Source organism: Anomaloglossus baeobatrachus, chromosome 5 (assembly GCF_048569485.1).
Source record: "Anomaloglossus baeobatrachus isolate aAnoBae1 chromosome 5, aAnoBae1.hap1, whole genome shotgun sequence".
Classification (NCBI taxonomy): domain Eukaryota; kingdom Metazoa; phylum Chordata; class Amphibia; order Anura; family Aromobatidae; genus Anomaloglossus; species Anomaloglossus baeobatrachus.
This window is the reverse complement of record NC_134357.1, coordinates 520,144,516-520,270,890: the sequence shown is the minus strand read 5'-3', so window position 1 is coordinate 520,270,890 and position 126,375 is coordinate 520,144,516. Positions and strand designations below refer to the sequence as shown.

The following is a 126,375-nucleotide window of genomic DNA, read 5'->3' as shown; positions in this document are numbered from 1 at the left end:
CAGAAGCCTTCTGGCGAGTGGTTGTGTAGCTTACCAGACTACTCATTGTCTCTGGCCACACTTAAACTTCAGTAGCCAACACTAAACATGTTATAACTAGAAATAAACCTTACAAAAGGTACATTCAGTCTCTGTGCCTTAGATGGCTTTTGAATTTGTTCCTGAAAAAGCAGTTGTGTTGAAAGCAACATAAATGGTCAAATGTAAAAATCTAGGAAAACTTGGACAGACCAGCTGTAAAATCTAGGTTCTACTGGTGTGTTCTTGGTATATGGCAGGTATTGTGGGGGAATCCCCAAATACAGCAAACATTTGTTGGGTGTTCTTGGTATATACGACAAGTCTTATGTGATGTTTCCAGTGTATGGTAAGTATTCTGGTGCGTTTCCGGTATGTGACAATACTTATGAGAAGTTCCCTTTATGCAGGTCTTGTGGGGTGTTCCAGGAATACCACCCACAGGTCGTTTCAAGTATTCTCAGTATACAGTAGGACTTGTGGGAAGTTCCCTTCATACTGCAGATTTTGTTCAATGTTCCTGGTATACGGTAAGACTTGTGTTGTGTTTCCTGTATATGGCAACACTTATAGGGAGTTCCCTTTTTTCAGCTTATCTTGTGGAGTGTTCCTGGTATGCAGCAGGACTTGTGGGGAGTTCCCTTTATATGGATATGGGAGATCTTGTGTGGTGTACACTGTATATGGCAAGTCTTGTGTGATGTTCGAGATATATGACAGATCTTGAGGGGTGTTCTGGGGTATATAACTGGTCTTCTGATGTTCTCGGTATACAGCAAGACTTGTGGGAAGTTTCCTTTATACATGAAGTCTTGTAGACTGTTCTTGGTATATGTAAAGACTTTTATGAAGTTCCCAGTATACAGCAGGCTTGTGGGGAGTCCCGTAATGCAGGGGTAAGAATTTCCTTTCTATCACCACTTAAAGTTGTGTAAAGAATGACAGTCAATTAACTGGGGACAGGGTCAAAGCAGGTGGCAGATGAAAGTTGGCCTATCTGGTCTCATCCCAAAGAAGAGTGACGTTACCCTTGATTACTGATATTTTTACTGCTATGATAGAAATGTTTCAGAATACATGAAGCATCTAACGTTTTGCATATAGAGGTCATATAGCTATAGATCAGTGTCTATGATGACCACTGTCCACTGCCTGCATCACTTACGAAAGGGACATCACTATCAGAATTGACCATGGAGCAATAGCAAAAGATGACCTGCTCTGATAAATTACAATTTTTATCCTGTGGACAGATGAGTGTGTACACATTACTTACCTGCGGAAGAGATAGCATCGGAATGAGAAGAAAAGAATCCGGTGGAGGTATTGTGATCGGGCAATGTTCTGCTAGGAAAACTTTTTTTATTTTTAATTGCCTATTTCAACAATATATTAGTCAGTCACAAATGGTCTTATGAACATAACAAAAAAATAACGATGGATGACTTTGTTCCCAAAATCTCAGATCTCCATTGAAACATCAGATCAATTAAGGCCAATTGGGTCACCCCCCCACCCCCATATGACAATGTGCAGCCAATCACAAGCTTCAGGGTTATATTTTGAAGACCAGCACATAGGACAGGGGAGCTGCAGTGGTTTAGTAAGGTAAATGTATCTAATGTTTATTTTGAATCCTTTCCTAGTTCTATGCGTATTATGCCTAGGGATCTTTTTAATAATAAAAGTTTTAATCAGGTCTTTCAATTCAGACTGATTTTATCCTGACTGAATCAAATCTGCCAGCCAAATCCAGTGATGTTAAAATGGATTTACATGCTAAATACAAATTACAATGAACAAACTAACAATGGAAGACTGGAACACAGAAGGGAAAGGACCCTGTCCTTTCAGTTTACAGGGTAACGGGGAAAGTATGATGGGGGTTTGCTGCAGCTTCTGTGGGGGTGAGGTGACAGCAGGATCATTGCAAGCTGAAAGCTTTCTTGAAGACGTGGGTTTTCAAGCTCCGTCTGAAAGTCCCAAAAGTGGTGGATATAATGGAACGTGTTGGTGCATAGAATTTCAGAGAATCGGAAAAATCAGAAGTCTTTATAGGCAATTTGCTGAGGAAGGTATGAGGTCTTAGTAAGACTGGAAAGTATGTGTAGGAACATATCGGGAAATTAGTTCTGAGATATATGGAGGAGACTGGCTATGGATGGTCTTAAGGGTATGTGCGCACGTTGCTTTTTACCTGCTTTTTTGCTGCTTTTTCTTCTGCGCTGTTTAATGCCAAAATGGATGTGTTCTTCTATTCAAGCAAAGTCTATGGGAATTTGGGTTTCTTGTTCACACTATGTTGTTCAAAATGCTGCCTTTTTGAGGCAGAACTTTGGTCAAAAACTCAGCTTTTCAAAGAAGCAACATGTCAATTATTTTTGCCATTTGGGTTTTGCACTGCAAAGCTGAGTTTTTGACCAAAGTTCTGCCACAAAAAGGCAGCATTTTGAACAACATAGTGTGAACAAGAAACCCAAATTCCCATAGACTTTGCTTGAATAGAAGAACACATCCATTTTGGCATTAAACAGCGCAGAAGAAAAAGCAGCAAAAAAGCAGGTAAAAAGCAACGTGCGCACATACCCTCAAGGTCAATTTTAGTAGCTTGAACTGGATATTTTGGGGAGTTTGAAGCCAATGAAGAGATTTGTAGAGGGGAGAAACGAAGGAGTAGAGAGGAGAGAGGTGGATTAGTTGGGCAGCAAAGTGAAGCATAGTCTGGAGAGATGCAAGAGTGTAAGCAGGGAGGCCACAGGGAAGGACATTGCAGTAGTTTAGGTGGGAAATAATGAGTGCATGCACTAATATTTTAGTAGATTCAAGTTTGAGAAAAGGTCAGATTCTGGAAATATTTTTACGTTGGAAGCAGCAAGAAGAGGCAAGAGCTTGGGTGTGCGGTTGAAGGACAAATCAGAGTTAAGGGTTATACTGAGGTAGCGGACCTCCAGTACATTGCAAAACTTGATGTAATTTATTGTGATAAATCATGTAGGGGAATTAGGTGAGATGGAGGAAGATGATGAGTTTTTGTCCACATTAAGATTTAGGAAGCAAGAGGAGAAGAAGGAGGATATGGCTAATACACTCCACGATTCTTGACAGCAAAGAGGTGACATCTGGGCCAGAGAAGTAGATCTGACTGTCAGCGGCATATAGGTGATACTAGAAGCAATGGAACTTTATGAGTTGTACAGCAGACCCACAACAGAGCATTGAGGGACAGAAGGCAGAATGAGGAGGTAGTAATGGGAAATGTAGATGCTAAATGTGCGATTAGTGATGTATGAGGAGATCCAGGAGAGGGTAAGGTCTTTGATGACAAGGCAACAGAGAATCTGTAGTAGGCGGGAGTGGTCACCTGTGTCGTAGACACAGAATAGACCTAAAAGGAGGAGCATAGAGAATTTTCTGTTAGCCTTGGGGGTAAATAATTTGAAAGTTTGGTAAGGACAGTTTTGGTGGAGTTGTGTGGATGGTAGCCAAACTGTAGGTTCTCAAAGAGTGAGTTGGATGAGAGGTGGGAGGAAAGTTTAGTGTGAACATGTTTGAGAATTTTGGAAGTGAACGGGAGCAGCAATATTGGGCAATATCTAGATGTAGAGGTCGGGCCAAAGGATTGCTTCTTCAGGGTATGTGTGATTGTCCCATGTTTGAAAGCAGAAAGGAAGGTACCAAAACTAATATTGGGAGATTCGCTCATCTCTAATTGTGTATTATAGAGATCTGCTTAAGCTACAGCCAGCACACACAGTTCTGCTACATGCACATTATGTGACTGATGAAGATGAATGAATTGATTCTTATCAATTGGTGTTTAATTTTTAGAAATTTCAACTTTCAAATTCGACTCGAATTTCAACAATGTACCATTTGCTTTGCACATATGGCCTACAATAACCACAGCTATTTTACTCATTTTAGCGAATTCCATCAACCAGAGAAGGATCACATGACATTGGATGCAGCTGAGCAGGTTTCCTCATAATACCTCAACACTATCACATCACAGGGTATAGCACAGTCAATCAGGGTAATCATAGCCTAAATAAAAGCAGAAGCAGGAAATGCAGCAGCCATATTGTGATGAAGCTTAGCCCTAGACAAAGTTATAAAACACTGAAGAAACTGTACAGGTAGTGTGTGATAGCAGAGCAGTAAAGATGCTTGTGTGTTGAAAATAGAAGAATAAGATGTATTGATAGCAAAAGAGATGGGAGAGTCACTGTGTCTGAGTCAGAGACCTGGAGAAACACAGCTATCAGTTGTTACTTGTTTCATCAGTGTGGTTATGGTGCTTACACATTTGTTATAAGATAATATGGATACAGTCCTAGGAAACCTCAGAATGTTACATTTAGCATCTTTGGAGTACTTTTCAAATTTGCTGCTAATCGATTTTTCCAGCCAAATTCAGCAACGATGGGGAATTCGAAATTCTGAAGATTCACTCATCACTAAAGACTAGATTACACTGCAAGTTACACACAATTCTGCTAAATAAACACTTTCCACACCTAGTCTACATACAAGTACTTTAGAAAGAGAGCTCTGAACATGCACAATACACACACACAGTTCTGCTCCCCTCACTGTACATATCATACACATGCGGCTCCGCAACATACGTGTTGTACACAGGCGGCTCCGCTGTGAACACGTCAGACACACAGATCCTCTTCGTACACGTTGCACTATCCGGCTCTGCTCCGTACATGTGTGGCTCCACTCCGCACGAGCCATACACAAGCAGCTCCGCTCTGTATTGCTCAGATTTGTTTAGCTTAGAAAAAAAGACATCTCAGAGGAGATCTCATTTATATGTATAAATACATGTGTGGCCAATATAAAGGACTGGCACATGACTTATTCCTTCAAAAGACAATACTAAGGACCAAGGGCCACTCACTGCAAGTGGAAGAAAAGTGATTCCAGCAGCTAAATAGGAAAGAGTTCTTTACAGTTAGAGCAGTCAGACTGTAGAATGCCCTACCACAATAGATAGTAATGGCAGTGGCGTAATGACCACGGTCGCAGAGGTCGCCATTGCGACCGGGCCTGGCAGGTTAGGGGCCCGGGGCCGCCCTGCAGACCAGCAGCCAACTCCTTTCTGTGAGAGAGGAGCTGCGCTGTTCTGTTGCAGACTACGCAGCTGCTATATGACCTGGTGCCGCTGCCACTGACACTGGGCCCCCCTGCCCGGTGGCGGCAGCGGGCCCCCTTTCCCCGTCACACAGCACACAGCAATGATAAAGCATTGAACGGCGCGCACCACTTAATGCCCCATCATTCTCCCCCCTGTGCCTGCATGGTGAAGTCACTCCTGTGTGACTGCTGTGCTGAGAGCACAGAGCGCAGGATGGGAGAACACTGACCGGAGCAGCGGGGGAATGGAGGAGAGAGGTGAGGATAGAGCAACGGTGGAACGAGGAGAGAGGTGAGTACAGAGCAGCGGTGGAGCAAGGTGAGTACTTTTTTCTTTTTTTAAATTAGTGAGTACACGGTGGCCAGAGGCCTGGGGGTGCTGCATTATACATGGAGGCCTGGGGGTGCTGCATTATACATGGAGGCCTAGGGGTGCTACATTATACATGGAGGTCTGGGGGTGCTGCATTATACATGGAGGCCTGGGAGGACTGCATTATACAAGGAGGCCTGAGGGTGCTGCATTATACATGGAGGCCTGAGGGTGCTGCATTATACATGGAGGCCTGGGGGGGACTGCATTATACATGGAGGCCTGGGGGGATGCATTATACATGGAGGCCTGGGGGGGCTGCATTATACATGGAGGCCTGGGGAGGCTGCATTATACATGGAGGCCTGGGAGGGCTGTATTATACATGGAAACCTGGGGGAGCTGCATTATACATGGATACATGGAGGCCTGGGGGGCTGCATTACACATGGAGGCCTGGAGGGTCTTCATTAAAAATGGATGCCTGTGGTGCTGCATTATACATGGAGGCCTGGGGAGGCTGCATTATACATGGAGGCCTGAGGAGGTTGCGTTATACATGGAGGCCTGGGGGGCTGCATTATACATGGAGGCCTGGGAGGGCTGTATTATACATGGAAACCTGGGGGAGCTGCATCATACATGGATACATGGAGGCCTGCATTATATATGGAGGCCTGGGGGGCTGCATTAAACATGGAGGCCTGGGGGCTGCATTATACATGGAGGCCTGGAGGGGCTGCATTAAAAATGGATGCCTGGGGGGGCTGTATTAAACATGAAAACCTGGGGGAGCTGCATTATACATGGAGCCTGCATTATTCATGGAGGCCTGGGGGGGCTGCATTATACATGGAGGCCTGGGGGGGCTGTATTATACAGTACCGACCAAACGTTTGGACACACCTTCTCATCTCTAGAACAACTGTTAAGAGGAGACTTTGTGCAGCAGGCCTTCATGGTAAAATAGCTGCTAGGAAAGCACTGCTAAGGACAGGCAACAAGCATAAGAGACTTGTTTGGGCTAAAGAACACAAGGAATGGACATTAGACCAGTGGAAATCTGTGCTTTGGTCTGAGGAGTCCAAATTTGAGATCTTTGGATCCAACCACCGTGTCTTTGTAGAAAAGGTGAACAGATGGACTCTACATGGCTTGTTCCCACCGTGAAGCATTGAGGAGGAGGTGTGATGGTGTGGGGGTGCTTTGCTGGTGACACTGTTGGGGATTTATTCAAAATTGAAGGCTTACAGAACCAGCATGCCTACCACAGCATCTTGCAGCGGCATGCTATTCCATCCGGTTTGCGTTTAGTTGGACTATCATTTATTTTTCAACAGGACAATGACCCCAAACACACCTCCACGCTGTGTAAGGGCTATTTGACTAATAAGGAGAGTGATGGGATGCTACGCCAGATGACCTGGTCTCCACAGTCACCAGACCTGAAACCAACGAGATGGTTTGGGGTGAGCTGGACCGCAGAGTGAAGGCAAAAGGGCAAACAACTGCTAAGCATCTCTGGGAACTCCTTCAAAACTGTTGGAAAACCATTTCCGGTGACTATAGGCCCCGTCACACACAGAGATAAATCTTTGGCAGATCTGTGGTTGCAGTGAAATCATGGACATATTGTTCCAATTGTACACAGCCACAAACCTAGCACTGATTGTCCACAATTTCACTGCAACCACAGATCTGCCGCAGATTTATCTCTGTGTGTGACAGGGCCTTACCTCTTGAAGCTCATCAAGAGAATGCCAAGAGTGTGCAAAGTAGCAATGAAAGCAAAATGTGTCTACTTTGAAGAACCTAGAATATAAGACATATCTTCAATTGTTTTACACTTTTTTAAGTGTTTCATTCCACATGTGTTAATTCATGGTTTTGATGCTTTCAATGTGAATCTACAATTTTCCTGAAAATAAAGAAAACTCTTTGAATGAGAAGGTGTGTCCAATCTTTTGGTCTGTACTGTACATGGAAACCTGGAGGAGCTGCATTGTACATGGAGCCTGCATTATACATGGAGGCCTGGATGGGCTGCATTATACATGGAGGCCTGGATGGGCTGCATTATACATGAAGGCCTGGGGAGCTGCATTATAATGAAGGCCTGGGGAGCTGCATAAACATGAAGGCCTAGGGGGGCTGCATTATACATGAAGGCCTAGGGGGGGCTGCATTATATATGGAGGGCTAGGGGGCTGCATTATACATGGACGTCTATGGGGCTGCATAATACAAAATGAAGGACACCTTATTCATGGACTAAAGGGGTGCATTATACAACATGAAGGACACCTTATACATGGAATATAGGGGTGCATTATACATGGAGGAGTATGGGGCTGCATAATACAATATGAAGGTTTATGGAGCTGCATTAGAATACATATAGGACTATGGGGGCTACATTATAATATATGGAGGACTATGGAGGCTACCTTATACATGGACTATGGAGGTGTATTATAAAACATGGAGGACTATGTGGTGCAGTTTAATATATAGAGTACTATTGGGTGCATTATAACATATGGAGAACTATGGGAAAATCATTATAATAATTGGAGGGCTACTTTATACATGGAGGACTATGGGAAATTCATTATAATACATGGAAGACTATGGGGGTAAATTCTATTATATAAAGGGTTATGTGGGACCCTTTATACTATATGGAAGGCTATGTGGGGGCCATTATAGTATTTGGAGAACTATGTACGAGGGTGGACAAAGATACAAGCAGGGATGGGAACGTTTTGTCTCTTTCCCTCAGCACCAAGCTTTCCAATGCTCTGATATGGGAAAGTTGGGTGCTGAGGGAAAGATGTATAGCAGAGCACGGGGAAGCTGGGTGCCGAGGACAAGATGGATATCAGAACATAGGAAAGCTGGGTGCTGATAGAGGGATTTCAGATCATGGGAAACCTGGGTGCTGAGGGTAAGAGCCAAGCATCGGTGTCATTATCCTGTACCCCGAGTGTCGGTGTACGTGGAGGGGGAACTTTGCACTGGGGCCCATCAAAATCTAGTTATGCCACTGACGGAAGACACTATATCAACTTAACTAAGTGTTGGATGATTTCCTCAGTGCACACAACATTGTCGGTTATAAATGACTTAGTGACCAAATGTAGAATTGGTGGAGGAAGGTTGAACTAGATGGACCTAGGTCTTTTTTCAATCTATGTAACAAATGTGCCCAGCTCTGTACATACAGTATCATACACACGCGGCTCCGCTCCATACACCTCGTACACACACGGCTCCGCTCCATACACCTCGTACACACGCGGCTCCGCTCCATACACCTCGTACACACACGGCTCCGCTCCATACACCTCGTACACACGCGGCTCCGCTCCATACACCTCGTACACACGCGGCTCCGCTCCATACACCTCGTTCACACGCGGCTCTGCTACATCCACACTGTATATCCCTCCTGACCCCACACATAACCTTCACCTCACCCAGCACAGCAGAGTCCTGCATACACTGAGGAGCTGACCATGTGACCCCTGACTCCTCCCCTCCATGTGACATCATCACAGGTCCTGTAAGCACAGAGCAGCCAAACATGGGACTGCATTTTGAACACGCCCCTATCATGTGACAAATGACATTATACCTGGAAGGAGCCCGTGCATTCTAGGCTTAACCATATATCCAGTGTGCGGCTCTGCAGGAGGAGGTATGTGGAGATTCCCCATTACTGGGTGCAGGGGGTACTAAAGGGATTTTTCAGTCTGCAGTCGCTCTATGGCTCAGTGCGCTGTCACATTCCAGGAGACAGAGCTTGTCATGTTTCCTCAGATGTAGATGTATGAGGGGTTGTACATAGTGAGTACACCCCTCACATTTTTGTAAATATTGTATTATATCTTTTCATAGGACAACACTGAAGATATGACGCTTTGATACAATATAGAGTAGTTAGTGTACAGCTGGTATAACAGTGTAAGGCTTCACCCCACGCGTTTTCCACAGTCCGTGGTGTGGGTGCATATGTGTTTGTGTTCACTGTGTGCGGTCAGTGTGCTATCCCTGTGACATTCACATAGCACACGGACAGCATGTACTTGTATACTTACCTGTCCCTAGTGCTGCTTTCTCAGGTGCTGCTGGTTCCTGGTCCGCGGTGCAGTGAATATTCATGAGCATAAATGAACGGACCCGGAAGCAAGTGACAGCAGCGCTGAAGACAGGTGAGTATACAAAATCATTTTATTTCAAAGACGTGCTATCTCCGATACGTGTTACATTGATTTCACACTGATCACATCAGTGTGCAGTCCGTGTGAGATCAGTGCTGCTGGAGAAAAACAGACATGTCGACGTGTGGAGCACACAGACACTCGTCTGTGTGAAAACACGGACATATGGGCAGATCCATTGATTTTAATGGGTCTACCTGTGTCTGTATCTCCGGTATGTGTGAAAACGGACGTTATACATATCAGAGACACGGATGTGTGAAGGAGGCCTAAATTTGGTGCCCTCTAAAGCGTTTGTTTCTGTTTGACTTTTTCTGGATTATTTATAGCACCGCTTTTTAATGTTTTTATAAAGAATTTTGGAATAAAGAATTACAATTTTTAGAAGGTTGGTTGCTGGAATTCCTTCCTTTTTTGCACATTACTGGGTGGCAAAACGGTTTCCACGAAATGGATCTTCAGTGGGAGAGGTGAGCTGATAAATTTCTTGCTTTTCTCTAAACCAGTAATGGCCAACCTTTTGAGCTTGGTGTGTCAAAATTTGTATAAAAAAACAACTCACCATAACTCTGGCAGTGTGTCAATTCTCGAGAAATCTATAATTTTGTGATATTTATAGCTCCAATAACAAGTTATCTGATAATGACTGCTGGGGTGGGAGGGTATCACGGGTATGACACAGTCACCAGGGGTACGGGCACCTAGACTGGCCTTCAGATTAGGAGGCCCTAACCTGTCCCTGGTTTCAAGGGGAAGCTCAATGGTAGCCAGGCCTTGACCACCAACGTGACCCTAACTCCTAAGTAGCCCTGGTCTAACACCCCCCTCTCCCCCACCCCTCCGGGGAGGGCTGAGACCAGGATGAAGAAAATACCGACAGACAGGGGAAAACCAAAGCTCAAACTCAATGCAAGCACACACAGGATAAAAGACAATAAGTGCTCAGGGAGAAATAAAGTACAGGGAGGAAATACACAAATTACAAGGATATTTCCACAGCACACCAAAAAGCATACAACACTGCACAAAGACCAATAATGCTAGAGCTATCTTCAGCATGGGAGGCTGGGTTCCACCATCGTTTAAATGGAGGGGGCGGCTGTGATAGGACATCAGCAACCTGTGACCAGACCACAGCAGCCATTCACCAGCCAGCAGGAATTATCTCTGCTAAACCATAGAGCAGACAGCACAAAACAATAAAGCAGCATGCGGACATAGCATTAGGGTACATGCATGCAATCAGAACCAGCTGCATCTTGGATCCACTGTGCTTGTACTGTACAACGCAGCATTTTTGGACAAAAATACGTTGCATCCAATATACTGCAAACACATCGTGGGCACACAGACCAACACTGTTATAAAAGCTGTACACTGACTACTTTACATTGTATCAAAGTGTCAGATCTTCAGCGTTGTCCTATGAAAAGATTTAATAGAGTATTTACAAATATGTGAGGGGTGTACTTACTATTGTAATTCTATCTATCTATCTATCTGATCTATCTATATATCTGATCTATTTATCCTGAAATAAATGAAGGAGAGGACAGAGCAGAGATTAATTTAATATACAGTGGAAATAATTATTTGATCCCTTGCTAATTTTGTAAGCTTGCCCACTGACAAAGACATGAACAGTCTATAATTTTAAGGGTAGGTTAATTTTAACAGTGAGAAAATATGCAAAATAAATCACATTATATAAATTTATCAGCATTTTGCAGGGAGAAATAAGTATTTGATGATCCCTCTGGCAAACAAGACTTAAAGAAGTTGTCTGACCACAAAATCCCCCCCAACATTTTAAGCTAATCTGTGCTGTATTGTCATCTAAAACATCCCTATATTATCTTTTTTTTGTTTCTAACTTTTGTTCCTCTTGAATTATCACTTTATTTACCTGACCTCAAGCAAACTTGACATCCTCCTGTGCTGATTGCCGAACTTCACAGTCAGAGCTGGCACCGCCTGGCCTCAATGTCCAGCCCTCTGCACACTCATTGCCTGTCAGTATCTGCAGCAGCACCTTATAGATAATTAAATGCTATGTAATGAAAACCATATATATATAGCACCTAATGTGGGTCTATTGTAGATATCTATACTATGTGTGTATTGTATTACATACATATACAGTATATACACACACACATATGTATGTATATATATATATATATATATACACACATATATATATATTATATATATATATATATATATATATATATATATATATATATATATGTATATATATATATATACACATATATACATATATATATATATATATATATATATATATATATATATATATATATATATATATATATATATATATATATATATATATATACACACACACATATATATGTATAGACATATAGGCACACACACATATATATATATATACACACACATACACACCTGTAATGATGTATAATACGATCCCCCCTTGTGCACTATCTCCCCCCCCACGGTTTCTCCTCTGTGCTCTCTTCTTCCCCTGTGCTGTGATGAGCGCTGCCTCCTTACAGCTGAGCGGTGTTCCAGCGATGCAGAAAACAGTGCTACTGACCGCTGGTGTCAGGTGATGTCCCTGGTCTCTGCTCCTGGCAGTATATAAAAGCCAGGAACTGAGGACGCTGCGCTCATCATAGTGGAGAGATACAGCGCACTGGGGCAGGGGGGAGACATTTACCCGGGCCCCATACATCATAAGGCTCTGTGCCCACATGTGTGTATTGCATGCAGTTACGCTGTGTTCGGCACCGCAAGGTAACTTCATGCGTCCTGCGTCCCCAAAACAATCTATGAAGATTATGCATTATCCATGCGCACGTTGCATTTTAGAACGCAGCGATTTGCATGCTGCCAAATCGCTGCGTTCTAAAAAGCAACATGTCACTTCTTTCGTGCACTTTGGATGCATCCCCTGCTCTGTCTATGGGAGGGGCTGCATCCAGAGCGCATGAAATCGGCTTTTCAGTACGCAGTGTTTCTGCAGCGATTTGAAGCGCACATGTGCTGTTCAAATCGCTGCAGAAATTTCTGCAGGGACAGAACGCAACGTGGGCACATAGCTGAAAGGGCGGCGGACACCATCGGGCAAACAGCGCTGACTGTGTCCACATCTGACTTCGCTTGCTGATTTATTACTGGATATTTTCTAGTTGGTAGCTTTCTGATGTTACATGATCATCTCCTCATTCAGGTCCCTATAATATCGGATCCTCTCACATCTTCTATATAAGAGAATTCTTCTGATTGACAAGTCAAGGATGGATAGGGACAGGGATAAGATGGCGGAGAGGATATTACACCTCACCCTAGAGATCCTCTTCCGGCTTACTGGAGAGGTGAGAGATTCTGATGACGTCACATTACATCATTCTTATCTATGGGAATAACAGATGGACAGAACTGGAGAGGTGAGGACTCTGGAAATGTCTGTAGTGAGATTTATTAATGTGTCTCTCCATATCCAGGATTACACAGTAGTGAAGAAGACCTCTAGTGAGCGCTGTCACGACCCTGTGTCTGAGGGATGGAGAAGACCCCTGAGCCCAATCACAGGGCCTCCACCTCACCCCCTGATACATGAAGACATCGATGACCAGAAGATCCTAGAACTCACCTACAAGATGATTGAGCTGCTGACTGGAGAGGTGACACTGCTGGGAATGCTGGGACATTATACAGTAACGCTATGAAGGGATCGGGGGATGACGTTATCATTGTGTGTGTCAGGTTTCTATAAGGTGTCAGGATGTCACCATCCATTTCTCCATGGAGGAGTGGGAGTATTTAGAAGGACACAAAGATCAATACCATGATGTCATGATGGAGGTTCCCCAGCCCGTCACCTCACCAGGTAATAAACAGGAGTAATTACACATGGCTTATAATTATCTGTATGTAAAGAATGAGTTTAGTCCCTGTATGTGTTTCCTCCAGTTCTATCCAGTAAGAAGACAACACCAGAGAGATGTCCCCGTCCTCTTCTTCCACAGGAGTGTAAACAAGAAAATCCCGATGTTCCTAAGGATCATCAGGTAGATGGAGAGAAGGTGTCATGAAATCTCCCCTATGATATGTAGACGGCTGTGAAGGGCTTGTGTTCAGTCTTATTTAATCCACCAGTATGATATACTGAACGGACAATTTATTACAGACTCCTGCCTCCTCACAATTGGTGCTGCTCTGTATGTAACTTAGACCAGTGCATAGTTTTTTGTGCATCTACAATAGAATATTAAAATTGTGTGACGTGAGAGATTTTGAACTTCTTCACGTGCAATGTATAGAGAGTACGTTGTGATAAAAAAATACTATTTTTTTATATTTTTAGAGCATCTTTTATTTTTTTTTATTTTTTTTACAAATTATTATTGCAAAAAATAATATCCCCAAAAACTGAGCACCGATGTTGATTAGTGATGTGTGTCTGTGGTCAGTGCTTATCAGTCATATGATGTACGCAGGGATGTGGTGCAAATGTAAAAATCAATAACTATTACTGTGTTTCCTTTGAAAATAAGATGTGACCTAAAAATAAGCCCTAGCATAATTTTACAGGATTATTGAAGTATGCTAGAAATATAAGCCCTACTCCAAAATAAACAATAGCTAGTCATGATCGCCGTTTGAGGGAGGGGGGGGGGGGGTCGAGAATTGCCTAGGGGCCCACTACCCACTCTCTTAGGGAACCCCTTCATTTGCATTCTGAGGTTAAAACTGGTTAAGGACCTTTTATTTACATGATGGTCATGGGATCATGAAGTCACCAAAGTCCTTTAAGTGCAGTAGTCTGGAGGATCTGAAGAGGAGTCATGCTGGTGTGCACATCCAGTATCAGGTAGAATGTGGGGGAAATTGGCCAATTTTTCATAGCCCCCACTCCTGTAGGGGTTCCCAGCATTTCTAGTCAGAAATTAAGACTGCTTAAGGACCTTTTGTGAAATCAAAGTCATATGACCATGATGTCACCAAAGGATCTTTAACTGCAGAAGTCTAAAGGAACTGAAGAGTAGACAGTCTGGTATGTGCAGTGGGTATATTTACTTGTGTATGTGCAGTGTGTGTGTGATGACATGATTATATTTAAATATATGTTTTATATGCTATTATTTTTTGGGCATAGTGTCATTGACCTCATATAGTGTCTAATACTCCATTAATGAAGATCTGACATGGTATTACACTGACCTTTGTGTGTCAGGTTTTAAAATTTATCTTTCCTATAAACTGGCAATTTCTGTGATTCTGTGATCTCTCTCTTATATAATACTAGAAGGTGGCCCGATTCTACGCATCGGGTATTCTAGAATTTACGTATTGTGTAGTTAATGTATGATTTTTGTTATATATATATATATATAGATGTTGTTGTGTGTAGTTACCAAGTGTTTGTGTAGGGCGCTGTACATGTTCTGGGTGTTGTCTGGGTGTGGCGGGGAGTGAGAGCGGTGTTGTATGTGTGTTGCGTGTGTTGCGTTGTTTGTGGAGCGCTGTGTGTCTGTAGCGTTGTGTGTGTGTGTGTGTTGCGCGGTTTGTGTGGGTGTGGTGTGTTTTGGGGGGAGGTATGTTTTGTGCAGTGTGTGTGTGTTGTGCGGTATGTGCGTATATTTATGTATGCCGCGGTGTTTGTGTGTTGGGTGTTGTGTGTGTGCAGCGTTGTCTGTGTGTGTGGGTGTCTGTGTAGGGCGGTGTGTGTTGTTCCCAGTGTGTCTGTGGTGTGTTGTGTGTGTGTTGGGGGGAGGTGTGCACCTCCCATCGTGCTCCATCCCCCATGCTGCGCACCCCCCATCGTGCTCCATCCGCCATGCTGCGCACTCCCAAACGTACTCCATCCGCCATGCTGCGCACTCCCAAACGTGCTCCATCCGCCATGCTGCGCACTCCCAAACGTGGTCCATCCGCCATGCTGCGCACTCCCAAACGTGCTCCATCCGCCATGCTGCGCACTCCCAAACGTGCTCCATCCGCCATGCTGCGCACTCCCAAACGTGCTCCATCCGCCATGCTGCGCACTCCCAAACGTGCTCCATCCGCCATGCTGCGCACTCCCAAACGTGCTCCATCCGCCATGCTGCGCACTCCCAAACATGCTCCATCCGCCATGCTGCGCACTCCCAAACATGGTCCATCCGCCATGCTGCGCAGTCCCAAACGTGCTCCATCCGCCATGCTGCGCACTCCCAAACGTGCTCTATCCCCCATGCTGCGCACTCCCCATCGTGCTCCATCCCCCATGCTGCACCAGCATCAGCCTCTCTGCCCCCAGCATCAGACTCTCTCCTCCCAGCATCAGCCTCTCTCCTCCCAGCATCAGCCTCTCTGTCCCCAGCATCAGCCTCTCTCCTCCCAGCCTCAGCCTCCCCCAGCATCAGCCTCTCTTCTCTCAGCCTCCCCCCTCCCAGCCTCCCCCAGCATCAGCCTCTCTCCTCCCAGCCTCCCCCTCCCAGCCTCCCCCAGCATCAGCCTCCACCAGCATCAGCCTCTCTCCTTCCAGCCTCCCCCAGCATCAGCCTCCCCCAGCATCAGCCTCTCTCCTCCCAGCCTCCCTCCTCCCAGCCTTCCCCAGGATCAGCCTCTCTCCTCCCAGCCTCCCTCTTCCCAGCCTTCCCCAGCATCAACCTCTCTCCTCCCAGCCTCCCTCTTCCCAGCCTTCCCCAGCATCAGCCTCCACCTCCCAGCCTCCCTCAGAATCAGCCTCCCCCAGCATCAGCCTCTCTCCTTCCAGCCTCCCCCAGCATCAGCCTCCCCCAGCATCAGCCTCTCTCCTTCCAGCCTCCCCCAGCATCAGCCTCCCCCAGCATCAGCCTCTCTCCTCCCAGCCTCCCCCAGCATCAGCCTCCCCCAGCATCAGCCTCCCCCAGCATCAGCCTCTCTCCTTCCAGCCTCCCCCAGCATCAGCCTCCGCCTCCCAGCCTCCCCCAGCATCAGCCTCCGCCTCCCAGCCTCCCCCAGCATCAGCCTCCGCCTCCCAGCCTCCCCCAGCATCAGCCTCTCTCCTCCCAGCCTCCCCCAGCATCAGCCTCTCTCCTCCCAGCCTCCCCCAGCATCAGCCTCTCTCCTCCCAGCCTCCTCCAGCATCAGCCTCTCTCCTCCCAGCCTCCCCTAGCATCAGCCTCCCCCTCCCAGCCTCCCCCTCCCAGCCTCCCCCTCCCAGCCTCCCCCAGCATCAGCCTCCCCCAGCATCAGCCGCTCTCCTTCCAGCCTCCCCCAGCATCAGCCTCCCCCAGCATCAGCCTCTCTCCTCCCAGCCTCCCCCTCCCAGCCTCCCCCAGCATCAGCCTCCCCCAGCATCAGCCTCTTTCCTTCCAGCCTCCCCCAGCATCAGCCTCCCCCAGCATCAGCCTCTCTCATCCCAGCCACCCCCAGCATCAGCCTCCCCCAGCATCAGCCTCTCTCCTCCCAGCCTCCTCCAGCATCAGCCTCCCCCAGCATCAGCCTCTCTCCTTCCAGCCTCCCCCAGCATCAGCCTCTCTCATCCCAGCCACCCCCAGCATCAGCCTCCACCAGTATCAGCCTCTCTCCTTCCAGCCTCCCCCAGCATCAGCCTCTCTCATCCCAGCCACCCCCAGCATCAGCCTCCCCCAGCATCAGCCTACATTCTCCCAGCCTCCCCCAACATCAGCCTCCCCCTCCCAGCCTTCCCCAGGATCAGGCTCTCTCCTCCCAGCCTCCTCCAGCACGCCGTGCTCCTCTGCCGACACTCACAGATCCGATCGCATACACTCACACACACACACACACCCACCCGATCGCATACACTCACACCCACCCGATCGCATACACTCACACACACCCGATCGCATACACTCACACACACCCGATCGCATACACTCACACACACCCGATCGCATACACTCACACACACACACACACATTGACGATATTGCACATACGCGCTCATACTCACAACATCCGGAGATACCACATGCTTCCGGCCATGTGATCCTCCGGCAGGTCCTGGAAGCTCACAGCACAGTATCGCGGCCGAGAAGCAAGCGATATCTCCGGATGCTGTGAGTGTGTGGATGCGATCTGATGTGTGTGTGAGGTGTGTGTGAGAGTGAGTGTGATCTGATGTGTGTGTAAGGTGTGTGTGAGAGTGAGTGTGATCTGATGTGTGTGTGGGTGTGTGTGGATGTTCCGCCGCTGCAGGACCTTGATGCGCTGGTAACTATGCTACCATGGTTACCAGCGCATCCCGTCCCCCACTCGCACGGGAGCCCACACCAGCATACGGCGGCAAACCCCAGCAATGCGAGGGTTTGTGTCGGCTGGGTTGGCGGCGTATGCTGGTGTGGGCTCCCGGGGGTACAGTACTCACCTGGGAGTCGTGTCTCCGTGTCAGTTCGGGGGATGCGTGCGGGGGGCGGGGCCAGAGCGAGCGTGCATTGCGTGGGGGGGCGGGGCGTGGCCGAGTTGCCAATACGTGCAGGGTGCCGGGGCGAGAGGCCAATCCGTGTGGGGGGCGGAGCCTGTGCGAGCGGCCGGCCAATCCGTGTGGGGGGGGAGCCAGGGCGAGCGATCAATCCGTGCGGGGGGGCGGGGCCATGGCGAGGCCAGCGGCCAATCCGCTTTGTGTCACCGTAAGGACACAATTTTGGAGCAAGACAGACAGATAGACAGACAGACAGAATAAGGCAATTATATATATAGATAGGTGTTTTCTGGAGTTCTCCTTGATTTACTGCCTCTCAATGTATTTTATTATATATTGTGATTTCATGTTGAAATTGTATCAATAATGCCTTTTGCATTTTTAATATGAGAATATAGTACTCCAATTTGTAGTCACACTCAGGTTTATTTCCTCTTTCAGTTTATTCCCAGACTATACTTGTCTAAAATTTTAGAGGACCATACAGCCATTTTGACAAACATGCTCTCAGCCATATTCTATTATGTCTAGGGAATATTGTTATATTGGATTATATGTTATTTTTTTTTTGTTCAAGAATAAATGTAGATTGTTGTTCATGGAAAAATAAGACATCCCATGAAATTTAGGCCTAGCCCGTCTTTCGGATCAAAAAATATTGTAAGTCCCTGTCTTATTTGGGAGAAATGCAGTATGTGATAAATCTCTGTCTGTGACTATAATTGGATTGTGTGTTATACCGGGGGCAGGACGGGGACACGACTGGATGTAGTGATCATGTGAAGCCGGTAACAGCTATGGAGATTTCTTACATGGGATCTTTCTGATGTTACATCGTCATCTTCTCCCTATTCAGGTCCCTACAAGATCGGATCCTCTCATTGGAGATCTTCTACATAAGAAAATTAACCTGATTGACCCATCAAGGATGGATAGAGACAGAGACAAGATGGCGGAGAGGATATTACACCTCACCCTAGAGATTCTCTTCCGGCTTACTGGAGAGGTGAGAGATTCTGATGACGTCACATTACATCATTCTTATCTATGGAAATAACAGATGGACAGAACTGGAGAGGTGAGGACTCTGGAAATGTCTGTAGTGAGATTTATTAATGTGTCTCTCCATAACCAGGATTACACAGTAGTGAAGAAGACCTCTAGTGAACGCTGTCAGGCCCCTGTGTCTGAGGGATGGGGAGGACCACTGAGCCCAATCACGAGGCCTCCACCTCACCCCCTGATACATGAGGACATCAATGACCAGAAGATCCTAGAACTCACCTACAAGATGATTGAGCTGCTGACTGGAGAGGTGACACTGCTGGGAATACTGGGACATTATACAGTAACGCTATGAAGGAATCAGGAGATGACAGTATCATTGTATGTGTCAGGTTCTTGTAAGGTGTCAGGATGTCGCCATCTATTTCTCCATGGAGGAGTGGGAGTATTTAGAAGAACACAAAGATCTGTACAAGGACATCATGATGGAGGTTCCCCAGTCCCTCACATCACCAGGTAATAGAACTAAATACACACGGCCTATAATTATCTGTATGTAAAGAATGAATTCAGCCCCTCTGTGTTTCCTCCAGGTCTATCCAGTGAGAGGACAATACCAGAGAGATGTCCCCGTCCTCTTCTTCCACAGGACTGTAAACAAGAAGATCCCGATGTTCCTCAGGATCATCAGGTAGATGGAGAGAAGGTGTCATGAAATCTCCCCTATTATGTGTAGACGGCTGTGAAGGTTTTGTGTTCAGTCTTGTTTTATCCACCAGTATTATATGTTTTATACTTGTGTGAAGAGAATGGTGGTGATGGCAGGATTAGAGCTGATCATAGATGAGAAAGCCATGGACCCCATAGGGGGGAGGGGCGACATGACCAGAGGGAAGGGAGGGAGTGAGGGGTTAATAAAGTGAATTAAAGGGCATTATGGGCCCTTATAGGGGTTTGGTGGAATAGGGTCACTGTAGGGTGGGGAGGGGGCTAGTATATAAGCTATAGGGGAGGGGTCTTACCTTCCTTGTGACTCCGGACAGCAAAGGATTCCGACCTGACCAACTGACCAGCGGCATGGCGGACCTCCAGGAACTGGACAGGATGATCCGAGCAGCGATGGCGGTGCACGGGGCCCAGGCAGGGCAGTCCCACTTCAGGGCTGCCTGGGTTTCCCCGTCGGCACCTGCCCCTTGTCCCCCCCTCGGCCGCGGGCGGCGTTCCAGGCCCCCCCATCAGGTATTCCCCGGGCGCAGGGGGGGCAAGGAGGCCCAGTGAGAGCCCCCCTCGGGACCCTCCGCGGCGGGGCGGGCAGCGGCTGCTTCCAACGTCTGCCCCGGCCGCAGGGAGGAATCTCCGGCGAGGCCGCGGCGGCCGCAAAGGGGGCGTGGCCAGCCCGGGGCCTTCTTCTGATGTCGGGCCTCGGGCTGGAGTGAGGAGCCCAGTGGCGTCTCCCGGCCGGGAGCGAGCGCGGCGACGATCTGAGGCCAGCGGCGGCCTGGACAGAGGCGGGCCCGGCCTGGGGCCTACTTCCGGTCCCAGGCCTCGAGCTCAATTTAACAGGCCAGCGGCAGCCCGGGACCGGGGGCCTGCCCAGCGGAGATCGGAGACTTCGAGAGGGGGCGTGCCCAGCCTGGGGCCTGCTCCTGGTGACGGGCACCCTGCGGTGGGACACGGCCCTGCGGCAGCTTCCAACTGGGAGCGGGCCCAGCAGTCGAATGAGGCCAGCAGTACCCCCCGTGGGCGGCGGGGGGGCCGGGCGCAGGCAGCCAGCGGGGGGACCGGTGTGTGCAGGCGGCACCCGGATACCTGTGAGGCTGCGGGGAGCGGGGGGGACGGCAGGAGCCCTGCGGTTCCCGCCAGGTCCCTCAGGTCATCAGTACTGCGCCCGGCAGCAGCGGTCTCCCCCGAGCGGGGGAGGACCCAGCGGGATGCCACGGTTGGGGCCCCTGGAGGGCTGGAGGCGACGGTGGGGAGCCCCCTGAGCTCGGGGAAAGGCTCCTCCAGGAAGAGGATTCGGTCAGCGGCGGCCCGGGGGACAGGACAGTCTCGCGGGCTGTCGCCGCATAGGAAGAGAAGGATGCCCACCGCCAGTGCCCACGTGGCGGCCCAGGAGGGCGGCCGTGGTGGAGGGGATGCATCGGCTGCGTCCTCTGGAGCTGGAACGGTGGAGGACGACTACAGCGAGGAAGAAGAGGGAGCCCTCAGGTCGGGGGACGAATCTGACGAGCAGATGGCAGAGGACGTCGCGGTACCGATTTCCATTTCTGCGCCACGGTCGGGTGAGCTAGCCGTGGATTCGGCATTGCTTGCGGCGTGGGGTGCTGGTTTTGGGGAGGTGGCTGCGGGCACGGCAGCGCCAGGGGGGGGTCAGCATTGCTTAGTCAGTTGCTGGGCTTGTTGCAGGGTTTAGCGCGCGCGCCGGCGGCAGCAGCGGCCTGGACGGGTCGGCGGTGGATGGCGCAGCGTCGGTCAGCAGCGAGGCGGCGTCGGTAGGGACGGGTGCGGTTGGTGGAGTAGTGGACCCCGCGGGTAAAACAGCGGTAGAAAAGGAGAAGGAAAAGGAGGATGAGGTGGTGCGTTTGGATGATAGGGCCAAGTTTACGTGTGCTTTGAGGGACCGTTAGGGGCTCATCTCAAGAAAGAGGTGAGGGACAAGATTTGGAAGGGGGAGTATGTGGAGATATTTTCCCTGCTACCCCTGGAAAAATTTAATCTGGACAGGGTGAAGCCGAGCGACTCCAAGAAGGAAAGGGAAGAGGAAGAAAAACGCCGTTATAGGCTCATTCCTCGTTCCTTTTCCAATTGGCTGCAGGCGTTCGCAATTTTGGCAAGTGTAATAGGGGAAAAGGAGCCGGAGCACTGCTCGGCTCTGTTTGGTTATCTGGATGCAATTGGGGAGGCGTATCGCACGTACGGGGGCTTGTCATGGCTGCGGTATGATGAGCAGTTTAGGCAGCGGAAGGCGTTGCGGCCCGGCATGCGGTGGGACCATAAGGACATTTCCTTATGGATGCGTTTAATGGCGGCCCCGAGCCAGCCCTTTCGTGGCGGCGCCGGGGGAACGGGAGCCGGGCCCTCGGGTACCCAGAAAAAGGGATTGTGCTAGCAAGTTAACGACGGCCAGTGCAAATTTGGTGCAGCATGCAGGTTCGAGCATGAGTGCTCCGGCTGCGGGGGGGGACATAGTTTTTTCCAAATGTTTTAAAAAAGGGAAAGGCAAGGCTGGGGACGGGTTTGGTAAAAGGGAGGACGCCGGTGAAAATAGGGGCGATGGCGCCGTTTTTAAATAGGTATCCGGACGGGGCAGCAGCGTCACTTTTGCGGTTTGGTTTTTATACGGTTTTCAGATTCCGTCGGCGGTTGAGGCATTGCCTCCGGTTTGTCGTAATTTACGGTCGGCAAGGGACCACCCTATGGTTGTGGGTGGGAAGTTGGGGAAAGAGGTTGAGTTGGGCAGGATGGGGGGTCCATTTGAGAGCCCGCCGTGCAGTAATCTGGTGGTGTCCCTGTTGGGGGTGGTGCCAAAGAAGGAGCCGAATAAATTTCGGCTCATCCATCATCTTTCATTTCCGGAGGGGTCGTCAGTGAATGATGGCATCGCGCCAGAATTGTCGGCAGTGTACTACGTCTCGTTTGACAAAGCGCTGGACTTGGTACGGGCGGCGGGACGCGGTGCATTGATGGCAAAGGTGGATGTAGAATCGGCGTTTCGTTTGCTGCCGGTGCATCCGGAGAGCCAGCACCTTCTGGGTTGCTGGTGGGGTGATAAGTTTATGTTGATCGTTGTTTGCCTATGGGCTGTTCAATTTCTTGTTCGTATTTTGAGGCGTTTAGTTCCTTTGTTGAGTTGGTGGTGCGGGACGTGTCTGGCTTGTCCTCCATTATCCACTATCTAGATGATTTTCTTTGTGTCGGTCCGGCGGGATCCATGGTTTGCGCTGGCTCGTTGTTCACCTTACAGAGAATGGCGGATAGCTTTGGGATCCCTTTGGCACAGGATAAAACGGAGGGGCCGGCGCCGGTTATGCGGTTCTTGGGGATTGAGATTGACTCTTTGGCTATGGAATGCAGGCTGCCGGAGGGGAAGATGGTGGACTTGTGGTGCGCGGTAGCAGCAATGCTGGCAGCACGGAAAGTGCGGCTGAAGGTGGTGCAGTCTTTGCTCGGGAAGTTGAACTTTGCGTGCAGGATTATGCCAATGGGGCGGGTGTTCGCCAGGAGTTTGGCTGCAGCTATGGCAGGCGTACGGTCCCCAGCGCACTTTGTGCGGGTCACGCGGGAGATCAAGGAGGATTTTCTGGTTTGGGATGTTTTTTTTTCTTGCAACGTTTTAACGGCCGAGCCTTGTGGTTGAAGAAGGTGGTGCCCAATGGTGCGCTGGAACTGTACAGGGACACGGCCGGGACGGCGGGTTTCGTCGCCCTTTTTCTGGGACATTGGTACGTTGGGAGGTGGCCTGAGGAATGGCGGCAGGTTGGTCTGGTAAGGAATCTGGCCTTGCTTTAGTTATTTCCGATCGTGGTGGCGGTGGAGTTGTGGGGGTCGCAATTTTCGGGACGTAAAGTGTGCTATCACTGCGATAATCAGGCGGTTGTGCATGCGATAAACAGCTTGTCAGCAAAGTCCGGACCGGTAGTGGCTTATCTGCGGCATTTGGTGCTCAAGTGTTTACTGTGGAACATTCATGTGGTTGCAAAACATGTGGCGGGGGATGATAACGGGGTGGCGGACGCTTTATCTTGTTTTCAGTTCCACAGGTTTCGGGAGTTAATGCCGGGGGCGGACGAGATCGGAGCGGTGTGTCCAGAGGACTTGTGGAGCCTGGTGAGGCATTGATTGCGGGTTTAATTAGGAATTCAGTGACCGAGGTGACTTGGTGCCGTTATGCTAAAGTGTGGGTTGAGTGGCAGGAGATGCTGGGAGTTATGTTTGGTGACGGGCGAGCAAATTACTTGTTGGCGCTACTGGCATTGGTGAGCGAGGATTTCAGGGCTGGGAAATCAGCATCAGCAATGATACTTAGGCGGGCTTTGCACGTTGCAACATCGGTAACAATGTGTTACCGATGCTGCAGCGATAGTCCCGCCCCCGTCGCACGTGCGATATCTAGTGAAAGCTGCCGTAGCGATTATTATCGCTACGGCAGCTTTACACGCACATACCTGCCGTGCGACGTCCCTCTGGCCGGCGACCCGCCTCCTTCCTTAGGGGGCGGGTCGTGCGGCGTCACAGTGACGTCACACGGCAGGCGGCCAATTGAAGTGGAGGGGCGGAGATGAGCAGGATGTAAACATCCCGCCCACCTCCGTCCTTCTCATTGCAGCCGGGAGGCAGGTAAGGTGAAGTTCCTCGCTCCTGCGGCTTCATACACAGCGATGTGTGCGGCCGCAGGAACGAGGAACTACATCGTACCTGTCGCTCCCCCGGCATTATGGAAATGTCGGAGGCTGCAGCGATGATACGATGACGACGATTTTGCGCTCGTTCATCGTATCATCTAGGATTTACACACTACGACATCGCAAGTGACGCCGGACGTGCGTCACTTTCGATTTGACCCCACCGACATCGCACCTGCGATGTCGTAGTGTGCAAAGCCCGCCTTAGGGTGGCGGCTGTGGCCTTTTGGTTGAAGGTCAGGGGTGAGTGGGGCGTGTCGCGGGATTTCGGGTGCGGCAGGCCTTGAAGGGTTTTCGTAAAGGGGCGAAGGAGCGGGACACTAGGCGGCCCATTTCTTTGGTTTTGTTACGGCGATTGGTGGATGGTTTGCGGGAAATTTGTGTCTCAGTTTATGAGAGGGTGCTTTTGAAACGGCTTTTGTGTTAACCTTTTTTGGGGCGTTGGTGAGCCCTTCCAGGTTAAGGGCTCTGATGTCCGAGGATGTGGCAGTGGTGGGACGCAGAGTAGAGTGTCAGCTTAGGCGGTCCAAAACAGACCAGGTGGGTCGAGGCAGGTTGATTGTGATGTACGCGGTGCAAGGGGATGAGTTGTGCCCTGTGCAGATGGTGAGGAAGTTTTGCGGCCTGCGGGGCGGTCTTCCGGGCCTGCTGTTACGGCACGTGGATGGGACTTGGTTGTCTCGTTACCAGTTTGTGGCCGTACTGAGGAGTTGTTTGCGCTGTGCGGGGGAATGCCCGGGAGATTACGGGTCTCATTCCTTCAGGATCGGGGCGGCTGTGGAGGCTTCTCGTTGGGGCCTGGGTGATGACATGGTGAGACAAATCGGTTGGTGGGAGTCTTATCGTTTTCGGGGTTATGTGCGCCCACAGTTGTTGTCCCAGTGAGGGCTTTATAGAGTTGTTGGTTGTGGCTTTGTTGGGGTTCCTTGCTGCAAATTGGAGTTGGTGGGGTTTTTGTTTATTAAAGTTGTTTCTTTGGTTGTAGGAATCTGCCTGATATGGATTCTGGGGCACTCCTTCGTGTTCTGGGGGGCCCGTCAGGCCGACGCTCGCCCGAATGGTCGGCAGTTGGGTGTGGACAGATCGCTGGCGTTGGTCAAGTGGATCGGTGTGCGGGGCATGGAATGGAGCAGGGTCGTGCCGGAGTTTGAATACTATTGCAGGGTGGATAGACCTCCGAACGTGTTGGTTTTGCACGTGGGGGGGACATGACTTGGGAGCGCGGGCATCACGTGATTTGATCAGGGACATCAAGATGGATCTATTGCGTTTATGGACCAAGTATCCGGGTTTGATAGTGGTATGGTCTGATATTGTGACCAGATTGGTGTGGAGGGGGGCACGGTCAGTTGAGAAGCTTAATCGCGCCCGGGCTCAAGTGAACAGGGTGGTTGCGCGTTTCGTGCGGAGAAACGGCGGTATTGTAGTGCGACATGCGGATCTGGAGTCGCCGAAGTGGCAGTTTCGGAGGGGAGATGGGGTTCACCTTAATGAGATTGGTTCTGATCTATGGGCCTTGGGTTTGCATGATGGTGGAGCAAGCCTTGGGTGTGTGGCGGGTCCAGGCCACGTAAGGTGTCACGTGTCCTGTCCTGTGGCGAGGGTAGGTCTGGTCCAGAGGCGGTTGTAAGGGATTGGGGGCTGGACTGAGAGGCACTGTCTTGGTATGGTGTCTCCGGGTTCCGGTAAATTGCAGGCACGGGGTTCTGCAAAGTTTGGGGGGTATTAATCCATGGGGTGATTAATACCTCATCTCTGGGTCGGAGTGTTGCGGCCAGGGATATTGGTGGAGGAAGTGGTTTCTGGACCGGGCCTACATGGGGTTACATGTACAGTTATTATTTATGTGTTACCTATTATTTGTTTGGGGTCGCCCGTTGGACGGCACCCCCTTGTGTTAGAATGTTAATAATAGGTAATAAAGGCTGCTGTGGCCAATTTGTTTAACCAAGTCGCATGCAGTCGGTGTGTTATTTATTAGGTTAAGTTGGGTATACTAACCATCACGACCGGAAAATCCTTCCTCAGTGGTCAAGAAAGCCATGGACCCCATAGGGGGGAGGGGCGACATGACCAGAGGGAAGGGAGGGAGTGAGGGGTTAATAAAGTGAATTAAAGGGCATTATGGGCCCTTATAGGGGATTGGTGGAATAGGGTCACTGTAGGGTGGGGAGGGGGCTAGTATATAAGCTATAGGGGAGGGGTCTTACCTTCCTTGTGACTCCGGACAGCAAAGGACTCCCGCCCACCCGCCCTTGTGTTTTGCGAGTTCGTTTTGGCTGTTTTTTTTTAAAAAAAAAATAAAAAATGAGAAAATGGAATGTTGCAGTTTAGAAAAAAAAAAAAAAAAAAGGAATACAGGTTAAAAAGAGTCGTATGTTCTGTCGCAGCAGCGGGGGTAGGTCTGGTCCAGAGGCGGTTGTAAGGGATTGGTGGCTGGACTGAGAGGCACTGTCTTGGTATGGTGTCTCCGGGTTCCGGTAAATTGCAGGCACGGGGTTCTGCAAGGTTTGGGGGGTATTAATCCGTGGGGTGATTAATGCCTCATCTCTGGGTCGGAGTGTTGCGGCCAGGGATATTGGTGGAGGAAGTGGTTTCTGGACCGGGCCTACATGGGGTTACATGTACAGTTATTATTTATGTGTTACCTATTATTTGTTTGGGGTCGCCCGTTGGACGGCGCCCCCTTGTGTTAGAATGTTAATAATAGGTAATAAAGGCTGCTGTGGCCAATTTGTTTAACCAAGTCGCATGCAGTCGGTGTGTTATTTATTAGGTTAAGTTGGGTATACTAACCATCACGACCGTAGAATCCTTCCTCAGTGGTCATGACTTCTCCATTTGTCTGTGACTTTTACAATATTTGTTTCAGGGTGAAGATCTGACCCATATTAATACTACAGAGACATATGTGAGGGGTGATGAGTGGTGTAAAGAGGAGATACCTATAGATAACCGAACAGGTGAGTAACAACTACTAAATGTAGATAAGTCACAGATTCTATTCAGTTATTGATTGTAGCATATGTGGAATGTTTAGGGTATGTTCACATGGCTTTTTTAGGTGGATTTTACACTTGAAGATTTAGTGCTTTTTTTTTTTTACATGGTGTATGGAGGTTTTTATTCTGCAGTCATAGCACTATTTTTACCTGCTGCAGATGAGATACTTCTGTAGCCATAGTCCTGTCTAGCAAAAGTCATTGCACTAAGTTTATGTTTTTAAATATATTTTTGGAGCTTGTCATTGCAGAGGCTTTGACCTCGGCACCCCAGATGTGGAAGGCAGAAACATTACCAGTCAGTCAAAAAATGCACTGTTATGAACAAAAGTATTTCTTTATCGTTCCTATGGGAGACCCATACATTGGGTGTATAGCTTCTGCCTCCGGAGGACACACAAAGTACTACACTAAAAAGTGTAGCTCCTCCCTCTGAGCATATACACCCCCTGGATAACCAGATCTAGCCAGTTCATTGCTTTGTGTTCAGGAGGCATACATCCACACATGCATTCTCATCTGATTTTTCATTTTTGGAAAGATTTTGAAGAAAAGCGGGTCCAAGCCTGGACCCCCGGCATGTCCCTTCTCACCCCACTGTGTCGGCGGTGTTGTTAAGGTTGATTCCAAGGCTGGAGCCTTACATGCCGCGCTCCTTCACCATCCCTCGGGCTCTGGCTTGAAGTGGGAGCCAGCACGGTTCTCCATGCTTTGCAGGAGACCGGTCTCCATCCACAGCCCTTCAGGATCCTGCTGGACGGAGCACTCATCCCCAGGGACATGGCCCTGCGTCTCAGCAAGCTAAGTACCTGAGACGTTTATGTTCTAGGGGTCCCTGTACTTTTATTATGTGAGGAGAGTGTGCTGAGTGTTTTTTGTGACATTTCCGGCGGGTTCTCTGGCTGTCGCCTGAGAACCGCGCCGATGATGCCTGCGCGCCGGCCGCACCGCTCAAATTTAGGCCCCGGCTTCGCCGGAGGCCTACTTTCTGTTTCACTGCCCTCGCATGTCATTCATGCAGAGGGACAGTGTGGCTCCACCCAGCAGCCGTTCTGCACAGGGGAGAGACACTCCTCACTGAGTACATGTCTCCTCCCCTGTAAGTCTCTTTGGCCCTCCAGATCCCGCTCTCAGGGTTGGCCCCGCCCCCTCTCCTCGCTCCGGCGCCATTTTATCAGCGTTTTTTCTGCAATCAGCACTGGCTGCAGCATCCCTGCTGAGGTGCTTGGGGGTCCGGGCTTTGAGATCTGGAGGGCACACAACACCGCTCCAGCGGTCTGGAAAGCCACAACCTCTGGTTGTGGGTCTCCGTATATACTCTCTGGGGGTCACTCTGGCAAGAGCCCCCACTTCAGCAGCATGTCTCACACGAGGAGCAAGGCTCCAAAGCTATATTCAGTATGCACTGCATGTAAGCTCGTGCTGCCTGAACCGAGCACATATCCACATTGTGATGCCTGCTCTGCCCTGACAATGCCTCAGCCTGGAATCGCCCCCCCAGTGGTCTCTCCGGCTGCTCCGGCTCCTGTAGCTGAACCCCCGGCTTGGGTAGAATCCTTCTCTAGGTCAATCTCCCAGTCTTTTGCCGACTCCATGGGACAGCTGTCCCGGACTTTGCTGAACATGCATCAGCCCCCTTCACAGGGTGCCTCTGCTGCTAGGGCTCTCTCAGCGGAGCTCACAGAGGATTCATTATCTGGTCCCAGACCCCGTCCTCCTAAAAGGAGACGCAGGGTCCCCTCTCCTTCCTCGTCCCACGGCTCTGATTCAAGATCTGACTCGCAGGACGAGGAGGATGCCTTTACTGGGGGCTCGGAGGCTACCTCCGTGTGCCCCATTGATCTGTCCGAAAGTGACTCAGATGTTAGTGATTTGATTGCGTCCATTAATTCTGTACTGGACCTCAATCCGCCAGTATCAGAGGAGCAACCCTCTCTGGCAGAAAAGCACCAGTTTGCCTAAGAGGACAAGGAGTGTGTTCTTTAACCACTCCAGTTTTCAGGCCGCTGTGACCAAGCCTAGGGCCTGTCCTGACAAACGCTTCCCAAAGCGTGGTTCTGATGACCGTTTTCCCTTTCCACCTGAGGTGGTCAAGGAGTGGGCTCATTCACCAAAGGTAGACCCTCCGGTGTCTAGACTCTCAGCCCGGACCGTTGTATCAGTGGCTGATGGCACCTCTCTTAAGGATTCCACTGACCGCCAGGTTGACCTTCTGGCCAAATCTGTATATGAGGCGGCAGGGGCCTCGTTCTCCCCATCTTTTGCAGCAGTGTGGGCTCTCAAAGCCATCTCTGCTTCTCTAGAGGAGATGCATTCCCTCACCAGGGAATCTATGCCCGAAATGGTTGCCTTAACTTCCCAAGCTTCAGCTTTTTCATCCTATGCCATGTCTGCCATGCTGGAGGCTTCTCACCGCACTGCGGTGGCTTCGGCTAATTCCCTCGCTATCCGCAGGATCTTGTGGCTTCGAGAGTGGAAGGCAGATGCTTCTTCAAAGAAGTTCCTTGCTGGGCTCCCTTTTGCTGGATCCAGGCTATTCGGTGAACAACTGGATGAAATTATTAAGGAAGCTACTGGCGGGAAGAGTACTTCCATGCCACAAACTAAAACCAGGAAACCTGCCCAGGGTAGGAACCAGTCGAGGTTTCGTTCCTTTCGTTCATCCAACTGGTCATCCTCTAAGCCCTCGGCCTCGTCCACTAACTCAGCCAAGGACCAAAAATCCAACTGGCGCACAAAGGCGCGTCCACAGAAGACCGCAGGAGCTGCTGCCACTAAGGCAGCCTTCTCTTGACTATCTGGCCGCGCCAGCAACGTCCTTAGTCGGTGGCAGGCTCTCCCACTTTGGCGTCGTGTGGTTTCAACACGTCTCCGATCAGTGGGTGCGGGATATCATCTCCCACGGCTACAGGATAGAATTCTCTTCCAGACAGCCAAACAGATTTTTTCTGTCAACTCCCCCCTGCTCCAAGGCCGCCGCCTTCTCTCAGGCCGTGGCATCCTTGCAGGCCAACGGAGTAATTGTACCGGTTCCCGCCCGGGAACGGTTCAGAGGTTTCTACTCAAATCTCTTCCTAGTCCCCAAAAAGGACGGTTCCTTCCGGCCCATCCTGGATCTCAAGCTTCTCAACAAGCATGTTCAGGTGCGGCATTTTCGCATGGAGTCTCTGCGATCAGTCATTGCCTCAATGACCCAAGGAGATTTCCTGGCATCCATCGACATCAGAGATGCCTATCTGCATGTGCCAATTGCAGTTTCACACCAGCGTTGGCTACGTTTTGCAATCGGAGAGGAAAATTTCCAATTCGTGGCTCTCCCCTTCGGGTTAGCCACGGCCCCTCGAGTTTTCACCAAGGTCATGGCAGCAGTGGTTGCGGTTCTGCACCTCCCAGGGGTTGGCAGTGATTCCTTACCTGGACGACCTTCTAGTCAAGGCTTCATCCAGCGCAGACTGTCAGCGGAGTGTCTCGCTCACTCTCGCCACTCTAGCCCAATTCGGGTGGCTTGTCAATCTGCCCAAATCCACTCTCCGACCCAGAGGCTCACGTACCTAGGGATGCAGTTCGAGACTCTGCCGGCACTTGTGAAGCTGCCCTTAGTCAAACAGCAGTCCCTCCATCTGGCGGTGCGCTCTCTGCTGAGGCCCCGCCGTCATTCCATCAGGCACCTAATGCAGGTGCTGGGTCAGATGGTGGCGTCAATGGAGGCTGTTCCCTTTGCCCAGTTCCATCTGCGTCCTCTGCAGCTGGACATTCTCCGCTGTTGGGACAAGCGGACTTCCTCCTTGCACAGGCTAGTGGCTCTGTCGCCACAGACCAGGAGCTCCCTTCAGTGGTGGCTTCGGCCCCTCTCTCTGTCTCAGGGGCGCTCTTTCCTGGCCCCGTCCTGGGTGATCCTCACCACGGATGCCAGGCTATCCGGCTGGGGAGCGGTATGTCTCCACCACCGAGCGCAGGGCACTTGGACTCCGTCCGAGTGAGCCCTCTCGATCAATGTGCTGGAAACCAGAGCTGTGCTTCTAGCTCTCCTAGCCTTTCACCACCTGTTGGCGGGCAAGCACGTCCGACTCCAGTCAGACAACGCGACAGCGGTTGCCTACATCAATCGCCAAGGCGGGACACGCAGCCGCCTGGCAATGTTGGAGGTTCAACGCATCCTTCAATGGACGGAGGACTCCAAGTTCACCATATCCGCAGTCCACATCCCAGGCGTGGAAAACTGGGAAGCAGATTATCTCAGCCGTCAAACCGTGGACAGTGGCGAGTGGTCCCTGCATCCGGCAGTGTTTCAGTCAATCTGCCGCAAGTGGGGCACTCCGGAAGTGGATCTAATGGCATCCCAGCACAACAACAAGGTTCCGGTTTACGTGGCTCGCTCCCACGATCCTCAGGCCTTTGCAGCGGACGCTCTGGTTCAAGATTGGTCCCAGTTTCGTCTGTCCTACGTGTTTCACCCTCTAGCTCTCTTGCCCAGAGTTCTGCGCAAGATCAGAATGGAGGGCCGTCGGGTCATCCTCATTGCTCCGGACTGGCCCAGGCGAGCTTGGTACCCAGACCTGCTCCATCTGTCCGTAGAGGTGCAGTGGCATCTTCCGGACCGTCCAGACCTTCTCTCATAAGGTCCGTTTTTCCGCCAGAATTATGCGGCTCTCAGATTGACAGCGTGGCTCTTGAGTCCTGGATCTTGACGGCTTCTGGTATTCCTCCTGAAGTCATCTCCACTATGACTCGGGCTCGGAAGTCTTCCTCGGCCAAAATCTATCACAGGACCTGGAGAATTTTCCTGTCCTGGTGTCGCTCTTCCGGCCATGCTCCTTGGCCTTTTTCCTTGCCGACCCTTCTTTCCTTTCTACAGTCCGGTCTGCAGCTAGGACTATCCCTCAATTCCCTCAAGGGACAAGTCTCGGCTCTGTCAGTGCTGTTCCAGCGGCGTATCGCCCGGCTGGCTCAGGTCCGCACCTTCATGCATGGCGCGTCTCACATCATTCCGCCTTACCGGCGGCCCTTGGATCCCTGGGACCTCAATTTGGTCTTCACGGCCTTGCAGAAACCCCCCTTTGAGCCTCCTCTTAGGGAGGTTTCTTTGTTTCGTCTTTCACAGAAAGTGGTCTTTCTAGTGGCCATAACTTCCCTCAGGAGAGTCTCTGATTTGGCTGCGCTCTCTTCGGAGTCACCTTTTTTGGTTTTTCATCAAGACAAGGTGGTTCTCCGTCCGACTCCGGACTTTCTCCCTAAGGAGGTTTCTCCTTTCCACCTTAACTAGGACATTTCCCTGCCTTCCTTTTGTCCGGCTCCTGTTCATCGCTTTGAAAAAGCGTTGCATACTCTGGATCTGGTGCGGGCGCTCCGGCTCTATGTGTCTCGCACCGCTGTTCTTAGGCGGTGCACCTCTCTTTTTGTGCTAACCACAGGTCGGCGTAAGGGCCTCTCGGCTTCTAAGCCGACCTTAGCTCATTGGATTAGGTCGGCCATTTCCGATGCCTACCAGTGTACTCAGGTGCCTCCCCCGCCGGGGATCAAGGCACACTCGACCAGAGCTGTCGGTGCCTCTTGGGCTTTCAGGGACCAGGCCACGGCTCAGCAAGTCTGTCAGGCTGCCACCTGGACTAGCCTGCATACCTTTTCAAAGCACTACCAAGTGCATGCTCATGCTTCGGCAGATGCGAGCTTGGGCAGACGCATCCTTCAGGTGGCTGTCGCCCATTTGTGAAGTTAGGCTTTGCCTACTTCTCAGTTTTTCTGTTTATTCCCACCCATGGACTGCTTTGAGACGTCCCAATGTCTGGGTCTCCCATAGGAACGATAAAGAAAAAGAGAATTTTGTTTACTTACCATAAATTCTTTTTCTTATAGTTCCGTATTGGGAGACCCAGCACCCTCCCTGTTGCCTGTTGGCAGTTTCTTGTTCCGCGTGTTATCACCGGCTGTTGTCGTGGACAGAGTCTCCGGTTCTTCCGGTTCTTGCTCTGTCTTTACTTGTGGGTGGCTATTCTCCTTCAGCTTTTGCACTAAACTGGCTAGATCTGGTTATCGAGGGGGTGTATATGCTCAGAGGGAGGAGCTACACTTTTTAGTGTAGTACTTTGTGTGTCCTCCGGAGGCAGAAGCTATACACCCAATGTCTGGGTCTCCCAATACGGAACTATAAGAAAAAGAATTTACGGTAAGTAAACAAAATTCTCTTTTCTCTCAACCTAAATAGCATTCTTCTTCTTCTCAAGTATAATATAGTACTACATAAATGGCGAAATTTATTTTTTATGAGTTTTTAGAACTGTACGAAAAACGCATCATTCAGAACTTTTTCATTCTGAGACACAAAACTGAACCCAGACGGTCCTCTTAATTATCAATGATTACAATTCCTAAAACAAACTAATTAAACTTCCAAATGCGAGTGTTAACACAGGGTAAGGCGTAAAGGGGGCTTTACACGCTACGACATCGCTAATGCTAAGTCGTTGGGGTCACGGAATTGGTGACGCACATCCGGCTGCATTCTCAAATATCGTTACTGCAGCAGTAACGAAGTTGTTCCTCGTTCCTGCGGCAGCACACATCGCTCCGTGTGATGCCACAGGAACGAGGAAGCTCTCCTTACCTGCCTCCCGGCCGCTATGCGGAAGGAAGGAGGTGGGTGGAATGTTACGTCCCGCTCATCTCCGCCCCTCCGCTTCTATTGGGCAGCGGTTCAGTGACGCAGCTGTGACGCTGAATGAACCGCCCCCTTAGAAAGGAGGCGGTTCGCCGGTCACAGCGACGTCGCCGGGCAGGTAAGTATGTGTGACAGGTCTGAGCGATGTTGTGCGGCACGGGCAGCGATTTGCCCGTGTCGCACAACAGATGGGGGCGGGTACCCACGCTAGCGATATCGGTACCGATATCGCAGCGTGTAAAGCGGCCTTAAGGCTATCTACCAAAAAGAAGACAAATCTGTTTTTTATTCGATTTGTGGATCAAACTCACCCATTCAAGTCAATGGGTTTGTGAAAAGAACACATTAAAAAAACACGAATTGTAGATAGTGACAAATGAATCAAAATTGTATCTAGCAAAATTGAAAAAAGGTAGTTTTTCCATATATGACCCAAAAAATGAAATATATGTCTGATTGAGATATACATCTACAATCACATTCTGAAGTGTTGAGCAACTCTGCCTGGGGGTTACAAGTTTATGCATGAAAATGGTATAAAATGTGCCTTTTTGAGACAAACATAGACAGATACAAATGCTCAGTGTGTTTTTCACTCATATTTAAAGAGGTTGTCCACTACTCTATCTTAGTTACTGGTTTTGCCATAAATGCTTAAGGATAATGGCCCTAAAGATCTTCATATTCCTTTTCTATCAAGTTTCGTCATGTTTTATACATTTTTGCTATGCTTCCTGTGTCCTTCCATCAACTCTGTTCCCACAGCCATCACTTCCTGTTCCAATTCCTCTGCTTCCGTCTGACTACACTTCCCATCAGCCCTTGTGCTGGGCTGCAAGCCAGTAGTGAGCACAGACCTGTGACTCTACTTAAATTATGTGGGGCTCATGTTGTATTTAGGAGTTTGTGTGGGGCTCATACTGCATTTAGGAGGCTGTGTTGGGTCTCATACTGTATATAGAGGGGCCATGTGTGTTCTAAAACTGTAAATAGAGGGGCTACGTGAGGGCTCATACTGCATAGGGGGGTCTGTTTGTGAGATCATATGGTATATAGGAAGCTATGTGGGGGCCTCATACTGTATATAGGGGCTATGTGGGAGCTCATACTGTATGTAGGGAGCTGGCTGCAGGCTCATACAGTATATAGGGGGATGTCAGCATACTTAATTATGCTCAATATTAAGTGATACAATTATTATTAATATAATTAATATTTTAATATTAATATTGAGCAGAATTAATTTCAGCCTATTGGTTTGGCCCTCCACACTAGTCACGGTCTCTTATGTGGCCCCTCGGGAAAATTAATTGCCCACCCCTGACCTAGACCATGGACCAGAATAGTGTATGTTGCAATTTTTCCATGTGGACCATTAGGGTACCGTCACACTTAAGCGATGCTCCAGCGATCCCACCAGCGTTCTGACCTGGTCAGGATCGCTGGTGCGTCGCTACATGGTCGCTGGTGAGCTGTCAATCAGGCAGATCTCACCAGCAACCAGTGACCAGCCACCAGCCAGCAGCAACTCGTGGAAACGATGCTGCGCTTGGTAACCAAGGTAAATATCGGGTAACTAAGCAAAATGCTTTGCTTGGTTACCCGATATTTATCCTGGTTACCAGCGCACACAGCTTAGCGCTGGCTCCCTGCACTCGTAGCCAGGGTACATATCGGGTTACTAAGCGAAGCGCTTGGCTTAGTTACCCGATGTGTACTCTGGCTACGTGTGCAGAGAGAAGGGAGCCAGCACTGGCAGCCGGAGAGCGGTGTACGCTAGTAACCAAGGTAAATATCTGGTAAGCTAGCAAAGCGCTTCGCTTGATTACCCGATGTGTACCTTGGTTACCAGCATCCGCAGCTTCCAGACGCCGGCTCCCTGCTCCCTGCACATTCAGATCGTTGCTCTCTCGCTGTGAAACACAGCGATGTGTGCTTCACAGCGGGAGAGCAACTACCAAAAAATGAACCAGCTCTGTGTGTAACGATCAGCGATTTCACAGCAGGGGCCAGTTCGCTGCTTAGTGTCACACACCGCGAGATCGCTAATGAGGTCACTGGTGCGTCACAAAAACCGTGACTCAGCAGCGATCTCGCTAGCGATGTCGCTATGTGAGAAGTACCCCTTAAGCTGGGTTCACACATAGCGACAACGACGTCGCTGTTACGTCACCATTTTCTGTGACGCAACAGCGAGCTTGTAAGTCGCTGTTATGATCGCTGCTTAGCTGTCAAACACAGCAGAAGCAGCAGCGATCATAACGACACGCGTCGCTGTGCTACATGTGCAGAGAGCAGGGAGCCGCGCACACTGCTTAGCGCTGGCTCCCTGCACTCCTAGCTACAGTACGCATCGGGATAATTACCCGATGTGTACTGCAGCTACATGTGCAGAGAGCAGGGAGCCGGCACTGGCAGCGAGAGCGGCGGACGCTGGTAACGAAGGTAAATATCGGGTAACCAGGGAAAGGTCTTCCCTTGGTTACCCGATGTTTACACTGGTTACAGCTTACCGCAGCTGCCAGACGCCGGCTCCTGCTCCCTGCTCGCTTCATTACGTCGCTCTCTCGCTGTCACATACAGCGATTTTTGCGTCACAGCGGGAGAGCGACGACCAAAAAATGAAGCTGGACATTCAGCAACGACCGGCGACCTCACAGCAAGGGCCAGGTCATTGCTGGATGTCACACACAGCGACAGCGACGGGACATCGCTGCAACGTCACAGAAAATGGTGACGTAGCAGCGACGTCGTTGTCGTCGTCGCTGTGTGTGACACCACCCTTAGACACAAATTTCTTTACAGCGTAGAACACCACAGTGTGATTATGTCAACAGTGATAAATGGTGAGGGATAAGGCAGAGGATAACAAACAGATCTTATACCTTTGTGAGCGAGATTATGTAAAACAACTTATGAAAGAGGAGAAGGCAGGGGTAGAACTGCCTGTGCTAGTTATGAGAAATCAAGATTCCATGTGACCAGAGCTGGGAAACACCCCCAGAGAAAATTTGTGCATGGAACAGTAAAAAATACAGCTATGAGGTGTTTTCGTGAGAAGGAATGTGGATGCAAAAAATCAGATAAGTTCAACTTTATTTAGCACAGAAAGTTAGAAACATATTAGTTTTCTTTCATGCAAAAGTATCTGTAGTCTTTAAAGAGTATTCTCAAGTTGTCTCTTTAGCAGCTCAGAGCTATGCAGTCTCCTTACTGTCTCTTTAACTCTTCTGCTTGGAGGGCGGGTGCTCCTCCTTGAATTAAAATTCTGGTGAGTAACTAAATTCTACTACACATTACCAGTCTTTCAGTGTTTCTTCTGAGTCTACACTAATATCATTATATTTACATATAGAGATAGCAAGGCCTTTGAACAAGCACAGGGCTCAGGAAAGTGAGAGCAGTGATTAGAAGAACTGCTCTGGAAACTGAGGATGCTGAGTGACAGAGATTGTACCGTATTTTTCGGACCATAAGACGCACTTTTTTTCCCACAAATGTTGGGGGAAAGTGGGGGGTGCGTCTTATGGTCTGACTGTGGCTGCGGGGAATGAGGGTGCTGCTGTTGAGCGGGTCATCGGGGGCACGAGCAGGCTGTAGCAGCCTGCCGTGACCACATGGGCGCGCTCATTTAATATGCACGCCCATCCTCCCGCCCATCTCTCAGCGCTGAACCCGGCGCTACAGGTGGGCGGGGTGATGGGCAGGGATAAACGGCCGGCCCGCATGATCATCCCTGGCAATTGCATCCTGGAGTGATCATGTGCGGCTGTATTCACTGCCCCCCGTGCATCATCATCAGTGCGGGGGGCAGTGAATCAGTACACATTACTCACCGTTCCCCTGCAGCAACGCGATCTCCTGTCTGTGCCAGTCAGCTGACTTGCTGGAGACTAGCGGCGCGCACAGCGATGATGTCATCGCTGTGCGCACGTGTCCACACGCTGTTGTCGGCACAGACCACCAGAGGACATCGCGATGCTGCAGGGGAACGGGGACGGCTCCACTCAGCGGCGCTGCCGCTGTCATAGACGGTAAACGGAGCGGTGCTGCAGGGAGTGAGGTGAGGTAAGGTGAGTAAGACCGCACCAATGCTGATATCTTTTTCCGGAGAATCTTTATTCCATACACAAAGTTAAAAGGTGTGTAGTAGTAGGCAGGTGGAGAAGACCTGGATGCGGCCCCTCACTGCGGACGACGGCCGTTTCGCCTGTGATTAGGCTTCGTCGGGTCCACATGTGGAGTAAGATCAACCCTCCCTAAATAGGATAGTGCATCCAGGTGACCTCCCCACACATTTAAAAAAATATGTAAATCAAGTGTATAATACAATAAAAGGTACTATGTATACCTACTTAACGTACCATTTAAAAACAAACATTGTGAATAATCCAGAATCGGACGATGTTACAGAGATGTCAATAATCATAATTTTCACAAAAAATGAATTTATACAAGGCTCATATATGCAATAATAATTATCAATTATTACAACTCATCTATATTTAATTTCATTTTTCTGGGATATCTTTTGTATATTATATTGATAATAATCCCGTTAATCATAGAACCTATATACTCATTTTACCATGCCATTTTTTTGTGAAAAATTTTTTTTTATTTATTTATTTACAAAAAGACTGATAAGTCATTGCGGTCATTCATTCCCAATGCTCCCTGTGATCCATATTTTATGATTAACTTTGCCTCTATTTGCAACAACAGTTTGTGATGGTCCCCTCCTTGCAATGGGAGGGACACTCTTTCCAAACCGGCAAAATTCAGGACATCAGGGCAGCTATTATGTGATTCACGTACATGTGCTATCAATCTTGGGGATCCTTTTCCTGTCAGGATTGAATTATAGTGTTCCTGAAATCGGACATATAGGCATCTGATGGTTTTTCCTATATAAAACCTCCCACAGGGACACACTATTGCATAGACTACAAATTTTGTCTTGCACGATATAAATTGGTTGACATAGTGTGTATGTGCACCAATTTTTACGGACTTGCCAGTCAAACGCAGATTGCAAAACCTGCATTGGCCACATTTAAAGTTGCCATTCGGAGACAATTTCTCCAACCATGTATTTTTGCTGGTTAATCTGTTTTTTACTAGCAAGTCCCTCAAATTGTGACATCTTCTATATGAAACTAATGGTTTGGAAATAGTCATGTTTTTCAATTCCGGGTCCCTTTCCAGGATGTGCCAATTCTCATTGAGCGTTTTTTTTATAATGTCAAACATGGGTCCAAATTTGAAACTAAAGGTGAACCTATTGCTAATGTTCTTTTCTTTTTTCTTTTTCATTTTCACCCGGGGTTACGGGGTTATCCCGATAATATCATTGAAGCAGCATATAGAAAAACCAAAAACGAGGATTACTGTCTCTGTCCAACAGGCGAATCAGGAAGGGTGAAAATGAAAAAGAAAAAAGAAAAGAACATTAGCAATAGGTTCACCTTTAGTTTCAAATTTGGACCCATGTTTGACATTATAAAAAAAACGCTCAATGAGAATTGGCACATCCTGGAAAGGGACCCGGAATTGAAAAACATGACTATTTCCAAACCATTAGTTTCATATAGAAGATGTCACAATTTGAGGGACTTGCTAGTAAAAAACAGATTAACCAGCAAAAATACATGGTTGGAGAAATTGTCTCCGAATGGCAACTTTAAATGTGGCCAATGCAGGTTTTGCAATCTGCGTTTGACTGGCAAGTCCGTAAAAATTGGTGCACATACACACTATGTCAACCAATTTATATCGTGCAAGACAAAATTTGTAGTCTATGCAATAGTGTGTCCCTGTGGGAGGTTTTATATAGGAAAAACCATCAGATGCCTATATGTCCGATTTAAGGAACACTATAATTCAATCCTGACAGGAAAAGGATCCCCAAGATTGATAGCACATGTACGTGAATCACATAATAGCTGCCCTGATGTCCTGAATTTTGCCGGTTTGGAAAGAGTGTCCCTCCCATTGCAAGGAGGGGACCATCACAAACTGTTGTTGCAAATAGAGGCAAAGTTAATCATAAAATATGGAGCACAGGGAGCATTGGGAATGAATGACCGCAATGACTTATCAGTCTTTTTGTAAATAAATAAATAAAAAAAAATTTTTCACAAAAAATGGCATGGTAAAATGAGTATATAGGTTCTATGATTAACGGGATTATTATCAATATAATATACAAAAGATATCCCAGAAAAATGAAATTAAATATAGATGAGTTGTAATAATTGATAATTATTATTGCATATATGAGCCTTGTATAAATTCATTTTTTGTGAAAATTATGATTATTGACATCTCTGTAACATCGTCCGATTCTGGATTATTCACAATGTTTGTTTTTAAATGGTACGTTAAGTATGTATACATAGTACCTTTTATTGTATTATACACTTGATTTACATATTTTTTTAAATGTGTGGGGAGGTCACCTGGATGCACTATCCTATTTAGGGAGGGTTGATCTTACCCCACATGTGGACCCGACGAAGCCTAATCACAGGCGAAACGGCCGTCGTCCGCAGTGAGGGGCCGCATCCAGGTCTTCTCCACCTGCCTACTACTACACACCTTTTAACTTTGTGTATGGAATAAAGATTCTCCGGAAAAAGATATCAGCATTGGTGCGGTCTTATTCTTCTTCTTTATGGATGATTGGAACCGACTGTTTCTATTTGGACCTGCACGCTGATCCGGTTTTTACCAAGGACGACTGGTGCTGTATTCCTTCCCCTCCAGAGAGCCCAGGTGTAACAAGCATATACGGGTAGTGCAGGACTGCACTCTTCCTTGGAGGTAAGGTGAGTATGAACGTTTATTTTTTTTATGTGCCACAGGATGCGGCCATACACCAGGATGAGGGCATATAGCAGGATAGGGGTATATTATGAGCAACATGGGGAGTATATGAGCAGGATGAGGGTATATAGCAGCATGGGGAGTATATGAGCTGCATGGGGAGTATATGAGCAGCATGAGGGTATATAGCAGGATTAGGGTATATTATGAGCAGCATGGGGAGTATATGAGCAGGATGAGGTATATAGCAGCATGGGGAGCATATGAGCAGGATGAGGGTATATAGCAGCATGGGGAGTATATGAGCAGCATGGGGAGTATATGTGCAGGATGAGGGTATATAGCAGCATGGGGAGTATATGAGCAGGATGAGGGTATATAGCAGGATAGGGGTATATTATGAGCAGCATAGAGAGTATATGAACAGGATGAGGGTATATAGCAGGCTGGGGAGTATATGAGCAGGCTGGGGAGTATATGAGCAGGACATTGCCCCATAACAGTGTCAGCAGCAGATCCTCGCCCCATAAGTGTGTCATGACCATATTTTTTGCTTAAAATTTTATTTTCCCATTTTCCTCCTCTAAAACCAGGGTGCATCTTATGGTCCGGTGCGTCTTATAGTCCGAAAAATACGGTAATTCTACAGGACTGGTGAGCCCTGCCAGGAGCTGAGATGAAGGGGGAGGGAGGTGAGCAGCTAACTGCTGCAAAAAAATCAATGGGCTGGAGAGAGCTGACTGGGATGTTACAAGTTAACTCCTCTCTTGGAATATAACTACTACAAACACTTGGCCAAGTAGTTGGGTTCAAGCTCCTTGGAAACCATCTGTACACTTTGAAAGGTAGAAGCTCTCCTTGCAGAAGAGTGGCATTAGATAAAAAAGACAGTCTGACTTTCCCTTTTCCCTTGAACATGTAACTAGAAATTATTGGTGACCGGTACAGGGAAACATGAACCTATGAAGAAGGCGGGTTCAACAAAGAGGTGAAAAACTGATAAAGCAATATGTGGTAGCTTAACCTTATAATCTCTTTGTTACTGTTTGAGGTCTACTCTCTCTTAATCAGTTGATAATTGAATTGTACTACAATTTGTATAGCAATGTTTTAAAATTCTATAATATTGAAGGGATTGTGTAATACTTTTAAATTGATGACCTATCAAAAAGATAGTTCATCAATAGCCGATTGGTGAGGGTGCGACACAAGGCACCCCCACAATCAGCTGTTACTAATGTTGGCGGCTGCCACATGTAATTACGGTAGTTGGAGAGCAGCAGAGCACAGCTCCATCAACTGTGTAGTGGCTATGGCTGGGTACTGCACATCTACCCCTATTTGAATTACCCTGGCCACTATACAGTTGTGTATTTCAGAAATTGGAAAGAAAGAAAGGCGCAAATAGGGTATCACACAAGTAAATCGGATTTTACACACAAGGAGGTTGCTCACCTGGAAAATTTGTGAAAGTCACAATCTCTGTAGAAGTATAATGTCACGCAGTGACTATCAAGTTCCGCCAGCTACTCAGGAACCCCCGGTGAGCGCCAAAACACACAGGGTACACGTAACAATGGTGGGCCCTTGTGCTAGGGAAAGGGGAGCAGGGTTACCTAAACTCACGTGAGACTGATCCCTGCATTCCCTAACGTCCATATACGGGTTCTTTCACCCTGTCGCCGATCACGTGCCCATCCCTGTCTTTCCCTGTACTCAGCCCTGTATAGTGCTTAGGGCAGTAAGAACACTAGTTTCACTCTAGGTTGAACACACAGAGAGGATTAGACAGGGGTAAAATAAACAGTACTCATACAAAGCACTCCAAACAATAAGAAGTAGTAATGAGGAATGAACCAGAAGGGCAAAACCAAAAAGAACTAAGGAAGGGAAAAATAACACAGCTTTCACACAGTAAATGTTCCCTGAATTACTTCCTGGTCCTCAGCTCAAAGGTTCCCTCTAGAGGCATCTAAAGCACAAACTATCACCAGTGATTACGTGGACTAGGAGGGAAGTCTGTACAGCAGCGCTAATTAGCAATAAAGAACAGCTGACTATTGCTTACACTCAGTTTCATTAGACCAGAGGATCTACTTAACCCTAGCAGAGCTGGATAATGAAGAATCTGCACAGCCAGCAGCATTAACCTGAGCAAGTGTGTATGAAGCCCTGCGCTTTGATCTCCTGACACCAGAAATAGGAGGGACCATTCTCCATCGTGATATCCTCGTGACACATAACCAATGCGCTGTTACTGCAAGGGAAAGGGTTAAAAAGTGTGCTGCTGTGAAGAAGAAACTGAAGTATGTGCAGGATGTGATATTAATTTCTGCTTATTTCAGAGGCACTGCTCCTTTATGAGGAAAAAAAATGTTCATCTGTGATTTTTTTTTATTTTTTATTCCTGGAAGGAGCTGTGCCTCCGAAACACGTAGAAATAAAGATCATGCAAATACTTCCGTTTCTTCACAGCAGCGCGTTTTTTTACCCTTTTACTTTCCTGCATTCACTTTTACAGTTGACAGAGCTGTGCTGCTCCTCAGCTGATCACATCCGGCTGCCGGCAGTGTCAGGAAACAGCTGAATGTCGGGGTGCCTGGTGTTGCAACCGAATGATCTGATTTCGATGGCCTATCCAAAGTTTAGGACATCAGTATAAAAGTTGTGGACAATCTCTTTGATATATATTCAAAGCAGTGTTATTAAAAAAATAATAAAATCACATATATTCTTCGCAGATGACTGTACCAGGAGCTCAGAGGGACATCTGATTTTTTCATATTTTATAGCAGATGAGAATGGTATAGCATCAGAAAAATGTGCAGATACATGCGAAGAAAATGCTATTATGTCAGATACACCTCAAGCCCTTTTTAGGAAAAATGTGTCATTTGATCCTTTTCAACAAGTCCTTTCTTCAGATTTTTTAATGACCAATATGCAAAACAAAGGTTACGAGTATGCTGATAAACATGAAATAACACATATAAGGAAAAAATCATTTTCATGTTTAGAATCTGGGAAACTTTACAGCATTAAATCAAGACTTGTTACAGTTCAGAGAAGTCACACAGTGGAAAAGCCTTATTCATGTTCAGAATGTGGAAAACTTTATGGCAAACGATCTCAACTTGTTATACATCAGAGAATTCACACAGGAAAGAATCTATTTCAATGCACAGAATGTGAGAAATGTTTTAATCGGAAACCAAATCTTGTTAGACATCAGAGAATACACACAGGGGAGAAGCAATTTTCATGTTCAGAATGTGGGAAACGTTTCACAGAGAAATCAAATTATGTTACACATCTGAGAAGTCATACAGGTGAGAAGCCATTTTCATGTTCAGAATGTTGGAAATGTTTTAACCAAAAATCAGATCTTGTTAGACATCAAAGAATTCACACAGGGGAAAAGCCATATTTCTGTTCAGATTGTGGGAAATGTTTCAATTGGAAAACAACTCTTGTTAAACATCAAAGAACTCATACAGGGAAGAAACCATTTTCATGTTCGGAGTGTGGAAAATGTTTTAATGAGAAATCACATCTTGTCACACATCACAGAATTCACACTGGTGTGAAGCAATTTTCATGCTCAGCGTGTGGAAAATGTTTTTATGAGAAATCACAACTTGTCACACATCAGAGAATTCACACTGGGGAGAAGCCATTTTTCTGTTCAGAATGTGGGAAATGTTTTAATTGGAAAACAAATCTTGTTAAACATCAGAGAACTCACACAGGAAAGAAGCCATTTTCATGTTCGGAGTGTGGAAAATGTTTTAATGAGAAATCACCTCTTGTCATACATCAGAGAACGCACAAAGGGGAGAAGCCATTTTCATGTTCCGATTGTGGGAAATGTTTTAATTGTAAAATAAATCTTGTTAAACATCAGAGAATTCACACAGGGAAGAAACCATTTCCATGTTCAGGATGTGGGAAGTGTTTTAATGAGAAATATGATCTTGTTAAACACCAGAGAGTTCACACAGGGGAGAAACCATTTTCATGTTTAGAATGTGGAAAATGTTTTACAGAGAAAAAATATCTTGCTAAACATCAGAGAACACACACAGGGGAGAAGCCATTTTCATGTTCAGAATGTGGGAAATGTTTTAGCGAAAAATCAAATCTCATTACACATTATAGAACTCACACAGGGGAAAAGCCATTTTCATGTTCAGAGTGTCGAAAATGTTACAGAATTAAATCAAGTCTTGAAAGACATCAGAGAACTCACACAGGGGAAAAACCATTTTTATGTTCTGAATGTGGGGAATGTTTTAATCAAAAATCAAACCTTTTTAGACATCAGAGAACTCACACAGGGCAAAAGCCATTTTCATGTTCAGAATGTGGGAAATATTTTACAGAGAAGTCACATCTAGTCACACATCAGATAATTCACATAGGAGAGAAGTCATTTTCCTGCACAGAATGTGAGAAATGTTTTCCAGAGAAATCACATCTTATTACACATCTGATAAGTCACGCAGGTGAGAAGCCATTTTCTTGTTCAGAATGTGGGAAATGTTTTAACGATAAATACTATCTTGCCAGACATCAGAGAATTCACAAGGGGGATAAGCCATTTTCATGTTCAGTATGTGGAAAATGTTTTAACGATAAATACTATCTTGCCAGACATCAGAGAATTCACACAGGGGAGAAGCCATTTCCTTGTTCTCAATGTGGTAAATGTTTTACTGAGAAGTCAAGTCTTGTTAGACATCAAAGAACACACACAGATACGTAGCCATTTTCTGTTTTTCGCCATGTTATTGATGATGTGTAACGGGAAAAAGTCCAAGTTATGGACTAGTAAAGTTACACATCTACAAGAGAAAGGTAAATAATGTAGAGTAGTAAATGATCGTTTGTTAAGGAAAATCAATTAGTAGTCCCTATTTTTGATATTACTGTGATTTATTTTGTGTTCATTATAATATAATTTTCATAAAGTTCTTATGTTTGCTAAATTTTTCACTTTGTTGTATTGATACAATTGACTACTAAAGGCAATCTCGCAAAGGGGCAGTATGGTGGCTCATTGGTTAGCACTGGTGTACTTGGTCCAAATTTCACCAAGGGTAGCATCTGCAAGGAACTGTTGTGTTCTCCCTGTGGTTATGTGGGTTTCCAAAGGTTTCCTATACACTCCAAAGACATATTGATAGGGAACTTAGATTGTGAGCCCCAGTGGGGACAGTGATGAAGATGTTGGTCTGTGGTGCTATATAAGCAAGTGAAATAAATAAATCTATTCTAAATTTCTTTCAAAAACTCTTACACGAAGAGAAGTAATACGAGAAGACAAAGAGTTTTTCCCTTTAAAGGGGATATCCACTACACAACCACTTCTCATTCCTCTTGTTCACCCCCGTAAAAATAAATAAGCCTATACTCACCGTCAGTGCGGCCAAGGTTCCAGCAATGTCTAAAGGCACATTTCCAGGACATATGTGACATTATCACACTCGAGCCTCTCGACAAATCAGCGCCTGGCATCTAAGAGGGAGGAGGAGGCACTCGGCACTATTCAGTAAGCTCACCGCTCAATCCACTTGATCCAGACTTGTGGTCACACTATATGGCAGTAGATCCATGAGGCAATAGCAGTGGTGCTCTTTCCAAAAGATAACAATCCATAAAGTCCATGAAATCTAAGCGGAAGGCACTCACCGGGTGTGCTAAATAAAGAAGTTATTTTATTCAACCATCAGGTCAGGGGGAAGGGCGTGGGTGAGGCAGGAACACACAATCCGTCGGACCACGCCCGATTGTGTGTTCCTGCCCCACTCCCTTCCCCTCTGACCTGATGGTTGAATAAAACAACTTCTTTATTTACCACACCCGGTGAGTGCCTTCCGCTTCTTTTTCATAGTCAGCGCCTGGCATCTGTCTCCCCACCTTCAGACATTTGAGCAGGATATGAGCAATGTGCTGACTTCCTGCTCAAACGTCCGAAGGTGGAGTGAAGAATGCTGGCGCTGATTGGTCGCGAGGCCAGCCTGTCATAAGAAAGACACGTGGGCACTGGTAACGTGGCTTTATACATTGCTAGAACCGCGGCCGCACTAAAGGTAAGTATAGGCTTATTTATTTTTATGGGGCCAAGCAAGAGCAGTGAGAAGGGGTCGTCTAAGTAGTGGACAACCCCTTTAACATGAGGCAATTATCACCTGCCTCATGGGTTTTGCCTTTCTCTGGATCAAGATGTTGGGCTGTCAGCTGAAATCTATAAACTTGTATGTTCTTCCCATGTTTGAATGAGTTTCCTCTGGTTTCTTCCCTCACTCCAAAGACATACCGATTGGGAATTCAGCACAGAGCATGAGACTTATTTATGCTATTTTTTTCACAAATATAGCTAAGGTGATTTAATTTAAAGGCTTCAAGTGTGAATTACATTTTTTTGTCTCAATTCAGTTTTAATTACAAACATATACAGCAACAATTTAAAGCTGTATAAGTAATAAGCTCTCAGTTATATATTCACAAAAAAGTACAATTCGAGCATAACAGGACTATAACCAACAAGAAAATATTGGCAGAAGAAGGTTTTATGGTTCCTGTGTATACAGTGGGGTGAGGGTGAAGTAGAACACATTCTGGTATTTTATATTTGAGCAGTTAATTCTAAACATTTGATATATAGCAATGTGATTTGTGTCCTCCAGAATCTCTTTCTTCTCCAATTGGTGATGATTACTTATGAGGGGAATTAAACGTTTTGGTCAGATTTTTGCTTTTCTAGCCATGGGGACTACGACTGCATACAGTGAAGGAAATAATTATTGATCCCTTGCTGATTTTGTAAGTTTGCCCATTGACAGTAATATGAACAGTCTATAAGTGTAGGTTAATTTTAACAGTGAGAGATGGAATATCAAAAATAAACTCCAGAAAATCACATTGTATATGTTATAATAATGTATTTGCATTCTGCAGAAAGTAGTAAGTATTTGATCCCCTACCAACTATTAAGAGTTCTGGCTCGTACAGACCAGTTAGAGGCTCCTAATCAACTCGTTACCTGCATTAAAGACAACTGTCTTAAATGGTCAACTGTATAAAAGACTCCTGTCCACACACTCAATTAATCAGTCAGTCAGGATCCAACGTCTGCAACATGGCAATGACCAAAGAACTTTCTAAGGATGTCAGGGACAAGATCATAGACTTGCACAATGCTGGAATGGGCTACAAAACCATAAGTAAGATGCTGGATGAGAAGGAGACAACTGTTGGTGCAATAGTAAGATAATGGAAGACATACAAAATGAGTGTCGATCTGGGGCTCCATGCAAAATCTCACCTCGTGGGGTATCCAGGATCATGAGGAAGGTGAGAGATCAGCCTAAAACTACACGAGGGGAAACTTGTTAATGATCTCAAGGCAGCTGGGAACACTGTCACCAAGAAAACCATTGGTAACATATTACACCGCAATGGATTAAAATCCTGCAGTGCCTGCAAAGTCCCACTGCTCCAGAAGGCACATGTGCACGCACGTCTGAAGTTTGCTAATGAAAACCTTGATGACTCTGAGAGTGATTGAGAGAAGGTGCTGTGGTCAGATGAGATAAACATTGAGTTCTTTGGCATTAACTCAACTCGCCATGTTTGGGGGAAGAGAAATGCTGCCTATGATCCAAAGAACACTGTCACGCATGGAGGTGGAAACATTATTTTTTTGTGGAGAATAAAAAAAGGAAAGTCTCCAGCATCCACGGAAGGTACAGGAGAGTAAATTAAAAAAGTCTTTATTGAAGAATCATTAAAAACAAGTATGGAGCCAGATGTAAACCACCATGATACAGATAGGGAAGGATAATCATACGCCTAGTGGCCTAGCCAGTCTCCAGACCTTACTCCCATAGAAAACTTATGGAGGGAGCTGAAGCTCCGAGTGTCACGTCCCCATCGGAGTCCGCTCCTGCGACTTCTGCTCCGATTGCCAGACAACGCCATGTTCCCACCATGGATAGTGCTGGTGATGGGAGAGGAGTCTGTGCCTGTGGTTCTGCGGAGCACAGTGTCACGTCCCCACCGGAGTCCGCTCCTGCGACTTCGGCTCCGATCACCAGACGACGCCATTTTCCCACCATGGATAGTGGTGGTGATGGGAGAGGAGTCGGTGCCCGTGGCTCTGCGGAGCACAGGCTTCGCTGATCCACTAGGCTGGGTTTCCCTGGAACCTGCTGTACCACTGGCTGACTGTAGGTGGCGTGTGTCTCCCGGCTGAAGTGGCCAACATTCACCTGCAGCCTATGGGAAGGCACCACACCCTTCTTATTCCCTCTCCTGTCACATGATCACTGCCAGTGATAGCTCTGTTCTCCGGGCTCATGTGCTGTTTGTATTGTGATTCCTGTGCGCTGACCTTACTTGTGTTTGACTACCCTCCTGCCTGTCGTTTTTGTACCTTGCTGCCAGTTCCAGATTTGACCCCTGCTTTGTCTCCTTACTACGCCCTTGCCTGCCGATTCTGTTCCTGTTTTGCATCTCCTGGATTTTGACCCTGCCTGACGACCACGGACTACAGTCTACCACAGGTAGCGATCTCTGAGGCTCTGTGTAATTCCAAATCCCTGTACAGGGGTTAAAGGGTTGCAGAGTTCTTGGGGTCCTGCTTTGTGAGCAGCTTTTCACTAGATTCCCCTTACAGCCAGTCTGAGTCTGTGGCTCCTATCAGGCATTACACCGAGTTGCCAAGCGACAGCCTCAAAATTTTAATGATTTAGAGATGATCTGCAAAGAGGAGTGGACCAAAATTCCTCCTGACATGCGCAAACCTCATCATCAACTACAAAAAACATCTGACTGCTGTGCTTGCCAACATGGGTTTTGCCACCAAGTATTAAATCTTGTTTGCCAGAGGGATCAAATACGTATTTCTCTCTGCAAAATGCAAATACATTTTTATAACTTATACAATGTCATTTTCTGGATTTTATCTTGGATATTCTCTCACTGTTAAAATTAACCTACCCTTAATATTATAGACTGTTCATGTCTTTGTCAGTGGGCAAAATTATAAAATCATCAAGGGATCAAATAATTATTTCCTTCACTGTATATATACTAAATGGAATGCGACAAAGGGGGCCCTGTTTTGGAGGAGAATTGAGTCTGAGTGTACAATGCAAAAAAAAAAATCGGATCCCATACCGATTAACTGTATAGCATTTAATTTTTACAGATACTTTGCATTTCTCAACATATGAAATTGTATTTGGTCTTGTAATTGTTAATAACTGGTGATGTAAAAAAGGATTTACAAGACGAAATACAATGCAGTCCGATGTTGCACACACACCCATAAACTTGTATGGGTGCTCGTGATCTAAGACACAGTCCGATTGGAGCTGAGAAAAAAAAATCACAGATCGGAACTTCCCCATAGTCCGAGTGCAATTTGATTTTTTTTCTTTACTGATAAATACACTCATGTGCAAGGACCCTAATTTAGAGGGTGGATGAGGGACGCCGCTATGTTTCTGCTTTTATTTTTTTTTTTTTATATAAACGGTTTGTTTATTAACAAAATTTTCAAGTAAGTAGCAAAATCAATTGCATAGACAGATATTATTTTCAAATCCGAGGGAGACCCAAGGAAAGGAGGGGACAGGGAAGGAGGGAAGGGACATTTAACATACGAGTCACATGAGACATCTATACAGTGTGTCCACCCATATCCTGTCCACCGCCATTAACTTGAGAACGGCGAAAGCTATAGGCATAGAAGTGGTGTCTAGGTATAGTAAAGTAGCTATGCGGTACGCAATGAAACCACCTATAGCGCCACCTGGTGGAAAACAATGGAGTTAGCATTTTGTTTTTCAAAAACGGAACAAGGTAGAGAAAGTGAACTACAAAGTTGTAGGGCATCATCAATTCAATATGAATTGACACTTTGCATACAGAAATGCTATGATTAGAACGTGTAAAGCTCACAAGGCTGCGAACATCAAGCGATACCTCATGGAGACCTTCCTACAAGTCATTGTCATCACAGATGCTTGTGCAAATGTGTCACCTACCATATGGCACAATGTGCAGCAAGATACAGTATGCTGTCCAGATGTGCATTGCAGCTGACGGTGGCCACTTTGAGCATCAACGTTAAATGAGCGCCATATGTGTGACCAGCATTAAGTGTTTTGGGGGGTCATGGGTTTCATATCATAGCACTTCTGTATGCAAGGTGTCGATTCGTATTGAATTGATGATGCCCTACAACTTTGTAATTCACTTTTTTTCTCCAGGAGTACCAATGTCAGTGCTGATGATGTGGAAGGCACTGCTGGAATCGCTGTCTTTTGCAGAGGCCTCCAGACCATCTTCTGTACTCCAGCGACGGGTATAGTGGGGGCAGTGATTGCTTATGTAGCTTTAGCCGTGGGGCGCTTTCTCACAAGCTTCTTACTCCATGCACTTCCGGTCCCGCCCCGTTTCTGCCTATATTTCAACATAGTACAGGTGAGAGGCTTACTCCCTACTTGCTTATGGCATTTTTTTTTTTATCGATAATGCCCTCCAAATGTGTCTGTCACATGGTTTAGGTGCACTAAAATCCTCACAAATTTTCATCTTCCCCAGTTTCCAGTGTTGCTTTGATCCTTTTCTGGATTTTGTGATCGCTCTTCAGTTTGGCTAATCACACTGGAACTGAGGTGTGTTGGTGCAATGCTACTTCCACTAGTGAATCTACACGTAAACCCCTGCATTATGTGGCTTATCAAATTTCAGGTCAAGTGATACAGAAGACCAGAGCGATGTTGGGAAGATGGAACTTGGTGAGACTTTTAATGCAGAAACATTTGGAAAGAATTAGGGAATACCATTTTTGCTTGGCATGCCTCAAAAAGGGAACTTGTCAATAAATTAATGCTGCCCTAACCTCAGACAGCATGAACCAGAGACAGCAGAATTACAATCATGTAAGTGTTTCAGAGGAAATATAGTTTGGAAAATCAGCTAGAATCTATAGGGAGAGACCTGACTAGTCCAGTGCGGTAAATGGCTGGCTTCTCCCTGCCCCAGTTGATTAACAGCTCTTTACCATGTGTGTGCAAGGGGAGTGTCACGTTTTAAGATGGAGGGAGAAAGGAGCGTAGACCCACTGCTCCCAGAACCAGCTTTCCTTGCAGCGGCATAACTACCCAGTCTTCACTAGAGCTTCAGATTGTAAGGTTGGACTTGGCTGATGATAGACACCAGGTACCACTCCGGGGTAGCTCCTGGTTGACCCGCTCCATCAAGGAGCTAGCAGGCGCAAGGACTAAACTAGCGAAGGGCAGCCCCTGACACTAAAGGCCGCTTTACACGCTGCGACATCGCTAGCAATGTCGCTAGCGATCGCTGCCCGTGTGGCGAACAATATCGCTAGGACTCATCAAACAGACTTACCTTCCTAGCAACGTCACTGTGGGCGGCGAACAACCTCTTTTTTAAGGGGGCGGTTCGTACGGCGTCACAGCGACGTCAATCAGCGGGCCACCAATAGAAGCGGAGGGGCAGAGAGCAGCCACATTCACATCATTCCCACCTCGTTGCCGGAGAACGCCTGGAACACTGTTGTTCATCGTTCCCGGGGTGTCACACGTAGCGATGTGTGCTGCCTCAGGAACGACGAGCAGCCTGCGTCCAGCACGAGCAACGATATTTGGAAAATGAATGACGTATCAACGATCAATAATTTGGTGAGTATTTCTGATCATTAGCGGTCGCTCGTAGGTGTCGAATGCAACGACGTCGCTAACGAGGCCGGATGTGCGTCATGAATTCCGTGACCACAACAATATCTCATTAGCGATGTCGTTGTGTGTAAAGCGGCCTTTCCTCTGAGCTCCTTGACTTCCCTTTATGGGTTCTTGTTTTTTTTTTGTTTTTTTTTTTAAAATGCTGTCTAAACTTACCTGAAGTACATTTTTTTTCAATTTGCAACGAGTCAATTTCTCTTTTGGGCACTCCAAATTTTTTGAGTGGAATTTGCCCGTGGCATTGCAATTGATGTGAAAGATCCACAGGTTTAAAAAGCAAATGTTTTTAGTACGTTTCAGCTGCGAAAACAAATTTGAAAAGCCTGTAATCCACACAACTATATCAAAAAGATTTGTCAAAGGCAAATACAAGAAAGTATCAAAAATGAAGCAGCTTGAATTAATATGACAACAAAAAAGACAAAAACCGCAGTGTCCAAAACAATACAAGTAGCGTTTTTGAAAAAAGTTAAAAAACTGCAAGTCGCTGGATCCTTACTATAACGCACGCAAACGCAGGTGAACGCATGTTGACGCGAGTCCATTGCAAATGCATTGAAATGAAAACGCATTTGGACTGGATCCGTTTTTGCGTTAAAAAAACGTTCATGACGGATGTTAAAAAAACGTAGTGTGAAAGCAGCCTTATTGAGTGGGCCAGTGTATATATAATGCCCAATATATTACTCAAAGCAATATATTTTTTTTCTTTTTTTTTTATATATGGGTCCACTCAAACATCCACGAATAGTCATACAAAAAAACACAAGAAAAAAAAACACAAAAAGATAGAAAACAACACACTTGTATTTGCTGACAGGCACTGGACAGTGGTCCTATGTAAAAAAAAAAACACAGCAAAGATAACATAATAAACCTAAATAAATACATATATCCCATTAAATGCTGACAGCGGTCAGACATAAGAGAGACTATATAGTGATACAAGGAATAATCTCACCGCGTCCTTCTAGGTCAAGGTATACAGAGTCTCTATTGGAGTTTGGGTCCAGAGTCCTGAATCAAGCCTATCTGTCCCTAATGTCTCCTGGAGAAAACAACAAATCTATCTGTTACCCCGAGCTCCCATCCTAACAAGTACGGTCCACAGCTAGGTGTATAACGCTGGACCCATATGTTGACCCTATCTGCGTTCCGACGCGTTTTGTCTTATGCGACTCTTCAGGGGATATAATGCTCAGTGTAGATGAGGTCCTTTAACCCAGCTATCATCTGCCCATAGTGCTAGATTAAGCCTGTAATCCACACAACTGTATCAAAAGATTTGTCAAAGGCAAATAGAAGAAAGTATAAAAAATAAAGCAGCTTAAATTAATACATGACAACAAAAAAGACAAAAACCGCAGTGTCCAAAACAATATACTAATTCACGTAAAAGACACAAGTGCTGAGATGAAGCACGTGATGAAGGCCCTTCTGCATCACAGGAGCTTAGAGGATACACCTCCCCTGGATTGTATAGAATTAGTATTGGATTTGTTTGTAGTGATGACTCCATGATTTTGCTGTGCTTTTTGTATTGTTATCCGCTGCTTAAAGGGGTGGTTCACCCATATTCATTATTGGCTACCTCAATATTATATTGAGAAACAATGTTTCACTCAAATACCTTGTGTTGCCAACAGTGCCTTTGTGCGGCGCTATTGTGCTCCACTCACCCCCTTCGCATGACCCCCGGATTCCATGACCTCTGGGATCCGGTGATATCATGTCAAGTGAAGCGGGCTGAAGTCTTCCTGAGTGATTGGGCTGTGGGCGGCGCTTCCCTGCTCATCACAGCCCAGCGTCACAGCCCATCATCTCCCTGCTCCCTCCTCCTTCACTGCAGAGCGCCGCAACCAGGAGACATGCTGGGCTGTGACGAGTGGTGAAACACTGCCCGCAGCCCAGTGACTCACGGAGACTGGGGCCGGCCACGGTGATGTCAATTGAACAGGAAGTTGATTTGACATCACCGGGTCCCCAGCCCGGGGGTCAGGCGATGGGGAAGAGTGGTCCGCAATAGGGTCGCTCACAGGCACTATTGGTAACACAAGGTATTTGAGAGAAACCTTGTTTCTCAACATTATATTCTTGTGGCCAATAATGAATATGAATGAACCACTTCTTTAACTCTTAACCATTAGGTGGGTGAGAACATTTCTCTTTTCACATATTTTACTATTGCTACTACTGAATTACTTGGACACTGTATGTTGGTATTATTTGGGTATTGTAGTGTGTGCATTATTTGGTTTGTAACACGTGGATACTGTAAATTGGTATTATTTGGGGATAGTATATTAATATTATTTGGGAATTCAATGCTAGTAATATATGGACACTGTAAATCAGTATTTAGTTTGTAATATTTGGGCACTGTACATTGGTATTATTTGGTTTGCACTATGTAGGCATTGCATATTTTGTATATTATAGTATTATTTGGGCACTGTATGTTTGGTATTTGGTTGTTGTTGAGCACTGTTTATTAGTATTTGGTTTGTATTACACTGTGTGCAGAATTATTAGGCAAATGAAAATCAAGCGTGAAGCTGCCAAGATGCCATTTGCCACCAGTTTGGCCATATTTCAGAGCTGCAACGATACTGGAGTATCAAAAAGCACAAGGTGTGCCATACTCATGGACATATAGAAAAAAGATTCCGGTCTTTGTGAGCGCTAGTAATAGATCTTTGGTCTTTGATCTTTTAAGAAATTTGGCTTTATTATTAATAACATAAAGCTCTTGTATTAACACAACGCGTTTCAGCAAGATACACTTGCCATCCTCAGGTGTAACAAGAGCACTTCACACACATTAAATTTATAGATAAAATAAAACAACCCCACAAGTGAGACTCGTGGGTGTGTCATACAATCAGGTTATTTAACCCTTTAAATGCTAAAACTTTTATAATGGATTAAAAGTCGGATAAAAACTTATAAAAAACATAAAAAAACCACATGGGACATTATCATCTAAAAATCGATATCTATACAACCATTTCATAAATAAATAAATAGTTGGGATTAAATTCATTAAAATAGAATTTACCATTTATAATTTTCTATGAGGATTACTTTTAGTGAAAAAATGTATTATCAGGATTTTTTGCCCCCATTTGGCTTAATGGATGTCACAGTGATACTAAAATCTTTTAGTTAGGAAACCTTTTTAGGATTATTTCTTTAGTAAAAATTTTCTTTTTTTTTTCTCCCTTCTTCTTCTTCCTTTTTTTTCTTTTTCCTTTTCTTTTTCATTTCCTTTTTTCTAAGACCATATGTTATATCAGTGGTTTATTGTTATTGATTTTTTTTTTCTTCTTCCCTTTTTTTTGAACCCAATTTATCCGATGCACATACATCAATATTAAAATGCACATATATAGGGGCACTTAACACTTCAGCATATATATGCATACATGCATAAATATACATATACGCTCACATACGTACAATCAAATATGGCACTATCAGGTAAACCTTGTCATATTAATGTTTGGCGACTTTATCTAGCATTACATTATGTCCTTCTGGGGCTAGTGTACCCAATTTGAAGATCCAATAGCTTTCTTTTTTGATGAGTTTATTTAATGATTGTGGATCTTTACTATCTATAGTGTCTATAATGGTAAGTGTCATTTTTGGGTCCCTATTGTGCACACGATTGTAATGTCTTGATACACTATGTAGTGCAGGGGTGGGGAACCTCCGGCCCGCGGGCCGCATGCGGCCCGCCATGACCTTTTATGTGGCCCCCGGGCAGATTCCCGGGGGAGGCAGTGCTCGTGCTGTCACCGCGGTCTTGCTGCCGCCGGCCCTTTAAATCCACACATTGCTGTTTGTGCTGCAATGTGTTCTCCCGTCGGCCAGTGCCAATTGTGGGCGGGTCCACAGCAGCCTCACAGCTTCCAGCCTTGTGTGTCCGCCCCCTGCCCTCCGGAGATCAGTGCCTGCCTTCTCCTTCTGATGCAGTGTGTCCGGCCCCTGCACTCCAGTGATGTGAATGCAATGCTGCTGTGAGTCCAGCGCCGACCCTCTGCTGCTATGTGCCCTGCCCAATGCTTTGTGCCACCCCACACCAGTTCTGTAAACCTTCTCCCCCAGAGTTGCATGAAACTCTCAGCGCAGTGTGCTCCCCAATGTCCTGTGTGCACCCCTCCCCCAGTCCTGTGTTCAGCCCCCCAATGTCCTGTGTGCAGCCCCCCAATGTCCTGTGTGCACCCCCACACAATCCTATGTGCAGCCCATCACCCAGTCCTGTGTGCTCACCCCCCCAGTCCTGTGTGCGCACCCCCCCAGTCCTGTGTGCGCACCCCCCCAGTCCTGTGTGCGCACCCCCCCAGTCCTGTGTGTGCACCCCCCCAGTCCTGCGTGCGCACCCCCCAGTCCTGCGTGCGCACCCCCCAGTCCTGCGTGCGCACCCCCCCAGTCCTGCGTGCGCACCCCCCCCAGTCCTGCGTGCAGCCCCCCCGTCCTGCGTGCAGCCCCCCGTCCTGCGTGCAGCCCCCCCAGTCCTGCGTGCAGCCCCCCCAGTCCTGCGTGCAGCCCCCCCCAGTCCTGTGAGGTGCAGCTTCCCCCAGTCCTGTGTGCAGACCCCCCCAGTCCTGTGTGCATCCCCCCCAGTCCTGTGTGCAGCCCCCCCCAGTCCTGTGTGCAGCCCCCCCCAGTGATGTCTGTGCCTCCCCCCAGTGATGTCTGTGCCTCCCCTCAGTAATGTCTGTGCCTCCCCCCAGTGATGTCTGTGCCTCCCCCCAGTGATGTCTGTGCCCCCAGCCCCTCCAGTGGTGTCTGTGCCCCCAGCCCTGCGTGTGGTGTCTGTGCCCCCAGCCCCGCATGTGGTGTCTGTGCCCCCAGCCCCGCGTGTGGTGTCTGTGCCCCCAGCCCCGCGTGTGGTGTCTGTGCCCCCAGCCCCGCGTGTGGTGTCTGTGCCCCCAGCCCCGCGTGTGGTGTCTGTGCCCCCAGCCCCATTCCCCCAGTTAATTAATTGCTTCACCCAATATAGCAGGGTCATTTAAACATTGATAATTTTGTGCGGCCCCCGAAGGTTGGTAGAAATTTCCAAATGGCCCCCGACAGAAAAAGGTTCCCCACCCCTGATGTAGTGGATAGCCACTTTTTATGTTGTGTCGGTGTTTATTCAATCGTGCATGCATTTCTTGTATTGTTCTACCTACATATTGGACACTACAAGGGCATTCCAGTAGATAGACTACATACAGTGATATGAAAAAGTTTGGGCACCCCTATTAATGTTAACCTTTTTTCTTTATAACAATTTGGGTTTTTGCAACAGCTATTTCAGTTTCATATATCTAATAACTGATGGACTCAGTAATATTTCTGGATTGAAATGAGGTTTATTGTACTAACAGAAAATGTGCAATCCGCATTTAAACAAAACTTAACCAGTGCAAAAGTATGGGCACCTCAACATAAAAGTGACATTAATATTTTGTAGATCCTTCTTTTGCAAAATTAACAGCCTCTAGTCACTTCCTGTAGCTTTTAATGAGTTCCTGGATCCTGGATGAAGGTATATTTGACCATTCCTGTTTACAAAACAATTCCAGTTCAGTTAAGTTTGATGGTCGCCGAGCATGGACAGCCCGCTGCAAATCATCCCACAGATTTTCAATGATATTCAGGTCTAGGGAGTGGGATGGCCATTCCAGAACATTGTAATTGTTCCTCTGCATGAATGCCTGAGTAGATTTGGAGCGGTGTTTTGGATCATTGTCTTGCTGAAATATCCATCCCCTGCATAACTTCAACTTCGTCACTGATTCTTGCACATTATTGTCAAGAATCTACTGATACTGAGTTGAATCCATGCGACCGTCAACTTTAACAAGATTCCCGGTGCCGGCATTGGCCACACAGCCCCAAAGCATGATGGAACCTCCACCAAATTTTACTGTGGGTAGCAAGTGCTTTTCTTGGAATGCCGTGTTTTTTTGCCTCCATGCATAACGCCTTTTTGTATGACCAAACAACTCAATCTTTGTTTCATCAGTCCACAGGACCTTCTTCCAACATGTAACTGGCTTGTCCAAATGTGCTTTTGCATACCTCAGGTGACTCTGTTTGTGGCGTGCTTGCAGAAACGGCTTCTTTCACATCACTCTCCCATACAACTTCTTCTTGTGCTAAGTGCGCTGTATTATTGACCGATGCACATTGACACCATCTGCAGCAAGATGATGCTGCAGGTCTTTGGAGGTGGTCTGTGGATTGTCCTTGACTATTCTCACCATTATTATTCTCTGCCTTTCTGATATTTTTCTTGGCCTGCCACTTCTGGGCTTATCAAGAACTGTACCTGTGTTCTTCCATTTCCTTACTATGTTCCTCACAGTGGAAACTGACAGTTTAAATCTCTGAGACAACTTTTTGTATCCTTCCCCTGAACAACTATGTTGAATAATGTTTGTTTTCAGATCATTTGAGAGTTGTTTTGAGGAGCCCATGATGCCACTCTTCATAGGAGATTCAAATAGGAGAACAACTTGCAAGTGGCCACCTGAAATACCTTTTCTCATGATTGGATACACCTGCCTATGAAGTTTAAAGCTCAATGAGGTTACAAAACCAATTTAGTGCTTTAGTAAGTCAGTAAAAAGTAGTTAGGAGTGTTCAAATCAAGAAATTTATAAGGGTGCCCATACTTTTGCACCAGTCAAATTTTGTTTAAATGCGGATTGCACATTTTCTGTTAGTACAATAAACCTCATTTCATTCCAGAAATATTAGTGAGTCCATCAGTTATATAGATATATGAAACTTAAATAGCTGTTGCAAAAACCCAAATTGTTATAAAGTAAAAAGGTTAACATTAATAGGGGTGCCCAAACTTTTTTATATGACTGTATGTGTAATGACAATCAAATTTATGTTTTATTATATAGGTTTCTCTTGTGGTCTTGGACATAAAGGTTTTTGCTCCTTTAGTTATCACCTGACAGCATAGACATTTTGGTGTTTGACATGGGTAACATCCCCATTGATTTGGGTTGTTAACCTTGACTATTGATGGTTTTAAAGAGGTGTTACTGGGTGCGACTATATTACCTAGATTCCTATTTTTCTTATAAATAATGATGGGTCTATGAGGTATGTGGTCTGATAGTATAAGATCACCTTTTAATATAAACCAATATTTATTGAGTAGTTTTTCAATATGGGTTCTAGGTTGACAGTAAGTAGTGACAAGACTCCATTTGGATAATTTGATTTTTCCTTCATTGTTTAGAATATTCACTTGTTTAGGTTGTATACATGTTTCCTGGGTGAGGGGATTTGTTTTATTGTAGGCATCTTGTAACAGTTTTTTGGGGTATCCCTTCTCCAGGAATCTGTGTTTAAGAATTTTGGATTCTTTCGCATAGTCCGTATCCACTGTACAGTTTTTTCTTATCCTTCTGTACTGTCCATATGGAATGTTCCGGATCCATCTTGGTAGATGTCCACTGTTATATTTTAAATAACTATTTACATCCACGGGTTTGAAGTGTGTGGATGTTGTAATCCTCCCTGTTTCATTCAAATTAATTTGCAGGTCTAAATATTGAATGGTTTTATTTGAATGAGTGGCCGTAAAGGATATACCCCATTCATTCTTATTGAGATCCTCTATGAATTCTTGTGCTATCCCCAAGGGGCCTCTCCATATTAGGAAAAGGTCATCAATGAACCGACGGTAGAGAACTATGTGTTCCTTATATTTGGATTGTGCGATGGAGACGGACTCGAACGCACTCATAAAGATATTAGCGTAACTTGGTGCGAATCGCGTCCCCATCGCACAGCCCTTGGTTTGTTTGAGGTATGAGCCCTCAAATGTGAACACATTGTTCTCTAATATGAATTTTATTGCCGTTAATAAAAAAATTCCTTTGTGGCGCTGAAATTTCTGAATCCTTTGCTTGTATTTCTTCTACGGCTAATAGGCCCCTAGTATGTGTTATATTATTGTATAATGAACAGACATCCAATGTGAGGAGTAAGCTATTATCCAATGGGGGTAGGATTAATAATTCCCTTATCAATTGTGTTGAGTCTTTCAAATAGGATTCTTGGTTTACTACATACCCTTGTAAGAATAGGTCCACAAAATGGGAAAGATTGCTGGTTATAGAGTTGACCCCTGAAATTATTGGGCGTCCAGGTGGATTTTTCGGGTCTTTATGTATTTTTGGTAGGTAGTAAAAATATGGCACTGAATAGTTTGTAATATCAAGGAATTTTTTCTCTTTTTTATTTAATATTCCCATCTGAGAGGCTTCCCTTATGATCGTGTTATAATCATGTAAAATTTGGGTTGAGGGATCCTTTTCTAGGGGTTCATAGTAATCATTGTCATTTAAGATCTTGTTGCCTTCATTAATATACCATGCCCTATTCATTATTACTATCCCTCCCCCTTTATCTGCTCTTTTGATAATAATATTTTTATTCTCTCGCAGTGTGGTAATTGCCCTTTGCTCTCAGAAGGATAAAAAAACCTGTACAGTGGATACGGACTATGCGAAAGAATCCAAAATTCTTAAACACAGATTCCTGGAGAAGGGATACCCCAAAAACTGTTACAAGATGCCTACAATAAAACAAATCCCCTCACCCAGGAAACATGTATACAACCAAAACCAGCGAATATTCTAAACAATGAAGGAAAAATCAAATTATCCAAATGGAGTCTTGTCACTACTTACTGTCAACCTAGAACCCATATTGAAAAACTACTCAATAAATATTGGTTTATATTAAAAGGTGATCCTATGCTATCAGACCACATACCTCATAGACCCATCATTATTTATAAGAAAAATAGGAATCTAGGTAATATGGTCGCACCCAGTAACACCTCTTTAAAACCATCAATAGTCAAGGTTAACAACCCAAATCAATGGGGATGTTACCCATGTCAAACACCAAAATATCTATGCTGTCAGGTGATAACTAAAGGAGCAAAAACCTTTACGTCCAAGACCACAAGAGAAACCTATATAATAAAACATAAATTTAATTGTCATTCCACATATGTAGTCTATCTACTGGAATGCCCTTGTGGTGTCCAATATGTAGGTAGAACAATTCAAGAAATGCATGCACGATTGAATAAACACCGACACAACATAAAAAGTGGCTATCCACTACATAGTGTATCAAGACATTACAATCACGTGCACAATAGGGACCCAAAAATGACACTTACCATTATAGACACTATAGATAGTAAAGACCCCAATCATTAAATAAACCAAAAAAGAAAGCTATTGGATCTTCAAATTGGGTACACTAGCCCCAGAAGGACATAATGTAATGCTAGATAATGTCGCCAAACATTAATATGACAAGGTTTACCTGATAGAGCCATATTTGATTGTACGTATGTGAGCGTATATGTATATTTATGCATGTATGCATATATATGCTGAAGTGTTAAGTGCCCCTATATATGTGCATTTTAATATTGATGTATGTGCATCGGATAAATTGGGTTAAAAAAAAAGGGAAGAAAAAAAAAATCAATAACAATAAACCACTGATATAACATATGGTCTTTAGAAAAAAGGAAAAGAAAAAGAAAAGGAAAAAGGAAAAAAAAGGAAGAAGAAGAAGGGGGAAAAAAAAAAAAGAAAGAAATTTTTTACTAAAGAAATAATCCTAAAAAGGTTTCCTAACTAAAAGATTTTAGTATCACTGTGACATCCATTAAGCCAAATGGGGGCAAAAAATCCTGATAATACATTTTTTCACTAAAAGTAGTCCTCATAGAAAATTATAAATGGTAAATTCTATTTTAATGAATTTAATCCCAACTATTTATTTATGAAATGGTTGTATAGATATCGATTTTTAGATGATAATGTCCCATGTGGGTTTTTTATATGTTTTTTATAAGTTTTTATCTGATTTTTAATCCATTATAAAAGTTTTAGCATTTAAAGGGTTAAATAACCTGATTGTATGACACACCCATGAGTCTCACTTGTGGGGTTGTTTTATTTTATCTATAAATTTAATGTGTGTGAAGTGCTCTTGTTACACCTGAGGATGGCAAGTGTATCTTGCTGAAACGCGTTGTGTTAATACAAGAGCTTTATGTTATTAATAATAAAGCCAAATTTCTTAAAAGATCAAAGACCAAAGATCTATTACTAGCGCTCACAAAGACCGGAATCTTTTTTCTATATGCCTACTCCCATAAGGGAATCCGGGTAGAGCTGCTGTGAGTAATAGAATCCATCAGATCATTTGAACTAACAGCGGGAGGACGCAGGTCCGCACAGAGCTCCAGGATTCAAGGAGTCGGTGAATCTGAAGCCGGCAGCGGCAACAAACCTGGATCCACCCAGCAGAACAACGGATAATGCCAGCTGAGACAGTCCCTCATCTCCCAGAGGAATTATACATCTAACACCGGGGTTGTGCGAGGGCGCACAACCTAACCAGGTGAGCAATTCTATAATATAAATATACAGAAATCACTCCACGGGTGCTTCTCATATGCGCTATATTTTTATCTCTACAGTGATACTCAGGGACATGGCCAAGGTAACGAAGGTTGAAAAAGGACGACCTTTGTACAAGAAACAAAATAAAACGTCAAGACTGGGCCAAGAAATATCTTAAGACTGATTTTTCAAAGGTTTTATGGACTGATGAAATGAGAGTGACTCTTAATGGGCCAGATGGATGGGCCAGAGGTTGGATCAGTAAAGGGAAGAGAGCTCCACTCAGACTCAGACACCAGCAAGGTGGAGGTGGGGTACTGGTATGGGCTGGTATCATCAAAGATGAACTTGTGGGACTTTTTCGATTTGAGGATGAAGTGAAGTTCAACTCTCAAACCTACTGCCAGTTTCTGGAAGACAACTTCAAAACATGATTTTCATGCAGGACAATGCTCCATCACATGCATCCAACTACTCTACAGCATGGCTGGCCAGTAAAGGTCTAAAAGATGAAAAAATAATGACATGGCCCCCTTGCTCACCTGATCTGAACCCCATAGAGAACATGTGGTCCCTCATAAAATGTGAGATCTACAGGGAGGGAAAACAGTACACCTCTCGGAACAGTATCTGGGAGGCTGTGGTGGCTGCTGCATGCAATGTTGATCATAAACAGATCAAGCAACTGACAGAATCTATGGCTGGTAGGCTGTTGAGTGTCATCAAAAAGAAAGGTGGCTATATTGGTCACTAATTTTTTAGGGGTTTTGTTTTTGCATATCAGAAATGTTTATTTCTAAATTTTGTGCAGTTATACTGGTTTACCTGGTGAAAATAAACAAGTGAGATGGGAATATATTTGGTTTTTATTAAGTTGCCTAATAATTCTGCACAGTAATAGTTACCTGCACAAACGGATATCCTCTTAAGATAGCCAAATCTAAAAAAAAACCACTCCAACTTTCAAAAATATTAAGCTTTGATATTTATGAGCCTTTTGGGTTGATTGAAAACATAGTTGTTGGTCAACATTAAAAAAAAAAATCCTCTAAAATACAACTTGCCTAATAATTCTGCACACGGTATATATGAATACTGCAGGTCAGTTTTATTTTTGTTAGCATTATTTTGGCATGATAACGGTATTTTTACAGTAATCCTTTTCTACCATATATACATTGCAAAATAATGCTCATATTGTTTATATCTGAGTGTCCACGTATACAGTATGTGTGTGTGTGTGTATATACATACCGTATTTTTCACCTTATAAGACACACCGGATTATAAGACGCACCCCAAATTTAGACATAAAAAAAGGTAAACAAATAAAAATGGGGTTCGTCTTGGTGTTGTCTTATCGGAGGGGGGCAGCAGTGGTGGTGAAGCGGGGTCACGGGAAGCAGAGGTTATGCTGGCAGGTGCGGCAGGTCAGTGGCGGCATCCGTGGTTGCAGGTGCGGCGCGGTCCGTGGTGGCAGGTGCGGCGGGGTCCGTGATGGCAGGTGCGGCGGCGTCCGTGGTGGCAGGTGCGGTGGTGTCCGTGGTGGCGGCGTCCATGGCGACGGGTCAGTGGTGGCGGCAGCAGCGGCGGCGGGTGAGCGGTGCAGCAGGCCAGCGCGGTGAGTGTCCCAGTGTCCGCGGTCCTGGTTCAAATGATGGTGCCTGGAGCAGCGCATGCGCAGATGGAGCTCTCATCGAAGGGCTCCATCTGTGCACGCACTGACTCCCGGAATGGCGCGTGCCAGATGGAGCTCTCATCCAAGGGCTCCAGCTGTGCACGCGCTGACTCCCGGAATGGCGCGTGCGCAGATGGAGCTCTCATCCAAGAGCTCCATCTGCGCACGCGCCCACTCCCGGTGCCATCATTTGAAACTGGGACCGCGGACACACTGGGTAACCTGCTGCACAGCCACCTGCACGCACATAGCAGCAGCCAGGAGGCTGCCCGCCCACTCGCACAGAGAGGCAGCCGGCACCAACAGGCACCCGTCTGCCGCACGCAGGCACATGGACTCGACTGCCACCTGCACAGGAACCCGACTGCCGTCCGCACGCAGCCACAGGTACCCGGCTGTCACCCGCACGCAAGCACAGGTACCCGGCCGCTTGCACGCAGCCACAAGCACCCGGCCGCCCGATCGCCTCACAGACATGTTTCCTCCCAAATTTTTGGGAGGAAAAGTGCGTCTTATAATCCGAAAAATACGCTATATATATATGAGGGTGCGTGCATGTGTCTGTATACACCGTGTGCAGAATTATTAGGCAAGTTGTATTTTAGAGAATTTTTTTATTATTGTTCGACAACTATGTTCTCAATCAACCCAAAAATAAATATCAAAGTTTAATATTTTTGGAAGTTGGAGTGTTTTTTTTTTAGATTTGGCTATCTTAGGAGGTTATCTGTTTTTGCAGGTAACTATTACTGTGCAGAATTATTAGGCAACTTAATAAAAACCAAATATATTCCCATCTCACTTGTTTATTTTTACCAGGTAAACCAATATAACTGCACAAAATTTAGAAATTAACATTTCTGACATGCAAAACAAAACTCCAAAAACTTAGTGACCAATATAGCTACCTTTCTTTATGATGACACTCAGCAGCCTACCATCCATAGATTCTGTCAGTTGCTTGATCTGTTTACGATCAACATTGCATGCAGCAGCCACCACAGCCTCCCAGACACTGTTTCAAGAGGTGTACTGTTTTTCCTCCCTGTACCCCACCTCCACCTTGCTGGTGTCTGAGTCTGAGTGGAGCTCTCTGCCCTTTACTGATCCAGCCTCTGGCCCATCCATCTGGCCCTTCAAGAGTCACTCTCATTTCATCAGTCCATAAAACCTTTGAAAAACCAGTCTTAAGATATTTCATGGCCCAGTCTTGACGTTTTATCTTATGTTTCTTGTTCAAAGGTGGTCGCTTTTCAGCCTTCCTTACCTTGGCCATGTCCCTGAGTATGGCACACCTTGTGCTTTCTGATACTCCAGTAACGTTGCAGCTCTGAAATATGGCCAAACTGGTGGCAAATGGCATCTTGGCAGCGTCACGCTTGATTTTCCTCAATTCATGGGCAGTTATTTTGCGCCTTTTTTGCCCAACATGCTCTTGCGACCCTGTTGGCTATTTGACATGAAACGCTTGATTGTTCAGTGATCACGCTTCAAAAGTTTGGCAATTTCAAGACTGCTGCATCCCTCTGCAAGACATCACATAATTTTGGACTTTTCAGATCCCGTCAAATCTCTCTTCTGACCCATTTTGCCAAAGGAAAGGAAGTTGCCTAATAATTAAGCACACCTTATATAGGGTGTTGATGTCATTACACCACACCCCTCCTCATTACAGAGATGCACATCACCTGATTTACTTAATTGGTAGTTGGCTCTCAAGCCTATACAGCTTGAAGTAGGACAACATGTATAAAAAGTATCATGTGATCAAAATACTCATTTGCCTAATAATTCTGCACTCAGTGTATATATTATACAGTTGAAACCAGACGTTTACAAACACAATCTAAAAATACACATATGCATGTTTTTCTCCCTATCTGATATGAAATCAGAATAAACCTTTCCCATTTTAGGTTAATTAGGAACCAAAATTATTTATATTTGCCAAATGCCAGAATATTGAGAGAGAGAGAGAGAAAGAAAGAGAGAGATAATGTTTTAAGGCATTTTTATTACTTTCTGCAAAGTCAAAAAAGTTTACATACATTTCATTAGTATTTTGTACCATTGCCTTTAACCCTTTCACGACCGGCCGATTTTTCGCTTTCCGTTTTTTTTTTTCGCCATTCTTTTTCTGAGAGACGTAACTTTTTTATTTTTCAGTCAATATGGTCATGTGAGGGCTCATTTTTTGCGGAACGAGCTGTACTTTTAAATGAAACCATCAGTTTTACCATATTGTGTACTAGAAAATGGCAAAAAAATTCCAAATGCTGAAAAATTGCAAAAAAAGTGCGATAGCACTATGGTTTTTGAGATATTTTATTCACTGTGTTCACTATATGGTAAAACTGATGTGTGGGTGTGATGCCTCAGGTCAGTGCGAGTTCGTAGACACCAAACATGTATAGGTTTACTTTTATATAAGGGGTTAAAAAAAAATCGGAAGTTTGTCCGAAAAAAGTGGCGCACGTTTTACGCCATATTCCGTGACCCGTAGCGTTCTCATTTTTCGGGATCTTAGGCTCAATGACGGCTTATTTTTTGCGTCTCGAGCTGACGTTTTCAACGGTACCATTTTTGCGCAGATGCTACGTTTTGATCGCCTCTTATTGCATTTTGCGCAAAAGTTGTGGCGACAAAAAAACGTCGTTTTGGCGTTTGGAATTTTTTTGCCGCTACGCCGTTTACTGATCAGATTAATTGATTTTATATTTTGATAGATCGGGCGTTTCTGAACGCGGCGATACCAAATGTGTGTATATTTTTTATTTTTTTAACCCTTTAATTTTCAATGGGGCGAATGGGGGGTGATTTGAACTTTTAGGTTTTTTTGTTTTTTTTTAATTTTTTAAAACTTATTTTTTTACTTTTTTTTTTTATTTTACTAGTCCCCCTAGGGGGCTATTGCGATCAGCATTCCGATCGCTCTGCAGTATCTGCTGATCACAGCTGGAAGGCTGTAAACAGCAGATACGCTGTCTTTCTCTTTTGCTGTGCCCCGGGCACAGCGAAAGTGAAACCAATTCATGTGTAGTACAGGAGTCATCACATGACCCTGTACTACCATGACAACTATCGGGAGTCACGTGATCGCGTCACGTGACTTCCGGTTTCGGCGGTAAGTAAAACTTTACCGCGATTGCGCTTATAATGGCGCTGTCATGTATTGACAGCGCCATATAAGGGGTTAATCGGCACGAGCAGATAACGATTCTGCTCGTGCCTAGCAGGCACACATCTCAGCTGTGAAAATCAGCTGAGATGTGTGCCGATCGCGGCATGCTGCCGCCGGAGGACCGCGGGCAGTAAGATTATGTCATTTAGGACGTAATTTTACGGCCCGCGGTCGTTAAGGGGTTAAACTGTATGACTTGGGTGAAACATGTTGGATATCTTTCACAAGCTTCTCAAAATAGTTGGTAGGAATTTGGGCCTATTCCTTCTGACAGAACTGATGTAACTGATCCATGTTTGTAGGTTGCCTTGCTCGCACTGGCCTTTTCAGCTTTGCCCATAAATTTTCAATAGGATCGAGATCAGGGCTTTATGATGGCCACTCCAAAACATTGACTTTTTGTATCCTTAAGCTACTTTGTAACCAGTTTGGCAGTATGCTTCAGGTCATTGTCCATTTGGAAGACTCATTTCCCTAGCTTTCATTTCCTAGCTGATGTCTTAAGATGTTACTTAGTATTGTCACATAATCTTCTTTCCTCATGTTGCCATCTATTTTATGAGATGCATCAGTCCCTCCTACAGCAAAACAACCCCACAACATGATGCTGCCACCCATGTGATTCACAGTTGGTGTTCTTATGCTTCAAAGCTTCTTCATTTTTCCTCCAAACATAACGATGGTCATTATTGCCAAACAGTTCAATTTTAGTTTAATCAGACGTGTCTCCAAAAATGAAGGTCTTTGTCCCTGTGAGCATTTGCAAACATTAATCTGGCCTTTTTATGTTTCTTTTGGTGTAATGGCTTCTTCCTGGCAGAGTGGCCTTTCAGCTTATGTTGATACAGTATTTGTTTCACTGTGGATAATGACACAATCTTACCAGCTTCCGCCAGCATCTTCACAAGGTATTTTGCTTTTGTTCTTCTGTTGACATGCACATATCTGACCAATGGACTAATTAAAACAAACAAATAGCACATCATTAAATATCAAAAACCAGTGAACATGTGCACTCAAGATGCATGGAAAAAAAATTGCCTTATACAGACTCAATTAAAACTATAGAAAAAAAATCTATACCAAAGCAAAGATTTACAAGAAATAAATGAGCAATTTATTCATACATATACAAACTAAAATTCATGGATGGCTAGCTGGTGGCGCCAAAACTCAACAGAAGAAAAAGATAGTAATACTAGTGTATCTCAATAATACAAAATATATTATTATACATGGGAAGTATGAATACTAGCAAAAGGTCACAAAAGGCATCTCATATGAAATATAACATTACAGAAAGAACCATTTATTAGAAAGATAATTTCCACATAAAAATGTGCAGAGGTAGAATAATTGTCAAAAACTGCTATTAGTGCATATGGCTTCTCCTGTACGTATAAGTATATACGGACATCTCCATTTGTCAACCCATGTTAACCCATGAAGAGAATTCACACAATAGCAAACTCAAACATAAGTGTAAATAAGATAATGACATTACCTTCTGTGGAGTGAAGCACACAAAGCGACCCCTACATGCATGTTTCGGCTAACACGCTTTCTTCCGATATACTTCTACTTATTTTTTCCACTATAATATATATAATGTGAGTATATGTACCTACGTACAGTACAGACCAAAAGTTTGGACACACCTTCTCCTCTCTAGAACAACTATGAAGAGGAGACTTTGTGCAGCAGGCCTTCATGGTAAAATAGCTGCTAGGAAACCACTGCTAAGGACAGGCAACAAGCAGAAGAGACTTGTTTGGGCTAAACACAAGGAATGGACATTAGACCAGTGGAAATCAGGGCTTTGGTCTGATGAGTCCAAATTTGAGATCTTTGGATCCAACCACTGTGTCTTTGTAGAAAAGGTGAACGGATGGACTCAACATGGCTAGTTCCCACCGTGAAGCATGGAGGAGGAGGTGTGATGGTGTGGGGGTGCTTTGCTGGTGACACTGTTGGGGATTTCTTCAAAATTGAAGGCATACTGAACCAGCATGGCTACCATAGCATCTTGCAGCGGCTTGCTATTCCATCCGGTTTGCGCTTAGTTGGACCATTATTTATTTTTCAACAGGACAATGACCCCAAATACACCTCCAGGCTGTGTAAGGGCTATTTGACTAAGAAGGAGAGTGATGGGATGCTACGCCAGATGACCTGCCTCCACAGTCACCAGACCTGAACCCAATCGAGATGGTTTTGGGTGAGCTGGACCGCAGAGTGAAGGCAAAAGGGCCAACAAGTGCTAAGCATCTCTGGGAACTCCTTCAAGACTGTTGGAAAACCATTTCCGGTGACTACCTCTTGAAGCTCATCAAGAGAATGCCAAGAGTGTGCAAAGCAGTAATGAAAGCAAAAGGTGGCTACTTTGAAGAACCTAGAATATGAGACATATTTGCTTTTTTAAGCATTTCATTCCACATGTTTTCATTCATGGTTTTGATGTCTTCAATGTGAATCTACAATTTTTAGAGTCATGAAAATAAAGAAAACTCTTTGAATGAGGTGTGTCCATACTTTTGGTCTGTACTGTACGTATGTACATGTATATATTTTTTGGTACTAAAAGTCACAGGCTAAAAATCATAACTGGCCGATAATCTGATATAATTTCTAGGCATTTAACATAATAATGTGAAATATCCGTGACACTAAGTTATATGTAATTTTGAATATTTTGTATAATGATTCACTGTTTGATGAGACATCAACGTAATACCCCTTGTTTGCAGCTTCTGTGTTATATATTGCAGATTTCCAGGATGGTTCTTAACACTAGAAGTCCCAGGAATTTCGAGCTCCATAGGGTTCCAATGGTAGAAATGTTAAATGACCCCTCTCTGGGACTTCTAGTGTTAATCTGGGTTTGGCAATTAGAACTGCTGCTTGTTGTGAGCACGAGCCGTTCTCAGCTGGGGAATTCGAGAACTGGACACACTATGTGATCCGACCCGCCTCCGGCCGGCAGGCAAGCACGGAATAACTGTGTCTGGCTAAGTGCTGGCGATGTCACCAGCAAACTGAAAGATCTAAGGAGGCCGATAGTGAGCAATCCTACGCGTTTCGGTAGCATACAAGCTGCCTTCGTCAGGGAAAAACTTCTGCCTATCGGTCACAGAACTCTTAATTAACTTGTTGATTTCTGATTGGGAATTAATTTGATGTAGTAATTCTTTTTAGAAAACTTGATGTCTTCATAATAGTATTCTAAATAGTTCATCATTATGTTATCCTATATGTAACCTTTTGAATGAATGAATGAATAAAGCCATCAGTTAGAAAGACATATTAAAATAAAAAATGAATGAAAACAGCTTTCATATTCTTTAGAGATCTAAATAATTTATATCAACCTGTATATATATATATATATATATATATATATATAATATAGATTATATAAAAATGAATTTTTTAGTGGTTGTTAAAAAAAAATCAAAAACTTTCTCTAAATCACCTTTTTTTCCAAAGAATTCCTTCAAAAAACTTTCCACAAAAAATTATTCCAAAAAATCTTTAAAGGAGAGGCAGTTGGAGCAGCTGATGACGTCACTCACTTAAAAGTGTGTAGGACATACATCATCTAAAGCAACGATTTTTTGCAAAAATTAGATGGAAAAATCTACTTAGACAACACAAGGACTGGATGTGGGAACCTTCCAGGATCATTTTAAGACTATCCCCGTCAAAATTGATGAAGGCAACCCAAAGATATTGAAGAAAGATCCTGGCGGGTTGAAGGTAAAAGTAAAGCGGGCTTTACACACTGCGATATCGGTCCCGATATCGCTAGTGTGGGTACCCGCCCCCATCTGTTGCGCGACACGGGCAAATTGCTGCCCGTGCCGCACAACATCGCCCAGACCCGTCACACATACTTACCTGCCCGGCGACGTCGCTGTGACCTGCGAACCGCCTCCTTTCTAAGGGGGCGGTCCGTGCGGCGTCACAGCGATGTCTCTGAGCGGCCGCCCAATAGCAGCGAAGGGGCGGAGCTGAGCGGGACGTAACATCCCGCCCACCTCCTTCCTTCCGCATAGCGGCCGGGAGGCAGGTAAGGAGAGGTTCCTCGTTCCTGCGGTTTAAGACATATAACATTTGTGGACGTTATATAAACTTTATGATTTAAGCCTCTGGCCCCCTGAAAATATCCTAAAATCCCCCATATTACTATAAGGGATTTGCTGCGCCATCTCCACGCGCTGCAGCTCGTGCTGTGCTCCAATCGCCGCCGGCTCAAAGAGAAAGTAAAATCAGGAGCCTGCAGTGGCTCAATATAGTGTCTTCAAACAAAGATTGACTTCAACAAATAGCCTAAATTACCTGAAGAATTGTGTACAGGGGAAGATTTGGGCTAAATTGCTCCATTCCCAAGCAGCACATGTCCTGGTTTGCGATCTCCAGCATCTGCAGGTCTTAAAAGTCGTCCTACTCCATTTCTCCTGCTCTGCTATTCACAGAGCATCCTACGTCAGAGCAGACTACTTCAGCCATAGAGCTGACAGTGCACTACGCAATCTTTGACAGCTCCTGGTGTAAGCTACACTTCCCTCTGCTGCACAGACTCTGATTCTTGGTCCTGCATTCAGCATAGCAGGAAAGCTTCTGCACTGTATTCTGCACTGTTGGACAGCAGCTTTACAAGCTTAAGCAGTGCAGCTCTGCATTGAGTCTCCTACATTGCTCATTATAAGGAAATTGACCAGAGCTTTATCATACTCATTGTTCATTTAAAATAAAGCCTCAGCCAAGGCTAATACTGTGGATCCCTGCACCCAACACCTTTCACAGTTAAAAAAAGACATTTACTCAACACCAGCACCTTCTCACCTCTTAAAGGGATATTACATACATTCATGCAATCCAGTTATTAAAGGTGTCATTTGTCTGAGGCAATAGTGGAAGTGTGTTCTCAGAACCAAAGGAAACTTTATATTAATAATCTCTCTGCTTAAAGGTATACTACCACTCTTTATTGAACGTCACTATATATTGAGTATATACTCTCTTAAAGGGACAGTCATACATGGAAAAAAGGGTGAACATGAAAACCAAAAGTTTAACACCACCAAAATTACATATCGGAGCGATCGAAGGACGGAAACCACCAAAAGAAAGTCTTTTTAAAAAAAAACGAACCAAAAAAATTTAAAAGAGACTGCAGAAAAATTTGGTCTCTCAACAATTCCGGGGAAAAAACCTTCGGACATAAATTCCAATACTATTTCTCAAATTGATCCTCATCACAGAGGGTGCTTTAGCCCAAATACAAAAGGGGTCGGAAGTACCTACATCAAGCCAGCTATATTAAACCCAACCACCTATGGCAAAACTGATTTGCTAGACACTGCAGATATGGAAATTGGCCAATTAGGTTCCAATAAAAGGAAAAATCAGAGAAATAATGAGGACCCTGAGCAAGTTGCCATTGGTAACGTCAACTCAGAAGACAGTGAAGATTCTGTTTCTCAAAGTCCGGAGAAGACCAGACTCAGACTTGACCCTCTGAACCAACTCACAAGCCAATATGGACCCTCCGCCGACATAGGCACCATTCAAGGTGTAACTATGGTCACCCTTGAATCCCTTATATCCAAGCTAACCACCACTATAAATAATAATTTAGACGCTGCATTGGAAAAACAAACTAAAACTATAAGAGGAAATTAACAATATCAACAAAAGATTGGATATATTTGAAAATAAAATCTCCACAATTGAGGAGAAAACAAATAACTTGGCTGAGGAACAAAATGGATTTCACCTCCAGATACACTCTTTGAATAATAAAGTGGCGGACCTAGAGGACAGGTCACATAGAAATAATTTAAAATTAAGAGGAGTTCCTGAGACAATTTCCAACAACGATTTACACACTTATGCAAAACGCCTACTCCTGACAGCTTTGCCATCATTATCTGAACTGAAGACAACTATAGACCGCATTCACAGGCTCCCCAAACCCTCATCTGTTCCGCCGGATAAACCAAGAGACGTTATTCTACGAGTACATTTTTTCAGCACGAAAGACCTAATTTTTAAATATTTGAGAGACAACGGTTCCCTCCCAGAACCATTCCAATGTGTTAAAATATTTGCTGACATTTCTAAAGACACCATGGAGTTAAGAAGAGCTTTCACGTCCACCACTAGTGCCCTACGGGAATGGGGAATCCGATACCGCTGGGGCTTTCCCACCAAATTGTTAGTATGGATGAATGGCAAACATATTACTCTCCTTCAGCCAGAAGATGGCCCCCGTTTCATTTCCGCAATAAACAAAGAAGATGGGATCAAGCAAAGTCGCTCCACACCAATCTGACAGCTGGATCTGGGTCTACCACATTCACCAAATCTCAGATTTTATGACCTGCTTAATTTGTCTACTGACAACAGCTGAATACAGGACAAATGGTCCTTGAGCCGAATTGCCATCCCACATATGGATATACTCTTCACCAATCCTCTATTCAACCAGATGTATATTTGAAAACTTGTTTTGACTAAGACCTTCAGTCATCAGCTAAGGATTGTGGGTTTTTTTGTTTTTTTTCTCATATACTCCTCATATCCTTTCCATGAACAATTGCCTCACTGGAAGTCTCTTGGAAGACGGACTCCCTCGTAGGAGACATCATTCTCCTTATAGTCATAGCACGGTTTGTTGCTTTAGTTCTTTAGTAATACCAGTAATTGTATATACGTTATCATAACTGGCTGTTACCTCTTTAGGTCTTGAAGCCTATTTACTTAAAAGTATAATTTCGTTGATAAGAAATAGTAGTTTTTATATTATAGGATAGTGTATTGTTTCCCCCTTTTATTGTTGTTGGTTTACTGAATTGCACATTAATTGATCTTTATCCAATGTCCAATAAGTTATTAAGCTACAACGTCAGAGGTCTTAATTGCCCAAGAAGGAGGTTTCTTGTCTGGAGAGACATAAAAAGAACAGCTGCAAACATTATATGTCTGCAAGAAACCAAATTCGCAAGACTTGATCACCCTAGGTTCGAACACAAAGATTTTCCCCATGTGTTCTACGCACTCAATGAAAAAAAGAAAGCAGGAGTATCAACTTTGGTTAAAAACACAGTTTCATTTCAGTTTGTCAATGAAGCAAAGGATGAGCAGGGTAGATTCCAAATTCTCACATGTGTGATAAATAACAACCCGTGTACCATCGCTAACATATATGCCCCCAACTTTGTCCAGATCAGCTTTCTCAAGAGGATTATTAACACCATAGAAAAAATAAAATTAGGTGATATACTCCTACTGGGAGACTTCAACCTAGTTCCAGACCGATTTATGGATTCCACTGCACATTCCAGACACTTTAAACATTCTCTAAAGCATTGGCTGCTAGCACACGAATTCATCGATACATTTAGAAGTTTTAACTCCACTTTGAAAGAATTCACCTACTACTCGGATACTTATAAGACCTTCTCTCGCATTGATTTGATCCTCACCACCTCTTTTACCATTTCCAAATTTAAAAACACTACAATCCTCAAGAAAACCTTCTCGGACCACTCCCCGGTTATGGGTGAAATACAATTTAATTCACAGGCCCAAAGGAATCTTCTATGGAAATGTAGCCCTTCCCTAATCAACCTTCCCTCATATAAAACCCAACTTGAACAATCTATTAAAAACTATTTTGACGAGAATAATCACAAATCCCTATGTCCCACTACAATTTGGAACGCCCATAAAGCTGTCATGAGAGGAGAGCTAATAAAACTATCTGCATTCCACAAGAAAGAGAGGAGAAAAAAAATTGACCTGATCCAAAACGCAATCAACCAAAAAGAAAAAGCCCAACAAAATCTACATACCCCATCGGCGAGCATTAATAAGGATATATTGGACCTTAGAATCCAACTGAAAGGGTTACTCTTTGACGAATTTGACCGTCACCTTTATTACTCAAAAATGAAATATTATTCCTCTATTAACAAGCCAACTAGATTAATGGCCCAGTAATTAAAAGCAATTAGAATTAAACAAAGGATCAACTCAATAAAAAACACTAGGGGCATTTTAGTGAATCATCCCAAGGATATTGTTGACGCCTTTGCCAGATATTATGAACAACTCTATAACCTAAAAGATGATCCCCTTACCCCCCAGCCAACCCCTGAAATGATCAATAAATTTTTGTCAAAAATAAACCTCCCTACAATAGCCCCCAATAAACTTGCAAATCTCAATGCTCCCTTCACTGAAACTGAAGTCTTCAATACAATTTCCTCCCTAAAATTAGGAAAAGCCCCCGGACCAGATGGCTTTACGAATGATTATGTTAAATCCTTTTGCACCCTCCTTTCCCCATACCTGACTAAAACATTCAACCAAATCTCCTCAACGGGTACTATCCCCACTGAGATGTTACAAGCAACGATCTCTTTGATCCCAAAATCCGGTGGGGATGTTGAGTCTGTCGGCAATTACAGACCCATTTCCTTAATTAATACAGACATTAAAATATATGCCAAAATTGTTTCCAACAGACTCAAAAAGTTGATTCCAGAAATTATTGATAAAGATCAACTTGGTTTTGTCGAAGGGAGGCAAACCTCCGATGGTACAAGGAGGACTATCAACCTTGTTCATCGGATGCAAAAAAGCAAAACGCCATCCATACTACTGGCGTTAGATGCTGAAAAGGCATTTGATCGCATAAACTGGCAGTATCTGAGGACGACTCTGTCCAAATTTGGCTTCGAGGACAGTTTTATCAATATGGTTATGGCATTATACTCTAAACCGTCTGCAAGAGTATATGCCAATATGCCAATAACCAGTTATCTGCCCCCTTTGGTATCACCAACGGTACCCGCCAAGGCTGTCCTCTCTCCCCTCTCCTGTTTGTCCTCGCAATTGAACCCCTAGCTGAACTTATCAGAACCAATGATAAAATCAAAGGAATCCCTACAAAATCCAAACATCATAAAATTGGACTTTTTGCAGATGACATTATCCTCTCCCTTTCAGACCCAGATCCCTCTGTTCTAGAATTGATTAAGGCCCTAGATAATTTCACAAAAATCTCATATTACAAACTAAATGCCAAAAAATCCCAAATCCTCCAATTTCACCTCGATGATCCCACTATTAGTCTAATCAAGACATGCTCTGCCTTTTCATGGGAAGACACCTCTATTACTTATTTAGGAATACAGATTACCAAAAATTTACAAAACATAGTAGATGTCAACACTGATCGACTAATTAATAGCATTACAATAGACTTTAAAACTTTCTTAAGATCAGAACTCTCATGGCTGGGGAGAATAGTTACTCTTAAAATGATGATCCTACCCAAAATACTCTACTTATTTAGATCCATCCCTCTCAATATCCCTATCAAGATCATAAAAAAGCTACAAAAAACAATAAACGACTTAATTTGGGGTGGTAAGAGGGCAAGGGTCTCCAAAACTATTCTAACCAAACATAAGGTGAGGGGTGGGATTGGTGTTCCAAGTTTATTAGGATATTACAATGCTAATTTAATCAAACAAAGCCAACGTTGGGTGGGAGACTCATACACATTTCCCTGGGTGGATTTGGAATTATTTTTTAACAACTATCGTCCCCTTAAACATCTTATTTTATACCATCTTTTCAACCCATCTCTCCCTTCACCTGATCCCCCCACATTGATAGCCTCTATACAAGCATGGAAACACCTTGCTAACAAAACTCCTAAAATAAACAAATATAACCAAATTAGAAACTTTAGTCTCAACTTCCTAGCTATTATCGCAAACCAGAAGATACCGACCTCATGGCACAACTCAAAACTAAACAAAATAAGCGACATTCATGATGGTTTGGATTTTATCTCTTTTCTGGATATTAAAATTAAGCATAAAATACCCGACTCAGATTTTAAAACTCTTATTTCCATCAGAGAATCCCTGCGTAAAATCCTTAATAATAACAATCCCCTCCCAGAGATAATTGATACATTATTCTGCAACCCAAATAGTGTGCCTATTTGGAAATAACAAAAAATATATCAACATTTAATAGAAGATCTAAATTTCGAGAAACTGAAATACATGCTGGATTGGGAGAAGGACCTAAAACAATCCTTTTCTGAAGAGAATTGGCAGATCGGTTTAAAAGCAACTAATTCCTCAACTATTTGCTCTTCTCTTTTAGAATCCCACTACAAACTTCTCACCCGATGGTATTTTACTCCACTCAGGCTCCACCAAATTAATAAAAACAACTCCTCCTCATGCTGGAGGAACTGTAACGGCATCGGTAGCCTACTGCACATTTTCTGGGATTGCCCAATATTAAAACACCTCTGGATAGAAATATCCAAACTAAGTAATCAAATCACCCATTCCAACATAGTCATTACCCCCCAATTAGCTCTCCTCTCTCTAGACCTTGACCAGATTGATCCATCCTTCAAATTTGTTATTATCCACATCTTCCTCACCACAAGATCTCTTATTGCAGCCAACTGGAAAAATCCCCTCCCTCCATCTATTACACAACTTATTGAAGCATTAGCCCAACACAACAATTTTGAGAAACATTATGCCACTATTAACAATAATTTCCCTAAATATTTTCGGCAGTGGAATCCATGGAATCAATATCGCCAAGGCGTTACATGAGATCAGATGATCCTACTAATTGAATTCTAACATGTGGTTGTCTTTGTGTTCATCTTATTATTTAGCCTTCAGCTCGGGTTTTCTTATAATACTGAAATCCTCTAGACGTTGACAAATGTGATATATTTCATAGTTCTCAATTATAACTGTTGTATACAGTGCCTACAAGTAGTATTCAACCCCCTGCAGATTTAGCAGGTTTGATAAGATGCAAATAAGTTAGAGCCTGCAAACTTCAAACAAGAGCAGGATTTATTAGCAGATGCATAAATCTTACAAAACCAACAAGTTATGTTGCTGAGTTAAATTTTAATAAATTTTCAACATAAGTGTGGGTCAATTATTATTCATCCCCTAGGTTTAATATTTTGTGGAATAACCCTTGTTTGCAATTACAGATAATAATCGTCTTTTATAAGACCTGATCAGGCCGGCACAGGTCTCTGGAGTTATCTTGGCCCACTCCTCCATGCAGATCTTCTCCAAGTTATCTAGGTTCTTTGGGTGTCTCATGTGGACTTTAATCTTGAGCTCCTTCCACAAGTTTTCAATTGGGTTAAGGTCAGGAGACTGACTAGGCCACTGCAACACCTTGATTTTTTCCCTCTTGAACCAGGCCTTGTTTTTTTTGGCTGTGTGCTTTGGGTCGTTGTCTTGGAAGATGAAATGACGACCCATCTTAAGATCCTTGATGGAGGAGCGGAGGTTCTTGGCCAAAATCTCCAGGTAGGCCGTGCTATCCATCTTCCCATGGATGCGGACCAGATGGCCAGGCCCCTTGGCTGAGAAACAGCCCCACAGCATGATGCTGCCACCACCATGCTTGACTGTAGGGATGGTATTCTTGGGGTCGTATGCAGTGCCATCCAGTCTCCAAACGTCACGAGTGTGGTTGGCACCAAAGATCTCGATTTTGGTCTCATCAGACCAGAGAACCTTGAACCAGTCTGTCTCAGAGTCCTCCAAGTGATCATGAGCAAACTGTAGACGAGCCTTGACATGACGCTTTGAAAGTAAAGGTACCTTACGGGCTCGTCTGTAACGGAGACCATTGCGGTGGAGTACGTTACTTATGGTATTGACTGAAACCAATGTCCCCACTGCCATGAGATCTTCCCGGAGCTCCTTCCTTGTTGTCCTTGGGTTAGCCTTGACTCTTCGGACAAGCCTGGCCTCGGCACGGGTGGAAACTTTCAAAGGCTGTCCAGGCCGTGGAAGGCTAACAGTAGTTCCATAAGCCTTCCACTTCCGGATGATGCTCCCAACAGTGGAGACAGGTAGGCCCAACTCCTTGGAAAGGGTTTTGTACCCCTTGCCAGCCTTGTGACCCTCCACGATCTTGTCTCTGATGGCCTTGGAATGCTCCTTTGTCTTTCCCATGTTGACCAAGTATGAGGGCTGTTCACAAGTTTGGGGAGGGTCTTAATTAGTCAGAAAATGCTGGAAAAAGAGATAATTAATCCAAACATGTGAAGCTCATTGTTCTTTGTGCCTGAAATACTTCTTAATACTTTAGGGGAACCAAACAAAATTCTGGTGGTTTGAGGGGTTGAATAATAAATGACCCTCTGAATAAACTTTTCACAATTTAAAAAAATAAAAAAAATAAGAAATAACATTCTTTTTTGCTGCAGTGCATTTCACACTTCCAGGCTGATCTACAGTCCAAATGTCACAATTCCAAGTTAATTCCGAATGTGTAAACCTGCTAAATCTGCAGGGGGTTGAATACTACTTGTAGGCACTGTATGTTTAATCCTAATATTCTCTCTCATATTGCAACCAACTTATTAGATGTTCTCACTTTCCCAGTTTCCCTCCCTTTTTCCTTCCCCCTCTTTCCAGTTTCCCCAATAAAAATTTCACTTCTCTCCTCAACCCCATACTCCTCTTCCTATCCTTACTCCCTTTCCCATTTTATAGTACTTAAATGGTAAGATTATTGAACATAAGAATGATTAATGCAATGACAATACAACTCCTTTAAATTTGTACTTCCCCACAAATTTTCAAAATAAAAATATTTTAAATCATACCGAAAAAAAATCTTTGAAAATTCCTTTATTAATAATTTATTTAAAACCACAAACATAAATAAAATAAATTACAATCAAATTGCTTATTAAAATCAACATTTATTTTGAGTGATATATGACACTAAAAAAACAAAAATTTCAAAATCTGTATTAAGAGCTACCGGGATCTTGGTGTTTAGAATAAAAATCCACTTGGATTCACATCTCAACATCAGTTTGATAAACTCATCAAATTTTCAATTTTGCCAATTTTCTTTGACTTTTTCAATACCACAAAAAATAGTATTTTTTATTGCTTTTTTATGTTTTTTACAATAATGTCTGAATAGTAGATGTCCAACATCTTTAGTAATATTGACCATATGATCTTTAATGCGAACATTCAGAGACCTTTTTGTACGGCCAATATACATTTTATTACAGGGGGATCTAATGAAATAGATAGCCCCTTTGGTACTACACTGTATATGTTGTGTTATATTAAAAGTTTCCGTATTATTGGAGTTATTAAAGGTTGTAATAAGACGTCATGGGATTCCTGTTTTAATACAGTTATAACATATGCCACAAGGTTTAAACCCATTTAGTATTTTTTCTGGTCCAAAAATAGTATTGATTAAATCGTTTTTCACCAAAAATAGTATTGATTATATTGTTTTTCCCCAAAATAGTATTGATTATATTGTTTTTCTGTTTTTTTTCTCTCATCAAACAGTGAGTCATTATACAAAATATTCAAAATTACATATAAGTAAAGGCTGCTTTACACAGAACGATATCGCTAGCAATGTCACTAGCGATCGCACCCGCCCCCGTCATGCGTGTGTCACAGGCAAATCGCTGCCCGTGGCGAACAATATCGGTAGTACGCATCACACGCACATACCTTCCTAACGACGTCACTGTGGCCAGCGAACAATCTCTTTTTTTAAGGGGGAGGTTAGTGCAGCGTCACAGCGATGTCACACAGCGGGCAACCAATAGAAGCGGAGGGGCGGAGAGCAGCTGAATTAACGTCACTCCCACCTCGTTGCCGGAGGACACAGGAACGCTGTTGTTCGTCGTTCCCGGGGTGTCACACGTAGCGATGTGTGCTGCCTCAGGAACGATGAACAACCTGCGTCCAGAACGAGCAACGATATTTGGAAAATGAACGACGTGTCAACAATCAACGATTTTGTTAGTATTTCGGATCGTTAGCGGTCACTCGTAGGTGTCACACGCAACGACGTCGCTAACGAGGACGGATGTGCGTCACGAGTTCCATGACCCCAGCGATATCTCGTTAGCGATGTCGTTGCATGTAACGGGGCTTTTAGTGTCATGGATATTTAACATTATTATGTTAAATGCCTAGAAATTTATCAGATTATCGGCCAGTTATGATTTTTAGCCTGTGACTTTTTAATACATAACAATAAAGGTAGCACATACATTGATGATTGTCACATCAAAATAAGTTGAACCTTTTATCTATTTCAGCACAAAAAGGATATTCATCTGGTAGACACAATTTACCATATTAGTAATCATCGTTTATGTATGATAATTCATAATAGCAGTGACAGGTAAATACTAATTGACAGTGCCACTATCAGTATCTCTCAGTTACAATACCGCAATTATTGACTATAACGTTTCCATTCATCAGGACATTAATGCACCTAAAGTCATCAGGGGACTTGAATGCCAAAGTGGGCCATAGCAAACATGGATTCATCATTGGAAATTTTTTCAACTTGGTGAACGAAACTAGGTTGGAGGACGATTCATTGACTTACGCATGACAAATCAACTGTCCATCATGAACACCTTCTTGCAAAATTACCAACCAAGACTTTACACATTAACATCACCGAATGAGGCCTATAAGAATCAGATTGACTACATATATGTTCGACAAAGATGGAGGTTGTCAATCATTACCACGAAAGAAGGCCAGTAGCTGACTGTGAAATTAATCATTTACTTTAAACAGCAAAGATTATAGTCAAGCTGTGTAAAAGGAATCAACAACAGGTCGTTTCCAACTTTGATTTGACCCTCATACCAAAAGCTTTATGGACCAGTCTTCACAACAAATTTATATCTCTGGACACGAATGAAAGAAATCCTGAGGAGTTATGGACATATAAAGACAATTGTCACTGAAGAAGCCAGAAAGGCTATAAACAAACAAGAGGCAGAAGACAACCCCACAGCCATGGTTAAAAGAAGAGACCTGTAATGCTGCCACTAGGGGGAGCCAGAGCTCTGCAGCAGACGACACTACACAGAGCAATGAGAACCAGGAAGGAAATGCACAGCGTTCTCAAGCACTGCCTAATCAGCACAGCTGAGAGGCAGAACTGCAGGGTATGTGAGGAATAGTCAGACAGGCTGGGTCAAACACCGTACGGGCAGAAGCAGGACCGGAGGAGCAAGCAGAAGCGAAGTCAAAGTCAGGCTAAGGTCAGTACCGGAGGAAGCAACCGAGTGGGGAATAGGAGGGGGGACACAGGACAGGAGGGACGACCAGGGGACAGAACACAGACAAGGGCACGGGGGCACAGAAACAGACAGATCAGGATATCACTCACAGGACCAGCAATCACAGGCAAAGCAGAGCTAAACTTATAGCCAGCGCTGGTTCACTGGAAGTGTCAGCTTTTAAGGCATCCAGGGGCCGGAAGTGAGGCCCGAGAGAAGGCTCCGCCCCCTAGCCATGTGGATAGGGAGGCGAATCATGACAAGACCCTAAAGATCATCGAAGAAAAATGACAAAAGTAAAAGGTAACAAGCAGGTGGCAGACCACATCAGTAAAAGACTAAAAAGAGCCATTCAAGCAGACAAAGAATTTTACTACTAAAAGATATGTACAGAGATAGAAGATTAATATCTGAAGGGCAAGACCAGGAAGGCATACCAAAAGATCAAAAAGATACAACAAAAGTTTCAACCAAGAGTGGGAATGTTGAAAGATGCAAATAGGAAAAAATTAACTGAGCCAGAAAAGATCAAGAACAGATGGAAAGAATACATCGAGCACCTCTATAAGGACAACTCAGTTATATGAGAAGAAACGGAGACTGAAAATGATAAACCGAACATCTTAAAAAAAAGTTGTTGCGATAAAACTACTGTCAAAAAACAAAGCACCTGGATGTGAAAATATTCCAATAGAACTAATAAAGTCTTCTGAAGCAGCAGTTGATGTCCTCACACGCCTGTGTCAACAGATATGGACAACTGGTAAATGGCTCAAGGACTGGACAAGATTGGTGTTTATTCGTATTCTGCAGAAGGGAGATGCTACCAACTGTGGAAACTATCGGACTATTGCCCACATATCTCATGTCAGCAAAATACTAATGAAGATCCTACAAAGATGGCTACAGCCTTTCTTTGACAAAAAGCTGCCAGAGCAGGATTCAGGAAAGGCAGTGGAACAATAGATGCAATTGCTAACATTAGATGGATGATAGAAAAGGCCAAAGAATATAAAAAGGAGCTCTATTTTCTACAGCAAAGTCTTTTACTGTGTTGATCACCAGAAAATTTGGAATACTATGAAGGATATGGGTGTGTCAAACCATCTCATGAACCTCATCAGGAACCTTTACATCAACCAAGAAGCAACAGTACGAATGGAAATCGGTGATATGTTATGGTTCAAAGGTGAGTGAGGCGTCAGACAAGGCTACATTCTGTCATTATTTCTCTTCAATTTATATGCAGAAACTATTTTCAGGAAGGCTAGACTTGCTGAAAAATAAAGAATCAAAATTGCTGGACGAATCATCAGCAATCTTAAACCGGCAGACAATGCAACTTTGATAGCGAAAAGCATAGATGAAATTAAGAGCTTATTATGGAGTGTCTAAATGGAAAGCTCAAACATAGGACATCTACGCAATACAAAGTAGACAAAGATATTGACTACTGTCAGGTATGACTGGGACACATTTGAGATGGATGGCGACGACCTGGATATTGTAAAGGACTCCAACCTACTAGGATAAATGATCACTCAAGATGCAGCAGTGACATTGGAAGTCAACAGGAGAATGTGACGGGGTATGCTACAGAGCAGGCAGAGACACCAGGCCGATCAACAATCCAATTTGTTTTAATGAGGCAGGGAGCATAGAACATCCAATATTAATATGGTTCTTTAGAGTCCACACTGAGTCCTCAAAGTTCCAGGTGCGCCACCCGGCAATCCAGCACCAGAGAACACGTAGAATTAATCCTTGGAAGAAATCAATGGATCCAACAGATGAGGGACACAACCCAGTCCTACATGACAGCTACCATAAATCCACACACGGGTGCCAGGGTCTTGCCTCAGCGAAGATCCCTTGAATTTCAGCACACACTCAACTCAACTGACTGATCCTGCAAGAGTGTGTTCTCCAGTGCCTGGGGATCCACCTCTGGAGGGTAAGGGTTTACACCCACATTTGAGTATGAGGTAGTCTCCAGGCCTGTCTATTGGAGTCCCCCCCCCCAGCTGGGAAGAACAAAAACAGCGAAACAACCTACATAAACCTATATGTTATAGAGTATATGAATACAGGATGGGAGGAGGAGGGACACACCACCACAGAAAATAGCTATGGCAAATCAACAATGAAGTCACTGGTCTAGGGTCCTCAAGTCAAGGAACATTTCACTGGTGACAAAGACATGGTTTGTACATAGTTTGGTCTTTTCTGTACACTGCCATGATTTAGTCATGGGTACGGGATTGAAAAACACCAAGTAAGTGCTGCTAAGAACAGTTCTATTTTTCACATGTGAGGCCGTATGGCATTTTATATAAAAATATTTTAGAGTAGGACTGCCCCAAAGAGATTTGTCGTGACGTGGCGGGGTAGCTCAAGAAATCTCAAATTTTAATAATAAGTACAGTTTGGAATTTTTTTTGCTGTAGTGCACATTTCACTGGTGACAAAGACATGGTTTGTACATAGTTTGGTCTTTTCTGTAATCACATATGGATGTGAAACCTGGATGATAAAGAAACAAGTCAGAAGAAAAATCAATGCCTTTGAAATGTGGTGCTGGAGAAGGATGTTATCAATACCATCAATGGCAAGAACAAACTAATCAATTTTGGAACAAATTAAGTCAGACATATCACTTGAAGTTAAGCTGGTGTCACACTAAACGACAGCGACAACGACGTCGCTGTTACGTCACCATTTTCGGTGACGTAACAGCGACCTTGTAAGTCGCTGTTATGATCGCTGCTTAGCTGTCAAACACAGCAGAAGCAGCGATCATAAGGTCGCTGTGCTACATGTTCAGAGAGCAGGGAGCCGCGCTTAGCGCTGGCTCCTTGCTCTCCTGCAGCACACATCGGGTTAATTAACCCGATGTGTGCTGCAGCTACATGTCACAGTTCAGAGAGCAGGGAGCCGCGCTTAGCGCTGGCTCCTTGCTCTCCTGCAGCACACATCGGGTTAATTAACCCGATGTGTGCTGCAGCTACATGTCACAGTTCAGAGAGCAGGGAGCCGCGCTTAGCGCTGGCTCCTTGCTCTCCTGCAGCACACATCGGGTTAATTACCCGATGCATACTGCAGCCACATGTCACAGTGCAGGAGCCGGCACTGGCAGCAAGAGCGGAGGCTGGTAACCAGCGTAAACATCGGGTAACCAGGGAAAGGTCTTCCCTTGGTTACCCGATGTTTACGCTGGTTACAGCTTACCGCAGCTGCCAGTGCCGGCTCCTGATCGCTTCATTTCGTCGCTCTCTCGCTGTCACACACAGCGATGTGTGTGTCACAGCGGGAGAGTGACGACCAAAAAATGAAGCTGGACATTCAGCAACGACCGGCGACCTCACAGCAGGGGCCAGGTCGTTGCTGGATGTCACACACAGCGACAGCGACGGGACGTCGCTGCAACGTCACAGAAAATGGTGACGTAGCAGCGACGTCGTTGTCGTCGTCGTTATGTGTGACACCAGCTTAAGGATCACCAAGCTACAATTTGCCTAATTTGGATGATTCAGATGAAGAGAGCAAATTGGAGAAGGACACCATGATTGGAAAAATAAAAGAAGCAATGTGAAGAGGAAGACCAGCAACTTAATGGCTTGATACTATCAAGAAAACGACGGAGAAGACCCTGGTGGACCTATCTAGGCTTGCACAAGTGGCCATGGCTCGAGATCGATCTGAAGAAAGAAAAAGAACCTCATTTACCTCATAGGAGCAGAAAATCTGCAACATCGAAAACTTAAATATTTCTCGTGGGAACACAGCCTTAGGCCACGTGCACACATTGAGTATTTAGTACGTTTTTTAACTTGTTATCCAAAATCTCAAACCAAATGATCCTTTGAGACATGCAGGAAAATAAGTTTGATCTATGAAAGTTGCACAGAGAAACTTATAGGAGGTTAAGGCTCTGCTGCTAACGACCTGGTTTCAAATACTGCAAGAACTTCCAGTCTTTTGGTGCCAGATATGTGCTTAAAGGGAGTCTAATGAAGAGACCTGCGTAATCTCGAAAGCTTGCTATTATTACCATCTTTTCAGTTAGCCATTAAAAGGTATCAACCACTGAGGACTTCAGTTCTTTTAAACAATTTTTAAAGGGAGTCTGTCAGTCCAAGTGACGGTATAATCTAGGCACGTAGCTTTGAACATGTGGCTCTGCTACATCCACACTGTAAACCCCTCCTAACCCCACACATAAATTTCCTCTCATCCAGCCCCATGACACCCAGCACAGCAGAGTCCTGCATACACTGAGGAGCTGATCATGTGACCCCTGACTCCTCCCCTCCATGTGACATCATCACAGGTCCTGTAAGCACACAACCAAATATCTAGTGTGCGGCTCTGCAGGAGGAGGTATGTGGAGATTCCCCATTACTGGGCGCATTAATTGCCTCAGTGCTGAGGCAATTTTGGTGTTTTTGTATTGTAACATTACAAGGCATATAATTAAATATTTTACATTTGTTTTTTGAGTTGTATACGAAATATAGTGGAACCTTGGTTTTCGAGAACAATCCGTTCTGGGATTGTGCTTGTAAACCAAGTTACTCGTCTAGCAAAGCAAAATTTCCCATATTAAATAATGCAAGCTCAGACAATTCGTTCCACAACTTGTTCAACGTCCCATCCTGGTCCCCGATTGTGCCATTCCACACATACACACACACACGCACACACACACATTATGCTCACCTTACCTTCTGTTCCCTCGCCGGCCTCCTGGTTCTTGTAGTCTGCCGGTACAGGATGTGTATCAGGTAACCATCGCAACCAATGCTGGAGCTTCTGTTGCCAGCGGGCTGACGTCAAAGGCATAAGCCGTTTGCCTCTGATTGCTGCCTTTGAGAAGCAGCAGACAGCGGAAGTTCCTCCATCATCGCGATGGTTACCGGATACACATACTGTACCTGCAGACTACAAGAACCAGGAGGCCGGCGATGGAACGGAAGGTAAGGTGAGCATAATATGTGTGCGTGTGTTTGTGTGTGTTTGTGTGGACTGCAAGAGCGGGTCAGAGCGCGGTGAAAGTACGGATGCGGAAGTGTGTGCGGTCAGTATTTACTCGTACAGCAAAGGTTGCTCGTAAACTGAGTTACAAATTTACAGCAAGCTTTGATCGTATAGCGGAATACTCGCACACCAAGTTACTCGTAAACCGAGGTTCCACTGTATTCTGTGATATATCTCTGTGTCAAAAATTGGATTGTGTGTTATACCGGGGGCAGGACGGGGCCAAGACTGGATGTAGTGATCATGGAAGCCGGTAACAGCTCCGGAGACTTCTTACATGGGAACTTTATGATGTTACATCTTCATCTTCTCCCCATTCAGGTCCCTACAATATCGGATCCTCTCAGATCTTCTATATAAGAGAATTCTCCTGATTGACCCGTCAAGGATGGCTAGGGACAGGGACAAGATGGCGGAGAGGATATTACACCTCACCCTAGAGATCCTCTTCCAGCTTTCTGGAGAGGTGAGAGATTCTGATGACGTCACATTACATCATTCTTATCTATCGGAATAACAGATGGACAGAACTGGAGAGGTGAGGACTCTGGAAATGTCTGTAGTGAGATTTATTAATGTGTCTCTTCATAACCAGGATTACACAGTAGTGAAGAAGACCTCTAGTGAGCGCTGTCAGGACCCTGTGTCTGAGGGATGGGGAAGACCCCTGAGCCCAATCACAGGGCCTCCACCTCACCCTCTGATACATGAGCACATCAATGACCAGAAGATCCTAGAACTCATCTACAAGATGATTGAGCTGCTGACTGGAGAGGTGACACTGCTGGGAATGCTGGGACATTATACAGTAACTTTATGAAGGGATCGGGGGTGACGGTATCATTGTATGTGTCAGGTTCCTATAAGGTGTCAGGATGTCGCCGTCTATTTCTCCATGGAGGAGTGGGAGTATTTAGAAGGACACAAAGATCAGTACAAGGATGTCATGATGGAGGTTCCCCAGCCCCTCACATCACCAGGTAATAGACAGGACTAAATACACACGGCCTATAATTATCTGTATGTAAGGAATTAATTCAGTCCCTGTATGTGTTTCCTCCAGTTCTATCCAGTGAGAGGACAACACCAGAGAGATGTCCCCGTCCTCTTCTTCCACAGGACTGTAAACAAGAAGATCCCGATGTTCCTCAGGATCATCAGGTAGATGGAGAGAAGGTGTCATGAAATCTCCCCTATGATGTGTAGACAGCTGTGAAGGGCTTGTGTTTAGAAATGAGCGAATAGGTTTTAGTTGAATTGAATTCACCTAGAATTTTACAAAAATTTGGATTTCCCTGAATCTGAATTTTTTGTTACTTCATATGATTGCTCAATTGTCTTGACGTGTTAGTTCCCTCTGACATCTTTATTTCTGTATTGCACACAACGTCCTCTTTCTGTATCTTCACTCTGCTCTGGGGTTAGCACAATTTGAATCTCACAGTTTGCTTAAATTTGGCAAGAAATTTGATTTCTATCTAATTCTTTGATTTGACTAAAATTTCCCTTATAATGCTGTAAACGCTAGGGTAGTTTAAGTTTGCGGTAAAACGTAAAAGCAGAACCCCATTAATCACCTGCCTAAAGTTAAGAAAGCCAAATAAGATCAAATGTGATATTAAAAAGGTGTCTCTAATAAAGTGGACATTCAGTGTATATTTTATTCTTAGTGGAAATGACAGGATAAAGCTGATCATAGACATTAGATGTTGTCTGGATCGTCTTACGATTTTCTGGTTATGGAGACTGCTGGTTAGAATTGGGAGGTGACAGGTTGGATTTATGCTTGAGATCTGCAGCTATGTGATAATTATTGCTATGTCTGCAAGTCCTACTAAGGGGTACTTTGCACACTACGACATCGCAAGCCGATGCTGCAATGTCGAGCGCGATAGTCCCCGCCCCGTCGCAGCAGCGATATCTTGTGATTGCTGCCATAGCGAACATTATCGCTACGGCAGCTTCACATGCACTTACCTGCCCTGCGAAGTCGCTCTGGCTGACGAGTCGCCTCCTTCCTAAGGAAGCGGGTCGTGCGGCGTCACAGCGACGTCACACGGCAGGCAGCCAATAGAAGCAGGGGGGTGGAGATGAGCGGGACGTAAACATCACGCCCACCTCCTTCCTTCCTCATTGCAGCCGGGACGCAGGTAAGGTGATGTTCCTCGCTCCTGCAACTTCACACACAGCGATGTGTGCTGCCTGCTGGAACGAGGAACAACATTGTACCGTCGCTATGATTTATGTTATAAGACCTTTTCCCGTGTTAAGAGGATATCTTTTTTAATTGTATTTTTAAATGTTTGTCCTTTTTAATTCTTGTGCTATTTGTTTTCTAAAACCATTCTTTCTCAATTCTGACCTATAGGATCTATAGTGTGGCTTAAGACATGGAATGGTATTGAGTATGAAAGGAGGAGATAATAATATGAGAACAAAGGGAAGAATAAGAGTGATATAAAATATGGAAGAAAATATGAAAGTAACACCTGACTACCATCAATTGAAGAGAATCAGAAATCGGTGTATTCTTTCCTATAACAAATCTCTCTTTTACCTTTGTGTTTAACATATGTGTATACTCTATATGAATCTGATGCCTTCATCTCTCCATGCTATGGTTACGAGACATGTTCCTGTTAATTCTTTACTGGTATATGCAGAGTTAACGGTATATACGTATCGGTCTGCAGTTCTTCCTTTCATGCTCTGAGGGATCGTGGTGCGCGTGCGCGTCATGGGTACGATTCGTCCCTCCGCCCTGCCCGGCGCATCTATGATGAGGGTAGTGACGTACAGGCGTCCATGGTAACCTGGATTTCCGGGTACCTCCCCTCTATGTATTGCCGGGCTGGGCGGAAGTGGACGTCTCGTCCGTGAGGCGCATGCGCCGATATTGCGATCCTTCTTGACGGACATGTGGGACAACCAATGGGAACATGTTTTTATGTATATATAAGTTCCGGTTTGGGATTTGAGATCGTGAACCCGCCCTGAGGAAGCTGTAAATGTACTATGCGAAACGTACGTCGGTTGGGTCCTTCTGAACTGTGAGACGCAGGTGCAAAGCTCAATCATAATGGGTAAGTGTTTGGCATAAGGCTCTGGATATTTTCCTTTATGTTTAGCTCACTACTTGAGCAGGTATGGCCAAAAAAAACCCTATACCTTTGATAGATATATGAGCTTGCCCTGTAGTCTCACTTTTCATGGGTGTTCTTTCCCCCTTTTTTTCAGCACTAACTTTTAACTGTATGTTTCATCTTTTAAATGTGATGTAAATTAACTTTAATAAAAACTTTTGTATTTTGCCTATAAACACTCCGGTTCTGTCTGATTTTCTAATGCTATCATGGAGTGGCAATTCTATGTGAAGAGAGCATAAAAATGGAGATGTGCATTTTGTTCAAGTATTTAACATATCTGTTGTTTTCTGTGTTATTCACAGCACATTCTCATAATACCATGAATTTCAAAGCCCGCGAGGAGGCGTGGCTATGTCAAATTAATGATATGCTGAAGGGGGATTCCACTTTGGTTTTAGACACTTCTGGCACGGGGGCCAAGGAATATTTTAACAAAATGAAGGAATTGTTGAGAAAAAAGACGAGGACATGGTGGAATTGTACTTTTCTTCAGCGCTATGTGGAAATGGGGCTAATCCCCCGAGGACTTAGAGTCCAGGTATTCCCTTCCTTTGTGGTGGACAATGAAGTATTTAAAAATAGATGGGAGAATGCCGCCACTACCTGCTCGAGACAATTTCTTGAGCTTCTGATAGATCTTGATAAGGAATCCCTTAAAACCCTAGAGGTGGAAATTATTGAACTCTATAACAATATGGAAAAAAACTTGACACCAGCTGCTTTGAAAAAGTGCAATGAGGATCTTGATACTGAGGTTGATATCTGGGGTAAAGAAATACAGGGGAGGAAGATCCAAAAATTACAGAGAGATCTGGAAGATAAACAGAGTAATAAAATGTATAGATGGCGTAATAAGAAGGAGAGATCACACCCCTATTATAGACCTGGATTCAATCGATCCAGATCCGGATCAATGACTTCGTGTACTTCAGGGGAGGAAACTGCAACTGGTGGAAATGGATCCATGCCCATGAGGGGTAATCATGAAACAGGGAGAATTAATTGGAATAATCGATTGCGGCCATCTAAAAATAAGAACCAGGCTCAAACCAAGAATAAAACTGGTGGGGAGCTGCAGGTAATCAATCTTTCTAAACATCATTTGTCCACCGCCCAGATTCAGGTTTTGAACAAGGGCTTAACATTCTCTCCTAGTAATGCATTTAACTTTTTTTCAGCATTAAAAGATGTCCACCTCTTTTCACGCAAGCTCATTCTTAAGAAGCTACATACCAGAACCTCTGCCTCTTCGGCCGAGGATGAGACGGAGCGGCGAGCACTCCAGGATCTTGAAGATCTATTAGATGAACAATCTACCGATCTGCCAGGTGGGTTTCCTTCTAAGATAATGCCTAAATCCACGACTTTCCCCCCCTTATCTCTGTGCCCGGCGGTGGAGGTGTTCACTAAGCTTGTCACTGACGAGCTGCGTGGGATTTCCACACGCCGGGCACATGACAATCTTACGGTGGTCCAAAGAAAGGCTCTTGTCGAATTACAAAATATGAAGGACGTGGTCTTTAAGGCCGCCGATAAGGGCGGGAATGTTGTGATATGGCCGATTGAAATGTATGAGAGGGAGGCCCACAGGCAGTTACGGGATAAAGTTACATATACGAAACTGGACTCCTCCCCGCTGGTCTCATTCTCGGCTGAATTATATCTCATCCTTAATGATGCTTATGAACAAGGGGTCATAACCAAGAGGGTCTTTGATGGACTGGTTGTTAGATACCCCAAGATTCCAACATTGTATCTACTGCCTAAGGTCCACAAGGATCCCGTCAATCCACCTGGAAGACCTATCGTGTCAGGGATGGAGGGGCTGTGCAGTCCAATCTGCCAGTTTATCGAATACTATTTGAGACCATTAGTCGAGACCCTTCCGTCCTATGTACGTGACACGACTGAGGTATTGAAGAGAATTGACGGGATCCATGTGGACTCTGAGACCCTTTTGGTGGTGGCTGATGTCGAATCACTATATACGTGTATTCGGCATGATGATGGTTTGAGGGCAGTCCGATTCTTTTTGAGTGTCAGCAACTGGGATAGTCGTGTCTGCGAGTTGGTCCTCGAGCTTCTTGAATATGTGCTGACCCACAACCTGTTTGTCTTTAAAGACAGATATTATCTACAGAGGCGGGGGACCGCCATGGGCGCGGCCTGTGCGCCTTCGTACGCGGGCCTCTTTCTTGGGTACTGGGAGAGAGGCTTGTTCGAAGGCGGGGGCGCATGGGCCGCCCCCTTGACACAGCTGTGGGTCAGATACATTGATGACCTCTTCATAATATGGCATGGTACACCATCTGAGCTTGAGAGGTTCGGGGACCAGCTTAATGACAACATATATAACATCAAATTGACTTTTTGCCATAGTGCAAGTGAAATTGATTTTCTAGATATTAGAATTTCTGTGGATGGGGCGATGGCTCTACAGACGGATGTTTTCAGGAAGCCGACGTCTGTGAACTCATTGCTCCATGCCACCTCAGCACATACCAACTCAACTATTTCGGCTATCCCGGTTGGACAGTACCTTAGGATCAAGCGGATCTGTTCCCGGGAAGATTCTTTTCATGATCAAGCAAATGATCTAAGGATGAGATTTAAGGCAAGGGGCTATAGTGATCGCTGTGTTAAGAGGGCATACCAACGAGCAAACATAGCTCCCCGTGATGAGTTATTGCGTGAGGGAGGTGGACGAACTAAAAGGGCAGTGCAGAATGAATCTCAAAACATCAGATTCATTTCAACATTTAATGAGAAGTGGAGTGACATGAAACAAATTTTTAAAAAATATTGGCATGTCCTCCAATCGGATCCCTCTATTAAATCATTCTTGCCAGATGTGCCTATGATGACTGCCAGGCGTTGTAGAAACTTGAGAGATATTTTGGTGAAAAGCCATTATGTTGCCCCACAAAAAGAATATATTTTTGGATTACCTGGTCCGGTTCATGGCTGTTTCCCGTGTGGTCGCTGTCTTTCCTGCCCCAATGTCTCTCGCTGCTCAGAGTTTGTGACCAGTGATGGTACAAAAACTTATTCCATTAGGGAACATATCTCATGTGATACCACCAATGTAATATACTACGCCACTTGTGGCTGTGATAAGATCTACATTGGTTTAACATCGAGAGAACTGAGAATAAGGATTAGAGAGCATGTGAGGGACATTGTGGCGGCAAAGACAGCAACCGATATTACAACACTGAAAACTATCCCTCGCCACTTTAGGCAATTTCACTCATGTGATCCGAAGACATTTATGGCAAGAGGGATAGATGTGATCCATTTAGGAATAAGAGGGGGGAATGTTAAAAAATTGTTGGCGCAGAAAGAAATGCGATGGATCATTCTGTTAGATACCATTGCCCCCATTGGACTGAATGAAGCAGTCAATTTTGCACCATTTTTATGAAAATAGGAGGTTAATAAAATCCTCCTTTTCTGAATTCCTATGATTTATGTTATAAGACCTTTTCCCGTGTTAAGAGGATATCTTTTTTAATTGTATTTTTAAATGTTTGTCCTTTTTAATTCTTGTGCTATTTGTTTTCTAAAACCATTCTTTCTCAATTCTGACCTATAGGATCTATAGTGTGGCTTAAGACATGGAATGGTATTGAGTATGAAAGGAGGAGATAATAATATGAGAACAAAGGGAAGAATAAGAGTGATATAAAATATGGAAGAAAATATGAAAGTAACACCTGACTACCATCAATTGAAGAGAATCAGAAATCGGTGTATTCTTTCCTATAACAAATCTCTCTTTTACCTTTGTGTTTAACATATGTGTATACTCTATATGAATCTGATGCCTTCATCTCTCCATGCTATGGTTACGAGACATGTTCCTGTTAATTCTTTACTGGTATATGCAGAGTTAACGGTATATACGTATCGGTCTGCAGTTCTTCCTTTCATGCTCTGAGGGATCGTGGTACGCGTGCGCGTCATGGGTACGATTCGTCCCTCCGCCCTGCCCGGCGCATCTATGATGAGGGTAGTGACGTACAGGCGTCCATGGTAACCTGGATTTCCGGGTACCTCCCCTCTATGTATTGCCGGGCTGGGCGGAAGTGGACGTCTCGTCCGTGAGGCGCATGCGCCGATATTGCGATCCTTCTTGACGGACATGTGGGACAACCAATGGGAACATGTTTTTATGTATATATAAGTTCCGGTTTGGGATTTGAGATCGTGAACCCGCCCTGAGGAAGCTGTAAATGTACTATGCGAAACGTACGTCGGTTGGGTCCTTCTGAACTGTGAGACGCAGGTGCAAAGCTCAATCATAATGGGTAAGTGTTTGGCATAAGGCTCTGGATATTTTCCTTTATGTTTAGCTCACTACTTGAGCAGGTATGGCCAAAAAAAACCCTATACCTTTGATAGATATATGAGCTTGCCCTGTAGTCTCACTTTTCATGGGTGTTCTTTCCCCCTTTTTTTCAGCACTAACTTTTAACTGTATGTTTCATCTTTTAAATGTGATGTAAATTAACTTTAATAAAAACTTTTGTATTTTGCCTATAAACACTCCGGTTCTGTCTGATTTTCTAATGCTATCATGGAGTGGCAATTCTATGTGAAGAGAGCATAAAAATGGAGATGTGCATTTTGTTCAAGTATTTAACATATCTATTGTACCGTCGCTGCTGCAAAATTATGGAAATGTCGGACCCTGCACCGATCATACGATATGACAATGACGCTTTTGCGCTCGTTAATCGTATGTAAAAGGATTCACATACTGCGATGTCGACAGCGACGCCGGATGTGCGTCACTTTCGATTTGACCCCACCGACATCGCACCTGCGATGTCGCAACGTGCAAAGTACCCCTTAGTCTCCATCTGTATGTGATTTTTTTTTTTTTTACAGTTTTTCTTTCAGGGTGAAGATCTGACCCATATTAATACTACAGAGACATATGTGAGGGGTGATGAGCGGTGTAAAGAGGAGATACCTATAGATAACCGCACAGGTGAGTAGGAACCACAAAATTCTTCACTGTCTGGGTTAATTTTCTTTCGTAGACTTTGAACAAAAATCTGATTTATTATCCATGTAAGGATGACAAACCTTTTTTGCGCTTTTCCTCTATGTTTAAAGAGTGGTTACGACAAAGTTTCAGTGGGCCAAAATAGACATAGTTACATAGTTACTAAAGTTGAAAAAAGACCTAGGTCCATCTAGTTCAACCTTCCTCCACCAGTTCTACATTTGGTCACAAAGTAATTTATAACCAACAATGTTGCTCTTTTTTTTTTTTTTTACACCGACAAAAAATTTCAGGGTTGATCTCAACACAATTGTTTTGGATGTAATAATTATGTGATCACTGCAAACATTTTCTGGCCACCCCAGAAATACGCTGGTCACAACTGTTTTTAGTGATTGCTGCAGTGGTCACATGCTTATCTGGCAAGACGAATAAGTACAGAGATCAACATGGTACTGGGGTAGCATGGTAAAAAAAAAAGTGTGTGGTGGGGAAGAGGGGCCAGTAAGGTACGTATAATTTCTTCTTTTCACTATTGTCAAGTATGGCTTCCTAGCAAAAGCTGCTTCAAGAATGAACATGCTAATTCTTTTAACAATTTCACAGTGTCCATACCTTGTAGCTGTAAAACAAAGTCACAAAATATTGAACATGTCCACAGCAATGTTTTAGCTGGCTTGTGGCATTTGTTACATAGTTACATAGTTACATAGTTACTTAGGTTGAAAAAAGACCTAGGTCCATCTAGTTCAACCTTCCTCCACCAGTTCTACATTTAGTCACTAAGTCATTTATAACCAACAATGTTGTGTATACTGAGGAAATCATCCAGCCCTTTTTTAAAAGCTGTTATAGTATCTGCCATTACTGCCTCTTGTGGTAGTGTATTCCACAGTCTGACCGCTGTAACTGTAAAGAACCCTTTCCTATTTAGGTGTCAGAATCGCTTTTCTTCCACTCGCAGTGAGTGCCCCCTGGTCCTTAGTACTGTCTTTGGAAGAAATAAGTCATGTGCCAGTCCTTTATATTGACCACACATGTATTTATACATATAAATGAGATCTCCTCTGAACCTTGTTCAGGTGGGATCCTAGCAGAGTGCACATTCGCCTCAAAAAGACATCGTATTAACATACCTTGAGGGTATGTGTGTTCTGGCTGAGTTTTTGGAGCAGAAGCTGAGCACAAACTCTATCTTTTTTAAAAGGATTTGAAGCATTTGCTCTCAGTTTTTGCTTCAAAAATTCCTTAAAGTTTGTGTTCCCTTATTTAAAAACATTCTAGATAATAATTTTTGCCAAAACTGTTATGGACAATCTCTTCAATGTTCTCTAAAGTTAACGTAGTCTAAACCATAGTATTCTGAATCCACAATATAAAACACCTAAAATTTCTTTGATCAGCATCACAAATCAGAACCATAAAAAAATCCAGGCTGTGTGTGATTGCGCTTCCATAGGAGGCCAGAGCAGGTTGATCCTTTTTAAAAAATATTTATTCATGTCCACATAATGTACAAACAATGCGTTTCGGCTGGCAAGCCTCCTTCAGGTATAATATATTATATGTTGTCCACGCGTCACTTCTGATCAGAGTCGAAAAGAGAGTCACTATGCACTATTCTTTTCAGATTCCACAGAGTATTAGTGATGAGCGATCTTCGGCACTGCTTTTTACTCAATCAAGCATCGTGGTGCTTGGGTATTTTCGGAGCTGTGGGGTGCTCGGATATTTTGTGATATGTTGTGTGCAGGCACACCAGTGAGAGCCATTTGCAGGCTTTGAATGTCTTTACTGGGAGATAAAACAACGTTCTCGGATGAAGTGTGACAAAAAAACAACCTTGCCCTCTCTCCCACCGGAAATTACTCTGTTTATAGCTGGATGTATGTGGACAGAGACCCGAATAAGTCAAACATTGACTTTCCAAAATGCTCGTTAATTGCGTCTTGCTCATCAGATTGTCTGACCAGCTCAAATCGAGTGATGAGCATTTAAGCATTTTAATGTTCGCCATTAATACTGAATTGACAACCAGGATTAGCCCCGTTCTGCAGCCAGAACGTCAGAAGAATATTGGTGTATCACAATGCGCAGCCACATCCTTGAATGGAATGTTGGTGTGTCACACTGCAGCCACTGAAAGGGACAGACAAAGAGACGAGACAGACCAAGAGACAAACGGGAAAAGAGACAGACAGGGAAAGAGACAGACAGGGAAAGAGACAGACAGGGAAAGAGACAGAAAGAGAAAGAGACAGACAGAGAAAGAGAGAGATTGAGACAGACAGGGAAAGAGACAGACAGAGAAGGATACAGACAGGCAGAGACAGACAGACAAAGAGACAGGCACAGACAAAGAGACAGGGAAAGAGAGAGAGACAAATAGGGAAAGAAAGAGAGACATGGAAAGAGACAGATTTCTTCATTGTAATTATCTCTGTTTAAACACTCTAAAAACTTGTTTGCTTTTGCAGCTGCAGCTTCATGTTAAGTACTGCTGCTCAGCTTACTTTTAACTAGAATATCGAAGCTCTTCTGTTGTGTAGTCCTGGGTTTACTTCCATTTAATGTATATGCAGCAATAGAACTACTCCGTCCTAGGTGTATTACTCTACATTTATCAACAGTAAATCTCATTTGCCAAATGTTTGCTCAATCAGACATCTTATCAAGATTGTTTTGTAATATTGTACTATCAAGGCTCGTTTTTGATATCCTACATAGTTTGGTGTCATGAGCAAAGACTGACACTTTACACTGGTCCATCCACATCCACCATCCACAAGGTCATTAATAAAAAGGTTAAAAATAATCGGTCCTAGAATATACCATTTACGACTCTTTGTTTCCTATCTTTTAGCCAATACCTTACCCATCTGCATATAGTTTTCCCTAGTCCCTGGTATCGAATGTTTTGCAAAGTCCAGATAAATCACACCAGCCTCATTACCAACAGGAGGATTTTCACTTACCTCCTCAAAGAACCCTAAGATGTTGGTTAGACACAACTTATCTTTCATGCATTCATGCTGGTTATCAGTTATTATATAATTCTCTCTAATATATCGCTGTATGTCATCTCTTAAAATGCCCTCAAAAACCTTGCACACCACTCATGTCAGACTTACTAGACGGTAGTTACCTTGGATCCACCCTCTTACCTTTCTTAAGGGTGCTTTACACGTTGCGACATCGCTAGCGATTGCGATTGTGATGATCGCTGCCGTAGCGTCACACGCACATACCTGGTCAGCAACGTCGCTGTGACCGCTGAACAATCCCTCCTTCAAGGGGGAGGTGCGTTCGGCGTCATAGCGACATCACTGCGGTGTCACTAAGCGGCCCACCAATATCAGAGGAGGGGCAGAGATGAGCGGCCGGAACATGCCGCCTACCTCCTTCCTTCCTCATTGCCGGTGGACGGAGGTAAGGAGATGTTCGTCGTTCCTGCGGCGTCACACATAGCGATGTGTGCTGCCACAGGAACGACAAACAACATCGTACCTGCAGCAGCAACGATATTAAGGAAAGGAGCGACGTGTCAATGAGCAACGATTTTTCACGTTTTTGTGCTCGTTGATCGTCGCTCCTTGGTGTCACACGCTGCGATGTCGGTAACGGCGCCGGATGTGCGTCACTAATGACGTGACCCCGACGATATATCGTTACCGATATTACAGCGTGTAAAGCGCCCTTTAAATATCGGTACCACGTCAGCTATTCTCCAATCCTGAGGTACCAACCCTGTTACAAGGGAGTCCAAGAAAATGAGATACTGCGGTCTGTCAATTACTGAGCTAAATTCCCTCAATATCCGTGGATAAATGCCATCTGGCCTAGGGGATTTATCAATGTTTATTTCACTCAGATGCAAGTGTACTTCTTCTTGTGATAAATTAGTTATATCAAGTGGCGCACTTCGATTTTTGCCTTGTTGAATGCTCCCTGGAACAGTCAATTCCTTAGTGAACATGAGTGAAAAGTGCCTATTTAATATCTCAACCTTTTATTTGTCCTCTATAATTATTCTGTTATTATCTTTTAAGTGGCTGATACCATCTTTTGTTTTTTTTTGGCATTGATGTATTTATTACGTTTTTGGAGATTTATTTTAATGTCGTTGGAAATTTGTGTTTCAGTAGCTAATTTTGCAAGCTTGATTTCTTTTTTACATTTCCTATTGAGATATTTATACTCTTGGAATGCTATTTCTGTATTCTAAGCCTTTTAAGCTTTTGAATGCCCTTTGTTTTTGTCTACTTTGTATATACTTTGTACTGTGTTATTTATCCATAGTGGTTTCTTTTTATTCCTGGACATTTTATTACCAGAGGGGATACGTTTTTTATAGGACTCTAGTAGTATATCCTTAAACTTGCACCATTTATATTCAGTATACCCAGTTACCAAGACATATCCCAGTCTACACGATTGAGCTATTCACTTAATTTATTGAAATCAGCTTTCCTTAAGTTATAGGTTTTTGCATTTCCCCTTTTCCTTTATATAAGTGTTTATTTCATAATGCTTGCCTGTAGAATGTTCTGAGATGCAAAATGCACCAAAGTGTCCTGCGAGCTGGTTTTCAAAACGACAACGCCAGGCCATATGTTGGTGCTGCTACTGCGAGCAGCCCGCATAGCCTAAAAGTGCTACCATGGCCCATAGCGTCTCCAGATTTGTCTCCCATTGATCACATCTGGGATATTCTTGGTCACTAATTGCAAAGGGAGCTGCCAGTAGAAGATCTTGATAATTTGCCCAAGTGCATGTGGCATGACAGAACCATACAACCACTGATAACCTCATAGATAGTTGTCAAGCTGTGTAAATGTGTGTAGTTAATAATAATAATAATAATCTCTATTTCTATAGCGCCAACATATCCCGCAGCACTTTACAATTCAGGAGGATCATATACAAACAAGTAACAGTTATAGAAAATACAATATTTAGAGAGAAAAAAAAGACAACCCTGCTTGTGAGAGCTTACAATCTACAATGAGATATGGGGGGGGCAAGGTACAAGTGCTTATTTACAATGAAAATCCAGCCATCTCAAGGAAATTGGGGCTAGATAATGGTTTCCTGGACCAGTTGGCCAGATCCTTGAGATGCATTTGGGTGCCATGGAGTTTGACGTGGAGTTATGTTGTGTGAAGTTGTCGAGGGACTATGTGAATTGAATCTGATTAGGGAGTGTGATAGGCCGCCTTAAAAAGATGCGTTTTTAGCGTGCGTCTGAAACTGAGTAAGTTGTGATTTGTCCTAACTTCTTTGGGTAGAGCGTTCCAGAGGGTTGGTGCAGCTCGGAAGAAGTCTTGGATCCGGGAGTGGGAGGTTCGAATTAGTGTGGATGTTAGTCAAAAGTCATTTTCAGAGCGTAGAGAACGGGTGGGGTGATAGACAGAGAGGAAGGTGGAGATGTAGGGGGGGTGCCACTCTGTGGATAGCTTTGTGGGTGAGAACAAGCAATTTGAATGTGATCCTATGATATATGGGCAGCCAGTACAATGACTGGCACAGAGCAGAGGCATCCGAGTAGCGGTTAGCCAGATAGGTGACCCTGGCTGCTGCATTAAGGATGGACTGTAGAGGAGAGAGTCTAGTTAGGGGGAGACCATTAATAGAGAGTTACAGTAGTCAAGGTGAGAGTGGATCAGGGCCACAGTGAGGGTTTTTGTCGTTTCCATTGTGAGAAAGGGGCGGATTCTAGAGATGTTCTTGAGGTGCAAGTGGCAGGAGTGGGCAAGAGATTGTATGTGGGAGGTGAAGGAGAGATCAGTGTCAAGTATCGCGAGCTTGCTGCCTAGGACTTATCGTTGTGCCACACACAGAGAGGGAAATGTCAGGTGTAGGAAGGTCTGAAGACAGAGGGAAAGAAAGAAGTTCAGTTTTTGAAAGGTTAAGTTTCAGATAGAGAGCAGACATGATGTTGCAAACTGCAGTCAGGCAGTCACGTGTGTTCTGTAGTACAGCTGGGGTGAGCTCAGGGGATGATGTGTATAGCTGTGTGTCATCAGCATAAAGATGGTACTGAAAGCCATATCTGCTGATGGTCATTCCAATTGGGGCAGTGTAGAGGGAGAAAAGAAGAGGGCCAAGGAGTGAACCTCATACGCCATATTGCATATATCAAGATCGCTTTTTTCATAATTTGTATATCATTAACATATTTATTGATTCTGTGACTTGAATAATTTTGTGGGGTTTTTTTTCCTTGCTGCTGCAATTTTAATGTTGAGAAGTGCAATATAATTAATTTTATAATTTCAAGGCAGTCTTATTGAAAAATAACAAACTAAGTTTTATTCCTGGCAGATGATTGTACCAGGAGCTCTGAGGGATATCTGATATTTTCTGATTTTGAAGCAGATGATCATGGTTTCCCACCAGATGCATATGAAGAACATGCCATTATACCAGATCTACCTCCAGTCCTTGACAGAAAAGTGTTATCATCTGATCCTTTTGAGCAGGTTATGTCTTCTGAGTCACCAAAGATTAATGCTCAACATTCAGTCTGTTATGTAATTTTTGCTGAAGAAAAAAAAGTTGAGAAGCCATATTCATGTTCAGAATGTGGGAAATGTTTTACACAGAAATCACATCTTGTTAGGCATCATAGAACTCACACAGGGGAAAAGCCATATAAATGTTCAGAATGTTGGAAATGTTTTACTAAGAAATCAAATCTTGTTACACATCAGAAAATTCACACAGGGGAGAAGCCATTTTCATGTTCAGAATGTGTGAAATGCTTTTCAGAGAAATCAGATCTTGCTAGACATCAGAGAATCCATACAGGGGAGAAGCCATTTTCATGTTCAGAATGTGGGAAATGTTTTAACCAGAAATCAAATCTTGTTAGACATCACAGAAGTCACACAGGAGAGAAATAATCTTCAGAATGTTGAAAATGATTTACAGAGAAATTCCACCTTGTTACACATCAGGAAAATTAGTCAACCATTATATCTTAATTTTAATCCCTTCCCATTGTTCGGCTTAACGGGGTATTCCTGAGACATACAAATGTATTTCAATCTACTAGAGATAAGAGGATTACTTCCTGCAACCATGGTCCAGGTCAGTGCATGCGGTCTATAGAGATGACCAGCGCACAAGTGATGCCTCGCCAGCCCAGCAAATTAAACGCTGCCCTTGAAAGCTGAGGAAATTTGCATAGCTCCTGTTAAAGGACAAGGAATGTGGTTGCGCAAATAGATCTTCTCATCTCTACAATATACAGTACTTTCTATCTAAAACTAAGAAGTCTCACACCCCTCTGCCTATTCTTAGATATAACTAACCTTTCTGTGATTTCATGCCACACCACTGGTGCTGCTACCAAATGCTCTTTTCCTTTCTGGAATGTTAGTTCAGATTAGGGGGCATGACAAGAGTCCTCCTGCACATCAGCCTTGGCTCCTCACCAATGCTTATTAGTCTGTTTTCAGGTTTGACATCCATCCCTCACTCTCATTGTGCGTTTCCAGCTTGTATATGACCTGCTATTTCCTTTTCCCTTCTTCTCTAGCTCTCACTCTCTGCTCCTTGACAGACCATATACAATCTGTGAAGGTGCAAACAGGAAGTGCGATAAAGAGAGTGAGGGGTAGCATCACACCTGCAGACTGTGATAAGCCTGTGATAAGTGAGGGGTGTGGAGACACGGGGGTCAGTGGGTGCTCTCGTCCACTGACCCCGCCGCCTTTACAAAGACAGCATGGCCCAGGGCTCATCCTAACTGAACGCCCAACCTCCTTAACCGTGGGCGGAACACTAGTGAGACAACTCAGGATGAGGGAATCACCATATTATGACTTTATTGGATCCCCAAACAATTAACGGCATATGGCACATAACCAGCAAAACCACAGAATGTAACCGGCAACAGTTTCTCACCCTTCCGCTGGCCCACCAGGGATTAGAATGTCCGTGCCTCAGAGCTTCCAGGGCTACTTACTCCAAACCAGCAGCACCCCGCTTTCGGTGGGCACCCACCACGAATGGAATGCCAGATTTAGGAAGCTGGCTGAGGGCCGCAAAGCCTGTGTTCAGGTGACGGGATTGTCCCAAGCGGAATTCCTTCCTTAGGTAGTCCTTGATATCTCAGCTGAATCCTTGCATTCGATGCTGAAGTTCATGTAGTATAGTCCAGGTTCGGTTATGGCTTGCCAATCAGATCCGCAGATCCTAGATTAGTATCATGTAGCAAGAGTCTAGCCGGGCAATGAACCTTCTTATACCCCTGAGCTCTCCATTCAGACCATTAGCGTCTTCACAATTGGTGGCCAAGACTGGGCTCTTATTGGCTAGATTTCAAGCCGTATACAAAATATCTCTAGTAGTAATGGTCTCTGGCAGAGACGATGGAGAGACAGCCAAGTTACATCGCATCCAGCAATACACATAGTGATACAATGGGTGGTTCGCATAATTGATTTGTCTGGGTATCTGACCTTCACTGCCCAAGGCAATTACATGAGTCAACAAGAACTTTAACACTAGACTTCTAAAGGCCCCGTCACACTAAGCAACATCGCTAGCAACATCGCTGCTAACGAACAACTTTTGTGACGTTGCTAGCGATGTTGCTGTGTGTGACATCCAGCAACAACCTGGCCCCTGCTGTGAGGTCGTTGGTTGTTGCTGAATGTCCTGGGCCATTTTTTAGTTGTTGCTGTCCCGCTGTGAAGCACAGATCGCTGTGTGTGACAGCGAGACAGCAACAACTAAATGTGCAGGCAGCAGGAGCCGGCTTCTGCGGAGGCTGGTAACCAATGTAAACATCGGGTAACCAAGAAGCCCTGTCCTTGGTTACCCGATATTTACCTTTGTTACAAGCCTCCGCCGCTCTCACTGTCAGTGCCGGCTCCTGCTCTGTGCACATTTAGCTGCAGCACACATCGGGTTAATTAACCCAATGTGTGCTGTAACTAGCAGAGCAAGGAGCCAGCGCTCAGTGTGCGCTGCTCCCTGCTCTCTGCACGTGTAGCTCCGTGCGGTGGTAACCAAGGTAAATATCGGGTTGGTTACCCGATATTTACCTTAGTTACCAAGCGCAGCATCTTCCACGCGGCGCTGGGGGCTTGTCACTGGTTGCTGGTGAGCTCACCAGCAACTTGTGTAGCGACGCTCCAGCGATCCCTGCCAGGTCAGGTTGCTGGTGGGATCGCTGGAGCGTCGCAGTGTGACATCTCACCAGCAACCTCCTAGCAACTTACCAGCGATCCCTATCGTTGTTGGGATCGCTGGTAAGTTGTTTAGTGTGACTGGACCTTAAGAGTCTTGTAGAAACAATGAGGTGCTTATCCCCCGTTTATAAACAAACTATCATCATGTCTGGCTGAATTTTAAGAAACTTAACCCATGCTAGGCACTGACAGAGTCCATGTCGTCACAAGGGGGACATGGCTTACGAGCAGCAGCATTCTAGTCACAACCCCTGAGTTGTGAAATAACATTCCAGAAGGGAGAGAGGAGCACTTAGGAGCAGCCTCAGTGCTATGATGTGAGAAATAGAAAAATCACATAACATTATATCTAAAATCAGTAAGAGGGTTATGAGCCTTCATATATTGTGAAAGAATGGAGATTGAAATACATAATAATAATAATAATTTTATATAGCATCAACATATTCTACAGCACTTTACAATTAAGTGGGGTTATGTGAACAATAAAGACATTACAAAGTAACATAGTTAAACAATTACAGAAGGAGTGAAAGCCATGCTTGCAAGCTTACAATCTATAAAGAAATGGGGATGGCACAATCGGTAACAAGTGCTTGTTGTGTATAGTCCAGCCATCGTTATAATAAATAGAGGTTTTCTCATAAAGCTGCATGAGCCAGTTGTCTGTCTAAATACAGTTACCAAGTGCTATTGGATGCATGAAGGATGTGTAGACAAATGAATTGTAGGGACCAGATTTTGAGGAACAGTTAAATTAGTGAAGTGAGGTTATAGACTTGCCTAAAGAGATGTGTTTTTAGAGCAAGCCTAAAAATTTGAGGGCTAGGTATTAATCGGATTGTCTGGGGTTGTGCATTTGAGAAAACTGGCACTGCAGGGAAGTTTTGTGATGGATGTGGGAGGCTGGGATTATGGAGCACGTTAATTTTTGATTAGTTGTAGAACGAAGACCACTGGTAGGGTGATAGGTAGAGATAAGGGAGGAGATGTTTGGTGTTGCAAAACTGTGGCGAGCTTCGTGGGTGAGAGTGCTAAGTTTATATTGTACTCTATAGCGGATGCCAGTGCAATGACTGGCACACGGTGGAGGCATCTGTGTAGCGTTTGAACAGAAATACAATCCTGGCTGCCAAATTCGTGACGGGTTGGAGAGGAGAAAGTTTGTTAATTGGAAACTGATCAGTAAACAGTTGCAGTAGTCTAGACGAGAATGAAAAAGAATAAGAGCAACATTAAGAGTTTCAAACTTGGGCAAAGCTAGGGTTCTGGAGATGGTTTTAAGATGCAGGTGACATAAATGAGGGATTGAATATAAATGCAAGAAAGGACAGGATAATGCAGAGAATCTCCATAGGTAATCATTTCAATACAGAAGCTGGAATTGCTCGCCAGTTAAGCACTGAACAGTGTAAGAATCTGTCTCTTCACACAGTGTCACAACATTTAAGAGCATTTGGACTGAAAGCCCACTCTCATTAGCAAGATCAAAAGGCTAGATTTAGCTTTGGTGAGAAGCATGTTGTGTGGACCTGTTACACAGCAAAATGAGTAAAGCAGTTCTTTGAAACAGAAAACATAGAAACAATTAAATGGCCAGCCAGGAGTCCTGATCTATACTCCATTGAAAACCTCTGGAAAATCCTTAGTGACAAAGTTATGGCCAAGAATCCCACAACAGTCAAAGAACTGTGGAAGAGACTGGAAAGAGTGGACCAAAATCACACCAGAGCAGTGTGAGAGACTTGTGATATTCTGTGGGTGCAGGTTTGCTGAAGTCATTCAAAGCAAAGTCCTGTACACTTCCCACTGATTGGTGACTGTTGTTACCTTCAGAAAATTTACTTATAATCTTTCTCTGTGCTTTAGTCATTGTTGTCATCTAATTATGATCATCACGTTTTGGGTAAAATAAAGTTTTTATGGTGATAAACTTTGGATCTTTTGTAAAACACTGTTCTAGTAGCATGGTGAACCCCTTACGAAAAACCTTCAAATGTTCATCCCATTTTTAATTTTTCCAGTCCGCCTCCATCCTTTGCTCCCTGATTGTTTTGAGATTGGATTATTATAAAGATGGTATTGAAAAATTGCGTTTTCATGATACCTCCAGTTTAGGTTGTAGAAAGTCAGTCTACGCATGAGGCATTTATCTTTACCTGCTTCTTAGCTATTGTTTATTAATGAGGAAGCACACCGAGAAGACATTTGGTCTTCCTGGGATAGTTGGCTTCTAGCTCATATAACAATCTTGATGATGAGATTTACAATGGTGCAGTGATATTGTCTTTTTTATTTGTCTAATCCATAACCTAATGGATAGGAGAAGCTTTGCAATTTTATTTTGTTAGCATGCAAGAAAATCACTAATGAAACTTTAAACAGATGTGCCTGCGCTCAATACAAGGTTTACAGAGTTTTGGATACTGTGTCCAAATTCTGCGTTGTACAGTACAAGCACATTGGATGGAATTTAAAGAAATCCCATGCCCACTATGCTAGTTTTTCCCGCAGCGTAAACTGACCAGTGGTGCGGCTTCCTGAGCCGCAGTATGTCAGTTTATTGCTGCGGAGCCACGAGTGTTCTCCACAGGGAGAACAGAGAGAGACCACAGCGGCTCGATCCCTGATTGTGGGCATGAGTAGCTGCGGTCTGCAGACAGCAGCCGCGGCCCCTGCAGGAGTGGACATGCTGCCTCAAGGATGTAGCATGTCCAGATCATGGGCACGTACCCTAAGACATACTGAGCTCACGTTTAGTCTGCCATGTGGCGTTGATGCTACAACCAATAATGGACACAGGGAACAGCACCAAATACTCAGCGCTAGTCCCAGGGACCGTGAAGTGAGCAAAGCGCAATTTGTTAATAAAAAAAAACTGCAGCTGAAGATTTTCTGAAAGACGACTACCACTTTAAATTACCAGGGTTGGTGATAGGCTAAGAAAGTAAGTTTCTCCTTCTGGACCTTTTGCTTTTCACAGAACATATCCACAAAGTTTAAATCATAGGTGTAATGTAATATATCATTATTAACAAATTTCAACCTATGTCTAGATTTTGTCTTTTCTAGTCATTATATGATGTTTTTAACTTCAAATGGCTTTCATGTGATATATAGAGTTGAGTGACTACCTAACTTCGTACTCGCTATACTCATAACGAGTACTGTCTAAGGCTATGTGCGCACGTACATGCTGAAAAATCTGCAGCGGTTTGGCAGTGCATGTGAGCTTCAAATCGCTGCAGAGACACTGCGTAATGGATGCAGTGTTTCAGCAGAATAGATGCCGATTTCATGCTCTCTGGATGCTGCCTCTCCCATAGACAGAATGGGAGCTGCATCCAAAGCGCACTAAATTAGTGACATGTTGCTTTTTTAAGCGCAGCGATTTGGATCAAAATTTCAGCATGCAAATAGCTGTGCTCAAAAAAGCAACGTGCAGGACGCATGCCTTTACACTGCAGTGCAATATGCAGCGTAAACGCGTGAAATTACGCAACATACGCACATAGCCTAATACTCGCGTATTCGTTCCGAATAGCGTGTGCCATGTAAGTCAATGGGGAAAACTCACAAAGTAACAAGTAACCCGAATGTCGTACTATTCATGCGATAGCAAATAGTGCGGCATTTGGGTTACTCGTTACATTGCGCGTATTCCCCATTTACTTGCTTGGCACGTGCTATTCTGAACGAATACACGAGTATTAGACAGTAGTCGTTATGACTATAGCGAGTATGAATGGTTAGGTACTCTCTCAACTCTAGTGATATGCCCTACAAATTAGAAGTTTAAGTTGACGTCGGAGATGTAACGTAATGTATTTTGCATACATAGTTTGTAGTAGTTGTAAAATGTGCCTATAGTCTGAAACCAGCGGTTTTACATGCTAAGATGGTGTTTTTTACTATGATGTAAAGAAATAAACTATTTTTTTGTGCAGAGAACACAGAGTGCTGGTATATTTGTTTCACTTTGTGTATGTGGCTGATACCAAAAGCAACCATGCTTTAGGGCAGAAGATAATTGCGGGAGTGGTGACCAGAACTTATGAAAAAATCATGTACAGACAATGTTTAGTATGGACACATTGGAAAACCATAATAAATCATTATAAGATATATATATATATATATATATATATATATATATATATGTATATATATATATATATATATATATATATATGTGTGTATATATATATATATATATATATATATATATATATATATATATATATATATATATATATATATATAAAATATAAGTCTATATCCCAAAATTCTGAAATTAATCGTAAACCCCAAAATGGTGATAATTACAGTCAAAATAATTTGTATAAGTTTCCTCAGCTTACAAAAAATTACAGACAGGGCAAAAATGTGGCCTACTACATGCTACAGTGATCCTCTATTCCGTCACATTTTCTTCAGTCACTCTTCGGGGCTCTCATCACTCACCTAACTAAAATATTTAAGGCTACACTGCAGATTTGTTTCTCCAGTGAAAAATGCACCCTCTGTCAGAAAAACGCACCTCCATGCAGAAAAACCGCACCAAAAATGCATGCGTTTTTACCGTGTTTTGATGCGGTTTTACTTCGGTTTTGCCCCTGCGATTTTTTTTTAACATTGTCAATGGCAAAATGCAGGGAAAAATGCAGAAAAGAAGTGACATGTTGCTTCTTTTTGCTGCAGAAAATCTGCAGTAAAACCTGTAAGGAAAAAAGAAGCAACGTGCGCACAGCATTTCGGATTTTTCATAGACTATGGTAGGGAAGGACTGCATGAGGTTTATGAACAAAAACTACAACAATTCTGCACCCAAAACCGCAGCAAATGTGCAGCAAAAATGTAGTGTGTGCACAGGGCCTTACTTCTCTCTCATCTGGTATTTTTCCCTCCTTCAGCATACAACCATTACTAAAAAGAAAATCCCTCTATCAAAACTGCCTGCTAACTATAGACTTTTGTCTAATCTCCCTCTTATCTTTAAATTTCTGAAACTCTTGGTCCAATCCCCTCTAATTCGCTATCTCTCAGCTAATTCTCTTCTTGACCCTTTACAATTGGTTCCTGCTCCTTAAGGTCCCATCACACACAACGAGATCGCTAACGAGATCGTTGCTGAATCACCGTTTCTGTGACGCAGCAACGATCTCGCCAGCAATCTCGTTATGTGTGACACCTACCAGCGATCAGGCCCCTGCTGTGAGATCGCTAGTCGTTGCCAAATGGTCCAGACCATTTTCTTTTTATATAACTGAATGTTTTATTAAGTTTTTAGAACAGATACAGAAAAAGTACATGGATGCATAGATATGTCTCACAAGCTTGTTAGCAATAACTGTAAACCAGAAATCAGTATACACATTATCCACTAATACACTGAAAACAGGGAATATGACAAGACGAACAATACAATACTAGACAGGGAAACATAAGGGAGGGGGGGATGGATTGGGGAGGGTGAGCATATCAGGCTTCAATCAAGACCGTACTTCACTGTTATTCTTTGTTGGCCCAATAAGTGTCCCAAAGTGACCAAACACTCTCAAAAAGATCTACTGTGTTATTTGACAGGGCAGATAAATATTCCATCCTTCTCACATCTTGGATCCGAGATTGGAGATCTGTAAGTGAGGGTGGATGGGCCGACCTCCAGTTACGGGCAATTAAACATCTAGCTGCTGTGGTCATGTGTAATAGTAACCGCTTCACTCTTTTCCCCAGCTGAGCAAGTGGTATATTTAATAAATAGAATTTAGGATCCAGGGGAACCTGAAGGTTAGTTACTTTATAAATAAGAGATTGCACCAACCTCCAGAAACACTGGATATTGGGGCATACCCAGAATATGTGCAGTATGTCTCCTCCTGTGGCTCCACACCTCCAAAAATTGTCAGGTATAGCTGGGTTTAGTTTATGTAGTAGTGATGGGGTGTGATACCAATACATAAGTAATTTATACTAATTTTCCTTATAGACGTAGCATGAAGATGTCTTAGAGGCCGTATCCCAGATCCGCTTCCACATACACAAGGGAATGGACTCACCAAGGAAATCTTCCCATTTCCTCATATATGTATGCTTTGGCTTGTCTTCTGGGCATGGGGCCATTAAAATACGATATATATCGGAGATGAGGCCTTTAGTAGAGACCCCAGCTCTGCATAATCTCTCAAAAAGTGTAGGGATAGAGACTTCTAAGGAGGTAAAAAGGGAGTGCATCAGGTGTCTAACTTGTAAATACCGATATTGGGAATTGCCTGGGAGATTAAATTTATCAGCTATGGTGGCGTAGGGGAGAAGGACTCTGGAGTGTGCGTCTATGTCAGCAAAGCAAAAGAGTTTCCTGTCAAACCACGTTTTAGTCGCTGTACCCTGCATACCGTCTGGCATTCTGGGCTTAAAAAGAAAAGAAGTCAAGGGAGAGTGTTCAGATTTAAGTGGAAACTTTTTGACACAACAGTCCCATATCCTCTTCGTGAAGGCTATAGGGCCCAGGGTATGTGGGTCAGGCTTATTAGATGAGGTGCCCCAGAGGTAGGAGTTAGGGTGTATTGGGGCTAGCCATAACTTCTCTATTTCCATCCATCTAGAGAAGGCACTGCGATTAGACCATGCAGGGATGTGACGTAAGTGTACTGCCCAATAGTACTTAGTAATATCAGGGACCCCAGGCCTCCTCTCAGTTTACTGTCAAATAATGTTGTTTTCTTGATTCTATGTCTCTTATGGGCCCAAACAAATTGAAGTATACTAGACTGAATGTTGCGCAATTCTTTTTATGGTACACACACCGGAAGGGTCTCAAACAGGTAAAGTAGCTTTGGCAGAACAGACATTTTGACTGCAGAGATTCTTCCAAACAGAGACAATGGGAGCTTGTTCCAATTGAGCAGGAGCCTTTTTATCTCAGTAAATAAGCTAGGATAGTTCTGCTGGTACAAGAGCTTATACTTAGATGTTAATTGTATCCCAAGGTATGTCAAGGATATGTTTTTCCATTTATAGTTGTAGTTTTCCTGTAAGGAGGAGACCCGCACCTGTGGAATATTAAGAGGCAGAGCTTCCGTTTTCTTCTGATTGACCTTATACCCTGACAACCTTCCAAATTGTAGTAACAAGGAATGCAAATTCGGGAGGGTGATATGTGGTTGGGACAAGATCAATAGGACATCATCCGCATATAGAGATAGCTTAAACTCCTTATCTCGTACCATTACTCCACTTATATTAGGGTCATTGCGAATAGCAGCAGCCAATGGTTCAATACACATGACAAAGAGAAGGGGGGACAAAGGGCATCCCTGACAAGTGCCGTTGTGTATTTGAAAGGGTTGAGATGTGGCATAAGGAAGCTTGACGAAGCTCAGGGGCATGAATATAGACTTTTCAGGGCAGTAATAAATGGACCCGAAATTCCAAATTGATGCAATGTTTCGAACATGAATGGCCACCCCAGGCGGCCAAACGCCTTCTCCGCATCCAAACTAAGAAGGAGTGCTTCACTCTCTGTCTTATTAACAACCTCTACTAAGTCAATGATCTTCCTGGTGTTGTCCCCCCTTGCCTACATGGGACAAAACCCACCTGGTCTTTGTGTATTAGGTGAGGAAGTAGAACTGAAAGGCGTAGAGCTAGTAGTTTAGTAAAGATTTTCAAATCAGCATTAAGGAGTGCTATGGGCCTATAATTGGCACATTCCATAGCATCCTTCCCAGGTTTGGGTATCAGCGTAATATATGAATGTAACATACTTGTGGGTATAGGGGAGCCCGTGAGGAAGCTATTAAATAATTTAACTACATAGGGGGTAAGTCGATCCACAAACGCCTTGTAGTAGAAGTATGTCAGACCGTCTGTACCCGGTGATTTTCCATTAGGAAGTAATTTAAGCACCTCTCCTACCTCTTCACACGTGATTTCTTTATTCAGTGTGTACAGCATTCTTAGTAAAGGTAGGCAGCTTACACTGCTCAAAAAAGGAGTGGATTAGCTCCCTTTGTTTTCCTAGGTCTATAGGAAGAGTGCTGGGCAAAGAATACAATCTTGACAAATAATCCTGAAAAATCTTTGCAACTTTAGTGGGGTCATAGAACGTATTCCCTCCCGAATCTCTCAAGGCATAAACGGATGAGTTCCCCCTATCCTCCCTAAGTTGGCGGGCTAAAAGGGAGTGAGATTTATTTCCTTTGTCATAGTATTTATGCTTTCTATAAAGTAGCAATTTTTCTGTTATATTGACTGCTAAGTCTTTCAGTTGGGCACGAGTCTTTACTATAGCTCTAAGGGTATGTATTGATGGGTTAAGGGTCATCCTATTTTCTAAGTCTCTGAGACTTTTAAGGAGCTGATCTCTCTCATATAGTCTATCTTTTTTGAAGCGGGAGCTTAATACTATGCATTGCCCTCTAAAGACGGCCTTATGGGCTTCCCAAACAGTAGAAAAATTGGGCACTGACCCCTCATTGTTCTCAAAGTATTCCATCAATCCTGCTTCCAGTTTGTCTCTGTAGGAAGTTCTCTTGAGGAGGGACTCATTGAGCCTCCAGTGGCAGACTCTTGTACGTTGGGTTGTCTGATTTAGGGTGAGAGTCATTGGCGCGTGGTCTGACCACGTTATTGCACCAATATCCACTTTGCCCGTCAATCTAAGGGCCTGAATGTTGCCAAAGATGAAATCGATCCTGGTGTGTGTACCATGAGGGGAAGAGTAGAAGGTAAAGGTTTTTTCTGAGGGATGTTTAACTCACCACAAATCAAATAAGGCAAACCTGCGGATCAGTCTTCGAAAGGCAGCTGTCAATTTACGTTGAGACGGGCTCGACAATTGATTGTTAATGGTCAACCTGTCTAAAGAGTCAGAGAAAATAGTGTTAAAATCTCCACCCACAATCCACACTGAGGGGGGAAGGCGTGTTAATTTGAGGAATACCCGGTTCAAAAAGAGGATCTGGGAGGTGTTAGGGGCATAAATGTTACACAAAAGGATTGGAACTTCCTTATATGTCCCTTGTAGGATAAGGTATCTACCCTGTGGGTCTGCCAGGGAGGTAGTAACTTGAATGGGACAGGTCCTTGATATCAAAATCGCCACACCGGCTTTTTTCCTTTCCTGAGAGGCTAAAAAAATCGTAGGGTAAAGGTGTTTAGCGAAATTGCAGTTCCCGTTGAGATTCAAGTGCGTTTCCTGCAAGAAAACCACATCAGCTCGCTGGGTCCGCATCTCACCTAGTGCCATTCGCCTTTTAATGTTTGAGTTTAAACCCTTAACATTTAGTGTTAAAATTTTAACCATATTTTAAATTATAGTAGTATAAAGCAAAATTAGCATTACATACAAAGGCTAACCGGGTATTGCCCATCTCAAACTTGCCTGACGGCCCATGATGCATGGCTCTCAATGGGGTACAGAAGATTCCCTCACCACAATCAGGGTAAACACATAAGGAATGGTAAAAGACAATGACAAAACACATAACATATAGAGCATAACATTTACATGTCACAAATGTTACCAGAGAGGAGTGAAGCCACAGGCGAAAGCCTTCACCTCCGCTTCCGTCCTCCCCGGTCAGGGTCAAAGAAGAAAAAATTGGCATAACTTAAAACTTTACCAATATCTAAACCCTAGCCTCCTATACCAACTCTTCCGTAGGAGGAACCAGGGTAACTCTAACCCTTAAAGGGGGTTTGTAGCTATGGACACACTGCTATCACAGTCAGTGTCTAAAGCTAGATTCTAAACATCTAAGAGAGGGGAGTATTCAGTTCTCACCGCCCTAGTAGCAAACCAATGCAAATGGTATGAGGAATCTTAACCAGATATATCAATATCAAAAAAGAAGAAAGTGAACAGCTACTTATGAAAGAAAGGACCAACCAAAGTCCTTATAATAAATCGGGGAGGGCATGAAACCACCTCCCAAGGGGGGGACTGCAGCCTGAAACCAGAGACTCAAACTCAAGTTCCTAGAAGAAAGCAAAAATAAAATTGTCATCTCAGGTCGGAGCCGGTCGTGCCTTAGGCCGTGATGAGGGAGATCCCCCCTTAGAGTCCACTTGTTGCCCGAGTCCCTTTATATTCAATTCCCTCCGAAGTACGGGCTTTGACCATGATAGACTCTTTTAGTTGGAAGTCATGGACACAGCAAATAATGTCACGAGATTGATTTTGAGGCCCCCTGGGGCGTAATGCTCTATGTGCTCTGTCCAATTTTATCCTTTGAGTTGTAGGGCGCTCCAGTACAGTGTTGAAAATGGTTTCAAGTATGGCATGAACGTCTTCATTACCTGTAGCCTCAGGGACTCCTCTCACTCGGATATTATTACGGCGCCCTCTGTTGGTCCAGACCATTTTCTTCAAAGATGATGTCCTGCTGGGCAGGACGCATCGCTGTGTTTGACACCTACCAACAACCTCCTAACATGGTCCCAACGCCCGCCGAGATCGTTATACAGGTCGTTGATCGTTACTGCGTCGTTGGTAAGGTCTGACTGTGTGACATCTCACCAGCGACTTACCGGCGATCCTTATCAGGTCGTATCGTTTTCGGGATCGCTGGTAAGTCGTTGTGTGTGACTGGACCTTTACACTCTATAGCTCTAATTAAAGTCTCTTAATGATCTACTAACAGCTAAATCTAATGGTTACTACTCACGGTTGATGTTCCTGGATCTCACTGATGCATTCAATACTGTGGATCACCAGTTCCTCATCACTATGCTCTGCTCTATTGGGTTCAAGAACTCTCAACTGGTTCTGCTCCTAGCTCTCAGACCGCTCTTTCACTATCTCTTTTCCAGGCTCATCTTCCCCTTACTGTCGGGGTTCCTCAGGGTTCAGCCCTAGGTCCCTTCCCTTTCTCTCTATACAACGCCCTTTTGGAAAAATTATCAGTAGATTCAGTTTTCAGTACCATCTGTATGCTGATGACACCCAATTATACACATTGTCTCCTGACATCACCCCTGCATTACTACAAAATACTAGCAATTGTCTGTATGCCATCTCCAACATCATGTCCTCTCTCTATCTAAAACTGAATCTGTGACTGGTGAGGTGACATCATGGTGATATGTTTCTCTTTTCTTCCTTTTCTTTTTCCTCTCTTTAGTCTCCCTTCCTGCTTTATGTCTTAATTCTCTTTATTTCTTTCTATTTAATCTTTCTTATATTCTATCTTAAGGAATCCTAGAGTGGGAGTTCCTGAACCTGTTTCTTATAGTTGAGTAGTATAAGACAATCACATATGTTACAGTGTACGTCAGACAATTACTGCGAGGGGCTTTCCTATTGTTGTGTTTTGATTGTTTTTTTCTCTCGGAAAAGAGACGCTTCCATAGGGTTTCAGGGATCTGTATAATATCAATCGGATCTCGATGAGACCCTGGAAACCTTATTCCCTATATGCAGAGGCTGTCGTTAGCGTCGAAACTTATTGTTGGACTGCCTCTTCAATATAAACATACACTAAAAGAAATGTAACTGCCAATTGAAAATTATACTTTTTGTAACCTTGATTTGATACAAATATATAATAACAATAATAAAGATATATTAAACATAAAACTGAATCTACCAAAAACGGAATTTCTCATGTTTCCTCCCTCTTCTAATCTTCAGAAACCTGAGGCTATGTCCGCACGTTGCTTTTTACCTGCTTTTTTGCTGCTTTTTCAACTGCAGCGTTTAATGCCAATATGGTTGTGTTCTGCTTTTCAAGCAAAGTCTGGGAATTTGGGTTTCTTGTCCGCACTATGCAGTTCAAACTGCAGCCTTTTTGTTGCAGAACTTTGGTCAAAAACTCAGCTTTGCAGTGCAAAACCCAAATGGCAAAAACAATTGACATGTCAATTGTTTTTGCCATTTGGGTTTTGCACTGCAATGCTGAGTTTTTGACCAAAGTTCTGCAACAAAAAGGCTGTGTGGTGACTGTAAAATAGTGAGTTTATGGAGATTTGATTCATAAACTTGAATACATACATTCATATAATGTGTGTAATTCGCCCATGCCTTTAAGAGTGTCTGTGAGTTGAGATCTCTAACCAAAGTCTTTGATATGGTAGAACCAAGCCATCTGACATTGTTCATCAAAGCTGACAACGTAGTGCTATATTCTAATTGGAATTTGTGCAAAGATCTGAAATTAGCTTTGAGAATCTTCTTACTGTTACACTAAGGTCAAGGGTCAGCGAGCTTCAAAGAGTTCTATATATTCTATGTCAAAGTGGTTTAGTTTTACAAGTCTCCACTGCGCAAGACACTTATTTTGCAGAAATTATGAATCACGTGATATGACATAAGCTAGAACTAAAAAACATAGTTAGATCTTGTAAGACCATGTAAAGAGATAAGGACAATCAGGGGGTGGGGTTTGAATTATAAAAGAAGACCACACTTCAAAGGATCAGAGGGAAGGAGAAGAAGAGGACTCAGAGGTAGAATGGGAGCATTCAACCAGACGATCCAGAGAGGGACGGCTTATCACAACATCACAGCTATGTAAGATAAATGAACTTTTTCTCTTTTTCTCTACTTATCTATCTACCTATCTATTAACTCAAGCCAAGACAGTAACTTTTCTGTAATGACTTTTACTGAATAAATCCATATATGTTTTTGCACCTATTTTGCTCCAATCATTAATATACTGGCTTTGCATATGTCACGTCAAACGTATTTTTTAACATATTTGGCGAGCATCAGCCTGAATAATTGAGAGGCACAGCTGTTTTCTGTGCGTGGTGATTTTTTTCACACTGCCTGTCTGCAACGGGACTTTTTTTTCTCACGTCATTCCCTGTCCTTTTGTCCGAGAAGGGGGGTCAGGTCGGGTCAGTAAGTAATCTCTGTCCAAAGACTGCAGGCAAAGACGATACACTGTGTCTACATCACGGAACATTGGAGAGGTTTAACGTGACAAGCTGCACGGAGGTCGTATGTGTCAAAGCCTTGACGGACATCTGAGGACTTCCAATCCAGGACGATCGACCCATAGACGATTGGAGCCATTCCAGGACGATCGACCCATAGACGATTGGAGCCATTCCAGGACAATCGACCCATAGACGATTGGAGCCATTCCAGGACAAGCATCACATATTGGTGAGTTATGGATTTTATTCATGATTATTCTAGAAACAGTCATGTAGAGTATACATTTGACCATACGCACACTGACGCACAGTTATGGTCAAATCTGTACCGGCAATGTGAACTTGAGAATGCTAAGTTAGATAAGAAGTTTTTTACTGTTAAACGGTTACAGAAAAAGATACAGAATGTATTGGGTATGGTATACACTTACAACTCCATGGTGGGTGGGGCACAGCCATATGCGCACACCATCTGCATGGTGACTGATACACCCAATACAACAGATACACCCAATACAACAGATACACACATCACAGATGCAGAAACAACAGATTGTCCAAATTGTTCAATATTAGCAGAACATATCGAACATCTGGAAGATCAGTTGGAAACAAGAGCAGATTTAATATCAAAATTACGGAAAGATATTAAATATGTATCTGTTAATACGAGGCAGAACACGAAAGATGCCTCAGCAGCACATGCCTCAGGTTCCGACATACCGGACCGGCTGGATACAGCTGAGGACGAGAGTCTAAATGAGGAGGGACTTCGAAAAAAGAAGTTACATGATAAGGCAGCCCGTCTTAACATTAAAATCCATGACCAATTAATGAAAATCATTAAAGACATACCCAAATATGATGATAAAATGGACGCCTTTCATAATGCGGACATTTTTGAGTCACATTCGGATAAATATAATCTGACGAATGAACAGAGAAACAAAATATTCAGGGTATGGCTTCCCTCCCACATGGCAAAAAGGTTACAAGCAACACCTAGGCCAAACGAACACGATGACCTGATCCATGACACAAGGGAAGATAGGCTGAGACAGTTAATTCTCTTTACCACAGGAGAGTCTACCCCAACAGTCGAATTGTTAGAAAACCTTAAGACACATATACAGGAGGATCCATTTGTATTTTTAGTGAAATTCGAACAAGGGTATAGATTGATAATGGAAATCGGATCTGATCAAGAACCGCCTTCCATGGTCAAGGCCTTTGTTAAAAAGTTTAAATATTCGGACCCTGCTTCATTCGAAATTACTTCTAGGATGGAAAATCTGCAAGAGGCCACGTCATTTATTGATAGAATACGTAGACGAATGAAGCAAAATCAGGTAAAGTCAAAAATAGCCATGATAGAGGGGACCACTGACACATCAGTATCCCAGGAAAAACAGACCAAACACAAAAGACCGGTGTTGAATTCTAAAAACAAGAATTCAGGGGGGGGGTAACAGAAAGAGCAATATACATTGCTACTACTGCGGCCAACCCGGACATCTGAAGTGGGAATGCAAGAAATTCCTAAGGGCGGGAGCTGAGGAAAGGCTGGGTAAAGAAAATGGACTGATGCCAAACACATCCAGTGCACCTCCCCCATCTTCAGCACCTCCACCTTCATACACGCCCACTCATACTGACAACAGAAATAACCAATCACCATATGCACCTCTGACCAGACAAATTAGGGAAATGACCATACAGGGATTGGATGGAAGGAGCAAGACACCTGCTGCTCTTCTCCCTTCTCCATCATCCTGACTAGCAAAGCCGGTGCCCAGGCTGCATCCACTGGAATTTGTCACTCGAGTTTCAATGGATAGCTGTGGTCGACCATTTTTAAAGGTAAATCTTGAAGGTCAGGATGTAATATTTCTCCTTGATACAGGTGCGCAATTGAGCGTCACAAATGTTGATTTACATTTAAAGCCAGGTTCCCCTGTATGTACAATTGTTGGTTTCAGTGGTAAAAATGGCACAAAGGTGACATTAGCGCAGGATGTTTCTTTGGAAATACCTGGTTTTTTTAAAACAAAAATGGATATTTGGTGTTGTCAGGATACTGAGAATATAATTGGCACTGATTTTATGGAAAAGCATGGCTGGATTATTGATTTGGGTAACAAAACAGTTTGGAAAGACTCTAACGGTTGTAACGCGGTAGTTATTGATCCAAATGAATATAGTCATGTCGGGACCATTTGTTTGACCGATGTAGTGTCAGCAGATCATTTGTGGCCTGAAACTGGTGGTGATGAAGTATTGACTGAGATAGTACAGCGGTTTCCTTCTTTATGGGCTCAGTACAGAAATGAGGTTGGAACTATGAAGGACGTGATTGTTAAAATTGAAGGCCGAGACCCGCCTCCACAGCGTCAGTATAAGTTGCCTCCAGAGTCAGTTGCTCCGATGTCTAAGATTATTCAGGAATTGTTGGCTCAAGGTGTGATACGTAAGGCAAATTCTGTTTGTAACAATCCATTGTGGTGTGTTCTGAAAAGCGATGGTAGCTATCGGATGTTATTGGACTTGAGGATGTTCAATAAGTTTACTCCCAATGTTGCACCGATTGTAGCTGATACACATGACATGATGTCGAGATTGAATGCTAAGGCAAAGTATTTCTCAGTATTGGATATCAGTAATGGTTTCTTCAGTATACCGATTGAGAAAAGTTGTCAATATAGGATTGCATTCAACCACCTGAATCAACAATTCGTATGTTGTCGTCTTCCTCAAGGCGCTAGTATGTCGCCAAGCATTTTTCATTAGGCGCTAGCGAACGTTTTGTCGAAATTTTCTCGTCCAGAATGTTTATTGCAATATGTGGACGATATCTTGTTGAGTACAGAGGACAAGGAGTTGCACGTAAGGCTGGTTTCACACTACGTCTTTTTAACATCCGTTGAAAACGTTTTTTTAGTGGACAAGCGGATCCAGTGCAAATGCGTTTTCATTTCAATGCATTTGCAATGGACTCGCATTAACATCCGTTCACCTGCGTTTGCCTGCGTTATAGTGAGGATCCAGTGACTTGCAGTTTTTTAACATGTTTCAAAAACGCTACTTGTAGCGTTTTTGAGCTCTGTCCAAATACTGCAAATTGCTGGATCCTGACTATAACGCACGCAAACGCAGGTGAACGCTGGCGTGCTGATAGACAGGATCCTGCTTTTGTACTGAGCATGCCCAGAAAGTACTGAGCATGCCCAGAACCAGTCTCGCGTGATCTGTCTATCTCTCTACTCCCTCCCTCACCCTCTCTCTCTCTATCTCTGTCTTTCCCCCTTCCTCCCCTTCCTCTCTCCCCCACCTGAGAGCTGTGGACACTCGTAACCAAGGTAAATATCGCGTAACCACTTCTCTTAGTTACCCGATGTTTACGTTGGTTACGCGTGCAGGCAGCCCGGCTCCTAGCAGCTGCAGACACTCGTAACCAAGATAAATATCGGGTATCCAAGGCCGATGTTTACCTTGGTTACCAGCGTCTGCAGCTGTCAGAAGCCTCCTCCCAGTCTAGTTCCCCTCACTCCCGATCACATGACTCCAATGCCCGCCCCTAAACATCCAGTGCAGGATCCTGCAAAATAACATATGCGTTTGCATACGTTATTTGCTGTAAAAGCAGGATCCGTACTTCCGCTAAAAAAACGTTTTCAGCGGATGTTAAAAAGACGTAGTGTGAAACTAGCCTGACTCTACTTGCAGAATTGTTTGAGCTGCTGCATGATGCAGGATTGAAACTGAACACCAAAAAGGTCAAGCTGATGCAGACTGAGGTCAGGTTTTTAGGAGTTCTGCTAAATCCAGGTACACGGCGACCCCTACAGGACAGAATTGAGGCAATTGCATCCCTTCCAATTCCAACAACACACAAGGCACTAAGACATTTTTTAGGACTTGTAAATTACTCAAGGGATTTCTTTTTTTTATAACTGAATGTTTTATTAAGTTTTTAGAACAGATAAAAAAAAAATACATGGATGCATGGATATGTCTCACAAGCTTGTTAATAACTGTAAACCAGAAATCAGTATCCATATTATCCACTAATACACTGAAAACAGGGAATATGACAAGACGAACAATACAATACTAGACAGGGAAACATAAGGGAGGGGGGATGGATTGGGGAGGGTGAGCATATTAGGCTTCCATCAAGGCCGTACTTCACTGTTATTCTTTGTTGGCCCAATAAGTATCCCAAAGTGACCAAACACTCTCAAAAAGATCTACTGTGTTATTTGACAGGGCAGATAAATACTCCATCCTTCTCACATCTTGGATCCGAGATTGGAGATCTGTAAGTGAGGGTGGATGGGCCAACCTCCAGTTACGGGCAATTAGACATCTAGCTGCTGTGGTCATGTGTAATAGTAACCGCTTCACTCTTTTCCCCAGCTGAGCAAGTGGTATATTTAATAAATAGAATTTAGGATCCAGGGGAATCCGAAGGTTAGTTACTTTATAAATAAGAGATTGCACCAACCTCCAGAAACACTGGATAGTGGGGCATACCCAGAATATGTGCGGTATGTCTCCTCCTGTGGCTCCCCACCTCCAACAATTGTCAGGTATAGCTGGGTTTAGTTTATGTAGTAGTGATGGGGTGTGATACCAATACATAAGTAATTTATACTGATTTTCCTTATAGACATAGCATGAAGATGTCTTAGAGGCCGTATCCCAGATCCGCTTCCACATACACAAGGGAATGGACTCACCAAGGAAATCTTCCCATTTCCTCATATATGTATGCTTTGGCTTGTCTTCTGGGCACGGAGCCATTAAAATACGATATATATCGGAGATGAGGCCTTTAGTAGAGGCCCCAGCTCTGCACAATCTCTCAAAAAGTGTAGGGATAGAGACTTCTAATGAGGTAAAAAGGGAATGCATCAGGTGTCTAACTTGTAAATACCGATATTGGGAATTGCCAGGGAGATTAAATTTAGCAGCTATGGTGGCGTAGGGGAGAAGGACTCTGGAGTGTGCGTCTACTATATCAGCAAAGCAAAAGAGTTTCCTGTCAAACCACGTTTTAGTCGCTGCACCCTGCATACCGTCCGGCATTCTGGGATTAAAAAGAAAAGAAGTCAATGGAGAGTGTTCAGATTTAAGTGGAAACTTCTTGACACAACAGTCCCATATCCTCTTCGTAAAGGCTATAGGGCCCAGAGTATTTGGGTCAGGCTTATTAGATGAAGTGCCCCAAAGGTAAGAGTTAGGGTGTATTGGGGCAAGCCATAACTTCTCTATTTCCATCCATCTAGAGAAGGCACTGCGATTAGACCATGCAGGGATGTGACGTAAGTGTGCTGCCCAATAGTACTTAGTAATATCAGGGACCCCCAGGCCTCCTCTCAGTTTACTGTCAAATAATGTTGTTTTCTTGATTCTATGTCTCTTATGGGCCCAAACAAATTGAAGTATACTAGACTGAATGTTGCGCAATTAGGTGAGGAAGTAGAACTGAAAGGCGTAGAGCTAGTAGTTTAGTGAAGATTTTCAAATCAGCATTAAGGAGTGCTATGGGCCTATAGTTGGCACATTCCATAGCATCCTTCCCAGGTTTGGGTATAAGCGTAATATATGAATGTAACATACTTGTGGGTATAGGGGAGCCCGTGAGGAAGCTATTAAATAATTTAACTAAATAGGGGGTAAGTCGATCCGCAAATGCCTTGTAGTAGAAGTATGTCAGGCCGTCTGGACCCGGTGATTTTCCATTAGGAAGTAATTTAAGCACCTCTCCTACCTCTTCACACGTGATTTCTTTATTCAGTGTGTTTACAGCATTCTTAGTAAGAGTAGGCAACTTACACTGCTCAAGAAAGGAGTGGATTAGCTCCCTCTGTTTTCCTGGGTCTGTAGGAAGGGTGCTGGGCAAAGAATACAATCTTGACAAATAATCCTGAAAAATCTTTGCAACTTTAGTGGGGTCATATAACGTATTCCCTCCCGAATCTCTCAAGGCATAAACGGATGAGTTCCCCCTCTCCTCCCTAAGTTGGCGGGCTAAAAGAGAGTGAGATTTATTTCCTTTGTCATAGTATTTATGCCTGCTATAGAGTAGTAATTTTTCTGTTATATTGACCTCTAGGTCCTTCAGTTGGGCACGAGTCTTTACTATACCTCTAAGGGTACGTATTGATGGGTTAAGGGTCATCCTATTTTCTAAGTCTCTGAGACTTTTAAGGAGCTGATCTCTCTCATATAGTCTATCTTTTTTGATGCGGGAGCTTAAAGCTATGCATTGCCCTCTAAAGACGGCCTTATGGGCTTCCCAGATAGTAGAAAAATTGGGCACTGACCCCTCATTGTTCTCAAAGTATTCCATCAATCCTGCTTCCAGTTTGTCTCTGTAGGAAGTTTTCTTGAGGAGGGACTCATTGAGCCTCCAGTGGCAGACTCTTGTACGTTGGGTTGTCTGATCTAGGGTGAGAGTCATTGGCGCGTGGTCTGACCACGTTATTGCACCAATATCCACTTTGCTCGTCCATCTAAGGGCCTGAATGTTGCCAAAGAAGAAATCGATCCTGGTGTGTGTACCATGAGGGTGAGAGTAGAAGGTAAAGGTTTTTTCTGAGGGATGTTTAACTCGCCACAAATCAAATAAGGCAAACCTGCGGATCAGTCTTCGAAAGGCAGCTGTCAATTTACGTTGAGACGGGCTCGACAATTGATTGTTAATGGTCAACCTGTCTAAAGAGTCAGAGAAAATAGTGTTAAAATCTCCACCCACTATCCACACTGAGGGGGGAAGGCGTGTTAATTTGAGGAATACCCGGTTCAAAAAGTGGATCTGGGAGGTGTTAGGGGCGTAAATGTTACACAAAAGGATTGGAACTTCCTTATATGTCCCTTGTAGGATAAGGTACCTACCCTGTGGGTCTGCCAGGGAGGTAGTAACTTGAATGGGACAGGTCCTTGATATCAAGATCGCCACACCGGCTTTTTTCCTTTCCTGAGAGGCTAAAAAAATCGTAGGGTAAAGGTGTTTGGCGAAATTGCAGTTCCCGTTGAGATTCAAGTGCGTTTCCTGCAAGAAAACCACATCAGCTCGCTGGGTCCGCATCTCACCTAATGCCATTCGCCTCTTAATGTTTGAGTTTAAACCCTTAACATTTAGTGTTAAAATTTTAACCATATTTTAAGTTATAGTGGTATAAAGCAAAATTAGCATTACATACAAAGGCTAACCGGGTATTGCCCATCTCAAACTTGCCTGACGGCCCATGATGGATGGCTCTCAATGGGGTACAAAAGATTCCCTCACCACAATCAGGGTAAACACATAAGGAATGGTAAAAGACAATGACAAAACACATAACATATAAAGCATAACATTTACATGTCATAAATGTTACCGGTGAGGAGTGAAGCCGCAGGCAAAAGCCTTCACCTCCGCTTCCGTCCTCCCCGGTCAGGGTCAAAGAAGAAAAAATTGGCATAATTTAAAACTTTACCAATATCTAAACCCTAACCTCCTATACCAACTCTTCCGTAGGAGGAACCAGGGTAACTCTAACCCTTAAAGGGAGTTTGTGGCTATGGACACACTGCTATCACAGTCAGTGTCTAAAGCTAGATTCTAAACATCTAAGAGAGGGGAGCATTCGGTTCTCACCGCCCTAGTAGCAAACCAATGCAAATGATATGAGGAATCGTAACCAGATATATCAATATCAGAAAAGAAAAAAGAAAGTGAACAACTAGTTATGAAAGAAAAGACCAACTAAAGTCCTTATAATAAATCAGGGAGGGCATGAAGCCACCCCCCAAGGGGGGACTACAGCCTGAAACCAGAGACTCAAA

At 44.1% G+C, this 126,375-nt stretch overlaps 2 protein-coding genes across 2 annotated transcripts; both read left to right on the top strand.

The window, feature by feature from the left end:
* The first annotated feature begins 9,102 nt into the window (after positions 1–9,102).
* LOC142312063 (uncharacterized) lies at positions 9,103–105,080 on the top strand. Its single transcript, XM_075350943.1, has 13 exons — positions 9,103–9,176; positions 12,917–13,061; positions 13,191–13,370; positions 13,453–13,576; positions 13,660–13,757; positions 18,954–19,103; positions 19,233–19,412; positions 19,495–19,618; positions 19,696–19,793; positions 27,377–27,467; positions 43,731–45,746; positions 45,795–45,802; positions 103,018–105,080. Exons 2-13 carry the CDS (start codon positions 12,984–12,986, stop codon positions 103,354–103,356), a joined length of 3,486 nt encoding a protein of 1,161 aa, XP_075207058.1. The 5' UTR covers positions 9,103–9,176; positions 12,917–12,983; the 3' UTR covers positions 103,357–105,080.
* On the top strand, positions 87,596–95,983 carry LOC142312061 (gastrula zinc finger protein XlCGF66.1-like). Its single transcript, XM_075350941.1, has 8 exons — positions 87,596–87,634; positions 88,613–88,757; positions 88,887–89,066; positions 89,148–89,271; positions 89,355–89,452; positions 90,660–92,515; positions 92,616–92,765; positions 95,033–95,983. Exons 2-6 carry the CDS (start codon positions 88,680–88,682, stop codon positions 90,666–90,668), a joined length of 489 nt encoding a protein of 162 aa, XP_075207056.1. The 5' UTR covers positions 87,596–87,634; positions 88,613–88,679; the 3' UTR covers positions 90,669–92,515; positions 92,616–92,765; positions 95,033–95,983.
* Positions 105,081–126,375: the final 21,295 nt, after the last annotated feature.

Excerpts from the sequence above, each read along its gene's own strand:
- LOC142312063 (XM_075350943.1), top strand. The coding sequence starts at position 12,984 with ATGGATAGGGACAGGGATAAGATGGCGGAGAGGATATTACACCTCACC. Across the intron at positions 13,062-13,190 it reads TCTTCCGGCTTACTGGAGAG|GATTACACAGTAGTGAAGAA; the intron begins GTGAGAGATTCT and ends CTCCATATCCAG. Across the intron at positions 13,371-13,452 it reads TTGAGCTGCTGACTGGAGAG|GTTTCTATAAGGTGTCAGGA; the intron begins GTGACACTGCTG and ends TGTGTGTGTCAG.
- LOC142312061 (XM_075350941.1), top strand. The coding sequence starts at position 88,680 with ATGGCTAGGGACAGGGACAAGATGGCGGAGAGGATATTACACCTCACC. Across the intron at positions 88,758-88,886 it reads TCTTCCAGCTTTCTGGAGAG|GATTACACAGTAGTGAAGAA; the intron begins GTGAGAGATTCT and ends CTTCATAACCAG. Across the intron at positions 89,272-89,354 it reads CCAGCCCCTCACATCACCAG|TTCTATCCAGTGAGAGGACA; the intron begins GTAATAGACAGG and ends TGTTTCCTCCAG.